Raw genomic sequence first — 144,179 nt, 5'->3', positions numbered from 1 at the left:
AGAGATCATACTCCACCTACGAGATGAGGACATCTCGCGTTTTTTAAGTAGGGTAGGATGTAAGATTCTTCCCCAGCCCCTTAAGATGTCCATTTTCTTCCCCTGTAATCAATCCCCTTTTCATAATAATAAAAGATCTTGTTTCTACCTATTTTGGCCTAGAGAGAGAAAATATTCTAGAGAGAGGTAATTTAGTTTTTAGATATCTTTGGATGGAAAAATATCCCTTCTTATTAAAATAAATCCCCCCCAAACAGAAGTTCAAGAAGAAACTCCTAAAGTGCATTAGAAATAAAATATAATGTGCATAAAAGACCTTAGCCTAAGGGTCCAGATTTTCTGAAAATTTTGGATTAAGGTTCCTATGGACCAATAAGTTTAATCCAAATGTAGGGAGGAGATAAATTGAAGAATAAAAGAAAAACCCCCCAAAAAATGAGTAAATGCTCACATAAGATGAAGAGTGGACTAAGGACCAAAGAAAAACGGACTAAGGACCAAAGAAAACAATAAAAAAACTGAATTTGACACCTCAGAGTGGGGATCTCCCCTCATGAAGGAGGTACCTTTTTTCTCATCATTACCTCCAATTTTAAATCAATAAAATGAGATATTTCATCTCACCGATTTCAAAACTAGATCCAAAAAGTAAACTGAACTGACCCAAAAATGGTCAAAAATTGACCAAACTGATCTGGAAAATTCTAGAATTAGTTTGCTTGGTTAGAGGCTCACTTTTTCCTATAAATAAAAGCCTCCCCCTTTGTAAAAGCTTAATGGTGTTTATGCACTGTTACTCTACTCCTGTCATGAGTCATCCACATTAAATTTCTTAATAATTCAATTGTTTTTGGCCTAATCCTCTCTAAAGTGAATTGGTGGCCACTCTTGCTTCAAACAAGAGTAGAACCCTCAATCTTTCAAGCCAAAGGAGAGCTTACAAGCTCCATATAAGCTAATTTCCTTATTTATAATTTTTAAATCTATGATTTTTGTGATTTGTATGTTTTACAGTTGATTGAATTAAATTCAAATGCTATGCCTTGATGAAAAGGCCACCCCCTTCTCTTCTTTACATTTCAGCCTTTCTTAATCCTAGAAAGATTAACTAAGATATTAATTAAACTCTTCTTATTGTTTACTCTCTTGAATTTAAAAAATTGTGTAGATTAGAGTTCTATGAATCTAATTTGGGTTAATTTAACTTAAAAATAGAATGATAAAAATGAGAAATGGTCAGCCATACAAAGGAGGTTATGGCAAAATTTTCTAGGATTTTGTGGAAAAGAAAGTTTGTTTTTATAATATTCCAAAAGAGTAATTACTACCATTTTTGCATCTAAAAGAAATATTCTAATTACTCCATGTACATATTCACGTATGAATATGGATAGATATCACTGATATTAATTATTAAATTTGATTTTTATGCATAGAAAGATGCATAAAGGAAATTTTTTTATTACAAAAGTGTTATTCTCATTAAATTTGACTTTTATGCATAGAAAGATGCATAAAGGAAATTTTTTTATTATAAAAGTGTCATTCTTATTAAATTTGATTTTTATGCATAGAAACATGCATAAAGGAATCTTTTTATTATAAAAGTGTCATTCTCATTAAATTTTATTTTTATGCATAGAAAGATGCATAAAGGAATTTGTTTTATTATAAAAGTGTCATTCTCATTAAATTTGATTTTTATGCATAGAAAGATGTATAAAGGAATTTTTTTATTTATAAAAGTGTTATTCTCATTAAATTTGATTTTTATGCATAGAAAGATGCATAAAGGAAATTTTTTAATTATAGAAGTGTTATTCTCATTAAATTTTATTTTTATGCATAGAAAGATGCATAAAGGAATTTTTTTATTATAAAAGTGTTATTCTCATTAAATTTTATTTTTATGCATAGAAAGATGCATAAAGGAATTTTTTTAATTATAAAAGTGTTATTCTCATTAAATTTGATTTTTATGCATAGAAAGAAATATAAAAGAATTTTTTTTATTATAAAATTATTATTCTCATTAAATTTAATTTTTATGCATAGAAAGATTCATAAAGGGATTTTTTTATTTTAAAAGTGTTATTCCTATTAAATTGATTTTATGAATAAATAGATGCATAAAAGGAATTTCTTTTACGTAAAAGTGTTATTCCCATTGAAGTTGATTTTTATGCATAAAGAATTTTTATATCAAAATTAGAATTCTCTTAAATTCTATGAGTAATTAATAAATGAATAGTTAAATACTCTAAGAGAGAAATTTGTTTCCTTTTATATTCACACGGTTTGTAAAAAGAAAATTTAGGAAATCTATTAAGATCGAATTATTGAGATAAATGATTAATTTATTCCTCATTGGAATTCATAACTAATTTAGAAATCAATTAAGTGTATATTTCAAAGAAAGAAATTTGGTAAATAGTAACGAATTATCATAGTTCAGGAAAAATCTTATCAGACTCGAACCGTGAATCAGACTATGACCAAGAAGTCTCATTTCCATATAGTGTATCCATCTCTTCATCCATAGCTTTCTCCCAACACACATTTCCAACAGCCTCATCAATGCATGTGGGCTCTACAACCTGTACAACTTTTGCCATGTATGCATAGTGATATGCCACATAACCATCATAGGTAAACCTCTGCATAGGATTCTTCACTCTCCCAGATCTTCGCAGATTTGCATTCATGGCTTCCATAGCCTTCTTTACACTAGGTGTTCTCATAGCTGGTATCCCAAGATCTTCATCAAGGCTCATCTCTGAGCCACTAGACTCTCCATCAACATGAGAATGCCCTGCAGAAATGTCAGGCATACTAAGGGGCTCAACCACTTTCTCTTTGCCTTTATGTGATGTACTAATCACATTTGCACAACTGGTATTATGACGCAGCCTACCACTTCATGGTCTATCAAATGTGATGTGAATATATGTGGATGTTAATGGGAATAGATGTGAAGGAGATGTGATGTGAATGGATGTGAATGTGATGAGATGTGAGTGTGAATGAATGGATGGATGGATGTGCATGAATGAATGGATGGATGTGAATGAATGAATGGATGGATGTGAATGAATGAATGGATGGATGTGAATAGACATGCATATGAATGATTGGATGGATGTGGATGAATGAGATGGGATGTGTATGAATGAGATATGAAGTGGATAGATGTGGATGTGATGTAATGTGGACGGAATGAATGAGATATGATGTGGATAGATGTGGACGTGATGTAATGTGGATAGAATGTATGTGATGGGATGGTGATGAGAATGAATGTGTTGGATATGAATGGATGTGATGTGATGGATGTGAATGGATGTGATGTGATGGATGTGATGTAAATGAATGTGATGGATGTGAATGAATGTGATGGATGTGAATGGATGAGATGTGATGTGAATGGATGTGAATGGATGTGAATGGATGTGAATTGGGATAGTGTGAATGAATGAGTTGTGATGTGAATGGATGTGATGTGATGTGAATCGGGATAGATGTGAATGAATGAGATTTGATGTGAAATGGATGTGATGTGATGTGGATCGGGGTAGATAAGAATGGATGAGATGTGAATGAAGGTGATGTGATGAGATGTGGATATGGGTAGATGCGAATGAATGAGATGTGATGTGAATATGATGTGATGAGATGTGAATATGATGTGATGAGATGGAATATGATGTGATGAGATGGAATATGATGTGATTGGATGAGAATGGATGAAGGATGATGGAAATACATATGATTGGACGTGGATTAAGTAATGTGGATTGATGTGAAACAATGTGGAAAGACGAGAGTTCGTTATAGAAAATGTATTTATGACTTGTTTTTAAATGATTGTTTTATGTCAAGAATGCTAGGGAAGCATTTTGACCACCTTGTGAATGAGGTCATGGAGACCTAAGTGATAAAGTTGCAACAGCTGATGGAGAGTCAATGGAGGATGTCTCGCATAGCAAGGCCGACCGAGGTCTTGACCAGCCTCGGTTAGATTGGTGAGCTTCTAGTACAGTGGATGAGAGACCAAGGAAGCGGCCTATGAGTGAAGCGCTAGGTGACCTGCAAAGAATCCTAGAGGGTACTGACCATACGGTGCTGGGGCTCTGGGTCGCCAAAGATACCCATGCATGCATCGAGGAAGATAATGGAACAAGGAGTAAGAGTTGTTTTCAGAATTTGGGCATGGATCTGGTTGATTGACCTTGCTGGTCCTCAAAACGGATGAGTCCATGGCTCTTTTATATGGATCTGTTGGTTGATCTTGGTGATCTTCAATGGAGAGTCCATCTAGATTTTTATTAGTGAATATATTTCCGGGTACTATGATCTAGCAACTATTGAAAAGGCCCCTGAGTGGACAGGTGGTGAGCGTTCTGGTTACCAATAATGCCATAGGTACACTGATGAAGGAATGATTGGAAATTAAAATTCAACTAGATAGTTTAGAGGATTATGATCAATGATACTATGGTTTCATTAAAAGATTGTTTTAAAGACAGCTAAATCTATGAAACAGGCAATTTCATATTGGGTGTGTAAGTGATGTGACTAGCTTGAAGTTTGCATGAAGCGCCGGCTAGAGGGCCTGGGAACTCTTTTCCCTGGTACCCGGGACTAACCAAATTCCTAAATGGATCCCATCACTACAGTGGTTGGGGAGTTGGCTAACCTAACCCATGGGATTGGATGGGGTTAGGCTGGACTGATGGATCCCTAAAATGAGACTCAATTCTGTTATGGTACGATAGATGAAGTAAATCCCGGATGGTCTTTGCTCTATGGAAAAGAATAAATAACTGTGTCTCTTGATGAGGAAAAAAGCGTTGGTCTCTATAATCCAAGTGCAAGTCTCTTCCTTCCCTGATCTGACCGTGTGACTTACGGTTTCAGTTGGATCAGTTTGGTTAGTTAAGGCTCTTGACTACGTTAGAATAAAAATATCTTGGAGGAATCGCCCGTGCTTTCTGGGCGAGGGAAGTTTTTCTAGGTTTGGTTTTGGAAGAACCGAGGGATTAGTCTCTTGTCTAGATATCCATGGGCGAGGCCCTGAGTGAGAGGCCCTTCCCTGTGCAAGAAGTGCTACTTCCGCTGCTAGCACCCCCTGAATTCATTGGGCGCGGAACTTTCAAAGCAAGTCAGGGATTCCATATAATTGCGGTACTTCCATCTGAAGACCCAATTCCTAATTTATGAATCTTCATTCTGAATATCAATTTGTATTAATTTCATCACACAATTACAATCTTTTACTGATAACTCATAAATTTTTAATCAACTTTAGCCAATTTGCTCTAATACCAGCTAAAAGATCCTTGCCCCCTCTGCGCAATGAATTCGGGGTGCTAGCAGCGGAAGTAGCACTTCTTGCACAGAACAGAGTCTCCCACTTGGGGCCTCACTCATGAATATCTGGACAAGAGACTAATCTCTCGGTTCTTTCAAAACTGAACCTAGAAAAACTTCCCTCACCCAGAAGGCATAGGCGATTCCTCCAGGAAAAATTATTTTAACGTAGACAAGAGCCTTAAATTACCCTTTTTCATTCCGATCGAACCCACAGGTCACATGGCTGGCTCAAGGGAGGAACTTGCACTTAGATCATAGAGACCAATGCTTTTTTCCCTGTTAAGAGGCACAGCCGTTAATTCTTTTCCATAGAACAAGGATTATCCGTGATTTACTTCAACTATCATAATTTAATAGAATTGAACTTTATTTTAGGAATCCATCAGTCCAGCCTAACCCCATACAATCCCATGGGTTAGCCAGCCCCGCCGAACCACTGTATTGATAGGATCCATTTAGAAATTTGGTTATGTTTTGTCTTGGGTACCAGGGAAAAGAGTTCCCAGGCCCCCTAGCCGGATTCATGCAAAATACATTTTAGACACACTTATGCACCCAATATGAAAATTGCCTTTCACAGATTCGGCTATCTTTAAAGCAAACTTTTAATGAAACCATAGTATCACTGATCATAATCCTCCAAAATATCTAGCTTGAAGTCCAATTTCCAATCATTCCTTCATTGGTGTACCTATAGCATCATTAGCAACTAGAACGCTCACCACCTGCTCACTCAGGGGCCTTTTCAATAGTTCCTAGCTCATAGTACCCAGAAATATATTCACATAAGAAAAATCCAGATAGACTCTCTGTTTGAAGATCAACAAGATCCATATAAAAGAGCCATGGACTCATCCATTGAAGACCAGCAAGGCCAATCAACCAGATCCATGCCTGTCTCATTGTTCCATTTTTTCCTTGACGCACGCGTAGGTATCCTGGGTGACCTAGAGCCCGAGCACCATATGGTCAGCACCCTCTAGGCTCCTTCGCAGGTCACCTAGCACTTCACTCATAGGCTGCTTCGTGGCTCCCGCATCCACCACCGTATCGGAAGCTCACCATTTTAATCGAGCTGAGGCTGGTTAAGACCTTGGCCGACCTTGCCATGCGAGACGTTCTTCATTGACTCTCCATCAGCTGTTGTGCAACCTTTTCACTTAGCTCCTCACGACCTTAATCGACAAGATAGTCAAAATGCTTCGCCAATATTCTTGACATAAAATAGTCTTTGAAGAACAAATTTTAGATACAAATACAGTTTCCAATGAACTTCCATCTTTCCACATCGTTCCACGTCCTTTCTCATTATTCCACATTCTTCTACATTAATTCACATCGCATTATTCTTCATCCTTGCATATCTATTCACATCATCCCACATCCATTCGCATCATTCCATATTCAATCACAACCATTCACATCATTCCACATTCATTCTCATCCACTGACATCCATTCACATCCATTCACATCCACTCACATCTATTCCCATCCATTCATATCCATTCAGATCATAACACATCTATTCCCATCCATTCAGATCATAACACATCCATTCAGATCATAACACATCCATTCCCATCCATTCAGATCATAACACATCCATTCAGATCATAACACATCCATTCACATCTATTCCCATCCATTCAGATCATAACACATCCATTCACATCTATTCCCATCCATTCACATCCATTCACATCTATTCCCATCTATTCACATCCATTCACATATATTCCCATCTATTCTCATCCATTCAGATCCCATCCATTCAGATCCATTCAGATCCCATCCATTCACATCCATTCAGATCATAACACATCCATTCACATCTATTCCCATCTATTCACATCCATTCACATCCATTCAGATCATAACACATCCATTCACATATATTCCCATCCATTCACATCCATTCAGATCATAACACATCCATTCACATCTATTCCCATCCATTCACATCCATTCACATCTATTCCCATCTATTCACATCCATTCACATATATTCCCATCTATTCTCATCCATTCAGATCCATTCAGATCCCATCCATTCACATCCATTTAGATCATAACACATCCATTCCCATCCATTCACATCCATTCACATCTATTCCCATCCATTCACATCCATTCACATCCACTCACATCTATTCCCATCCATTCACATCCACTCACATCTATTCCCATCCATTCATATCTATTCCCATCCATTCCCATCCACTCACATCTATTCCCATCCATTCACATCCATTCAGATCCATTCACATCCATTCACATCTATTCCCATCCATTCACATCCATTCACATACACTCACATCCATTCCCATCCATTCACATCCACTCATATCTATTCCCATCCATTCACATCTATTCCCATCCATTCACATCCACTCACATCTATTCCCATCCATTCACATCCATTCAGATCATAACACATCCATCTACATCCATTCACATCCACTCACATCTATTCCCATCCATTCACATCCATTCAGATCATAACACATCCATCTACATCCATTCAGATCATAACACATCCATCTACATCCATTCACATCCATTCATATCCATTCAGATCATAACACATGCACTCACATCCATCTACATCCATTCACTTCCCTTCACATCCATTCAGATCATAACACATCCATCTACATCCATTCACATCCATTCATATCCATTCACATCCATTCAAATCACAACACATCCATCTACATCCATTCACATCCATTCATATCCATTCACATCCATTCACATCTATTCACTTCCATCTACATCCATTCACTTCCCTTCACATCCATTTAGATCATAACACATCCATTCACATCCATCTACATCCATTCACTTCCCTTCACATCCATTCAGATCATAACACATCCATCTACATCCATTCACATCCATTCATATCCATTCACATCCATTCAGATCACAACACATCCATCTACATCCATTCACTTCCCTTCACATCCATTTAGATCATAACACATCCATTCACATCCATCTACATCCATTCACTTCCCTTCACATCCATTTAGATCATAACACATCCATTCACATCCATCTACATCCATTCACTTCCCTTCACATCCATTCAGATCATAACACATCCATCTACATCCATTCACATCCATTCATATCCATTCACATCCATTCAGATCACAACACATCCATCTACATCCATTCACATCCATTCACATCCATTCATATCCATTCACATCCATTCACATCCATTCACATCCATTCACATCTATTCCCATCCATTCACATCCATTCACATCCATTCACATCTATTCACATCCATTCATATCTATTCCCATCCATTCACATCTATTCCCATCCATTCACATCCATTCCCATCCATTCACATCCTTGCAGATCCACATCACATCACATTCCCATCCATTCCCATCCCTTCATATCCATTCACATCCTTGCAAATCCACATCACATCCATTTACATCTATCCAGATCCACATCACATCCATTTACATCCATTCAACTCAGGTTGAAAATACTGTAACTGTATTTTCAACTCAGGTTGAAAATACAGTTACTCTACTCTCGATAGTGATAGAGCTTTTTCTAAGTTTCTGTCAATTGCTTGACTTAGTTAAAGGTAACTTTTTCTCGATTTCATTAAATCTAAGTATCAGAGTGTTGTTTGAAGGCTTAAAAAGAAAAAATAAATTTTATCAAAACTTTATAATAAAAACTCAGAAAGAGCATTTACGTATTGTGTTTTCATTCTTAAGCTTCATTAATAAAGACTTTTGATCGATGAATTGGATTCTATAGATGGACATCCCATGTTTAAATCTAAATTTCCATTGAATCTAAATTTTTCTTCACTTTTAGGATCCTTGATCCTCTTAGGGATTCCAGATTTCTTTTCCAGGGAAACTAGGAATAAATCAGTCATACGTTCATTCAACTAAGCGTGTTTCTGGTCTTTTTTTAGGAAGTGCTTTTTCTATTCAAAAAGTACTCCAAGATTCTATTTTTCGAGAATCTAGACATGTACGTCAATTTCCAAAAGTTCAATGTATTCAATTTTCTTTTTCTGATTAAGAATTATCCAAGTTTTCTCGATGAATATTTTCACATTCTTTGTCAAATTTCTCAAAATAATATAAACTCAATATTCTTCTTTTTGAATAAAAGATTCATGGGATTTACAAAATCAATTCTACCCATATTTCTTAAGAAAATGATAATACTCAGAATTCCACTTTTGATAAATACTCATATTTTGAACTATGCCAAAAATTCCTCTTTTAACATTTAATTGTTTGTATCTAGAATATCGTAAGAATCCCTCTTTTTACATCTAGGTTTTTATGCATGTAAAAACAAATTTAACCAAAATTCCTCTTTTCTCTTAATTAAGTAATTATGCATAAATTCTATAAAAGTATTTTTCATAAAAATGACAAAAATCATTCTTTTAGCATAATAATATCTATATCTAGAATATGATAGGAATTCCTCTTTTTGCATTGTTTAAAATTATGCATAAAAATAAGAATTATCTCTTTTCTGGGAAATTTTGCCAAAGCTTCGCTGCAATTACTGGAAATGTTCAATTTTCTAAATTGAATTGAAAACTTGTAATAAAAATATGATAGAAACTCCTCTTTTAAACTAAAATTAATTTTATGCATACATAGCATGATTATAATTATAATTATAAGCATAATTATGATTAATTCTCTAGATTAGAATAAATAATCATTACTTATTTTTGAAAATATTAGCATAACCCTCTTTCAATTTAGGATGAATTAATATGATTTTTCCATATCATAAACAAGTTTTAAAGAATTAATCATCCTTTTTTCTAGATTAAAAATCATGAAAATAACTAATCTCTTTCTCTAGCTTGACAAGCTTAGAGTTTGGGTTCAGATAAAGAGATTATTATTAAGAATCATCCTCCTACCAAGGATCTAGCCAAAAGAATGACTAATCTTTTCAAAAGAGAGACTTTCTTAAAGAAATCATTATAATTAAGCATAAAACTTAACATTAATCTAAATAGACATTATGAATCTATGGAAATCTTGATTTGAAGAAAAATCCATTGCTTGGAAAGCTTGTCAAGCATTAGAGGGATTGAGAAGAAGAAAATCATTGAGAAAATTGAAAGAAAACCATTAAAATAGGTTTACCTTTGATTTGGGCTTGTTTCTTTGGCTAGAAGTGAAGCCCCCAAGCAAGTCCTTGGCCACCAAGAGAGGGAGGTTAATCTCCAAGAGAGGGTGGAGGAGAGAGAAGCTCCAAAGCTCTCAAGAGAGGAGGCAAATTAGAGAGATAGTAGAAATATGCTAATTTAGAGATAATACTAGCATGGTGTTGCTCCAATATGAAAATTCAAAGGAATAAGGGTCTATTTATAGGTGAGGGAGGCCACTAACCAAGCCCAACTGGGTTCTAGAGCCTTCCAGCTTCAGTTTAACCCAATCGGACAAGATTTGGATTAGTTTGGCTCCCTTTTTGATCCTGTTTACACCAGGAGAGAGGAGAGATAAAATATCTTGATTATTTTGAATTTAGAAAAAAAAAAATAACGCCTAGCTCAAGTGGGTTTCCCACCTTATTGAGGTGTCAAAAATGCATCATTTCACTTAAATATCTCATTTTTTTACTAGTATACCTTAGTTTTTAACCACCAATAAACCTTGTACTCAGTCAACTCTTCATCTTATGTGAGAATTTACTCATTTTTGGGCTATTTTCTCTTATTCATTGTATTTATCTCAACCCAACACTTGGATTAATCCTATTGGCCCTCTGGAACCTTATTTGGACCTTAATCCAAAAATTTCTGAAAATGTGGACTCTTAGGCTAAGATCCCTTATACACATATTCAATTAATTCCTAATGCACATTGGAAAGTTCATTTTGAACTTCTATTTCAACGGAATTCATTTTAGACATTAGGAAAAATTTTGTATCCAAAAATATCTCAATTTTAAATTATCTCTCTCTAGATATTTTCTCTCTCTAGGCCAAAATAGGGTAAAACAATATCTTTTTCCATTTTTGAGGGGGGAATGATTACAAGAGATAGAAGGGAAGGTTCTTACACCTTTACATCTCAAAAGCTAGAAAGAGGAATCTTACACGTACGCAGGCACGCACGAGAGAGAGAGAGAGAGAGAGAGAGAGAGAGAGAGAGAGAGAGAGAGAGAGAGAGAGAGAGAGAGAGAGATGAAAAGATGTAGGGGAGAAGAGAGCTTGAGCTCTTGCAAAGCACACACACACTCAGGCACGCACGCAGGCACGCACGAGAGAGCTTGAGCTCTTGCAAAGCACACACACACTCAGGCACGCACGCAGGCACGCACGAGAGAGAGAGAGAGAGAGAGAGAGAGAGAGAGAGAGAGAGAGAGAGAGATGAAAAGATGCAGGGGAGAAGAGAGCTTGAGCTCTTGCAAAGCACACACACACTCACAAAACCCTAAAAGAGAACACACAAGGTGAGAGGCTGAAAATCTTCTTCTTCTTCACACAACCCTCAACACACCATATACAAAGATAAGAGTACATCTAATTTATTCTAGGGTTCCTTATATTCTGGTCAACCCAACAGAATACGGGGATAAATATCCCTTATATAGAACTCATCATTAAATAACAATTCATTTTAGATCATATCATTCATATCTTTAACACGATAATGGTCCATCAGATCGAAATTTTTTTCTTTCTGAACATTCCTCCACGGGAATTTCAGTCAAGCAAGTTTTCAATTTGTCATCCCTTAACTTGATATACCGAGTCAAGTGTTAACAGTAGCACTTTGACAGCACAATCCACTAATCTCATAGTGATTTGCTGAAATCATTATCATCATTCCAGTTATGAATATCATCACAGGGACTCGTCCCATTCATCCTCATGTGGTTTCGCTCAGCTTATTACATTTCAACTAAATTTCGAAAATCATCATTTTTCAATCAGAATTTTCAATCAGAATCCAATTCAATTCATCAATTCTCAAACAGAATTAAAAATCATATCAACCACATTCGAATTCATCATCTGGATAGCATTAACGCTTATAATTTCAAGTCTTAGATTTACTAGTATATACTGTCAGTAAAGAGCTGCAGTATACTCTCGGTATATACGGGTAGTCGTGGCTCTTGGAATTATAAGGTAAATACCATCATGTCTAGGCCTCAAGCAAGTCAGGGATTCTATATAACTGCGGTACTTCTATCTGAAGACCCAATTACCAAATTGCGAATTTCAGTTTGAATATCAAATTGTATGAATTAAATCACACAATTATAACCTTTTTGTGTTTCTACATAAATTTTTGACATATTTGTCTTCTCAGTTGATCTTTATTAACCAATTCGCTCTGATACCAACTGTGAGATCCCTGTTCCCACCGCGCAACGGATTCGGGGTACTAGCAGCGGAAGTAGCACTTCTTATGCGAGGCAGGGTCCCACACTCGGGGCCTCGTCCACGGATATCCAGACAAAAGACTAATCCGTCGGTTTTTCCAAAACCAGACTCGGAAAAACTTCCCTTATCCGGAAAGCACGGGCGATTCCACCAGGATAATTTTTACTCTAACGTAGTCAAAACCCTTACTGATCAAACAGATCCGACTGCATCTATAAAGATACTTGGTCAGATCAAGGAAGAAACTTGCACTTGGATCATTGGGATCAACGCTTTTTTCCCCACCAAGGAGGCACAGCCGTTGATTCCTATCCATAGAACAATTACTATCCGGGATTTACTTTATCTATCGTAATAACAAAAATTAAGTCTCGATTTACGGATCCATCAGTCCAGCCTAACCCCATCCGATCCCATGGGTTAGCCAACCGCCCAACCACTGTAGTGATGGGATCCAATTTGGAATTTGGTTAGGTTTTGTCCCGGGTACCAAGGAAAAGAGTTCCAAGGCCCCCTAGCCGGAATTTCATGCAAACATAAAACTAGCCACACCACTTACACACCCAATATGAAAATTGCCTTTTTCTTAGCATCAGCTAACTTTAAAACAATCCTTTAATGAAACCATAGTACCACTGATCACAATCTCCCAATTTATCCAGTTGATTCATAATTTCCCATCATTCCTTCATCAGAGTATCTATGGCATCATTGGCAACTAGAACGCTCACCACCTGTCCACACAGGGGCCGTTTCAATAGTTCCTAGCCCATAATACTCAACAATATAATCACTTATCAAGATGGACTCTCGTTGAAGATCAGCAAGATCAATCAACAGATCCATATAAAAGAGCCATGGACTCATCCGTTGAGGACCAGCAAGGTCAGTCAACCAGATCCATGCCCGGTTCCAGAAAACAACTCTTACTCCTTGTTCCAATATCTTCCTCGACGCACGCGTGGGTATCCTGGGCGACCCAGAGCCCGAGCACCGTATGGTCAGCACCCTCTAGGATCCTTCGCAGGTGACCTAGCGCTTCACTCATAGGCCGCTTCCTTGGTCCCTCATCCACCGTACCGGAAGCTCACCATTTTAATCGAACCGAGGCTGGTCAAGACCTCGGCCGACCTTGCTACGCGAGACGTCCTCCATTGACTCTCCGTCAGCAGTTGCAACTTTATCAGTTAGGTCTCCACGACCTTAATCACAAGACGGTCAAAATGCTTTCCCAGCATTCTTGACATAAAACAGCCATTTACAAACAACATTTACAAACAGTTTACAAATACAATTTCTATATTAACTCTCATTTTTCCACATTATCCCTCATACAATCCACATTACTTATTCCACATTTCATTTATATGTGTACTCATCCAATCATATCATTTTCCATCTCTTCACGTCAGATTCCTTCACATCACATATCATATATTCACATCCATATCCACATCCATACATCCCAATCCACATCCACATTCACATCCATACATCCACATCTACATGCTTATCTCCATTTTCACATCCTCATTTATACATCCACATCCCATATCCACATTCATACATACACATCCATATCCACATCCATATCCGCATTCATACATACACATCCATATCCACATCCACATGCATGCATTCATTATCACGTCCTCATTCATACATCGACATCCACATACATACATATCCACATCCACATGCATACATTCATTATCACGTCCTCATTCATACATCGACATCCACATACATACATACATCCACATCCACATTCCCATTCACATCTATACATCCATATCTACATGCACATTCACATCCATACATCCACATCTATATCCTCATTCACATCCATACATCCACATTCATGCATCCACATCTACATGCATACATCCACATTTACATCCATGCATCCACATCCACATCCACATTCACATCCATACATCCACATCCACATCCACATCCTCATTCACATCCATACATTCACATTCATACATCCACATCCACATCCTCATTCACATCCATACATCCACATTCATACATCCACATCCACATCCACATCCACATCCATACATCCACATCCACATCCACATTCACATCCATACATCCACATCCATACATCCACATTCATACATCCACATCCACATCCACATTCATACATCCACATCCACATCCACATTCACATTCATACATCCACATACATCCACATTCACATCCATACATCCACATCTACATGCTTATCTCCATTTTCACATCCTCATTTATACATCCACATCCCATATCCACATTCATACATACACATCCATATCCACATCCACATGCATCTTATCATATCTTATCACTTCCCATATCTTTTATGCATACCTCTATGCATGAAATTCAATTATGCTAAAAGTAACACTTTTATAATAAAATATTCAACTTTTATGCATACCTCTATGCATTAAATCCAATATGATAAAAGTAACACTTTTGATATAAAAAAAATTATCCTTTATGCATACTTCTATGCATGAAAATTAAAAATGATAAAAGTAACACTTTTAATATAAAAAAATTATCCTTTATGCATACTTCTATGCATGAAAATTAAAAATGATAAAAGTAACACTTTTGATATAAAAATTTTCCTTTATGCATACTTCTATGCATGAAAATTAAAAATGATAAAAGTAACACTTTTTGATATAAAAAATTTTCCTTTATGCATACTTCTATGCATGAAAATTAAAAATGATAAAAGTAACACTTTTGATATAAAAAAAATATCCTTTATGCATGATATTAAAATTCAATTTCTCCATGATTATAATGAAATTCTTTCAATTAATCTAGGATGATAATTCCTAGAATATGGTAGGAAGTCCTCTTTTTATGCTTTGAATAAAATTATTTTATGCATAATTTTTATAAAAATTTTGCCATAGCTCCGCTGCTATGACTGATAAATCTCAATTTTTTCTAAGGGATAAAGCTTATCATTAAGGAAATAATTAAAATGATCTCTAATTGGATCATTAATCTATAATGGATTGAATCATCAATATGCATAAACTAAAAGCATAGAAAAAAGCCATTAATTTGGCCTCAAGCATAGCTTAATCTTGGATTAAGGAAAAGCTTTATGAAAAGCTTCATTTGGATTGAGAATGGGTCATGAGTATGACCATTTCTTGAGTGAGAGAGAGAAATTACATAAAAACCATTAGAATTTAAACATAAATAAAAATTAACTTCAATAGCATTTATTAAATTATGTAACTCTTCACTACTATTCACCAATTAACTTTAATAGCATTTAAAAAACCATACCAATTAAGCTTCTCAAGCTTGAGAGGGGTTGAGAAGAGAGAAACATTGAGAAATTATAGAAAAGATCAATATTCACTAATTACCTTACAAATTGCTTGATTCTTTGTTCACGGTAGAGGCCCCCAACCAATCAATTGGTTAAGTATGTTGATGGAGCCACTAATGGGGATTGAAGAAAGAGGGAAGCTCCAAAAACTAGTGAATTATTAAATGAATTCACAGTTCTTGGCTTAGGTGGAGTAGAGTAACGATGCATAAACACTATATATTTTTTTCAACAAGGAAAAGCTTCTATTTATAGGAAAAATTGAGCTCCTAACCAAGCAAACTGATTCTAGAATTTTCCAAGTCAGTTTAGTCACTTTTTGACCATTTTTAGGTCAGTTAAGCTAACTTTTTGGAACTAGACTTGAATGAGGAGAGAGGAGAGATGAAATATCTCAATTGTTATGAGTTTAAAACTCATTCAAGCATGTGAAATATGCACCTCCTTTAAAGAACTCCCCTTCCTTACATATGTGTCATAATGGAATCATTTTAATATTGCTCATAGCTTTTTTATTAATAAACCTTGTACATTTTCAACTCTTCATCTTATGTGAGCATTTACTCATTTTTGGATACCCAAAATATCTCATATTTTTAATATTGCTCATAGTTTTTTACTAATAAACCATGTATATTTTCAACTCTTCATCTTATGTGAGCATTTACTCATTTTTGGGTATCTTCTTTTTCAAATTGGATTTATCTCCTCCTTACACATGGATTGATGCTATTGGTCCATAGGAACCTTAATTGGACCATAATCCAAAAATTTCTCAAAATCTAGACCCTTAGGCTAAGGTCCTTTATACACATTTCCACTTAATTCCAATTGCACATTGGAAAATTCTTTTTGAATTTCTGTTTCAGGGGAATTCATCTTAATTATAAGAGATATTTTTCTATCCAAAAATATTCAAAATCTGAATATTCTCTCTAGAATATTTTCTCTCTCTAAATTAAAATAGTTAGAAACAAGGTCTTTATATTTCTGAAGAGGGATTGATTACAGGGGAAGATACTAGACATCAAAAAGAGGGTGGGGGAGGAATCTTACATTCTACCCCACTTAAAAAACGCGAGATGTCCTCATCTCGCAAACTGGGATAATTTCGCAAGATGCACGAATATGAAACTTAGAGAAAAATTTTAATCAAGATTAACCACCAAGAAACGTCTTAAAGAGAGCAAGATTCAAAATAAGAACAAGAGTTAAACTTTATTCATTCTCGGAACTTATACAGTAAAGATAGAAGAACTCTTTACACTTCCATAAGCCCGTCCATCATATGATCACAAAAGCAGTCCTCACAAGCTGCACAAGTATAAGGTAACTCATCTATGGGAATAATTCTGTTGGTTATTGCTGCACCTATCTCAGTGGTATGAGGTGATCTAACAAAAGGACCTCTGAGAGGCAAGCCAAAAACGGGATAAAGGCATATCTTCTCATGAGGAAGAAAACATGCCAGTAAGAAGACCCGCTCAGAAAACCCAAGATGCCTTGATCTCATGACACAGTAGTATCGGGGACCCAAACCCAAAGCTTCAATAACCATGGCCAAGCGGACATTGTTACGAAAGTGCTGCTGACCCCAGGGTGTTACCCTAGTTATGTTTTGATAGGTCCGCCATTTGGTTTGCGCTACAGAAGTTCCCAAGTGAGGGAAAAGTGAGCGCTCATACTGCTCTATAAAATCCTTCTTCACAGATTCACTTGCGTCTTGAAGGTGAGGAATCATTATGGATAAAACTAGTTCTTGTTGCCAAGCCATGAAGGAGATTAAGAAAGAAAGGAGATCGATGGAAGTAAGATTACTGTGAGCGACAAGTAAAAGTTACGACTTATATAAAGGAAGGAGCTAGCGTAACTTAGAAGCCAACGGTAACTTGCCACTGAAGTTTTACCGTCTTTCCATGATTTGGGTTTGACACATTTTTCTATAGAAGGCATTAAGAATTTTGAGATGAAGAGATAAAAGAAGCTTGTACTTTCATTGAATTCAGATATAAGGCTCACAATATCTGGGGGATAACTTCATATACTCCCCAAGAGATAAAGAACTTCTTTTGGGCCGTACTCGAATGAAGACCACCAATCCACATCCACATTCACATCCATACATCCACATCTACATGCTTATCTCCATTTTCACATCCTCATTTATACATCCACATCCCATATCCACATTCATACATACACATCCATATCCACATCCATATCCGCATTCATACATACACATCCATATCCACATCCACATGCATGCATTCATTATCACGTCCTCATTCATACATCGACATCCACATACATACATATCCACATCCACATGCATACATTCATTATCACGTCCTCATTCATACATCGACATCCACATACATACATACATCCACATCCACATTCCCATTCACATCTATACATCCATATCTACATGCACATTCACATCCATACATCCACATCTATATCCTCATTCACATCCATACATCCACATTCATGCATCCACATCTACATGCATACATCCACATTTACATCCATGCATCCACATCCACATCCACATTCACATCCATACATCCACATCCACATCCACATCCTCATTCACATCCATACATTCACATTCATACATCCACATCCACATCCTCATTCACATCCATACATCCACATTCATACATCCACATCCACATCCACATCCACATCCACATTCACATTCACATCCATACATCCACATCCACATCCACATTCACATCCATACATCCACATCCATACATCCACATTCATACATCCACATCCACATCCACATTCATACATCCACATCCACATCCACATCCACATTCACATTCATACATCCACATACATCCACATTCACATCCATACATCCACATCTACATGCTTATCTCCATTTTCACATCCTCATTTATATATCCACATCCCATATCCACATTCATACATACACATCCATATCCACATCCACATGCATCTTATCATATCTTATCACTTCCCATATCTTTTATGCATACCTCTATGCATGAAATTCAATTATGCTAAAAGTAACACTTTTATAATAAAATATTCAACTTTTATGCATACCTCTATGCATTAAATCCAATATGATAAAAGTAACACTTTTGATATAAAAAAAATTATCCTTTATGCATACTTCTATGCATGAAAATTAAAAATGATAAAAGTAACACTTTTAATATAAAAAAATTATCCTTTATGCATACTTCTATGCATGAAAATTAAAAATGATAAAAGTAACACTTTTGATATAAAAATTTTCCTTTATGCATACTTCTATGCATGAAAATTAAAAATGATAAAAGTAACACTTTTTGATATAAAAAATTTTCCTTTATGCATACTTCTATGCATGAAAATTAAAAATGATAAAAGTAACACTTTTGATATAAAAAAAATATCCTTTATGCATGATATTAAAATTCAATTTCTCCATGATTATAATGAAATTCTTTCAATTAATCTAGGATGATAATTCCTAGAATATGGTAGGAAGTCCTCTTTTTATGCTTTGAATAAAATTATTTTATGCATAATTTTTATAAAAATTTTGCCATAGCTCCGCTGCTATGACTGATAAATCTCAATTTTTTCTAAGGGATAAAGCTTATCATTAAGGAAATAATTAAAATGATCTCTAATTGGATCATTAATCTATAATGGATTGAATCATCAATATGCATAAACTAAAAGCATAGAAAAAAGCTATTAATTTGGCCTCAAGCATAGCTTAATCTTGGATTAAGGAAAAGCTTTATGAAAAGCTTCATTTGGATTGAGAATGGGTCATGAGTATGACCATTTCTTGAGTGAGAGAGAGAAATTACATAAAAACCATTAGAATTTAAACATAAATAAAAATTAACTTCAATAGCATTTATTAAATTATGTAACTCTTCACTACTATTCACCAATTAACTTTAATAGCATTTAAAAAACCATACCAATTAAGCTTCTCAAGCTTGAGAGGGGTTGAGAAGAGAGAAACATTGAGAAATTATAGAAAAGATCAATATTCACTAATTACCTTACAAATTGCTTGATTCTTTGTTCACGGTAGAGGCCCCCAACCAATCAATTGGTTAAGTATGTTGATGGAGCCACTAATGGGGATTGAAGAAAGAGGGAAGCTCCAAAAACTAGTGAATTATTAAATGAATTCACAGTTCTTGGCTTAGGTGGAGTAGAGTAACGATGCATAAACACTATATATTTTTTTCAACAAGGAAAAGCTTCTATTTATAGGAAAAATTGAGCTCCTAACCAAGCAAACTGATTCTAGAATTTTCCAAGTCAGTTTAGTCACTTTTTAACCATTTTTAGGTCAGTTAAGCTAACTTTTTGGAACTAGACTTGAATGAGGAGAGAGGAGAGATGAAATATCTCAATTGTTATGAGTTTAAAACTCATTCAAGCATGTGAAATATGCACCTCCTTTAAAGAACTGCCCTTCCTTACATATGTGTCATAATGGAATCATTTTAATATTGCTCATAGCTTTTTTATTAATAAACCTTGTACATTTTCAACTCTTCATCTTATGTGAGCATTTACTCATTTTTGGATACCCAAAATATCTCATATTTTTAATATTGCTCATAGTTTTTTACTAATAAACCATGTATATTTTCAACTCTTCATCTTATGTGAAATATGCACCTCCTTTAAAGAACTCCCCTTCCTTACATATGTGTCATAATGGAATCATTTTAATATTGCTCATAGTCTTTTACTAATAAACCTTGTACATTTTCAACTCTTCATCTTATGTGAGCATTTACTCATTTTTGGATACCCAAAATATCTCATATTTTTAATATTGCTCATAGTTTTTTTACTAATAAACCTTGTACATTTTCAACTCTTCATCTTATGTGAGCATTTACTCATTTTTGGGTATCTTCTTTTTCAAATTGGATTTATCTCCTCCTTACACATGGATTGATGCTATTGGTCCATAGGAACCTTAATTGGACCATAATCCAAAAATTTCTCAAAATCTAGACCCTTAGGCTAAGGTCCTTTATACACATTTCCACTTAATTCCAATTGCACATTGGAAAATTCTTTTTGAATTTCTGTTTCAGGGGAATTCATCTTAATTATAAGAGATATTTTTCTATCCAAAAATATTCAAAATCTGAATATTCTCTCTAGAATATTTTCTCTCTCTAAATTAAAATAGTTAGAAACAAGGTCTTTATATTTCTGAAGAGGGATTGATTACAGGGGAAGATACTAGACATCAAAAAGAGGGTGGGGGAGGAATCTTACATTCTACCCCACTTAAAAAACGCGAGATGTCCTCATCTCGCAAACTGGGATAATTTCGCAAGATGCACGAATATGAAACTTAGAGAAAAATTTTAATCAAGATTAACCACCAAGAAACGTCTTAAAGAGAGCAAGATTCAAAATAAGAACAAGAGTTAAACTTTATTCATTCTCGGAACTTATACAGTAAAGATAGAAGAACTCTTTACACTTCCATAAGCCCGTCCATCATATGATCACAAAAGCAGTCCTCACAAGCTGCACAAGTATAAGGTAACTCATCTATGGGAATAATTCTGTTGGTTATTGCTGCACCTATCTCAGTGGTATGAGGTGATCTAACAAAAGGACCTCTGAGAGGCAAGCCAAAAACGGGATAAAGGCATATCTTCTCATGAGGAAGAAAACATGCCAGTAAGAAGACCCGCTCAGAAAACCCAAGATGCCTTGATCTCATGACACAGTAGTATCGGGGACCCAAACCCAAAGCTTCAATAACCATGGCCAAGCGGACATTGTTACGAAAGTGCTGCTGACCCCAGGGTGTTACCCTAGTTATGTTTTGATAGGTCCGCCATTTGGTTTGCGCTACAGAAGTTCCCAAGTGAGGGAAAAGTGAGCGCTCATACTGCTCTATAAAATCCTTCTTCACAGATTCACTTGCGTCTTGAAGGTGAGGAATCATTATGGATAAAACTAGTTCTTGTTGCCAAGCCATGAAGGAGATTAAGAAAGAAAGGAGATCGATGGAAGTAAGATTACTGTGAGCGACAAGTAAAAGTTACGACTTATATAAAGGAAGGAGCTAGCGTAACTTAGAAGCCAACGGTAACTTGCCACTGAAGTTTTACCGTCTTTCCATGATTTGGGTTTGACACATTTTTCTATAGAAGGCATTAAGAATTTTGAGATGAAGAGATAAAAGAAGCTTGTACTTTCATTGAATTCAGATATAAGGCTCACAATATCTGGGGGATAACTTCATATACTCCCCAAGAGATAAAGAACTTCTTTTGGGCCGTACTCGAATGAAGACCACCAATCCACATCCACATTCACATCCATACATCCACATCTACATGCTTATCTCCATTTTCACATCCTCATTTATACATCCACATCCCATATCCACATTCATACATACACATCCATATCCACATCCATATCCGCATTCATACATACACATCCATATCCACATCCACATGCATGCATTCATTATCACGTCCTCATTCATACATCGACATCCACATACATACATATCCACATCCACATGCATACATTCATTATCACGTCCTCATTCATACATCGACATCCACATACATACATACATCCACATCCACATTCCCATTCACATCTATACATCCATATCTACATGCACATTCACATCCATACATCCACATCTATATCCTCATTCACATCCATACATCCACATTCATGCATCCACATCTACATGCATACATCCACATTTACATCCATGCATCCACATCCACATCCACATTCACATCCATACATCCACATCCACATCCACATCCTCATTCACATCCATACATTCACATTCATACATCCACATCCACATCCTCATTCACATCCATACATCCACATTCATACATCCACATCCACATCCACATCCACATCCACATTCACATTCACATCCATACATCCACATCCACATCCACATTCACATCCATACATCCACATCCATACATCCACATTCATACATCCACATCCACATCCACATTCATACATCCACATCCACATCCACATCCACATTCACATTCATACATCCACATACATCCACATTCACATCCATACATCCACATCTACATGCTTATCTCCATTTTCACATCCTCATTTATACATCCACATCCCATATCCACATTCATACATACACATCCATATCCACATCCACATGCATCTTATCATATCTTATCACTTCCCATATCTTTTATGCATACCTCTATGCATGAAATTCAATTATGCTAAAAGTAACACTTTTATAATAAAATATTCAACTTTTATGCATACCTCTATGCATTAAATCCAATATGATAAAAGTAACACTTTTGATATAAAAAAAATTATCCTTTATGCATACTTCTATGCATGAAAATTAAAAATGATAAAAGTAACACTTTTAATATAAAAAAATTATCCTTTATGCATACTTCTATGCATGAAAATTAAAAATGATAAAAGTAACACTTTTGATATAAAAATTTTCCTTTATGCATACTTCTATGCATGAAAATTAAAAATGATAAAAGTAACACTTTTTGATATAAAAAATTTTCCTTTATGCATACTTCTATGCATGAAAATTAAAAATGATAAAAGTAACACTTTTGATATAAAAAAAATATCCTTTATGCATGATATTAAAATTCAATTTCTCCATGATTATAATGAAATTCTTTCAATTAATCTAGGATGATAATTCCTAGAATATGGTAGGAAGTCCTCTTTTTATGCTTTGAATAAAATTATTTTATGCATAATTTTTATAAAAATTTTGCCATAGCTCCGCTGCTATGACTGATAAATCTCAATTTTTTCTAAGGGATAAAGCTTATCATTAAGGAAATAATTAAAATGATCTCTAATTGGATCATTAATCTATAATGGATTGAATCATCAATATGCATAAACTAAAAGCATAGAAAAAAGCCATTAATTTGGCCTCAAGCATAGCTTAATCTTGGATTAAGGAAAAGCTTTATGAAAAGCTTCATTTGGATTGAGAATGGGTCATGAGTATGACCATTTCTTGAGTGAGAGAGAGAAATTACATAAAAACCATTAGAATTTAAACATAAATAAAAATTAACTTCAATAGCATTTATTAAATTATGTAACTCTTCACTACTATTCACCAATTAACTTTAATAGCATTTAAAAAATCATACCAATTAAGCTTCTCAAGCTTGAGAGGGGTTGAGAAGAGAGAAACATTGAGAAATTATAGAAAAGATCAATATTCACTAATTACCTTACAAATTGCTTGATTCTTTGTTCACAGTAGAGGCCCCCAACCAATCAATTGGTTAAGTATGTTGATGGAGCCACTAATGGGGATTGAAGAAAGAGGGAAGCTCCAAAAACTAGTGAATTATTAAATGAATTCACAGTTCTTGGCTTAGGTGGAGTAGAGTAACGATGCATAAACACTATATATTTTTTTCAACAAGGAAAAGCTTCTATTTATAGGAAAAATTGAGCTCCTAACCAAGCAAACTGATTCTAGAATTTTCCAAGTCAGTTTAGTCACTTTTTGACCATTTTTAGGTCAGTTAAGCTAACTTTTTGGAACTAGACTTGAATGAGGAGAGAGGAGAGATAAAATATCTCAATTTTTATGAGTTTAAAACTCATTCAAGCATGTGAAATATGCACCTCCTTTAAAGAACTCCCCTTCCTTACATATGTGTCATAATGGAATCATTTTAATATTGCTCATAGCTTTTTTATTAATAAACCTTGTACATTTTCAACTCTTCATCTTATGTGAGCATTTACTCATTTTTGGATACCCAAAATATCTCATATTTTTAATATTGCTCATAGTTTTTTACTAATAAACCATGTATATTTTCAACTCTTCATCTTATGTGAAATATGCACCTCCTTTAAAGAACTCCCCTTCCTTACATATGTGTCATAATGGAATCATTTTAATATTGCTCATAGTTTTTTACTAATAAACCTTGTACATTTTCAACTCTTCATCTTATGTGAGCATTTACTCATTTTTGGATACCCAAAATATCTCATATTTTTAATATTGCTCATAGTTTTTTTACTAATAAACCTTGTACATTTTCAACTCTTCATCTTATGTGAGCATTTACTCATTTTTGGGTATCTTCTTTTTCAAATTGGATTTATCTCCTCCTTACACATGGATTGATGCTATTGGTCCATAGGAACCTTAATTGGACCATAATCCAAAAATTTCTCAAAATCTAGACCCTTAGGCTAAGGTCCTTTATACACATTTCCACTTAATTCCAATTGCACATTGGAAAATTCTTTTTGAATTTCTGTTTCAGGGGAATTCATCTTAATTATAAGAGATATTTTTCTATCCAAAAATATTCAAAATCTGAATATTCTCTCTAGAATATTTTCTCTCTCTAAATTAAAATAGTTAGAAACAAGGTCTTTATATTTCTGAAGAGGGATTGATTACAGGGGAAGATACTAGACATCAAAAAGAGGGTGGGGGAGGAATCTTACATTCTACCCCACTTAAAAAACGCGAGATGTCCTCATCTCGCAAACTGGGATAATTTCGCAAGATGCACGAATATGAAACTTAGAGAAAAATTTTAATCAAGATTAACCACCAAGAAACGTCTTAAAGAGAGCAAGATTCAAAATAAGAACAAGAGTTAAACTTTATTCATTCTCGGAACTTATACAGTAAAGATAGAAGAACTCTTTACACTTCCATAAGCCCGTCCATCATATGATCACAAAAGAAGTCCTCACAAGCTGCACAAGTATAAGGTAACTCATCTATGGGAATAATTCTGTTGGTTATTGCTGCACCTATCTCAGTGGTATGAGGTGATCTAACAAAAGGACCTCTGAGAGGCAAGCCAAAAACGGGATAAAGGCATATCTTCTCATGAGGAAGAAAACATGCCAGTAAGAAGACCCGCTCAGAAAACCCAAGATGCCTTGATCTCATGACACAGTAGTATCGGGGACCCAAACCCAAAGCTTCAATAACCATGGCCAAGCGGACATTGTTACGAAAGTGCTGCTGACCCCAGGGTGTTACCCTAGTTATGTTTTGATAGGTCCGCCATTTGGTTTGCGCTACAGAAGTTCCCAAGTGAGGGAAAAGTGAGCGCTCATACTGCTCTATAAAATCCTTCTTCACAGATTCACTTGCGTCTTGAAGGTGAGGAATCATTATGGATAAAACTAGTTCTTGTTGCCAAGCCATGAAGGAGATTAAGAAAGAAAGGAGATCGATGGAAGTAAGATTACTGTGAGCGACAAGTAAAAGTTACGACTTATATAAAGGAAGGAGCTAGCGTAACTTAGAAGCCAACGGTAACTTGCCACTGAAGTTTTACCGTCTTTCCATGATTTGGGTTTGACACATTTTTCTATAGAAGGCATTAAGAATTTTGAGATGAAGAGATAAAAGAAGCTTGTAGGCTAAGTCACCTACTTTCATTGAATTCAGATATAAGGCTCACAATATCTGGGGGATAACTTCATATACTCCCCAAGAGATAAAGAACTTCTTTTGGGCCGTACTCGAATGAAGACCAAAACCTTGATATCCAAAACATCGATTCTCACTTCTGAACTCATTGTTCTGAATCCTTAAAACAGGTGGGACTCTTGAGAAGTATTCTAGGAAAAGGGTCTTCCTTTGTTAAACAGAACTTTCTTTTATTTTAGAGAGGGAATAATTATAAGATCAGAAAGGGAGATTCTTACTCCTGTATACCTCGAAGGCTGGGGAGGAATCTTACAGAATGTGAATGTGGATGTAGATGTGGCTGTATAGATGTGAATGTGGAATGTGGATGTGGATGTATGTATGTATGTGGATGTAGATGTGGATGTATAGATGTGAATGGGAAGGTGGATGTGGATGTATGTGAATGTGGATGTAGATGTGGATGTATAGATGTGAATGTGGAATGTGGATGTGGATGTATGTATGTATGTGGATGTAGATGTGGATGTATAGATGTGAATGGGAATGTGGATGTGGATGTATGTATGTATGTGGATGTGGATGTATGAATGAGGACGTGATAGTAGATGTATGCATGTGGATGTGATGTATGGATGTGTATGTATGAATGTGGATGTATAAATGAGGATGTGAAAATGGAGGTAAGCATGTAGATGTGGATGTATGGATGTGAATGTGGATGTGGATGTGTATGTATGAATGTGGATATGGGATGTGGATGTATAAATGAGGATGTGAAAATGGAGGTAAGCATGTAGATGTGAAAATGGAGGTAAGCATGTAGATGTGGATGTATGGATGTGAATGTGGATGTGGATGTGGATGTATGGATGTGAATGTGGATGTGGATGTGAATGAGGATGTGAAAATGGAGGTAAGCATGTAGATGTGGATGTATGGATGTGAATGTGGATGTGGATGTGGATGTATGGATGTGAATGTGGATGTGGATGTGGATGTGGATGTATGGATGTGGATGTGGATATGGATGTATGGATGTGAATGTGGATGTGGATGTGGATGTGGATGTATGGATGTGAATGTGGATGTGGATGTGGATGTATGGATGTGGATATGGATGTGAATATATGATATGTGATGTGAAGGAATCTGAAGTGAAGAGATGGAAAATGATGTGATTGGATGAGTACACATATAAATGGAATGTGGAATAAGTAATGTGGATTAATGAGGGAAATGTGGAAAAATGAGAGTTAATATAGAAATTGTATTTGTAAACTGTTTGTAAATGCTGTTTGTAAATGGCTGTTTTATGTCAAGAATGCTGGGAAAGCATTTTGACCGTCTTGTGATTAAGGTCGTGGAGACCTAACTGATAAAGTTGCAACTGCTGACGGAGAGTCAATGGAGGACGTCTCGCGTAGCAAGGTCGGCCGAGGTCTTGACCAGCCTCGGTTCGATTAAAATGGTGAGCTTCCGGTACGGTGGATGAGGGACCAAGGAAGCGGCCTATGAGTGAAGCGCTAGGTCACCTGCGAAGGATCCTAGAGGGTGTTGACCATACGGTGCTCGGGCTCTGGGTCGCCTAGGATACCCACACGTGCGTCGAGGAAGATATTGGAACAAGGAGTAAGAGTTGTTTTGTGAAACCGAGCATGGATCTGGTTGCTGACCTTGCTGGTCTTCAATGGATGAGTCCATGGCTCTTTATATGGATCTGTTGGTTGATCTTGCTGATCTTCAACGAGAGTCCATCTTGATTTTTATAAGTGATTATCTTGCCGAGTATTATGGGCTAGGAACTATTGAAAAGGCCCCTGTGTGGACAGGTGGTGAGCGTTCTAGTTGCCAATGATGCCATAGATACTCTGATGAAGGAATGATGGGAAATTATGAATCAATCGGATAAATTGGAAGATTGTGATCAGTGGTACTATGGTTTCATTAAAGGATTGTTTTAAAGTTAGCTGATGCTAAGAAAAAGGCAATTTCATATTGGGTGTGTAAGTGGTGTGGCTAGTTTTATGTTTGCATGAACTTCCGGCTAGGGGGCCTTGGAACTCTTTTCCTTGGTACCCGGGACAAAACCTAACCAAATTCCAAATTGGATCCCATCACTACAGTGGTTGGGCGGTTGGCTAACCCATGGGATCGGATGGGGTTAGGCTGGACTGATGGATCCGTAAATTGAGATTTAATTTCTATTATTACGATAGATGAAGTAAATCCCGGATAGAAATTGTTCTATGGATAGGAATCAACGGCTGTGCCTCTTGATGGGGAAAAAAGCGTTGATCCCAATGATCCAAGTGCAAGTTTCTTCCTTGAATTGACCAAGTACCGTTAAAGGTGCAGTCAGATCAGTTGATCCGTAATGATCTTGACTACGTTAGAGTAAAGAGTTATCCTGGTGGAATAGCCCATGCTTTCCGGGTAAAGGAAGTTTTTCCGGTTTCGGTTTTGGACAAACCGACGGATTAGTCTCTTGTCCGGATATCCGTGGGCGAGGCCCCGAGTGTGGGTCCCTGGCCCGCGCATGAAGTGCTACTTCCGCTGCTAGTACCCCGAATCCGTCGCATGGTGGGGACAGGGATCTCACATCATCTATACAATGAAGATCTAAATAATGACATGGTATATTCAAAGAGACAAGGAAGAGAATTGACAATACACTATCCATGGATCTTACTGTCATGGGTGAGATGATTGTAGAATCCATGAAGAATGTAATCTTTCATGTCCAATCTACAAGCTTTGAAGTGACTAGGGTGCAATATGATGTGCATTACCAAAGAGGAGATAACACTGCTGCGAGCAAAATAGGTAACTGACGAGGGTTACCTAAATAGATTCCCCCCCAAAATGTGTGAAATCTCAAAAATGGCTTAAAAACATAGTTTTTTGAAAACACATCTAGAATTCCATGTATAAATTTAAAAATTACATGAATTTTGCTATTTTTTCAAGATTGATAACACATGTGACCTTCGTAGATTTATAAACTGCTGCTGCTGTTTGTGATAAAAAAATAAACTTGACTTACAAAATGACATAGGAGTCTGCATAACTTAAAGAAATATCAATCTTTTTCAAATGAAGATTTATTTTATAAATTTCATGAACGTAAGACACTTTTTTAATGGACTTTCTTGGAACAAATTCTACCACTATGCATAAATATGCACATTATTTGACAAGCACTTAAAAAATATTAGAATACATAACAACATAAGCTCCATAGTTTATGAAAAGTTCTACAGACACCCTTGAGTCTATTTCTAGACCCAAATAGCAGAGCCTTTAGTATATACTTACCTTGACAGTTTGCATGACATAATTATTTGCTCTATTATTTATAAGCATATAGTGGGCATGATATACAACCAATGCTAAGAGTTTAAAGAGGTCAACTTATAGGTGTGCAAAGGTAGACTTCAATTCATATATATATGTAGAAGATGGTAACTATGGAGGCTCTGAGTAAACCTAAGCATGTTAAAAGAGTTGAAAATTGAAATATTTTTTTGGTGGGACAATTTTAGAGGCAGACATTATATAGCCTATGGGTGTAAAGTTCGACCCACATAGGCATTTGTTTTCATGAAGGAAATTTTTGTTATGCAAATATCTCAAGATGCTTAGTTCGAGGAGACATTATTTAGACTTGATTATACTTCTATGTCTTCTTTGTAGCACATTGTGGACCCATTTCCAGCCGATATTGGAGAGTTTTCTCATCTACCACAATGAGCTTCTTCACTTGCAATGATTCCAGTGTCTTTAGGTCCATTGTACCCTCTATTCCAGCCCCTGTATCGATTGTATCTAGCCCCTTACATTGAGCTAGATTGCCTCTTACATCTTCTCCATCAATATCTGTAGCCTCTCCATTATCTTCTCCACATTTGGCTGCTTCTTCTCCATCCACTATTATCCTAGATACATCCACTTATGAAGCAGTACCTTTTTCTTCTTTGAAATTTGAGAGGTCGTCACCTCTGTGGGTCCAGAAATTATTGCAGGACTCTGCCCTTTCTGATGACTAGTTGCATTCTCAGGCATCTGCTCCGTCTTTTGGACCTCGGAGATCTTCTCAGATTACTTCTTCTAGTCATACCGTGAATATGCTCTTAATATGAGTACCTCACAAGATATTGATGAACCCAAGACTCCTAAGGAGGCCCTTGTTTTACTATAGTGGTGTCAAGCTATGGAAGCAGAAATGTCTTCTATCGATCGGAATAAAACTTGGGAATTAGTTCCATGTCCATTACATTGGAAGGTCATCCGTGTCAAATGGATTTTTAAAGTCAAGTTTCATTCTGGTGGTACTTTTGAATAAGTACAATGTAATGGAAGAGAGGGAATCATTTTAGCCTATAAAGGTGCTCCATCCCCCCCCAAAAAAAACATGCATGTGGGATAAAAAAGGAGAGCTCCCCATGGCTGCAATGAAAAAAAAGTGAAAAAACCTCCTCTTTCCAAAAAATGAAAGGCTTTTTATGAGCAATCAAAGACCAAAAATATAAACATATAATTTTATTTATATACTAAGAAAGCTAAGACCTCAGTAATGTTTCTAAAGGTCTTTTCCTCTCTTCTTGTGAGGTTCAAAAAAGAGGGAAAAAAATCTTGATCATATCAGTCATCTGCCAAAATAGTAAGGCATTCATGCTATATGTGCTTCTCCTTTGATATGTGCTCCTGAAAAATGATTATTGACATCCCAAATCTGTCCAATACAAGTGAAGTATGGTTTGAGTTGCCAAAACCATTGACAAGTGTAGCATGTATACAGTCGGATAAATTGGTAAGTTAATAACTACCATTATCGTAAACTTTTTTGATAATGAACGGAACTTCCCAACATTGTTTTAATTTGGCATCAAAATGGTTATCAAGGCGGCTATCATAAACAAGGTGAAAAGAAGTGAATTGTGTAGAGGCTTTAAAAATGGTTTTATAGGCCCAAAGCACCCCATCCAAATGCTAATCCCAAGTTTTTGGCTTAGCTTCCACATGTTTAGCTATAATTTTGCATAAAATACCATTACTCTTTTCAAGTAAACCATTACATTGGGGGTAATAAGGGGTAGATGTTGGTGGAAGGACCTGACTGCTGACAACCTGCTGAGAGACTCTGGTGCAGCATACACCTGGCGGATACAAGCTAGACACAACACAGCTACAAATAAGTACTTGATTGATTGACTAAGGAAGAGGAGTAGACACTGAAGACCTAACAGATAACTCCACTAGACATAACACACAAACAGAAATGAATATACATAGACACAACCAGAAAGACGCATATACAGATGAAATAGAAGAAAACACTATAAGATTCCTCCCCAACCCCTCAAGATGTCCAATTTCTCCCCCTTTAATCAATCCCCTTTTCAGAATAATAATAGATCTTGTTTTTATCTGTTTTGGCCTAGAGAGAGGTAATTCAGTTTTTAGATATCTTTGGATGGAAAAATATCCCTTCTTATTAAAATAAATTCCCCCGAAACAAAAATTCAAAAAGAACTTTCCAATGTGCAATTGGAATAAATTGAATCAGGTAAAAAGGACCTTAGCCTAGGGGTCCAGATTTTCTGGAAAATTTGGATTAAGGTTCCTATGGACAAATAGGATTAATACAAATGTAGGGAAGAGGAGATAAATTGAAGAATAAAAGAAAAACCCCCAAAAAATGAGTAAATGCTCACATGAGATGAAGAGTGGACTAAGGACCAAAGAAAAGGATTAAAAAATTAAATTTTTACACCTCAGTGTGGGGATCTCCCCTCATGAAGTTGGTACCTTTTTCTCATTATTACCTCTAATTTTAAATCAATAAAATGAGATATTTCATCTCTCCTCTCTCCTATTTCAAAACTAGATCCAAAAAGTAAGCTGAACTGACCCAAAAATGGTCAAAAATTGACCAAACTGATTTGAAAAATTCTAGAATCAGTTTGTTTGGTTAGAGGCTCCCTTTTTCCTATAAATTGAAGCCTCTCCCTTTTGTAAAAGCTTAATGGTGTTTAAATGCAATGTTACTCTGCTCCTGTCTTGAGCTATCTACATTTAATTTTTTAATAGTTCAATTGTTTTTGGCCTAATCCTCTCCAAAGTGAATTGGTAGCCGCTCTTGCTTCAAACAAGAGTAGAACCCTCAATCCCTCAAGCCAAAGGAGAGCTTACAAGCTCTATGTAAATTAAATTTCTTACTTGTTTAATTTTAAATCTATGGTTTTCTTGATTTTCATGTTTTTCAGTTGATGGAACTAAATTCAAATGCTATGCCTTTGAGGAAAAGACCACCCCCTTCTCTTCTTTACATTCCAGCCTTTTTAAATCCTAGAAAGATTAACTAAAGGATTAATTAAACTCTTTTTATTGTTTACTCTCTTGATTTTAGAAAATGGTGTAGATTAGAGTTAATTTAAGTCAAAAATAGAATGTTAAAAATGAGAAATGGTCAGCCATACAAAGGAGGTTATGGAAAAATTTTCTAGAATTTTGTAGAAAAGAAAGTTTGTTTTTTATGTTATTCAAAAAGAGTAATTCCCACCATTTTTGCATCTAAAAGAAATATTTTAATTACTCCATGTACATATTCATCTATGAATATGCATGGATATCATTGATATCAATTATTGAATTTGAATTTATGCATAGAAAGATTCATAAAGAATTTATTTTTATTTCAAAAGTGTTATTCTCATTGAATTTGATTTTATGCATAGAAAGATGCATAAAGAAATTATTCTTATTTCAAAAGTGTTATTCTCACTAAATTTGAATTTATGCATAGAAAGATGCATAAAGGATTTAATTTTATTTCAAAAGTGTTATTCTCATTAAATTTGATTTTAAGCATAGAAAGATGCATAAAGGATTTATTTTTATTTCAAAAGTGTTATTCTCATTAAATTTGATTTTATGCATAGAAAGATGCATAAAGGATTTATTTTTATTTCAAAAGTGTTATTCTCATTAAATTTGAATTTATGCATATAAAGATGCATAAAGGATTTATTTTTATTTCAAAAGTGTTATTCTCATTAAATTTAAAATTATGCATAGAAAGATGCATAAAGGATTTATTCTTATTTCAAAAGTGTTATTCTCATTAAAAAATATTTTATGGATAGAAAGATGCACAAAGGATTTATTTTTATATCAAAATTAGATTTCTCTTAAATTCTATGTTTAAATTCTATGAGTATTTAAAAAATGAATAATTAAATACTCTAAGGAAAAATTTCTATCGTTTTATATTCACCCAGATTGTAAAAAGAAAATTCAAGAAAACTATCGAGATCGAAATATTCAGATAAATGATTAATTTATTCCTCATTGGAATTCGTAATTAATTTAGAAATCAGTTAAGTGAATATTCAAAGAAAGAAATTCAGTAAAAGCTGAATTATGAAACCTTTTCGAGAAAGATAGTTCACAAAAAATCTTATCCGACTCGAACCTTGAATCAGACTATGACCAAGACCAAACTCTTTCGTCACAGTTTCGAGGAAAGAAGGTGTGACCAGTTTAGAAAAATAGACTCAAAACTCCATCAAATCTGAAACTAAGTTTGAGACCCTTCGAATTGATCTGTGGATCAAGGTTATAGAATTCGATGAATTTTGGTATGAAATTCAGAATTCTAATCAAGGAGTTTTGGGGATTTTGATTCAAGAAATACTCTTATATTCAAAAGAAAATCAAACTGAAAACTTGCTTAGAAACCCTGTTTTCTTAAAGGACCGTCTTATGCCAGAATGGAGGGATGAGATGTCATGTGAATCAGGATGTAAATGAATGATATGGGATGTGAATGGATGTGGATGTGTATGTGAAGAATGGATGTGGATGTGTATGTAAAGAATGGATGTGGATGTGTTTGTAAAGAATGGATGTAGAAGTATATATGAAAGAATGGATGTGGATGTTGATGTGAAGAATAGATGTGGATGTGTATGTAAAGAATGGATGTGGAAGTGTATGTGAACGAATGGATGTGGATGTATGTGAAAGAATGGATGTGGATGTGTATGTGAAGAATGGATGTGTATGTAAAGAATGGATGTGGATGTATGTGAAAGAATGGATGTGGATGTGTCTGTGAAGAATGGATGTGGATGTATCTGAAAGAATGGATGTGGATGTATATGAAGAATGGATGTGGATATGTATGTGAAAGAATGGATGTGGATGTATGTGAAAGAATGGATGTGGAAGTGTATGTGAAGAATGGATGTGGAAGTGTATGTGAAAGAATGGATGTGGATGTATGTGAGAGAATGAGATGTGATGTGTTGTGAATCGGGATGTGAATGAATGACATGTGATGTGAAATGGATGTGATGAGATGTGAATTAAGAAGTGAATGAATGTGATGTATGTGAAAGAATGAGATGTGATGTGTTGTGAATCGGGATGTGAATGAATGAGATGTGATGTGAAATAGATGTGATGAGATGTGATGTAAATTGGGATAGATGTGAATTAAGAAGTGAATGAATGTGATGTGATGGGATGTGGATAGGGGTAGATGCGAGTGGATAAGATCTGATGAGAATACATGAGGAAAGAAGTGATGAGTTGGAAAAAGATGTGATTGGATGAGAATGGGAATATGTATGAAATGGGAATACGGAATAAATAATGCGGGTTGATGTGGAACAATGTGGAAAGACGAGAGTTATAAAAATTGTATTTATAACTTGTTTTTAAATGACTGTTTTATATCGAGAATGTTGGGGAAGCATTTTGATTGTCTTGTGAATGAGGTCGTGGAGACCTAACTCATAAAGTTGCAATAGCTGATGGAGAGTCAACGGAGGACGTCTCGCATAGCAAGGTCGGCCGAGGTCTCGGTTGGATTTAAATGGTGAGCTTCCGGTACGGTGGATAAGGGACCAAGGAAGCGGCTTATGAGTGAAGCGCTAGGTGACCACTGTCTGCAAAGGATCCTAGAGGGTGCTGACCATACGACGGTGCTCGGGCTCTAGGTCACCAAAGATACCCACACGTGCATCGGGGAAGATATTGAAACAAGGAATAAGAGTTGTTTTTTGAATTCGGGCATGGATCTGGTTGATTGACCTTGCTGGTCCAATGGATGAGTCCATGGCTCTTTTATATGGATCTGTTAGTTGATCTTGCTGATCTTCAACGGAGATTCCATTTTCATTTTTATAAGTGAATATATTGCCGAGTATTATGAGCTAGGAACTATCAAAACGGCCCCTGAGTGGACAGGTGGTGAGCGTTCTGGTTGCCAATGATGCCATAAGTACATCGATGAAGGAATGATCATTCAACCGGATATTTTGGAGGATTATGATCAGTGATACTATGGATTCATTAAATGATTGTTTTAAAGACAACTGAATCTGTGAAAAAGGCAATTTCATATTGGGTGTGTAAGTGGTGTGTCTAGTTTTAAGTATCACTACAGTGGTTGGGCGGTTGGCTAATCCATGGGACTGGATGGGGTTAGGCTAGACTGATGGATCCTTAAAATGAGACTAAATTTTTGTTATGGTACGATAGATGAAGTAAATCCCGGATAAAAATTGTTCTATGGAAAAGAATCAACGGCTGTGCCTCTCAATGAGGAAAAAAGCGTTGGTCTCTATGATCCAAGTGCAATCTTTTCCTTGATCTGACTATGGGACTTACGGGTTTGGTCAGATCAGTTCAGTTAGTTAAGGCTTTTGACTACGTTAGAGTAAAAATATCCTAGGGCCCTCTCAGGCTCCATCGCTCGATCCTCCCGCCCCTCAGAGGGATGTCTGCACGCTAGGGTGGGCTTATTTACCGCACTAGCCTGGGCCCTCAGAACTAGGCAGCCTCATAATCTCTCGCCTCAATCGACGATCCTTATTCTCCCAAAGGTATGAGGGATACCTTGGGCCATTCCCGGGCTTTGCTAACGACGCCGCCCGGCTACACAAGCACGGAACGGAGTTAGCGTTGAAGCCCAAAAAAAATCTTGAATTCTAAAGATAACAACTTCAATGCAATTTATTAAATATGGCATTCACAATTCATGAAGATAACAGTTTCAATGCAATTTATCGAATACATCACATAATCCGTAACTTCATACAATTTTTTTATGTCATTTTAAAAGGAAAAAAAATACCATTCATTAACACTAATTTAAGGAAAATCTCTTCTTTTGAAAATTAACCAAGCTAACCTGGCCACCATTTCCTTGAGGAGCTTGAAAAGGGAGGGCTGGAGCCGCGTTGGGAGCATCTTCTCCCATCTCGTTGTTGTCACGTGCTCCTCTTGAGGCAATATTTTGACGTCTCTCAAAAGAGGCCATCTTAGGCATCGCCTTGTAGAGCTCGCTGCTACAATCAAAACGCTTCAGTCAGATCTGAATTCTGAGATCGTTTGCTCACCGTATGAGCAAAAGAGTATGACGCACGAACCCTTGCTTAAGGCAAAAAACCCTTATTAAAGTCTACGCAAATGGGGGGGGATTGTGAGATGTCCTTAAGGGTAAAAACGTGGAGAGGGCTGTGAGGGACTGCTGTAAGTCTCTTCACACGGGGGGGGGGGGGGGGGGAAAGAAGAGTTAAAGACACTGCCTCCTAGCAAGAGGGGAATGGAGGAAAATTGGCCTATCTGAAAAGAGGCAAATGAGGGGGTGTGAGAGGGGCGGCTGCAAGGGCGGCTGTACTGCTACAAGTACGCTACGTAGGGACGGACGGCGGCACAACAGGGCATACGCTACACAGAAATGCGTGCTGCACCCCGAGGGTTTATATAGCTGAGAGGTATGGGTACGGGCGCTGCACAAAGCAAGGACGAAAGGACGGTGTACCTTCAAAGGCTATGGATCAATGGCCTGCATGGGTCTGGGGGAAAGGTACGGTGTCGGTTGTCCGGGAAAGGAGTGGTACACATGTGCCTTATCTGGTCTGGGCAGCATGGGTGTCCACGTAAGGATACGTGTGGACAGGCGGTCGTCATTTGGTTCTTGGGCGACCATCATACGGGCACCCTAGTTAGTGTGTACGGCCTAAATTTTGGGGCGGGGTACCTAAATTTGGGGCGTCTGCCTCGATTTGCGTGTCGGATCGCCCCGAGGGGCGAAATTTTTTTTTGTCCGGGAGGTTCTCCTGGTCGTAGGGGTTCAGATCGTTCGTCAATCGGACGCCCGGTCGTGCATTTATTAAGGTTTAAAGGTCATCGTTTTTTTACTAAAATGACTGAAATTTGCGTATAGGCTTGATCCGCCGGTGTCCGTTTTCGATGCTGTAAAATCCTATATCAGGGTAAAATCGCGCGCAGATTCCAAATTTGGGCTCAAAAATTTGAAGATTCTAAGTAGAAATGACTCAAATAATAAAATCATTGATTTTTATACCATAAAAACTCATAATTACATGGACATTTCTTTATTAGTGAAGATGGGTATGTTACATCCTTCCCTCCTTAAAGAAATCGAGATGTCCTCATCTCATCATGAATTGGGGATAATCCCTTAAGAGTGTAGCTTCATCTTCCCAAGTTGCATCTTCTTCAGGGTAATCTTTCCACTGTACTAGATGTTCTACAAGAGTTCTATTTCGGAGTTGCCTTTCCCTAGAATCTATGATGCTACTAGGCTGTAATTCAAGGACTCCTCGAGTAGGGAATACAACTTGTTCATCATCAAGAATATGATCGAGACTGGAAACATATGGTTTTAACAAACTTACATGAAATACATTATGGACTCTGATATGGGCTGGGAGTTGGAGTTTATAGGCACTTTTACCTAGACACTTGATAACTGTATAGGGACCACAATACCTAGGGCTGAGCTTCTTATATTTCCCAAGTGATAGAGAACTTCGTTTAGGTCGCACTCGTAGAAGAACTCTGTCTCCTTCCTTGAAGATCCTTTCAGACCTCTTGTTGTCAGCATAATGCTTTTGTCGTCTTGGGCAGCTTTAATATCCTTTTGGATTGCCTTGGTTTGTTCCTCCATTTCTTCGAGCATTTTCCTAGATGCCTCAACTCTTATGGTTGGATCAGAGAAATTTAGAGGAGACAGGCATTCTTGCCCATAGAGTGCCTTGAATGGTGACATTCCTATGCTTTGATGATAAGACGCATTGTAGGCAAATTCTACCAGAGGAAGGTATTGAATCCACCTTCTAGGTTCCCGTCCACAGTATGCTCTGAGAATGTCTTCAATTACTTGATTGACTCTCTCAGTTTGGCCATCTGTCTTTGGATGATAAGCTGTGCTAAAGCAAAGTTGAGTTCCCAGGGCTTGAAATAAAGACTGCCAGAATTTTGAAGTGAAGTCAGAATCCCGATCACTCACTATCCTTTTTGGGAGACCATGTTACCACACTGTTTGACATAAATAAACATATTCCTTAATCAAGGCCCTTTTTCACAAGGTTCATTAAAACAGCCTTTTTACACAATGCAATCATACCAAAAACAAGATATATTTATATAAAAAGTCTATACATGAACCAATTTCCATACAAGCCAAACCGGCTCTCTTATTCTTATACTGCTGATGATCTAGAATTCGGCCTTCCAGCCTCTACATGCTGGGCAAAACCCTACGGGACCATACACCTCATCGTCGGCCGCTGGCGAGGACTCAAGCCGGCCTGTCGCCCTCTCAGGCTCCATCGCTCGATCCTCCTGGCCCTCAGAGGGATGTCTGCACACAAGGGTGGGCTTATTTACTGCACTAGCCTGTGCCCTCAGAACTAGGCAGCCTCATAATCTCTCGCCTCAATCGGCAATCCTTATTCTCCCAAAGGTATGAGGGATACCTTGAACCATTCCCGGGCTTTGCTAACGATGCTGCCCGACTACACAAGCACGGAACGGAGTTAGCGTTGAAGCCAAAAAAAATCTTGAATTTTAAAGATAACAACTTCAATGCAATTTATTAAATATGGCATTCACAATTCATGAAGATAACATTTTCAACGCAATTTATCGAATACAACATCACATAATTCGTAACTTCATACAATTTTTTTATGTCGTCATTTTAAAAGGAAAAAAAATACCATTCATTAACACTAATTTAAGGAAAATCTCTTCTTTTGAAAATTAACCAAGCTAACCTAGCCACCATTTCCTTGAGGAGCTTGAAAAGGGAGGGTTGGAGCCGCGTTGGGAGCATCTTCTCCCATCTCGTTGTTACGTGCTCCTCTTGAGACAATATTTTGACGTCTTCTAGAAGAGGCCATCTTAGGCGTCGCCTTGCAGAGCTCGCTGCTGCGATCGAAACGCTTCAGTCGGATTTGAATTCTGAGCTCGTTTGCTCACTGTATGAGCAAAAGAGTATGACGCACGAACCCTTGCTTAAGGCAAAAAACCCTATTAAAGTCTACGCAAATGGGAGGGGGAGGGCTGTGAGGGGCTGCTATAAATTGTGAGGGGCTACTGTAAGTCTCTTCACACGGGGGGGGGAGAAGAGTTTAGGACACTGCCTCCTATAGCAAGAGGGGAATGGAGGAAAATTGGGCTATCTGAAAAGAGGCAAATGAGGGGGTGTGAGAGGGGCGGCTGCAAGGGCGGCTGTACTGCAACAAGTACGCTACGCAGGGACGGACGGCGGCACAACAGGGCATACGCTACACAGAAATACGTGCTGCCTGTGGAGCACCCCAAGGGTTTATATAGCTGAGGGGTATGGGTACGGGCGCTGCACAAAGCAAGGACGAAAGGACGGTGTACCTTCAAAGGCTATGGATTAGTGGCCTGGTACGCATGTGCCTTATCTGGTCTGGGACAGCATGGGTGTCCACGTAAGGGTACGTGTGGACCAAACAATAGGCGGCCATCCTTTGGTTCTTGGGCGGCCATCGTACGGGCACCCTAGTTAGTGTGTACGGCCCAAATTTTGGGACGGGGTACCCAAATTTGGGGCGCCCGTCTCAATTTGCGTACCGGATCGCCCCAGGGGGGACGAAATTTTTTTTTGTCCGGGAGGTTCTCCTGGTCGTAGGGGTTCAGACCGTTCATCAATCGGATGCCCGGTCGTGCATTTATTAAGGTTTAAAGGTCGCCGTTTTTTTACTAAAATGACTGAAATTTGCATATAGGCTTGATCCGGTGTCCGTTTTGGATGCTGTAAAATCCTATATTAGGATAAAATCGCGCACAGATTCCAAATTGGGGCTCAGAATTTGAAGATTCTAAGTAGAAATGACTCAAATAATAAAATCATTGATTTTTATACCATAAAAACTCATAATTACATGGACATTTCTTTATTAGTGAAGATGGGTATGTTACAGTTCCCTAGAGTCTTGTAGTTAATGCAACTTTTACCACTTCTACAAATAAGTGTTGATCTCATCTTTCTCCATCTTTGTTACATTCTTTCTCCTCCCCACCAAACTAGGAGGTTTCGCTTTGAAATGGTAGAATCATCTTGGAAATGAGACATGCCAACATTTATCAGGCCCCATAGAGGTTCTCTTGGGGCCATAACCTTCGACATTCCTCCCCTTGTGGGCAAGAACCACCAATGTCCCCTTTTATTGGGCAAGGCCATCCAACTTTCCTCCATAGAAGCATGTTTGGTGGTAGTAGCGTATTAAATTTATATATCTCCTTGTGGTAATGAGAAGAATATTGTCATGCTTGACCTTGAGCTCAAAGTTATGAGAATCCAAAGCCTAGAAATGATTCAAAAAGTAACAAATTATCATCACGCAAATCATGTGGATTTAATCTATCATCATGACATTGGGATTGTTACCTTTCATGTGTCCAATGGCTTAGCACATGCACACGTGCCTACTGAGCTATAACAAAGAAAGTAAGAGCTATCGTCTCGACAATCCAAGGTTCAGCAATGCACTAAGATGAAGCAAAAAAATCTAAACCAACCCAAATAAGGTGTTCTACAGTATCTCCCACACGAGGAAGGATTGTCAGATGGACTTGCTGTTCTAGAGCCAGTAAGGGAAAGATCAAACAAATTAGTGATGAATCAAATCCCATCCTTACTTGATTCTTTAACACGATGGATCAAGTAGATGTTGTGCCTCAAGAAACTTTGTTGTCATATTCTAGTAATCAAGGAAGTTTTTATGGTTGTTCCTTCCATGGTCACTTAAAAACACAGGCTTAAAATCAGTGAATTGTGTGAGCCTTCCATTAGTTGAAATCGATGGTCACCATGGGCAAAGATGAGCTTTATGGCCTAATGTTGTTTTTGTTTGCACAAGCAGGTTCTTACGACCTCTTGAATTGGTTTAATAGGGTTCTTTTGGACTTCTTGCTACTATTTATGCCTCTATTATTTCTTAGAATTAAATTGTGCATTTGAGGTTGAAGCTGGTAATGAGGCCTTCAGTGGTTTATATGCTTTATGCAACCAAATGATGGGATTGCCATCATAATATTCTTGAGATTGAAGTTAATGTTTGGACAACCATATTTGCTTTACCTTTGGATCTTTGAACACCCATATTTGCTTTACCTTTTTGAAGCTTTAGGGTGTTGCCTTTGTTTAGTTGATTTCTTTGTTGTAGGCATATGGAATTTGGTATTCCACTTAGAGATCCAAATTTTAGTGTTGTTTTGGTAAAATGCATGGACTTGTAGAATTTTCTTTGGTATTCGCAGTTGTTAAATGGGCAAATCTTTTGGAAACACTTGTGGAGATTTGTATGTATAAGGCTATGGGGTTATTTTCTTTGGTGGCTTCCATGGTTTTCATTGAGCAAGGTGTTGATTGGCGTGGTAGGCCAGATTTGCATCTTGCCCTTGTAGTAGCCTTATGCTATGGGTTTATTTTCTTTGGTGGTTTTCATTGAGAACAAGGTGTTGATTTGTATGGTAGGCCAGATTTGCATCTTGCCCCTGTAGTAGCCTTATGCTACTAATGTTTTTATTTTCTACCCACCTTTACATGCCTTGGAAGTATTGTGATTCAATTTTTTCCCTTTTTCGAGAGATAAAGCCTTAGAATATACAATGTTTCTTATTGTTCCTTGCTCCTTTGATGATCTAGTAGGAAACAATGTTAATGACAACGCTAGTGGATTTGACATAGTAAAGCTTATTTTGATGATATAGATGTCGATGAGCATTTGACTCCTGTTCATTTGTTCTCATTGTTGGGCTTTTAACAAGAGGGGTTGTTGATGTGGTAAGGAGAGAGGTTGGTGATGGCAAGGTCATGCTAGGGCTCATAGTGGTTTTTATTGATGAGAGTTTTTGAGAAGAAGCTTTGCTCTTCTTTCACACAAGTTATTGTGGAATGACAACTACTAAGGTAGACAATGTTTGTGCCATCAACCAAAATGTCATAATTCATGTAACCCATGGTTGGAGCTTTTGTAGAGCTCATAAGCTGGATCCATACATTTTGTTGCCAACAATGTTGCTTGGCTAATGCATTTCCGAAGATCCTTTGTGATGAGGTTGTGGTCCATAATTATGTTTAGTTTAGCTTGGCATTCTTCATAACAGTTGTGTGCTTTTAGATAAATCATCCTCCTTAGCCTCAAGTCTTCTTCATTTAGCATTTGAACATTTGGAATCTACATAGTATTCTCATATACATGTGTTATTATTAGTAATCCTTGAGTAGGTTCTAGTCTTGATATCTTTTTCTAGAGTAGGTGTTTCTTCCATTTCTTCTTGTATATCCTCTGAATTCTCAAATTCAATACTAAAGTCGAATTTCATTTCTCCTTTTGAGAGAAAATTGTCGATTTATGCTCAATGTGGCAACCGTGCATGTATTTTGCATTTATTTTTCACCTAGGATCCAGTCATGATCCAAAGGATCAAAAGAATACACAACAAACAATGAGAACAAAGAGGTACAATAAAATCATTCAGAGTTTGAAGAATGCACCACAAATGAAGATCTTCTACCTTTGATTTCATCAAATGAAATCAATGAGCCAATATGCAATAATGATGTTAATACATCTACCTATTCTTCAAGTATTGGAGTAGATCTTTACATTGATAGACTTACACACTATCCAATTTTGAGATTTCCAAACAAGAATATTGCCAAAGGCAGGTGTTTTAGATAGATGGTCAAACATAACCTTCTTTCTTTTTTTCTCATTGTCCACTTTTTTCTCCCTTGGTTTCAAGAATAGGAACACCTCCGTCCCATCAATTCCTCTTGCTCCTAACTAGAGACCATTTGTACTTGGACATCAAGTAAAATATGTGGTTTGCACTCATGATCAAGATATTGCAACTATGTTGGTAATGTGCTTTTCCATGTTGTTAAGTCTTAGGTTTCGGGGTTTGATTACTTTTTGACAATACATCATCAAATACTAACTCAAACACAAGGACAAATAAAAACTACATGGGGAGGAATCCTCAAAACACAAGGACAACTAAAAATTGCATGGGGAGGACTCCTTAAAATAGTCAAAGAAACTCAAGAACTAGGCTCATCCAAAAAGGGAACTACAATCTCAAGACTTTTTTTAAAGACACAAGAAGAGTAGGAAAAACAAAGCTCACTCATGTACTAAGGTGTTTATAGTTTTCCTCCTCAAACAAATTTGTATGTGTTTCCTCCTCACACATGGACCCTCTCATCCAAACCAACTGCTTTGAGGTCATCCTCCACGGGAATCCTGCTTTGCATCTCCTGTGCTATCTTCTCTACGAGAGCTTCCAGCAACTGTCCTTCACGTCTGCACATAATTTGATAATATCGCATAGATTAGTGACAAGTGACAAAATTAACAACAAAAAACGGTTGCAAAATAAAAGTTTCGTACTTGTTAAAGGTCTCCAGACGGAAGCCCTCGAGCCATGAGGCATCACACAGAGCATCTTCCCACCCCTTGATCGTGCTTTCGCTGTGCTTGCCTCGTCTTCGATGGTCCTTGATAGCTTTTGCAAACGGCCCATCATTCTTGTTTCTTAGGTCTTCTGGCTTCACGTCCTCATAGAAGACCGGAAATAGCTTGGCTTTACTAGAGCTCTTGGTGCTCTTCAGCATCTCTACAAGTGAACTGTGTAGATATCTCTGCCAGCAATATCGACCGGATTCAATTATTTTTACTTTTGCATAAATTCTTACTGCACAGTGAACTGTCCCTGTGGCTTTGGGGAAAATTTTTACTTTTGCATAAATTCTTTTTCCTTTTACTTTTTACTTTTACTTTTTACTTTTACTTTTTACTGCACAGTGAACTGTCTCTGGGGAAAATTTTTACTTTTGCATAAATTCTTTCCTCCTTATTTGGTAGATATATGCAAAATAGATTAAATAAATATTTTAAGTAAACTTTTTTATTATTAATATTTTTAACGTATTTATGGTTTTTTAAAACCCATATTTGCTTGCATATTTTAGTAGCTTTCCAATTAAGTTTGCTGATATTGGAGAGCACTCCAAGAATACGAATCTAATCTACGTAAAAAGCTTTATTAGTTTAATTTTCTTGTATATTATAAAATTAAAATGCTTACCCTCTATTGAGTAACTTGAGTTTGTGTTGTAATGGAGAATTGTTTTCCCATAATTCCTGATTTGAGATTTAAAAGCAAGGTTAATATGAGGTTTAACAAATAATAAACTTATTTTTTATACGTTTTTATTTTTATATATTGTTACTTTTACCTTTTTATTCATTATCTTGCCATATCCAAGATTTCCTTATATACTACATTTTTTGTTGTATTTTCTTTAAGATTCTTTGTTTTTGTCTCTATGTGTTCTTCTTTAAATAAGAGAATCTTTAAGGTATCTGATGATTTTGCTTGAAATAATGCAACATATAATTGTCTATGAGGAGTGAAGATGGGAGTTGATAGATATAATCCTAGGTTTGACGTTGTGATTTGTTTATTGTCATACAGAATGCCAATTTTATTGGAAATTGTCTTCTTCTCATTTCAAATGGAAGTTCTATCAATTTCGGTATGAAAGTTATTCTTGGTATGAAAACTCTTTCTCTGATATTTGTACCTGAAAATATATTATTTGGTTTTATTTTTTATTTTTTTATGAAAATGTCAAATCATAGATATATAGTTATTCTTATTCAATGTTTTTACTATTTAATGCAAGTCTCTTGGTTGTTTCTTCACAATCATGCACCACCTCCAGTCATCTTCTCCATCCTTGACCTTTAGCAACCTGCCAGGAGCTAAGAAGATTAATATTTAGAAAACATTATAGCATATATATTATTAAATTGATTAGAGACTCGGAATTAGAGAGACAGAGAGAGGATAAGATAGATAGACAGAAAAAGATAGATATTTATCTAAGTGTTTGAAAGAAAAGGCTAAACTATGTTATTTGAATTATAAGCTCAATATAAAATTATAACTATAATTGAAAAGATAGATAGTTCAAGTAATCTAACCTTGTAAAGTCTTTGTGTATTAAAGACCAATTGAAGGAGCATGCATCTATCCAAAATAGTAAACCTAGAGTTTTACACAAACAAACAATCATACTTACATTAATATACATAAATTTATTTTTGTGTCTTTTCATTCTTTGATCTCTTTGCACATTATTTAACAGTTATCTTAATGCCCACCTTCTGATATTTTTGGCTTCAAAATTGCATTATAAATACATATTTATATAAGAGCATCCTTGCTTTGTAACGGCCTCAGGTCTGTAGGCTTGGGGCCCCCTTTGATATTGTATATCCTCTTTATGCTCCTTTTAGGAGTTTTTCTCATTAATTCTAATCTTTGCCCCCTTTTTAAAAAAAAGTTTATTCTTTCAACACATGTACACTAAGTTGATGGTCCTTTATAGGAAACATTGATTGATTAAAATAATACCAAGCTCTAATTACATCACAATGAAGTAGGATCCTTGTTATTAAGGTAATACACATTAATTAAGTCGAGACTCAATAGTTAGCGTAAGCTCTAACCATAGGATATGGCGAAATACCTCTTTAACTAAGGCGTGCTCTGTTGATCCTCACATCCATCCATCAGTGGGGCTAGATAAACGATACCTACATTCTCCTCGATTGCCTTGATATGGATGGTTGCTACAATATTAGTCTTTGGCATGTGGTAACCTTTGCTTTTTTATAACTCCAATGCCCAGCTGCCTGAATCAATCACTACACCATCCCCGCGCAATGCAAGAAGCAAAGCCCCAATCGATGGAGAGGCAATGGCCATGGCAAACTTTGAACGGGCATGGGTGTAAGATTCCTCGCCCCAGCTTTTGAGGTATACAGGAGTAAGAACCTCCCTTTCTGATCTTATAATTATTCTCCTCTCTGAAAGAAGAGAAAGATTTTGTTTTACCTTGTTTTGATCTAGAGAGAGAAAATGTCTAGAGAGAGATAGTCCAAAATTGAGATATTTTTTTATATAAAAATCCTCCTAGTGTCTAAAATAAATGCCCCTAAAACAGAAATTCAAAAAGAACCTTCAAATGTGCAATTGGAATTAATTGGAAATGGGTATAAAGGACCTTAGCCTAAGGGTCTAGATTTTCAGAAATTTTTGGATTATGGTCCAATTAAGGTTTCTATGGGCCAATAAGATCAATCCATGTGTGGGGAGGAGATAAATCCAATTTGTAAAAGAAAATACCCAAAAATGAGTAAATACTCACATAAGATGAAGAGTTGACTATGTAGAAGGGTTATTAGTAAAAAACTATGAGTATTACTAAAAAAAATTTGGTAGCCAAAGGATATGCGCAGACATATGGGATTGATTATGAGGAAACTTTCAGCCCAGTTGCCAAGATGGCAACGGTGAGAGTTGTGATAGCAGTGGCTGCGTTAAAGCAATGGTCTTTACATCAGATGGATGTAAAGAATGCATTCTTGCATGGGGATTTGCAAGAAGAGGTGTATATGTTGCAGCCACCTGGTTATGAGGATGTGGGTCACCCCGAGCATGTTTGCAGGTTGAAGAAAGCCTTGTATGGCTTAAAGTAAGCACCAAGAGCATGGTCTGACAAGATTTCTGAATATCTTGTCACTATTGGCTTTCATGTAGCCAATGCAGATTTTTTGCTGTATGTGAGACATGGTGATAGAGGAGTTGTGCTTGTTGTCATCTATGTAGATGACTTGATCATTACGGGAGACCATGAAGCAGAGATCTTTGATGTAAAGATCTTGCTTAGACAGAAGTTCGAGATGAAGGATCTGGGGGAGCTCAGATATTTCTTGGGCATTGAGGTGATTAGGTCACCACATGGTATTGGATTACTACAGAGACAGTATGGCTTGGACATGTTGTCCAAGTATGGTATGACAGGCTGTAAGCCTATTTCTGTTCCATTGGATCAGAATGGCAAGTTGAGTGCAGATTCAGGAGAGATCTTGGAGGACCCTACTATGTACAGGCGCATACTAGGAAGTTTGATCTACATGACGATCACCAGACCAGATTTGAGCTATGCTGTTGGGTTGGTGAGTCAGTTTATGCAGGTTCCACGGAAACCACATTTGGATGCAGTGAGACGCATACTGAGGTATGTGAGGTTTGTTGAAATATCAAGCTCGTATACAGCTGGAGGATAGCACATGGGTGCTGACAGAGTGATAGTATGGTAGATGGATATAGTGTGGTGTGTTTATGACCGCATCCAGCTGGTCGTGTGGTGTGGACATTACATTAGGTTTACTTTGTAGTGTGGACATAACACTATGTTGTGTTCTCTTTTGTGTGTGTGAGAGAGATGATGACTATGGCTTCTCTCCTTCTTTATGATTGATGAATATGGATTAGGGTTTGCTTCTCTTGTGTGTGCTTCCTCCTTCTTCTGTTTTTTATCATGGTATCAGAGCCTAGAGCTCATTAGCTGTGTTGAGAGAGTGAGTGAGAGAAGAGGGAAGAAGAAGAAGAAGCTATGAAGATTTCCATTGAAGCTGTGGAGCAAAAGAAAGCTGTGGAGCTCATCTCGGTTACAGATCTGAAGCTTGGCCTAACTGGTAAGAGTAGCAAAACTCCCTTGAGCGGATTGCAGGTGCCAAAGAGCATGTTCAGTGAAGATTGAAGTGCATAAAGCAAGTGAAAATTTCTGGTTTTTTTCTCTAAGCTTTCATGGAAAGCTTGAAGTGAATATACTCTTGGCAAATGTATACACAAAGGCACGTGTATTTGAGCTTGCACATGTATTAGCAAAGTGGGCACAAGCAACATACAGAATCTTGAAGCAGATTGATGCATACAGAATTGAGCAAAATCAAGTGGAAGTGAATTTATGCAAAAGTTTCTGGTTTTTCACAAAAACAGTGAACATACCTCCCGTGGAGGATCGATTGTAAAAGCTAGAGGAAGAATTGAGCCAAACCCTTCAAGCACAAGGTAGATTAGGTCATTGCTAAGAACCCTATCAACTCAATTGTGAAATGCCCCTCTTCTACAGCCCTCTGGAGCAGGCGGCGCATCTCTGAGCAAAATTCTGGACAGTTTCAATAGATATCATGCCATTCACTCATTACTACACCATTTGATGCCATTCAAAGCTTAGGGAGTTGAGAAAAGGCATTGCTAAGGCATTGTGAATCTTGGTTGCAACTCATTTGATGTATTTGGAGCTCATTGAAGTCATTTATCAGAGATTTGCAGGTTTGCAGAAGTTCTGTCCAGAAATAGAGCATCACTAATCAAGGCATTAATCCTTGTCTATATCAAATTGGACAAATTCCTTTGGTACAAGCAAGGATCTATGAGTTGCTAAACTTTTGATTCAAAAAGTTTTGAATTTGGATCAGATTTGAAGGAGATAGAGCACTTTTAGTGAGAGGTGGTACCTCACATATGTAGAAAAAGGCAAACCAGGGAGCTACAAAACTTGGTGGTTCTCACTCAACTTGAAGAATTTGATCAAACCCTTCTAGGATATGTTGGAGCAATGTGTTATGAAGCCAATGAATGCATAAACATCAAATTTGAACAAGATTTGAAGGAATTAGAGCAAGATCTTTGACTGGTTCTCTAGCGAGAAAAAAAAAACCAGAAAATTTTTTGTGAAGAAGTATCATTTGTTTTCAACCTTGATCGAGTATACATTGTTGATGAAGCATTGTGGGATCTAAAAGCACATATATTGCAATCATTTGATGTGATTTGGAGAGATTTGGAGCATTACAGGTACTTCATACATTGTGATCAAAGGGGTGCATCTACTACCTAGCAAACATGGGAGATGGTCCGATACAAATTGTTGGAGAGAAGCTTGACAGAACTAACTTTCAAGTGTGGAAGTTTCGAATGAAGAGTTTTTTTGAAAGGCAAAGGTTTATGGAGTCTCGTGTCGGATGAAGACCCGGAGCCATTTCTACCTCCTCAACCAAATAATGCTCAGTTGGTGGCTCACAAGCAATGGGTAGAGCGGTCTTCGAAAGTGTTGCATTACTTTTCAATATGTGTAATAGATGCCTTGCTTATTCACATCCAAGATGGTCTAGGCTCTTTATTTTATTCTGCCGATGATCTAGCATTCGGCCTTCCAACCTCTATAGACTAGGCAATCCTATGGGACCATACACCTAATCGTCGGTAGCTGCCTGGCAGAGGACCCAAGCTAGCCTGTTGCCCTCTCAGGCTCCATCGCTCGATCCTCCCATCACTCAAAGGGATGTCTACGTGCTAGGGAGGGCTTATTCACCGCACTAGCCTGGGCCCGCAGAACTAGGCAGCGTCACAATACTCGACTCCATCGGCAAACCTCATTTTCCCAATGGTATGAGGAATACCTTGGGCTGACTCCGAGCCTTGCTAACGTCGCTGCTTGGCTACACAAGCATGGAAACGGGGTTAGCATCAAGGCAAGGAGAAGATGTACCTGTACTTTTTAACTTAATCAAGATAACAATTTCTAAACTAAACCATGGAACATGATAGACAACATCACTTTTATGAGAAAACAATAATTTCATAGAATTTTTAATATAAAGGAAAGTGGCATCTTCTTTCTTAATTTATTATTTTTTATCATTAAAGATTAATGAGAAACTCTTTTTTAAATGATGACCAAGCTAGCATGGTCATTAATTCCTTGTGGGGTCCCCAAGGGGAGAGTTGGGGCTGCATCTAGAGCGACCTCTCTAGGCTCCCCGTTGTGCACGTCTCTCGAGGTGATATTTTGACGCTTTTGTGAAGGAGTCATTCTACCCGCCTTCTTGTAGCCCATCTTGCTTCGAATCCAATGCTTCAGTGGGATCACAAATCCGAGCTCATTTTCTCAAATTATGATGAGCAAAAAACTCCTAGGTGGGAGCCACCTCTTAAGAGCCAAAAAGCCCTTACTAAAGTCACTACTAATGGGAGGGAAGGTGTCCTTAAACTCAATTTTCAAGGAGGGAGGTTGCAACTAGAGGGAGAGTAAGGGGAGTCCTCCCTTAAGTCTATTCACACACGGGGAGAAGAGAGCAGCTAAGGACACTCTACTCACAAGGGTGAGATGAGGCAAGAAAATTTTTACAAAAGGTCTTACTTGGAGATGGGCAAAAATGGCTTGCTAGAAGAGGGTACAGAGGGCTGCCGAGTACAGTCTTGTGCAAAGTGTCAGGTATAGACTCTCAAGTATGGTCAGTACACAAAGTATTGGGTGTATGGACAGAACAAAGTGTTGAGTGTCTCTACCACGGGGTGCTGGGGGGTTTATATAGGTGCAGGTACGGGGTGCAGGGAAAGGAAGAGCAAAGCGTGGGTCCAAAGGATGGTGTACGGTGAAAGTACACTGACCTATGGCCTGCATGGGCCTGGGGAAAGGAATGGTGCCTGTGCATGGGCAAAAGCTATGGTACGCACGTACCTTTCAGGACACCGGCCAAAGCGCTAGAAGGTGAAAATTTTATTTTTTTGGGCAAAAATGTCCAGGGTGTCTTCCTAGTTGTAGGGGTGCAAATTCCCATTGATCGAACACCCAGTCGTGCACTTATTAAGGTTTATGTTTACCATTTGTTAACTGAAAATAACTAAAAATTTGAGTATAGGCTCGATGTGGTGTTTGTTTTAGATGCTGTAAAATCCTATATTAGGGTAAAATCACGTACAAATTCTAAATTTGGACTCATAATTTTAAGATTCTAAGGGAAAACAACTCGTTTATTAAAAGTTTTAATTTTTACACCGCAAAAAAAGACCATAAATTCATATATTAAATGGACATATATTATTATTGAAGATGGGCATGTTAGATGTAATAAAGGGAGCTTGGTTTTGAACATAAGGGAAGCCCATGGGAATGGATATGGCTGGGCAAGTAGGGGGCTCAATATTAATAAGTGTGAAAAGGTGGGCAAGTATATAAGTGAACAAATTGTAACTAGGGGCATCTAATCATTTTGACTAATCAAATCATACTTCTTAGAGCTCCAAGCTTCCATGGGTATGGTGGTACTCCCTTGAGTGCATGTGGTACTCCATTATGAGTGCATTGTCTTTCTTTCTCTCCCCATCGTTACAGTGGTATCATAGCCTTATCTTTGATCCATGTCCATCATTACAGTGGTATGAGAGCCTTATCTTTGATCCATGTCCATCTTAGATTCAAGAAAATTTGGAAGTTTCTTGGAATTCTTGATTTTCTTGATCTTTCTTGACCTTCTTGGAAATTTTCTTGACTTTTTTTTTAATTTCCTAATCAAGAAATGAAGCATGCTGATCGTGGGATGCTGGAAATTTCCTTGACTTTTGATTGTTCTAAGTTTTGGGGGCCTATGGGTCACCGTGGACCAAAATTTGGGGTAGCCGCTCCAAAATCTAAAGGGCATGACCAAAATTGGAAAACTACTTTGGATGATTGAGGGAAAGCATGAGTACATGCTCATTGTAATGCATAATATGAAAATAGCATGAGTCATGCTAAATACATTGTAAGTGCTCCTACCTTGTCTTTTCAAAGTTACATCCACATACAACTCACTTGTACTCTCCCTTTAATTCCTAGCATTTAGTATGCTTGTGAGGGAACCTCGAGCATTGGAGGAGAGACCCGGGGAGCATGGCATAAACTCTCCTTGTCGTGAGTGATTTTGAAAAAGTGGCAAGGAGGGGGATTAGGTACATTGGATGTGAAGACTTGGCCCCAACTTGTGCCTAGATTCAGACTAGGTTGCTACGAGGGTGGAAAGTCTTGGCTAGGAGATCGGCAAGCGTAAAGCACTCTTTCGACACACAACTCGACTACATTGCAAGTATGCCAAGGCTATGGAAGCCAAATATTACTTGATTGAGCATGCCATGGACACTTTTGGTAATGATAAAAGCATAAGAGTGCATGTGCAAGTGTATGATTTTGGTGGTGATTACTTGGGACATTATGTCATGATTGGACATTGGGCAAATGCTAGTAGACTATGATTGAGATTTAGTCCGTATTGCAAGAAGACTATGGCCAAATTTTGGTGATTTTCCTACACTTTCTGCAGCAGCGATGAGTACAAAAGTGTAATTCATTCCCCAACCACTCAAGATAAGGGCTTTGGGAAGCCTTAAAAGGGAATCTTAAGGCAAATCTAACAAGCTGTTAAGTGGTTGATTTGGATGCCATTTTAGGGTGCAAAGGGGCTAGTTTGGTCAGACTGAAAACCCTAATTCAGTCAAAAATAGTGTGGACTGAATTCAAGGTGTTTACATAGCTTAATATCACTAATACCTAAGAGCTTCTAAATGAGCCAACAAGTTCCCAAATCGGTTACCATTTGGATGGTCAACCTCACATAGTTGAGTTTCAACTAAAAGTCAAAACAAAGAGGTATATGGGTGCTCAAAGTGGTGATTCAAGGTGATAGGAGTGTTCCTCCATCAAGACAAACATGGAAAACTAAAGAACTCCTAATGTGGTTTCTGTTTCCTATACTAACCACTTGGTAGCATGGAAAATCGTGGAAGGCCATCAAAAGCTCAAGCACAAGTGCCCATGGAAGAGAACCAAGTTCAAGATGATGCCAATGAGGTCATTCGTGATGACATGGTATATGTGGGTGATGCTCCATTAGGTGAGGATCTACATGGTCAAAATGTGGCACCACATTCTATTGTTAAACATGGGCAAAACTCAAGGGCAATGCAACAAGAAAGGGTACCTCTACATGACATTAGTGGGCAAATAGTGAATGACGGAATACCAGTGCATACTAGTAGACATGATTAAATCTCATTGGGAAACATCACTTTGGATATGTTAAGGATTTCTCTCACTGATGCAATCAAGGATGCACAAAGAGATGCCCAAAAGGAGGTGCTCTACATTAGTAGTGAGATTGTGCATCAAGGCAATGAGAATGCCAAGTTGATGCATCAAATGGTGGACAAGATGGATGAAAGGTTTGCAACTCTTAAAGAGCGTATTTTAGGTGTATAAAGAAGTGTCAGGTTTGACCATGCACCAAATCCACATGGAAATCTTGGTTGTATGCAAGGAAAGTCAAATCTACCTTCAAGAGTGGGCATGTTTTGGGTTCTAGGCTTGGAAAGCAGCCCATAGTTTTGGATCCCATGAAGGGATCTTCAAGGGGTGTGTACAACGTGAGTGTGGGAGATGGGACATACCACACACTACCCATGGATGTTCTACATTGGAGTCACTAAGGGTCAAAGAAGTGGTTCTATGGCCAAACCTCCTCCCAAGAGTGATGCTAAATCCTCTTCCCTTCAAGGCAAAGTGATTAAGCGATTGTCACAAGAAAAGATGAATGAGAAGAGGAAGAAAGGGGTTTTCTTCCTTTGCAATGAGAAATGGAGTCCCGAGCATAAAAAGATTTGCAAGGCAAAGTAGTTAAGAGCTAACATGATCTTTGAGGTGGTTGAAGATGAAGAGGCACCATTGGATTATATGGATGAGGTTGAATTTCAAGATTGTGCAAATGAGGTGATGGAAGATCCTAGTCTTGATCCTTCTCAAGAGTTTCCATTTGATCCGGGTGGAGAGGATTGGGTAGAATTTAAAACAAAAGAAAGGACATCCATGCTATGTGCCATTTCACAAGAAGCTAAATAGGGATGCAAAGGTTCCAACACTTTGAGGCTTGTGGGGAATATTGGGGGCAGATCCATTCACATACTTGTTAATTCGGGGAGCACACATAGTTTTGTGAACTCTAAATCAATAAATTCTTTGAAACTATGCCCAATAGAGATGATGAAGCCTCTAAAAGTGGAGATTAGAAATGGACAACATGAGCTGAGTAAGAGTTGGGTTGCAACTTCCCTATTTGTGTTGGCGACTACACCCTTGTCGGGAGCTCTACGGGAGGCACCGGCAAACAATCTCTGATTGAGAAGCTTTCTTCGCGGAAGTAAAGCTATAGGGTAACTATATTGTCCTATCGGATAGAAAATTTTCGGGCCAAAAACACGTTTCAGGCACGTCAGGACCGTTTTTTAGAAAGCAAGCGATTTCGAGCATTGTGGGTAAGTCATCGATTCTCTGTAGAACTCTATTTTAAGAACTGCAAGAAGATAGATTGGCTGTGCAGACACTGTGTGTGCTACAAGGAGGTCAACAATTGCCATTGGGTGTATGTATGCACATTGAGGTCACTGGTTGTGACATTTGAGTGTATTATAGTACTGCTCTGCAGAAAATACAGTGTGCAGGACAAACCAGAGTGCTATTTCTGGTAAATTTATGTGTCTGGCAAGATGTCAAATGATGGCATAACCCAGATTTTTTGCTGAGAAGCTTGATAAGAACAACTTCCATTCTTGGAGGTTCATGCTGACAAATTTCCTGATGGGAAAGAGCTATTGGGACTATATAGAAGGTGAGCATGAAGAGGCATCGAAGATACCGGACATCAATCCGACTACTGCAGATGTGAAAGAGTTCAAGGATTGGAACCAAGGAGCCAGAAAAGTTATGTATTGGCTCTCTATCAGTATACAGAACACCATGATTGGGCACATACAGGATGCCAAGTCCCCCAAGGAGGCATGGGACACCTTGGTAAAACTCTATGAAACAAATACCAAGGCACGAAAGATACAGTTGAAGAATGAACTTCATACTGTGGAGAAAAAGAGTATGTCTGTGAATGACTATGCATTGAAGATAAAGGGTATTGTGGAATCCCTTGCATCTATTGGTGTTTCAGTAGATGATGATAACAAGGTGGAAGTCTGTCTATGTGGTCTCGAGCCACAATACAAGGCGTTCAAGATGTCTATTCAGACTCAGAAAAACATTCCCAATTTTACAGATTTGGTGTCTATGTTGATAATAGAAGAGAAAAGCTTGGGTGAAAACCAACAGTCTTCACAAAACAGAAACAGTTCAGAGCAACAAGCCTTCTACACAAGTTCAGGAAGAGGACGAGGTAGAGGAGGTCGTGGACATGGTCAAGGAGGTTGCCGAACAGGTAATCAGAATTATGGCTAGGAGCAGCAACAACAACAGTCCCAGAATTCACAATAACAACAACACGCAGGTGGAAGAGGCCAATTCAGAGGCAGGGGGAGTCAAAGAGGTCATGGAAATTGGCAAAGGTAGTATAATGATACACGTGGATGCTTTTACTGTGGTAAGCTTGGACATGTGCAGGTAGATTGTTATAAGAAGCAAGCTGACATGCAAAATGGAAAATTGCAGCAAAACAACTATGAATCCTCGAGCAGAAATAATGAGGATAATGGAAGGTTGTTTGTTATGCAGCATGTCGTTAATGCCATGTTGTCTGAAAATGTTGAAGCAGCACATAAAGATGATGTATGGTACATTGATTCAGGTGCTTTGAACCACATGACAAATCATGGGGAGTGGTTCAAGGAGATGAAGAACCTTGAAAGACCAGGTTTTGTGGAAACAGGGGATGACACTGCTCATCCAATTGCCCATGTTGGAGATGTGTCATTATCTATGCAGGATGGCAAAGTGAAGTACCTTGCAGATACACTTCATGTTCCAAACATAACAAAGAATCTGGTTTCAGTTGGCCAGATGATTGAGCAGGGTTTGCAGGTTCGGTTTAACCGTGATGGTTGTTATGTTGAAGACTTTAAAGACAAGTGCAGGTTGGTTGCAAAAGGAAACAGAGTGGGCAGAATGTTTACGTTGAATGTAAACATACCTGAAGTGAGTGCTACGATGTTTGCAAATGGTTCAAGAATTGTTGCAGACACAAACATTTGGCATAAAAGAATTGGACACGTGAATGTGTAGAGAATGAAGTCTATGCAGACTAAAGGAATTGTGACAGGGCTGCCCAAGTTTAAAGTTGAAGGTATGCAGAAAATATGTGAAGCATGCCAATTTGGAAAGCAAACAAAGCATGTATTTCCACGTAACAAATATGTGAGCAGAAATGCACTAGATGTTGTGCATTTAGATGTATGGGGTCCTACGAAGACCATGTCTATGGGAGGCTGCAGGTATTATGTGACATTTATTGATAACCACACAAAGAAAGTGTGGGTATACTTCATGAAGGAGAAGGGTGAGGTGTTCACTCACTTTAAGAATTTCAGAGTTATGGTTAAAAAGAAAACAGGGAAATATGTAAAGTGCCTAAGGTCAGATGGAGGGGGAGAGTACTTCTCCAATGAGTTCTCTGAATTTTTGAAGAAAAATGGTATTCTGAGACAGTTTACATGCAGATACACTCCGCAGCAAAATGGAGTTGCTGATCGAAAAAACGGGCACATTGCTGAGATTGTGCAAGCATTGATGGAAGAGAAGAATATGCCGCATAGCTATTGGGCTGAGGCTATTTCTACAGCAGTTTACATCATGAACAGGACTCCAACTGCAGCCATACATGATGTAACTCTAGAGGAGAGGTTTACTGTGGCAGAAAACCTGATTTGTCTCATCTAAAATTTTTTGGATGCATTGCATATGTGCATGTGTCAGATGAGCTGAGAACTAAGTGAAAAGATGTAGGGGGGAAGAGAGCTTGAGCTCTTGCAAGCACACACACACACTCACAAAACCCTAATAGAGAACACACAAGGTGAGAGGCTGAAAATCTTCTTCTTCTCTACTCAACACTCAACACACCATATACAAGAATAAGAGTACACACAATATGAAAGGTACTCAACCAACAAATACATACACGGGTTCTCTATAATGTGAACCCGACTAAATGAGCTAGCGCTATAACTATGCCAGTCTCTAGAATGGCTGTCACACAGCCTGTCATACCACTGGCCGCATATCTCCCATGATCTCACCAACCATGCCAGTGGTGTAAGTGTGGGGCCTATCCCCCAGAACTCCTCTATCACCATGTCTCACATACAGCGAGAAATCTGCATTGGCTACATGAAAGCCAATAGTGACAAGATATTCAGAAATCTTGTCAGACCATGCTCTTGGTGCTTGCTTTAAGCCATACAAGGCTTTCTTCAACCTGCAAACATGCTCGGGGTGACCCACATCCTCATAACCAGGTGGCTGCAAACATGCTCGGGGTGACCCACATCCTCATAACCAGGTGGCTGCAACATATACACCTCTTCTTGCAAATCCCCATGCAAGAATGCATTCTTTACATCCATCTGATGTAAAGACCATTGCTTTGACGCAGCCACTGCTATCACAACTCTCACCGTTGCCATCTTGGCAACTGGGCTGAAAGTTTCCTCATAATCAATCCCATATGTCTGCGCATATCCTTTGGCTACCAATCTAGCCTTGTACCTGTTTATGCTTCCATCACTGTTATGCTTTACTTTATACACCCACTTGCAACCAATGGCCTTCTTGCCTTCAGGCAATTGCACTAAATCCCAAGTTTCATTTCCATATAGTGCATCCATCTCCTCATCCATAGCTTTCTCCCAACACACATTTCCAACAACCTCATCAATACATGTGGGCTCTACAACCTGCACAACCTTTGCCATATATGCATAGTGATGTGCCACATAACCATCATATGTAAATCTCTGCACAGGGTTCTTCACTCTCCCTGATCTTCGCAGCTTTTCATTCATGGCTTCCATAGCCTTCTTTACGCCAGGTGTTCTCATAGCTGGGATCCCAAGCTCCTCATCAAGGCTCATATCTGAGCCACTAGACTCTCCATCAACATGAGAATGCCCTGCAGAAATGTCAGGCATACCAAGGGGCTCAACCACTTTCTCTTTTCCTTTACGTGATGTACTAATCACATTTGCAGGACTGGTATTATGACGCAGCCTGCCACTCCATGGTCTATCAACAGACCCACTAGATGAGGACTCTCCTGGTCCACTCAAAGACTGTGATTTTGCTGACCTGCATTCTATGCAACCACACTTCCACTCACATCAGCCCCAACAGCTTCTTTTTCAGCAACATACCAGCTGCTCATCTCATCAAACACAACATCCCTGCTTACCCTCAACTCACGTGTAGCAGGGTTATAACACCTGTACCCCTTTTGCTCAAGGGAGTATCCAATAAACACACATTTTTTAGCTTTTGGATCCAGCTTAGTTCTCAGCTCATCTGGCACATGCACATATGCAATGCATCCAAAAACTTTCAGATGAGACAAATCTGGTTTTCTGCCAGTAAACCTCTCCTCTGGAGTTACATCATGTATGGTTGTAGTTGGAGTCCTGTTCATGATGTATACTGCTGTAGAAACAGCCTCAACCCAATAGCAATGCGGCATATTCTTCTCTTCCATCAATGCTCGCGCAATCTTAGCATTGTGCCTGTTTTTCCGCTCAGCAACTCCATTTTGCTGCGGAGTGTATCTGCATGTATACTGTCTCCGAATACCATTCTTCTTCAAATATTCAGAGAACTCATTGGAGAAGTACTCTCCCCCTCCATCTGACCTTAGGCACTTTATATATTTCCCTGTTTGCTTTTCAACCAAAACTCTGAAATTCTGAAAGTGAGTGAACACCTCACTCTTCTCCTTCATGAAATATACCCACACTTTCCTTGTGTGGTCATCAATGAAAGTCACATAATACCTGCAGCCTCCCATAGATATGGTCTTTGTAGGACCCCATACATCTGAATGCACAACATCTAGTGCATTTCTGCTCACATATCTGTTACGTGGAAACACATGCTTTGTTTGCTTCCCAAATTGGCATGCTTCACATATTTTCTGCATACCTTCCACTTTAAATTTTGGCAGCCCTGTCACAATTCCTTTTGTCTGCATAGACTTCAATCTCTGCACATTTACATGTCCAATTCTTTTATGCAATATGTCTGTGTCTGCAACAACTCCTGAACCATTTGCAAACATCGCAGCACTCATTTCAGGCATGTCTACATTCAACGTAAACATTCTGCCCACTCTGTTGCCTTTGGCAACCAACCTGCACTTGTCTTTAAAATCTTCAACATAACATCCATCAGGATTAAACCGAACCTGCAAACCCTGCTCAATCATCTGGCCAACTGAAACCAGATTCTTTTTTATGTTCGGTACATGAAGTACATCTGCAAGGTACTTCACTTTGCCATCCTGCATAGACAATGGCACATCTCCAACGTGGGCAATTGGATGAGCAGTGTCATCCCTTGTTTCCACAAAACCTGGTCTTTCCGGGTTTTTCATCTCCTTGAACCACTCCCCATGACTCGTCATGTGGTTCGAAGCGCCTGAATCCACATACCATACATTATCTTTTTGTGCTGCATCAACATTTTCAGACATGGCATTCACAACATGCTGCATAACAAACAACCTTTCATTGTCCTCATTATTTCTGCTTGAGGATGCATAGTTGTTTTGCTGCACTTTCCCATTTTGCATGTCAGCCTGCTTCTTATAACATTCTGACTGCACATGTCCAGGCTTACCACAATAATAACATTCACGTGCATCATTATATTGCCTTTGCCAATTTCCACGGCCTCTTTGACTCCCCCTGCCTCTGAATTTACCTCTTCCACCTGCGTGCTGTTGTTGTTGTTGTTGATTCTGGGACTGTTGTTGCTGCTGCTGCTGGCCATAATTCTGATTACCTGTTCGGCCACCTCCTTGACCGCGTCCACGGCCTTCTCTACCTCGTCCTCTTCCTGAACTCGTGTAGAAAGCCTGTTGCTCTGAACTGTTTTTACTTTGTGAAGACTGTTGGTCTTCACCCAAGTTCTTCTCTTTGATAATCAGCATAGACACCAAATCTGTAAAGTTGCGAATGTTTTCCCGAGTCTGGATAGACGTCTTGAACGCCTTATATTGTGGCCCGAGACCACGTAGACAGACTTCCACCTTGTCATCATCATCTACTGACACACCAATAGATGCAAGGGATTCCACAATACCCTTTATCTTCAACGCATAGTGATTCACAGACATGCTCTTTTTCTCCATAGTATGAAGTTCATTCTTCAACTGTATCTTACGTGCCTTGGTATTTGTTTCATAAAGCTTTACCAAGGTGTCCCACGCCTCCTTGGGGGACTTGGCATCCTGAATGTGCCTAATCATGGTGTCTTGTATACTAATGGAAAGCCAATACATAACCTTCCTGGCTCCTTGGTTCCAGTCTTTAAACTCTTTCACATCTGCACAGCTCACCTTCTATGTAGTCCCAATAGCCTTTTCCCATTAGGAAATTCGTCAAGCTGAACCTCCAAGCATGGAAGTTATTCTTATCCAGCTTCTTAGCCACAATCTGTGTTATGCCATCATTAGACATCTTGCCAAACACACAATTTTACCAGAAACTGCACTCTGGTTTTTCTTGCACAAATGCTGTATTTTCTGCACAGCGGTACCGTAGTACTCTCAAATGTCACAACCAGTGACTTCAATGTGCATACATACACCCAATGGCAACTGTAGACCTCTTTGCAGCACCCACAGTGTCTGCACAGTCAATTTGTCTTCCTACAGTTCTTAAAACAGAGTTCTGCAGAGAATCGATGACTTACCCGCAGTGCTCGAAATCGCCTGCTTTCTGAAAAACGGAGGTCCACACGCGCCCGAAACGCGTTTTCGGCCCGAAAATTTCAGTCCGAAGGACCAATTAGTTTCCCTATAGCTTTACTCCCGCGAAGAAAGCTCCTCAATCAGAGACCGTTTGCCGGTGCCTCTCGTAGAGCTCCTGACAAGGGTGTAGTACCAACACAATAGGGAAGAGTAGTTGAAGCTCTTACCCTCGTACCGCTTCCTGTGGTTCTCTTGCTTGCAGCTCAGCCCTTAGCACGAACCAGGCTCTGATACCATGAAAAGATGTAGGGGGGAAGAGAGCTTGAGCTCTTGCAAGCACACACACACACTCACAAAACCCTAATAGAGAACACACAAGGTGAGAGGCTGAAAATCTTCTTCTTCTCTACTCAACACTCAACACACCATATACAAGAATAAGAGTACACACAATATGAAAGGTACTCAACCAAATACATACACGGGTTCTCTATAATGTGAACCCGACTAAATGAGCTGGCGCTATAACTATGCCAGTCTCTAGAATGGCTGTCACACAGCCTGTCATCCCACTGGCCGCATATCTCCCATGATCTCACCAACCATGCCAGTGGTGTAAGTGTGGGGCCTATCCCCCAGGCGGGTCATCAGTGTCCACCGCCTCACTAGAGCTCGATATCTCAACACTAAGCTGGATCCAAAAGCTGAAAAATGTGTGTTTATTGGATATTCCCTTGAGCAAAAGGGATACAGGTGTTATAACCTTACTACACGTGAGTTGAGGGTAAGCAGGGATGTTGTTTTTGATGAGATGAGCAGCTGGTATGCTACTGAAAAAGAAGCTATTGGGGCTGATGTGAGTGGAAATGTGGTTGCACAAAATGCAAGTTAGCAATCACAGTCTTTGAGTGGACCAGGAGAGTCCATCTAGTGGTTCAGTTGATAGACCATGGAGTGGCAGGCTACATCATAGTACCAGTCCTGCAAATGTGATTAGTACATCACATACAGGCAAAGAGAAAGTGATTAAGCCCCTTAGTATGCCTGTCATTTCTGCAGGGCATTCTTATGTTGATGGAGAGTCTAGTGGCTCTCAGAGATGAGCCTTGATGAGGAGCTTGGGATCCCAGCTATGAGAACACCAGGTGTAAAGAAGGCTATGGAAGCCATGAATGCAAAGCTATGAAGATCTGGGAGAGTGAAGAATCCTGTGCAAAGGTTTACCTATGATGGTTATGTGGCACATCACTATGCATAGATGGCAAAGGTTGTGCAGGTTGTAGAGCCCACATGCATTGATGAGGCTGTTGAAAATGTGTGTTGGGAGAAAGCTATGGATGAGGAGATGGATGCACTATATGGAAATGAGACTTGGGATTTAGTGCAATTGCCTGAAGGCAAGAAAGCCATTGGATGCACTATATGGAAATGAGACTTGGGATTTAGTGCAATTGCCTAAAGGCAAGAAAGCCATTGGATGCAAGTGGGTGTACAAAGTAAAACATAACAGTGATGGAAGCATAAGTAGGTGTACAAGGCTAGATTGGTAGCCAAAGGATATGCGCAAACATATGGCATTGATTATGAGGAAACTTTTAGCCCAGTTGCCAAGATGGCAACAGTGAGAGTTGTGATAGCAGTGGCTGTGTCAAAGCAATGGTCTTTACATCAGATGGATGTAAAGAATGCATTCTTGCATGGGGATTTGCAGGAAGAGGTGTATATGTTGCAGCCACCTGGTTATGAGGATGTGAGTCACCCGGAGCATGTTTGCAGGATGAAGAAAGCCTTGTATGGTCTGACAAGATTTTTGAATATCTTATCACTATTGGTTTTCATGTAGCCAATGTAGATTTCTCGCTTTATGTGAGACATGGTGATAGAGGGGTTGTGCTTGTTGTCATCTATGTAGATGACTTGATCATTACGAGGGACCATGATGCAGAGATCTTTGATGTAAAGATCTTGCTTAGACAAAAGTTTGAGATAAAGGATCTGGGGGAGCTTAGATATTTCTTGGGCATTGAGGTGATTAGGTCATCACATGGTATTGGATTACTGCAGAGACAATATGGCTTGGACATGTTGTCCAAGTATGGTATGACAGGCTGTAAGCCTATCTTAGTGCCATTGGATCAGAATGGCAAGTTGAGTGCAGATTCAGGAGAGATTTTGGAGGATCCTACTATCTATAGGCACATAGTAGGAAGCTCGATCTATATGACGAGATCACCAAGCCAGATTTGAGCTACGCTGTTGGATTGGTGAGTCAGTTTATGCAGGTTCCTTAGAAGCTGCATTTGGATGCATTGAGATGCATACTGAGGTATTTGCATTGTGGACTATTTTATGAAACTGGGACAGATATGTGTACATGGATACGCACATGCTGATTCAGCTGGTAGTATCTCAGATAGAAGATCTACTAGTGGCTTCATGTTTTCTTTGGGGAGTGCTGCTGTGACTTGGAGCAGTAAGAAGCAGCCTACGGTTGCTCTATCCAGTACAAAGGCCGAGTACAGAGGTGCTGCTATGGCACCATGTGAGGTAGCTTGGTTGAGAAAGCTACTTGCAGATTTGGATCTATCAGTGGACAAGTTGTCATTTTCTGTGACAACATTAGCTATATACTGTTGGCCAAGAACCCAGTTTTTCATACTCGCACAAAGCATATAGAGGTCCACTACCATTTTGTCAGAGAGAAGGTCTTGGCAAGAGACCTTGACCTTGTTTATGTCAGCACACAGGATCAGGTAGTTGACATCTTCACCAAAGCATTGGGTACAGAGAAGCTTCGCAGATTCAGGGCTTCGCTTGGTGTACATGAGATGGAGTTGAGCTCGAGGGGGAGTGTTCAGATATCGAGCTCATCTAGTGAGGCGGTGGACACTAATGACCACCTGGGGGATAGGCCCCACACTTACACCACTGGCATGGTTGGTGAGATCATGGGTGATATGCGGCCAGTGGGATGATAGGCTATGTGACAGCCATTCTAGAGACTGGCATAGTTATAGTGCCAGCTCATTTAGTTGGGTTCACACTATAGAGAACCCTAGTATGTATTTGGTTGAGTACCTTTTCATATTGTACTCTTATCTTTGTATATGGTGTGTTGAGTTTTGAAAGAAGGAAAAGAAGATTTTCAGTCTCTCACCTTGTGTGTTCCTCTATTAGGGTTTTGTGAGTGTGTGTGTGCTTGCAAGAGCTCAAGCTCTTTTCTCCCCTGCATCTTTTCAAAGAAAGAGAGGGAGCTTCATGCTTATGATCAAGAAATGTTGGCCATTTTGCATGCCATAAAGAAGTATCATCACTATTTGTATGGTTCCTTTCTCCAAAGCAAAAGAGATGGCCTGTTTCCTTACAAAATTATTATTTCAAGATCTCTTACATGGCGGGAAAGGACAATGTTGTGGCCGATGCACTTTGTAGGATTTCGGCTTGCACTATACATGCTATTTCAGAGGTGCATTATGAGTGGATTCATTAGATGCAAGAGGAGTATTTGGTGGATGACATGGCTGGTCCAGTGTTTCAGAAATTACAACAAGGGTTATGTGATGAATATCCACATTTTGAGTTGCACAATGGGTTGCTTTTATACAAGGGAAAGGTCTATTTGGTCCCTCACTCATCCTTCAAAACTGAAAAATCCTACAAGAGATGCACTCTTCACCATTGTGAGTGTTCAAGACCCTTGGGGGGTTCACTCATAAATATGTAAGCGTAGCATGTGGGTCAGGGGTTTTAAAAATCCTTTTTTACACATTTTTTATATAGAGAAGGGTACCATTTAAAGGGGATATCTACAAATTGAATAGAAAAAGGGTGTGTTTTATTCATAAAAAATTTATAGATAAGGGGTTTTTTAATTAGGTTTTAAACGCACGTGATATAGAGGGTTTTATAGATAAGGGGTTTTTTAATTAGGTTTTAAACGCATGTGATATAGAGGGTTTACATATACTGATCCCCCCAAGTCAAGACCTATGATAAGATACGGAAGAGTTTCATTTGGAAAGGACTTTAGAAGGATGTGCATGACTATGTGCGCTGAAAGAGCAGAGAGAGAGAGAGAGAGAGAGAGAGAGAGAGAGAGAGAGAGAGAGAGAGAGAGAGAGAGAGAGAGAGAGAGGGGGATGGGGGGAGAAAAGATGTGAAACAATGCTATAAAGCACTTTCACTGTGCTAGAAAGCACTAAGACATTATTTTCAACTAAAAAATATGTGAAACAATGCTACAAAGCACTAAGACACTAGTTTCAAGCTAAAAAAGCAGTCTATCATGAGATTGTTAGAAAGCAAACTTACTACTACTAGGCAGTAGATTTATTGCTACTAAAAAAAAACTCTTAAGTGTTAAACGATATCCAAATATATCCATGGACATGTGAAAAACTATAGAGTTGATCATAGGTGATGTAAAAAGCATCCCCAAGACTATGAAAAGCTAGTAAAGGAGTTGGCAACATGCATCCCAAAAGCCTTCAAAGAAATGTATGTACAACTTAAAAGCAATGTGTCAAAATGTTAAAATCAAACATAAAGTCTGCTAATTTTTTTTTACCTAAAGTCAATAAGATTAAGAATTAAAGGACACATATTGTGATAAATAGCATTACCAAGCTTCTTGCATGCTGCCTACTAAGAGTTACATTATAGCACTCAACTATGCCTTACCTCTTCTCTCTTATTAACCACACTAGGCCCCCATTTGTAAGATTAGGGAAGAAGAAGAACAATTGTGCTATACACAAAAACAACAGAACTACTACAGTGTCTTCCCAAAGTGCCCAACATGTTTTTTCCATGCCTATTAATTATAATTATTTGTCCATATGTTTTAAGTTTTGTCAGTTGTATGATCAAGACTATATGATTCGGAAGCATAAGCCATTCTACCTCACTACCTCCAACCATACATGTGTCATGGGAATTATTGACATGTAAGCGCCACAACAAAACTACATTAGCAAGTACATTGCATTTTCAAGCACTTAACCTATCACCTCGATGCAATATCACTCAATGGGAAGACCTCTCCTCTCATTGAAACCTAGGTATAGATGCAATCAAGAAAGAGATAAAAGAGAGCTTATATCTATTTCACAATGAGAGAGTTTTCATTGCATTAGGAGAAATTGACTTATATACATAGCCTTGTATGTTTACACACATTTAAGTTGTGGGGCTGGGTAGGCATCCAAAGCTTCTAGATGGCCTATTACTAGCTATGAGCTTATTCTCATACAACAAATATGAAGCACATCCATTAGATTCCATCCTAGCTCTTTATTACACACTCATAGAATTACACACTCATAAAGTAAGAAAGGATAGAAATTATCCATCGAGACGGACACTAATGGGCATCGGTTCCAAGTTAATACATTGGACTCCATTTCTTTGTAGTTGATACATGGCTTTGTTAGTGTTTCCATCCTTGCTCCATTAACTTAGTGATGTTGGTTCCATTGTTAGTGTGTCTGTCCCTTGCTCCATTCATTTAATGATTATGGTTCCCTCATGGGAATGGGGTTCTCATTTTTTCATTCGTCCCTTCTTGATATCAATTACATCTTCAAGATCAAGTTGAAGACTTTGCTGCAAGGGAGAATTTGTGGTTGGATTGTGAAAGTTGAAGCGATACTCTTTAGTGTTTTAATGGTCCTTATTCCTCTAAAAGAAAAGGGATTGGTTAGTTAATGAAATGAAGAGTTAATAATAGGCAATAATACTTGATTGGGGTGGGGGACCTCTGCTAACTAATTTCCTTTTTCTTTTCTTTTTGTGAGCATTTATTTTCCTTTTCTTATTTTAAAGAAACATTTAGGTTGCTTTAATGACAACTCTCTTTATTTTTGGGCAATCACATAGGGCAGGGTTTCAATGTTTATTGATGATTTTAGTGAGGGTTCTAAGGCTGGTTAATAGGAAAGAGAAGATGTGGGGATCTAGAGGAATTAGAAACCATTACAATAAAACTAGAATTGCAGCTCTTGATTTGATTTATTGCAACACCATTGATGATGAGTTTTTAGTTGCTAGGATCCTTCTTTCATGAGATGAGCTTTTAGTCTAGGACCCTTATTGGAACATCATTGTAATAAGGGTCATCATCATTGATGATGAGCTTTTAGCTACTTGAATCCTTATTGTAACACCGCTCATCATGACCTTTTAGTTGATAGGATCTGCAGGATTGTCAATGAATTGCCTTCTTCGCATCTCTACCCATGAATATTTTTGATATTAAGTGCATATTTGTGCTCTTATGCTCTTATTAGCATATTTATAAAGATTTGAAAAATAAATGACTAGCAAACTCTTGATGTAGCTGTTAATGATGATGAAGTCAAACCATTTGTAAAGGTTTGAAGAATATGTTGTCTTGCAAGGATATTGCTTGAAGAAGGCAATGATAGTCACATGTAGTATATATGAAGTTAGTCCAAGTGGTGGATTTGTTGGTGTACATTACTTATAATAAATTATTATTGAGGGGTTCCCATTGTCAATGAGGTTTAGGTTGTCGAAGAGAGCATGGACCATGGGCAACACTGAAGTATCACCATTAAGAGGACACGTCGATCTAGGCAAGGGAGTCAGGCGATGGGTCATACCATGGATTAGGTTGCTACCACCCATCAGGGCCTCCCATACATAGATATATATCTAGAAATGGTCTGTACTTTTTCTATAGATCGCATTTGAATGAGAGCATGCCAAAAATTTTCAATGTAAGTTTGGACATCCTCTCCTTTCAATTGTCTTAAGAGTGTCCCAATGCTGTCGCGCTTTGGCCTTGTACTGTGAGGAGTTAGAAAACGTCTCTTAATTTCGTGCTGAAAATCCTCCCAAGTATGAGGTTTATGTCACCCATTGTTGGGTGGCCTTTCACCATAAAGCCGCATTCTGAATTAGATGATTCTTTATGAGGATTTAGTGCAAGTTCCCTCCTTGGCAACATGAGTGTGTATATATATATACTCATGAAGTAGCAATGCACTAAATATAATTGTAAATGATTCTATGCCGATAGTCAAGGAACTTTGGAGCATAGCATTGTCATTGTTGATCTGAATCAGCTCTAGTTTATGGGAGACTTGTGTGGTATCTATCTTTTTTTTTGGTAGAAAGTCTCCCTTAATTAAAAAATTTCACCTTGTAAGCAAAATGTTCTTGTTCTTACTCTCTTTTTTTGGAGATGAGGTTTTTATGGTTGTTCCTTCCATGGTTCACTTAAAAACAAAGGCTTAAAATTAGTGAATTGTTTAAGCCTTCTGCTAGTTGAAATCAATGGTGGTCACCATGGGCAAAGATGAGCTTTATGGCTAGATGTTGTTTTTGTTAGCACAAGAAGGTTCTTACAGCCTCTTGAAATTTTTTGATAGGGTTCTTGTGGACTTCTTGCTACTCCTTAGGCCTCTATTCTATTTAGGAATTAAATGGTACGTTTGAGGTTGAAGCTGGTAATGAGGCCTTTGGTGGTTTATATGCTTTATGCAACCAAATGATGGGATTGCCATCATAATATTCTTGAGATTGAATTGAATGTTTGGACAACCATATTATTTTCTTTACCTTTGGATCTTTGGACATCCATACTTGCTTTTCGTTCACCCATACTTGCTTTACCTTTGGAGCTTTAGGGTGTTGCCTTTGTTTAGTTGATTTCTTTGTTGTAGATCCACTTATAGATCCAAATTTTAGTGTTGTCTTGGTAAAAGTCTAGGCTTATAGAATATGCTTTGGTATCCGCAGTTGTTAGATAGGCAAAGCTTGTGGAGATTTGTGTGTATGAGGCTATGGGGTAATTTACTTTGGTGGCTTCCCTTCTGAGGCCCCCGGAGCCCGTGCCAGCCCTTGATCACTTTTTCCCTCTAAAATTGATGGGTTTGATGAAATATAGAAGTTTTTTTTTATTTTAGTATAAAATTTTTTATAGGAATTTTAATTTTTTTAATTTGCGTGACGCTTGGCAAAGCCCTTCCCCTAATACCTTTTTCTCACTTATTTTTTGGGCTCAAATGCATGTACGGGAGCCTGGTTTGGCAAGCTGTGGTCGTGTGTCTCTTCTAAGAAACCTGGAAGGAGCAAAGCCTGTCTCTTCTCTAAGCGCTATGAGTAGTAGGACAGAGGAGAGGAAGAGAAACGTAGTGTTACAAGTGGAGAGAGAGAGAGAGCTCAAGCTTTACCAAGGTCCCCTTGTTGCTGCTCTGCCTTTGCATTCGTCTATCGGCACGCATGAGGTGTTTTTATTAGCCATCGTGGGATACGCATAAAGCATCGAGGGGTAAGAGCCCGGCCTGATCATGGAGGTGGCATTTTTGTGAACCTGTTAGGGGGTGGGGTCTCATATAGACTTCTGTTAAGGAATTCCTTCCGCTGGCGATCCTCTTCCTCTTCTGTGGCTTTCTTGGGCGGCTTCTGCAGCTACAATGGCAGCAATCTCTTCCTGTGTGGGCCTAGGGCTTGGGGGTGGTTGTGCCTATTCTACAGGTGTGGGTTCATGGTGGGGCCTCTTGGCTGGTGGGGAAATGGGAGAGGTGTATGGAGGGTATAAAGAGGCAATTGCAGCATGTGGTCCTCTTAACTAGATGGCTTGTGGAAGCTCATCCCATCCCATTGCATAATAAAGAAGTCTAGTAAGTAATGTTGCGACCGCCAACTTGCCCAGGGGGTTGGAGTATATTGCATGAAGCTCTTGGAAGAGATAGTTGGCCCAATTGACCTGCTAGCCCTCCTGTGGGCTTTGGGGAAAATTTTTACTTTTGCATAAATTCTTTTTCCTTTTACTTTTTACTTTTACTTTTTACTGCACAGTGAACTGTCTTTGGGGAAAATTTTTACTTTTGCATAAATTCTTTCCTCCTTATTTGGTAGATATCTGCAAAATAGATTAAATAAATATTTTAAGTAAACTTTTTTATTATTAATATTTTTAACGTATTTATGGTTTTTTAAAACCCGTATTTACTTGCATATTTTAGTAGCTTTCCAATTAAGTTTGCTGATATTGGAGAGCACTCCAAGAATACAAATCTAATCTACGTAAAAAGCCTTATTAGTTTAATTTTCTTGTATATTCTAAAATTAAAATGCTTACCCTCTATTGAGCAACTTGAGTTTGTGTTGTAATGGAGAATTGTTTTCCCATAATTCCTGATTTGAGATTTACAAGCAAGGTTAATATGAGGTTTAACAAATAATAAATTTATTGTTTATACGTTTTTATTTTTATATATTGTTACTTTTACCTTTTTATTCATTATCTTGCCATATCCAAGATTTCCTTATATACTACATTTTTTGTTGTATTTTCTTTAAGATTCTTTGTTTTTGTCTCTATGCGTTCTTCTTTAAATAAGAAAATCTTTAAGGTATCTGATGATTTTGCTTGAAATAATGCAACATATAACTGTCTATGAGGAGTGAAGATGGGAGTTGATAGATATAATCCTAGGTTTGACGTTGTGATTTGTTTATTGTCATACAGAATGCCAATTTTATTGGAAATTATCTTCTTCTCATTTCAAATGGAAGTTCTATCAATTTCGGTATGAAAGTTATTCTTGGTATGAAAACTCTTTCTCTGATATTTGTACCTGAAAATATATTATTTGGTTTTATTTTTTATTTTTTTATGAAAATGTCAAATCATAGATATATAGTTATTCTTATTCAATGTTTTTACTATTGTTTCTTCACAATCATGCACCACCTCCAATCATATTCTCCATCCTTGACCTTTAGTAGCCTGCCAGGAGCTAAGAAGATTAATATTTAGAAAACATTATAGCATATATATTATTAAATTGATTAGAGACTCGGAATTAGAGAGACAGAGAGAGGATAAGATAGATAGACAGAAAAAGATAGATATTTATCTAAGTGTTTGAAAGAAAAGGCTAAACTATGTTATTTGAATTATAAGCTCAATATAAAATTATAACTATAATTGAAAAGATAGATAGTTCAAGTAATCTAACCTTGTAAAGTCTTTGTGTATTAAAGACCAATTGAAGGAGCATGCATCTATCCAAAATAGTAAACCTAGAGTTTGAAAAAAAAACACTTAATACTATTTAATGCAAGCATCTCTCTCTCTCTCTATCTCTCTCTCTCTCTCTCTCTCTCTCTCTCTCTCTCTCTCTCTTGCACACACAAACAAACAATCATACTTACATTAATATACATAAATTTATTTTTGTGTCTTTTCATTCTTTGATCTCTTTGCACATTATTTAACAGTTATCTTAATGCCCACCTTCTGATATTTTTGGCTTCAAAATTGCATTATAAATACATATTTATATAAGAGCATCCTTTCTTTGTAACGGCCTCAGGTCTGTAGGCTTGGGGCCCCCTTTGATATTGTATATCCTCGTTATGCTCCTTTTAGGAGTTTTTCTCATTAATTCTAATCTTTGCCCCCTTTTTAAAAACAAGTTTATTCTTTCAACACATGTACACTAAGTTGACGGTCCTTTATAGGAAACATTGATTGATTAAAATAATATTAAGCTCTAATTACATCACAATGAAGTAGGGTCCTTGTTATTAAGGTAATACACATTAATTAAGTCGAGACTCAATAGTTAGCGTAAGCTCTAACCATAGGATATGGCAAAATACCTCTTTAACTAAGGCCTGCTCTGTTGATCCTCACATCCATCCATCAGTGGGGCTAGATAAACAATACCTACATTCTCCTCGATTGCCTTGATATGGATGGTTGCTACCATATTAGCCTTTGGCATGTGGTAACCTTTGCTTTTTTATAACTCCAACGCCCAGCTGCCTGAATCGATCACTACACCATCCCCGCGCAATGCAAGAAGCAAAGCCCCAATTGATGGCATCTGCATATGGACTCCTCAAATCTCCAATGAACTACAGCAATCCATTCATCATGATGTTAAGATGCACGCTAATCACAAAATATAACTCATCATGTTCACGTTAATCACCAATGAATGAGCTGATAAAAAACATTACACTAATTGAGCACCAATATATTCGTGTTCGACATTACCATTGTGCTAGATGAGGTAGCAGAGGGTGAAGGGGGAGGCAGGGCTGCCCTAGCTTCAGCATCGCCGAGCTGCTCTTGCAAAGAGTGGATAGTGGCCTTGGTGAGGACCCGATGCTTTGCAAAATCTGCTTGAGTGCGGGTGAGGAGGTTTTCTACTGTCTGGGCCAGACTCATGGCTTCCTGATTGCAGGCCTTCAATTACGGTAAGCTCATGATGAGCTCTCTCGACCGTTGTATGGGCTATTATGACTTGCTATTGGAGCTCAGTGATGTGAGCAATTGCAGTGCTTAATTGCTCGATTGCTGATCAAACTTCTTCTGGAGCTCCATAAACTGAAGGTATGTCTGCTATAGGTCTTTAGACACTGCACCCTCCTAGGCCTTGGCTAAGAGCCTCTCCCGTTTTGGGACATCTGCACCACCTCTTGTTGCCTGTAGATGCACTCTATCATTTGGGTGATGAGCTCGTGTGCCATATGTGAGAAGCCAAGTGCAAAGTTTGGAACATCTCCATGGGCTGCATGTATGCTCTCTACATAAGGCTGACTGGAACTGAAACTGCCCGAGCGGACCCAACGAAGAGTGTTCACGATGTTCTATGTGTGGCACTGGGGGAGGAAGGGCCAGCCTTTGCATATGATGGCATCTCTTGGAATATTTCAGGAGGCAATGTTTCAAACAGGCTTCTGTTGAAAAAATATGGTTTCCTCTTCTCTTCCTCTTCCTCTTCGGCCTTCTTACTGGCTTTTGTAGCTGTTGCAAGTTCCTCCTATGTTGGCCTGGGGTTGGGGGGCGGTAGAACCTATTCTATGAAATCTAGCGCGTGATGGGGCCTCTTCACTGGTGGTGGATTAGGAGAACTAGATGGTGAGGGTAGAGAGATCACCGCCGCATCTGGCCCACTTAGCTGGGTTGCCCTTGGTTATTCTTCCCATCCAACACCATAATAGAGGACCCTAGTCAATAAGGTTGCAGCAGCAGCTAGCTTTCCTTGGGGGTTCAAGAAAACTGAATCTGGAAAATTCTAGAAATCAGTTGGTCTTGGTTAGAGCCTCCCTCTCCTAAAATAGAACCTGAGCCCTTTGTAAAAAAATAGGAGAATTATACTATGCCAGAATTATGCTGAAATAATGATAATTTTTACTATTCTCTAAAATTCTCTCCAAATTGAAGAAATTGGAGCTTCCCTCCTTCTTCAATCTCCATTGGTGGCTCCATCAACATACCAAACCAATTGATTGGTTGGGGACCTCTATCGTGATCAAAGAATCAAGCAATTTGTAAGGTAAAGGGTGAATTTTGATCTTTTTCTATAGTTTCTCAATGTTTCTCTCTTCTCAACCCCTCTCAAGCTTGAGAAGCTTAATTGGAATGGCTTTTTAATGCTATTGAAGTTAATTGATGAATGGTAGTAAGGAAATACCTAAATTCCCATTTATGCTTAATTTTAATGGTTTTTATGATTTTTGTCTTCTCTAAAATGAATATGATGTTATGCCTCATTGAAAAAAGGCATTCCCCTCTCTTCTTTAGTAAATCCAACCATTCTTTATCCTAGATGAATGATTAATGGATAAAATCAAGCTTTTCACAATGTTTCTCTTTGATAAGTAGAAAATGTTTACATTAGAATGATTTGAATACTCTTGGTGAACTTTTAATTAAATATAGAGAGTTAAAAATTAAAAAATGGTCAGCCATACAAAGGAGGTTATGGCAAAATTTTCTAAAATTGTGAAAAATAAGTTTCATTTTTTTAATTTCAAAAGAGTAATTCCCTTCCTATATGTATTCTTAAAGTGTCATTTTTCATCCTAGGTATAGAAAAATGCATACTAAAAATATTTTATTAAAAAAGTGTTTCTTTAGAATTAAATTCTATGCATAGAAGGAAGCATATTGAAATTTTTATTTTGATCATAAAAGAGTGATTTTCATCATAAATGATTTTTATACATAAATGATGCATAAAAGAAATTCTTTTATATTAAAAGAGTGATTTTCATCATAAATGATTTGTATGCATAAACATATGCATAAAAGATATTTTTTTATATTAAAAGTGTGATTTTCATCATAAATGACTTTTATGCATAAATGGATGCATAAAAGAAATTCTTTTATATTAATAGAGTGATTTTCATCATAAATGATTTGTATGCATAAACATATGCATAAAAGATTTTTTTAATTAAAAGAGTGATTTTTATCATAAATGATTTGTATGCATAAACAAATGCATAGAAGATTTTTTTTCTATTAAAAGAGTGATTTTCATCATAAATGGATTTTATGCATAAATTAGATGCATAAAAGATTTTTTTTATATTACAAGAGTGATTTTCATCATAAATGATTTGTATGCATAAAAGATTTTTTATATATTAAAAGAGTGATTTTCATCATAAATGGATTTTATGCATAAATTAGATGCATAAAAGAAATTATTTTATTATAAAAGTGTGACTTTCATCAGAATTGAATTTATGCATAAATAGATGCATAAAAGAAAGATTTTATTTTAAAAGAATTATTTTTCATTGGATTTAGTTTTTATGCATGGGAAGATGCTAGACCTCGTCCCCTTCCTATATTGGCTCTTCTAGGTATTTCTGGTCCATGGGATGGTCCAGCCCCGCTGTACCTTGGAGAAATTCTTTTATTCTAAAAGTGTAATTCCTACTAAATTAGATTTATGCATGGAAAGATGCATAAAGAATTTATTTTAATCCAAAAGTGTTATTCTCATCAAATTTGATTTTATGCATAGAAGGATGCATAAAGAAATCCATTTTTATTTCAAAAGAGTTATTTTCATCAATTTTAATTTTATGCATAGAAAGATGCATAAAGAATTTTATTTTCAATTCAAAAGAGTTATTTTCATTAATTTTGATTTTATGCATAAATAGATGCATAAAGAATTTTACTTTTAATCCAAAAGAGTTATTCTTATCAATTTTGATTTTATGCATAGAAAGATGCATAAAAGATTTATTTTTATTTTGAAAGAATTTTCATTGAAATTGAATTTATGCATAGATAGATACATAAAAGATTTATTTTTATTTTGAAAGTGTTATTCTCATTAAAATGGAATTTATGCATAGTAAAATGCATAAAAGGTTTATTTTTAATTCGAAAGTGTTATTTTCCTTAAAATCGAATTTATGCAGATATAGATGCATAAAAGGATTTTTATAAAAGTGTTATTCCTACTAAAGTTATCTTTATGTGACTAATTAGATACGTAAAGAATCTTTATATCAAAATATTAAAATTCTCTTTCATTCTATGAATGGATGGATGGAAGAATATGAATCCGATAAATGTAAATGGATGAATGGATGTAGATGTCCTGTGAATTGGGATGTGAAAATGGATGTATAAATGTAGATGTGAATGTGGATGTGGATGTGAAAATGGATGTATAGATGTAGATGTGGATGTGGATGTATGGATGTGCATGTATGAATGTGGATGTGAAAATGGATGTATGGATGTAGATGTGAATGTGGATGTGGATGTATGAATGTGGATGTGGATGTGGATGTATGAATGTGGATGTGAATGTGGATGTGAAAATGGATGTATGGATGTAGATGTGAATGTGGATGTATGAATGTGGATGTGGATGTGAAAATGGATGTATGGATGTAGATGTGGATGTGGATGTAGGGATGTGGATGTATGAATGTGGATGTGAAAATGAATGTATGGATGTGGATGTGAATGTGGATGTGGATGTGAAAATGGATGTATGGATGTGGATGTGGATGTAGGGATGTGGATGTATGAATGTGGATGTGAAAATGGATGTATGCATGTAGATGTGAATGTGGATGTATGGATGTGGATGTGGATGTGGATGTATGAATGTGGATGTGGATGTGGATGTATGGATGTATGGATGTATGGATGTGGATGTGGATGTGAAAATGGATGTATGGATGTAGATATGGATGTGGATGTGGATGCATGGATGTATGGATGTTGATGTGTTTGTAGGAATGTGGATGTGAAAATGGATGTATGGATGTAGATATGGATGTGGATGTATGGATGTGGATGTGGATGTGGATGTGGATGTATATGAATATGGATGTGGATGTTGTTGAGATATCGAGCTCGTTTAGTGAGGCGATGGACACTGATGACCCGCCTGGGGGATAGGCCCCACACTTACACCACTGGCATGCTTGGTGAGATCATGAGAGATATGCGGCCAGTGGGATGACAGGCTGTGTGACAGCCATTCTAGAGACTGGCATAGTTATAGCGCCAACTCATTTAGTCGGGTTCACACTATAGAGAACCCGTGTATGTATTTGGTTGAGTACCTTTCATATTTAGTGTACTCTTATTCTTGTATATGGTGTGTTGAGTGTTGAGTAGAGAAGAAGAAGATTTTCAGCCTCTCACCTTGTGTGTTCTCTATTAGGGTTTTGTGAGTGTGTGTGTGCTTGCAAGAGCTCAAGCTCTCTTCCCCCCTGCATCTTTTCATGGTATCAGAGCCTGGTTCGTGCTAAGGGCTGAGTTGCAAGCAGAGAACCACAGGAAGCGGTACGAGGGTAAGAGCTGCAACTACTCTTCCCTATTTGTGTTGGTGACTACACCCTTGTCGGGAGCTCTACGGGAGGCACCGGCAAATGATCTCTGATTGAGGAGCTTTCTTCGCGGGAGTAAAGCTATAGGGCAACTATCGAACTGTCTATCGGACAACGTTTTTTGGGCCGAAAACGCGTTTCGGGCGCGTCTGGACCTCCGTTTTTCAGAAAGCAGGCGATTTTGAGCACAGCGGGTAAGTCATCGATTCTCTGCAGAACTCTGTGTTAAGAACTGCAGGAAGACAGATTGACTGTGCAGACACTGTGGGTGCTGCAAAGAGGTCTACAGTTGCCATTGGGTGTATGTATGCACATTGAAGTCACTGGTTGTGACATTTGAGAGTACTACAGTACCGCTGTAACAGCAGTTTGTGCAAAAAAACCTGAGTGCAGTTTCTGGTAAAATTGTGTGTTTGGCAAGATGTCAAATTATGGGATAACTCAGATTGTGGCTGAGAAGCTTGATAAGAATAACTTCCATGCTTGGAGGTTCAGGTTGACAAATTTCCTGATGGGAAAAGGCTATTGGGACTACATAGAAGGTGAGCATGAAGAGGCACCGGAGATACCAGATATAAATCCGACTGCTGCAGATGTGAAAGAGTTTAAAGACTGGAACCAAGGAGCCAGGAAGGTTATGTATTGGCTCTCCATTAGTATACAGGACACCATGATTGGGCACATTCAGGATGCCAAGTCCCCCAAGGAGGCGTGGGACACCTTGGTAAAGCTTTATGAAACAAATACCAAGGCACGTAAGATACAGTTGAAGAATGAACTTCATACTGTGGAGAAAAAGAGCATGTCTGTGAATGATTATGCGTTGAAGATAAAGGGTATTGTGGAATCCCTTGCATCTATTGGTGTGTCAGTAGATGATGATGACAAAGTGGAAGTCTGTCTACGTGGTCTCGGGCCACAATACAAGGCGTTCAAGACGTCTATTCAGACTCGGGAAAACATTCCCAACTTTACAGATTTGGTGTCTATGCTGATTATCGAAGAGAAGAGCTTGGGTGAAGACCAACAGTCTTCACAAAGCAAAAACAGTTCAGAGCAACAGGCCTTCTACACGAGTTTAGGAAGAGGACGAGGTAGAGGAGGCCGTGGACGCGGTCAAGTAGGTGGCCGAACAGGTAATCAGAATTATGGCCAACAGCAGCAGCAACAACAGTCCCAGAATCAACAACAACAACAACACACAAGTGGAAGAGGCAAATTTAGAGGCAGGGGGAGTCAAAGAGGCCGTGGAAATTGGCAAAGGCAGAGGCAGGGGGAGTCAAAGAGGCCGTGGAAATTGCCAGCAGCAGCAGCAGCAACAACAGTCCCAGAATCAACAACAACAACAACACACAGGTGGAAGAGGCAAATTCAGAGGCAAGGGGAGTCAAAGAGGCCGTGGAAATTGGCAAAGGCAATATAATGATGCACGTGAATGCTATTATTGTGGTAAGCCTGGACATGTGCAGGCAGAATGTTATAAGAAGCAGGCTGACATGCAAAATGGGAAAGTGCAGCAAAACAACTATGCATCCTCAAGCAGAAATAATGAGGATAATGAAAGGTTGTTTGTTATGCAGCATGTCGTGAATGCCATGTCTGAAAATGTTGATGCAGCACAAAAAGATAACGTATGGTATGTGGATTCACGTGCTTCGAACCACATGACAAGTCATGGGGAGTGGTTCAAGGAGATGAAAAACCCGGAAAGACCATGTTTTGTGGAAACAGGGGATGACACTGCTCATCCAATTGCCCACGTTGGAGATGTGCCATTTGTCTATGCAGGATGGCAAAGTGAAGTACCTTGCAGATGTACTTCATGTACCGAACATAACAAAGAATCTGGTTTCAGTTGGCTAGATGATTGAGCAGGGTTTGCAGGTTCGGTTTAACCCTGATGGGTGTTATGTTGAAGATTTCAAAGACAAGTGCAAGTTGGTTCCAAAAGGCAACAGAGTGGGCAGAATGTTTACGTTGAATGTAGACATGCCTGAAATGAGTGCTGCAATGTTTGCAAATGGTTCAGGAATTGTTGCAGACACAAACATTTGGCATAAAAGGATTGGACATGTAAATGTGCAAAGATTGAAGTCTATGCAGACAAAAGGAATTGTGATAGGGCTGGCAAAATTTAAAGTGGAAGGTATGCAGAAAATATATGAAGCATGCCAATTTGGGAAGCAAACAAAGCATGTGTTTCCACGTAACAGATATGTGAGCAGAAATGCACTAGATGTTGTGCATTCAGATGTATGGGGTCCTACGAAGACCATATCTATGGGAGGCTGCAGGTATTATGTGACTTTCATTGATGACCACACGAGGAAGGTGTGGGTATATTTCATGAAGGAGAAGAGTGAGGTGTTCACTCACTTTCAGAATTTCAGAGTTTTGGTTGAAAAGCAAACAGGGAAATATGTAAAGTGCCTAAGGTCAGATGGAGGGGGAGAGTACTTCTCCAATGAGTTCTCGGAATTTTTGAAGAAGAATGGTATTCGGAGATAGTTTACATGCAGATACACTCCGCAGCAAAATGGAGTTGCTGAGCGGAAAAACAGGCACATTGCTGAGATTGCGCGAACATTGATGGAAGAGAAGAATATGCCGCATTGCTATTGGGCTGAGGCTGTTTCTACAGCAGTATACATCATGAACAGGACTCCAACTGCAGCCATACATGATGTAACTCCAGAGGAGAGGTTTACTAGCAGAAAACCAGATTTGTCTCATCTGAAAGTCTTTGGATGCATTGCTGGATGCATTGCATATGTGCATGTGCCAGATGAGTTGAGAACTAAGCTAGATCCAAAAGCTGAAAAATGTGTGTTTATTGGATATTCCCTTGAGCAAAAGGGATACAGATTTTATAACCCTGCTACACGAGAGTTGAGGGTAAGCAGGGATGTTGTCTTTGATGAGATGAGCAGCTGGTATGCTACTGAAAAAGAAGCTGTTGGGGCTGATGTGAGTGGAAGTGTGGTTGCACAGAATGCAGGTCAGCAATCACAGTCTTTGAGTGGGCCAGGAGAGTCCTCATCCAGTGCGTCTATTGATAGACCATGGAGTGGCAGGCTACGTCATAATACCAGTCCTGCAAATGTGATTACTACATCACGTAAAGGAAAAGAGAAAGTGGTTGAGCCCCTTGGTATGCCTGACATTTCTGTAGGGCATTCTCATGTTGATGGAGAGTCTAGTGGCTCAGATATGAGCCTTGATGAGGAGCTTGGGATCCTAGCTATGAGAACACCTGGTGTAAAGAAGGCTATGGAAGCCATGAATGAGAAGCTGCGAAGATCTGGGAGAGTGAAAAATCCTATGTACAGGCGCATAGTAGGAAGTTTGATCTACATGACGATCACCAGACCAGATTTGAGCAATGCTGTTGGGTTGGTGAGTCACTTTATGCAGGTTCCACGGAAACCGCATTTGGATGCAGTGAGACGCATACTGAGGTATGTGAGGTCTACTTTGCATTGTGGACTATTCTATGAGACTGGGACAGAGATATGTGTACATGGGTACACAGATGCTGATTGGGCTGGTAGTATCTCAGATAGAAGATCTACCAGTGGATTCATGTTTTCTTTGGGGAGTGCTGCTATGACTTGGAGCAGCAAGAAGCAGCCTACGGTTGCTCTATCGAGTACAGAGGCCGAGTACAGAGGAGCTGCTATTGCAGCATGTGAGGTAGCTTGGTTGAGAAAGCTACTTGCAGATTTGGGTCTATCAGTGGATAGACAAGTTGTCATTTTCTGTGACAACATTAGCAGTATACAGTTGGCCAGGAACCCAGTCTTTCATGCTCGTACGAAGCCTATAGAGGTCCACTACCACTTCGTCAGAGGGAAGGTCCTGGCAGGAGACCTTGACCTTGTTTATGTCAGCACAGATGATCAGGTAGCTGACATCTTCACCAAAGCATTGGGTACAGAGAAGCTCCGCAGATTCAGGGCTTCGCTTGGTGTACATGAGATGGAGTTGAGCTCGAGGGGGAGTGTTGAGATATCGAGCTCATCTAGTGAGGCAGTGGACACTAATGACCCGCCTAGGGGATAGGCCCCACACTTACACCACTGGCATGGTTGGTGAGATCATGGGAGATATGTGACCAGTGGGATGACAGGCTGTGTGATTGCCATTCTAGAGACTGGCATAGTTATAGCGCCAGCTCATTTAGTCGGATTCACACTATAGAGAACCCGTGTATGTATTTGGTTGAGTACCTTTCATATTTAGTGTACTCTTATTCTTGTATATGGTGTGTTGAGTGTTGAGTAGAGAAGAAGAAGATTTTCAGCCTCTCACCTTGTGTGTTCTCTATTAGGGTTTTGTGAGTGTGTGTGTGCTTGCAAGAGCTCAAGCTCTCTTCCCCCCTGCATCTTTTCAGATGTGGATGTATGAATGTGGATGTGAAAATGGATGTATGGATGTAGATGTGAATGTGGATGTGTATGTGGAATAATGAATGCGAATATGTATGTGAATGGATATAAAGTCGATATGAGCGAATGGATGAGGTGAATCATAATGTGAATGATTAATATAAAATGTGAACGAATGAGATGTAATGAGAAATGGATGTGATGAGACGTAATGTAAATTAAGAAAGATAGAAATGGATGTTATGTGAAGTGAATGAATCTGATGTGATGGGATGAAAAATGATGTATCTGGTCAAGAATGGATACACATATGATTTGGATTTGGGTTAAGTAATATGGATTGATGTGGAGCAATCTGGAAAGACGTGAGTTCATTATAGAAACTGTATTTGTGAACTGTTTGTAAATGACTGTTTTATGTCAAGAATGCTGGGGAAGCATTTTAACTATCTCGAGAATGTGGTCGTGGAGACCTACCTGATAAAGTTGCAATAGCTGACGGAGAGTCAACGGAGGACATCTCGCGTAGCAAGGTCGGCCGAGGTCTTGACTAGTCTCAGTTTGATTTAAATGGTGAGCTTCCGGTAGAGTGGATGAGGGACCAAGGAAGCGGCCTATGAGTGAAGCGCTAGGTGACCTACGAAGGATCCTAGAGGGTGCTGACCATACGGTGCTCGGGCTTTGGATCGCCGAAGATACCCACACGTACGTCGTGGAAGATATTGGAACAAGGAGTAAGAGTTGTTTTCTGAAACCGGGCATGGATCTGGTTGATTGACCTTGCTGGTACTCAACGGATGAATCCATGGCTCTTTTATATGGATCTGTTGGTTGATCTTGCTGATCTTCAACGGAGATTCCATCTTGATTTTTATAAGTGATATGAGCTAGGAACTATTGAAAAGGCCCCTGACAGGTGGTCCGATGAAGGGATGATTGGAAATAAGGATTCAACCAGAGATTTTGAGGATTGTGATCAGTGACACAATGGTTTCATTAAAGGATTGTTTTAAAGATAGCTGATACTGAGAAAAAGGCAATTTCATATTGGGTGTGTAAGTGGTGTGACTAGTTTTATGTTTGCATGAACATCCGGCTAGGGAGCCTGGGAACTCTTTTCCCTGGTACCCGAGACAAAACCTAACCAAATTCCTAATTGGATCCCATCACTAGAGTGGTTGGCTAACCCATGGGATTAGATGGGGTTAGGCTGGACGACTGATGGATCCGTAAAATGAGACTCAATTCTGTTATAATACGATAGATGAAGTAAATCCCGGATAGTAATTGTTCTATGGATAAGAATCAACGACCGTGCCTCTCGATGGGAAAAAAAGCGTTGATCTCTATGATCCAAGTGCAAGTTTCTTCCTTGATCTGACCGAGTGTTTTTTTTGGTTCGGTCGGATCAGTTTGGTCAGTAATAACCTTGACTACGTTAGGGAAAAGCTATCCTGGTGGAATCGCCCGTGCTTTCCGGGCAAAGGAAGTTTTTCTAGGTTCGGTTTTGGAAAAACCGATGGATTAGTCTCTTGTCTGGATATCCGTGGGCGAGGCCCCAAGTGTGGGACCCTGCACCGCACAAGAAGTGCTACTTCCGCTGCTAGCACCCCTGAATTTATTGCACGGTGGGGTCAGGGATCTTAGAGTGGGAAAGTTGGAACGCCTGTGACTTTTTTTTTTTTGCACCCTCTACTAACAGGTTTGGTACACATAGGCTATGTTGCCATCACCACTTTGCGGGTTTTTTTTGTACACATAGAGTACCTTTCATATTTAGTGTACTCTTATTCTTGTATATGGTGTGTTGAGTGTTGAGTAGAGAAGAAGAAGATTTTCAGCCTCTCACCTTGTGTGTTCTCTATTAGGGTTTTGTGAGTGTGTGTGTGCTTGCAAGAGCTCAAGCTCTCTTCCCCCCTGCATCTTTTCAGATGTGGATGTATGAATGTGGATGTGAAAATGGATGTATGGATGTAGATGTGAATGTGGATGTGTATGTGGAATAATGAATGCGAATATGTATGTGAATGGATATAAAGTCGATATGAGCGAATGGATGAGGTGAATCATAATGTGAATGATTAATATAAAATGTGAACGAATGAGATGTAATGAGAAATGGATGTGATGAGACGTAATGTAAATTAAGAAAGATAGAAATGGATGTTATGTGAAGTGAATGAATCTGATGTGATGGGATGAAAAATGATGTATCTGGTCAAGAATGGATACACATATGATTTGGATTTGGGTTAAGTAATATGGATTGATGTGGAGCAATCTGGAAAGACGTGAGTTCATTATAGAAACTGTATTTGTGAACTGTTTGTAAATGACTGTTTTATGTCAAGAATGCTGGGGAAGCATTTTAACTATCTCGAGAATGTGGTCGTGGAGACCTACCTGATAAAGTTGCAATAGCTGACGGAGAGTCAACGGAGGACATCTCGCGTAGCAAGGTCGGCCGAGGTCTTGACTAGTCTCAGTTTGATTTAAATGGTGAGCTTCCGGTAGAGTGGATGAGGGACCAAGGAAGCGGCCTATGAGTGAAGCGCTAGGTGACCTACGAAGGATCCTAGAGGGTGCTGACCATACGGTGCTCGGGCTTTGGATCGCCGAAGATACCCACACGTACGTCGTGGAAGATATTGGAACAAGGAGTAAGAGTTGTTTTCTGAAACCGGGCATGGATCTGGTTGATTGACCTTGCTGGTACTCAACGGATGAATCCATGGCTCTTTTATATGGATCTGTTGGTTGATCTTGCTGATCTTCAACGGAGATTCCATCTTGATTTTTATAAGTGATATGAGCTAGGAACTATTGAAAAGGCCCCTGACAGGTGGTCCGATGAAGGGATGATTGGAAATAAGGATTCAACCAGAGATTTTGAGGATTGTGATCAGTGACACAATGGTTTCATTAAAGGATTGTTTTAAAGATAGCTGATACTGAGAAAAAGGCAATTTCATATTGGGTGTGTAAGTGGTGTGACTAGTTTTATGTTTGCATGAACATCCGGCTAGGGAGCCTGGGAACTCTTTTCCCTGGTACCCGAGACAAAACCTAACCAAATTCCTAATTGGATCCCATCACTAGAGTGGTTGGCTAACCCATGGGATTAGATGGGGTTAGGCTGGACGACTGATGGATCCGTAAAATGAGACTCAATTCTGTTATAATACGATAGATGAAGTAAATCCCGGATAGTAATTGTTCTATGGATAAGAATCAACGACCGTGCCTCTCGATGGGAAAAAAAGCGTTGATCTCTATGATCCAAGTGCAAGTTTCTTCCTTGATCTGACCGAGTGTTTTTTTTGGTTCGGTCGGATCAGTTTGGTCAGTAATAACCTTGACTACGTTAGGGAAAAGCTATCCTGGTGGAATCGCCCGTGCTTTCCGGGCAAAGGAAGTTTTTCTAGGTTCGGTTTTGGAAAAACCGATGGATTAGTCTCTTGTCTGGATATCCGTGGGCGAGGCCCCGAGTGTGGGACCCTGCCCCGCACAAGAAGTGCTACTTCCGCTGCTAGCACCCCTGAATTTATTGCACGGTGGGGTCAGGGATCTTAGAGTGGGAAAGTTGGAACGCCTGTGACTTTTTTTTTTTTGCACCCTCTACTAACAGGTTTGGTACACATAGGCTATGTTGCCATCACCACTTTGCGGGTTTTTTTTGTACACATAGGCTATGTTGCCATCACCACTTTGCGGGTTTTGTACTGATCGTCACAAGTCCAATTTGCCAAGACAAGGAGTCGATTCTAGTTAGGTGTTGGTGAGTAAGTGGGAGTTACTTCCTTGAGGAATTCGGGAGCGGTTCGCAAAAGGAAGTACCTAAGGCTGGTGGAGCTGATGATGGCATTTCTATGACCTCTGGTTGGTATCCTTACAATGAGTGGTGGGGGGGTTGTTAACGTTGAAGGTATATCTGTAAGGAATTCTATCAGCCAGCAGCAGCATGGAAATTAGCTTGGAGTTTTTGCTTACCTTGGTATGTGATGCCTTGGGCATCCATTTTAGGGTAAGGGACGATGGAGTGACACGAGGTGGGGGTTTGTATTCGGGAGATTAAGGAATCCAAATGTGAGGATTGCCCTCATAGAAGTGTTGGGCACGGAGAAGAGGTTTCAAATCCACTGAAGAGTTGATTTTGGAGGTTGGCATGGAGGGTTTGGTTTAGGGATATAACTCTTGGGCCTATGCTTGGCCACTCAGGATATAGTACCGTCTTTATCATTTGAAGAATTTAGTTCTATGCTACTTGATGAGGAGATGCAGCTAAAGACCTGCGATGGTAGTGATGCTGCATTTTTGGCCAATGCTAAAGGCAAAGGTGCAACATCTTTTGATGAGAAGAAGAAGAAGCCAAAGAAGAAGATGTTTCAAGGGAGCTATTATTACTCTGAACAAGAAGGGTCACGCTGTCAAAGACTGTAGAAAGAAGCAAGCTAACGAGAAGAACGGCACCTTGAACTCTTCATGGAAGGGAAAGGAGTCAGTCAACAATGTCGAGGTTGCAATTGAAGAGGTATGTTCATCTGCTTAGGCTCCAGTTGATGATTCATGGATTTTGGATAGTGGAGCATCCCGAAACATGACCAGTAAGAAGGGCTAGTATAGTTCCTAGTCCATCAGTGTTGTTATTGGAAATAATGCTAAATGTCCAGCTGAAGGGTTTGGAGCCATATCTTTTATGGTAGCTACAAGTAAAGAGAAGAAGCTGTTAGATGTGCTCTATGTACCACAGATAAAGAGAAATCTACTATCAATTGCTTCGATGATAGATCATGGACTTGAAGTACGCTTCAAGAAAACTGAAGCATAAATTCTAGATGTTGTTGGCAAGGTAGTCAGCAAAGGAGTAAGGCGCAACAATCTCTACGAGCTGAGTGCCCTTACAGTGTCTACAAAATAAGAGCACAAACAAGCTTTGGCAAGCACGTGCGATTTGGTCACATTGGATTTGCCGTACTAAAGGAGATTTAGAAAAAGAGTATGATAGACAATTTACCTGCATTTTCAAAATTGTAGGAACCATGTGAATCTTGTATGATGGGCAAGCAACAACGCAAGGCATTTCCACAGGAAAGCAGCAATTGGGCAAAGACTCCTCTAGAGCTGGTACATGTTGATCTTTGTGGTAAAATGTCTACTACTGCATTAGGGGGATCTTCTTACTTTATGCTATTAGTCAACGATTACAGTAGGAAGATGTGGGTTTATTTCCTTCAAGATAAGGCTGAAGCTTTTGGCCAGTTCAAACAGTGGCATAAGCTTGTGGAAAATGAGACATGAAAGAAGGTGAAGAACTTTTGTTAAGATCGAGGAGGGAAATTCCTTTCAATGGAATTTGATAGCTATTGCAAGGAGAATGGCATCAAGCACCAACTCACCACTGCTCACACACCTCCACGCAAAATGGTGTTGTAGAACACCGTAATCGAGATGTCTCATGGAGATGGCTCGATGCATGTTGAAGGCAAAGGGTTTGCCCAATACATTTTGGGTTGAAGAAGTCAACACAGTAGTTTATGTCCTTAATCAAAGCTACACAAAGGGACTCATAGATGCTACACCTCAAGAGGCCTGCTCTTGTAAGAAACCTTCAGTTTCTAATTTCAGAACATTTGGCTGTGAATGTTACGTGCATATTCCAGGTGCATCTAGGACCAAGATAGATGCCAAACGCAAGAAGTGTATCTTTCTTGGATATAGTCAAGAGTCGAAGGCATATCAGTTCTAAGATACAGAGGCAAAGAAGATTATGGCCAGCCAAGATGTGGTATTTACAGAACAGCCACACTCAGTGGAGGAGGTCCGTCCATTATTAGCCAGAGAAATAGTCCACCATGAGCCCAACCCACCAGTCAGATTTCCTCTCAAGGAGGAGGAGTTTTCAGAGAGGATGAAGACTCTCACACATCACAACAGCCTGCTACTGCACCACAAGCCAATTCTAAAGTGGCCACAATAGCTCTTTGATGAGCGTAATTGAGTACCTGAGAAGCCATAATCTTCAGCAGATAGAACACATAGATCAAGGAGAATAGAAGAGCAAAGAAGAGCATCTGATCTCATTGTCATATGGCCTTGATGGTTGAGATAATGGGAATAGTGAAGGAGCCAGCCACCTTGGATGAAGCCTTAGCAAATCCAAAGTGGAAAGCCGCAATGCAGTCTAAGTATAACAATATCATAAAGAACAACACCTGGGAGCTAGTTGACTGACCACTAAACATAAAGTTAATTGGTACCAAATGGGTTTGGAAAGCTAAGTAGAAGGCTGATGGCTCACTTGAAAAATACAAATCTAGGTTGGTTGCACAAAAATTTGCACAGGTAGAGGGTTTCGACTTTGATGAAACCTTTGCTCCTACAGCTTGTATAACAACTATCAGGGTGGTACTTGCCTTGGCTTCTCACAAAAAGTAGCCAGTCTTTCACATGGATGTCAAAACAGCATTTCTGAATAGCCATCTTAAGGAGGAGATATATGTAGCTTAGCCCCACGAGGTTTTGAGATGCCCACATCAGAAAACAAAGTTTGCAGGTTGAAGAAGGCATTGTATGGGTTGAAACAAGCCCCAAGGGCATGGTATCACATGATAGGCCAATTTTTCAAAAAGATTGGGTTTATAAGAAGTGCTTCTAATGCTAACTTGTATGTTCTAAAAAGGTATGGCAAGATTGTTTTGGTTGTCTTGTATGTAGATGACTTAAACATTTCAGGTGGTGATAATCTAGAAGACAATGGATATATTGAGCCATGAGTTTTAGATGAAAGACTTGGGTCTTATACATTTCTGTTTGGGGATTGAGGTCTTGCAAGAGTCAGGTAAAATCTTCATTTCGTAGCAAAAGTATGCTTGGGAGATTCTTAAAGCATTTGGGATGACAAACTATAAGCCTGTGTCTACGCCAATGGAAGTGAACATGAAGCTTTCTACAAAAGATTCTTCATCACTTGTTGACATCAGGAAGTACAGGAAGTTGGTGGGGAGTTTGATTTTTCTCACTAACATTAGACCTGATATCAGCTTCATAGTTGGTGTGTTGAGTAGGTTTTCCACCAACAAGCCATGAGAGAGTCATTGGAAGGAAGGGATGAGGGTACTTAGGTGCATTAGAGGTACTCTTGAGTATGACATCACTTACAACATGGGTGACACTCTGACAGGTTATTGTGCCTCCACAACACCCACATATTTCAACCAATGGGTTTCTAAGTAGTCTGGGAAGACATACCTTTCCAGCCCAAGGAATCCTTCTAGCCTATGAGTTCTATGGGAGCATGTACTCCTTGATGGATTTGCTCCAACACACTGTTCAAGCTCTTGGTTGGCTATATTGGGAAAATATGCTGAACTAAGCATGTATAATGACGTAAGATCTTGCCCATCTATCGTGGCAAACCTTGTACCAGCGCATCAAGGTAAGATATTCAGAGTAGCGAGGATATCTAGTTCTCAGAGTCTTCTGGCTCTCTGGGGGTAGTGTGCAATCCTCACTCTCCCTTTCATCTTCCAGCGTTTTATGGCATGTTTGGCACTCTGCAAATGGTATACCAGTCATGGGGTGTACCTTCCACTATATTGACCTTGAAGATAAGAACTTTTCTTCGAATGTAAATGTGGTCAGTGTCCCAGTCATGGATCATCTTCGATTATCTCATAAAGGGTCTGTTGAGGATGCAGTCATATGAAACTGGCTGACGTCCAAATTCATCACCACAAAAGTGTGGCAGGAGGTGGTTCCCATAATCTTAATTTTAAGATCCCTTAATAGACCAATGGGTCGTGGCTCCATCAGCAAGTTTAACTAGCAATCGGGTGTCATCCAAGGCAGGTGCTCCCCATTTTTCCTCTCCCAGCATTGCTTAGTAGCAATGCTCACTCTGGCTCCCCCATCCAATATTGCAATAACTTGGAGGTTATCAAAGGTTATTGGTAAAGTTGCATTGAGTTCATCGCCTTTGAAGTACTGTCCAAGTTTATTAACTCGAACCGTGAGGGTTCCTCTTACCTTATGAGGTATATGAAATTCCTCCTCCTCGAATTCATCAGAGCTGTCGGGCTCTATGGTTTCGTATACATGCTTGCTCTGAGACGTCCCTCCATCCAGTCTTTTAGGTCATTCCATAGGCTTGGGCTACCTTAGAGCAAGGTGCCGATAGGGATTTGGACCTGAGATGAGAGGAAAGAAGAGAGACCTGCAATGTCTCTTGGAACATAGGTTGTCCTTTGAGGAAGGTTGGGTTTGCTTTTTCTTAAGTTTTTTGACCAAAAGTAAAGGATTTTTAAGGGATAATAGAAAATATGATTATTTTAATGTAATACTGGTAAGGTATAGCTCACAGATGAGAAACAAAAGAACGAGGGTCTATTTATAGGTGAGGGAGGCCACTAGCTGAGTCCAACTGGGCTCTAGAATTTTCCAGCTTCAATTTGACTGAATTTGGACAGGATTTGGACCAGTTTGGCTCCCCTTTAGATCCAATTTGATCCAAGAGAGAGGAGAGATAAAAAATATCACAATTTTTTTGAATTAAAAAACCCTTCCACACATGTGAAGGAGGCGCCTACCTCAAAGGTCCCCCTCTCCTTACCAAGGTGTCAAAAATTCATCATTTCTCCAAAATATCTCATTTTTTAGTAATATCTCCTAATTTTTAACTAATAAACCTTGTACTTTTTCTTTTATTCATTGGATTTTTCTCATCCCAACACTTGGATTAATCCTATTGGCCCATAGGAACCTTAATTGGACCTTTTTGAAAATCTAGACCCTTAGGTTAAGGTCCCTTATATCATTTTTAATTGATTCCTAATGCACCTTGGAGAATTTATTCTGAACTTCTATTTCAGGGAAATATATTTTAGATATTAGGAAAATTTTTATATCTAAAAATATCTTAATATTGAATTACCTCTCTCTAGAATTTTTCTTCTCTCTAGGCAAAAACAAGCGATTTGGTCACATTGGATTTGCCGTGCTAAAGGAGATTTAGAAAAAGAGTATGATAGCCAATTTACCTGCATTTTCGGAATTGTAGGAACCATGTGAATCTTGTATGATGGGCAAGCAACAACGCAAGGCATTTCCACAGGAAAGCAGCAATTGGGCAAAGACTCCTCTAGAGCTGGTACATGTTGATCTTTGTGGTAAAATGTCTACTACTGCATTAGGGGGATCTTCTTACTTTATGCTATTAGTCAACGATTACAGTAGGAAGATGTGGGTTTATTTCCTTCAAGATAAGGCTGAAGCTTTTGGCAAGTTCAAACAATGGCATAAGCTTGTGGAAAATGAGACATGAAAGAAGGTGCAGAAGTTTTGTAAAGATCGAGGAGGGAAATTCCTTTCAATGGAATTTGACAGCTATTGCAAGGAGAATGGCATCAAGCGCCAACTCACCACTGCTCACAAACCTCCACTGCTCACACACCTCCACGCAAAATGGTGTTGTAGAACACCACAATTGAGATGTCTCATGGAGATGACTCGATGCATGTTGAAGGCAAAGGGTTTGCCCAATACATTTTGGGTTGAAGAAGTCAACACAGTAGTTTATGTCCTCAATCAAAGATACACAAAGGCACTCATAGATGCTACACCTCAAGAGGCCTACTCTTGTAAGAAACCTTCAGTTTCTCATTTCAGAACATTTGGCTGTGAATGTTATGTGCATATTCCAGGTGCATCTAGGACCAAGATAGATGCCAAACGCAAGAAGTGTATCTTTCTTGGATATAGTCACGAGTCGAAGGCATATCAGTTCTATGATACAGAGGCAAAGAAGATTATGGCCAGCCAAGATGTGGTATTTGCAGAACAGCCACACTCAGTGGAGGAGGTCCGTCCAATCTATTATTAGCCAGAGAAATAGTCCACCATGAGCCCAACCCACCAGTCAGATTTCCTCTCAAGGAGGAGGAGTTTTCAGAGAGGATGAAGACTCTCTCACACCACAATAGCCTGCACAAGGAAAGCCACTTCTAAAGTGGCCACAATAGCTCTTTGATGAGCATAATCGAGTACTTGAGAAGCCATAATCTTCAGCAGATGGAACACATAGATCAAGGAGAATAGAAGAGCAAAGAAGACCATCTGATCTCATTGTCATATGGCCTTGATGGTTGAGATAATGGGAATAGTGAAGGAGCCAGCACCTTGGATGAAGCCTTAGCAAATCCAAAGTGGAAAGCTGCGATGCAATCTAAGTATAACAACATCATAAAGAACAACACCTAGGAGCTAGTTAATTGACCACTAAACATTAAGTTAATTGGTACCAAATGGGTTTGGAAAGCTGAGTATAAGGCTAATGGCTCACTTGAAAAATACAAATCTAGGTTGGCTGCACAAGGATTTGCACAGGTAGAGGGTTTCGACTTTGATGAAACCTTTGCTCCTACAGCTTGTATAACAACTATCAAGGTGGTACTTGCCTTGGCTTCTCACAAAAAGTAGCCAGTCTTTCACATGGATGTCAAATCAGCATTTTTGAATAGCCATCTTAAGGAGGAGATATATGTAGCTCAGCCACATGAGGTTTTGTGATGCCCACATCAGAAAACAAAGTTTGCAAGTTGAAGAAGGCATTGTATGGGTTGAAACAAGCCCCAAGGGCATGGTATCACATGATAGGCTAATTTTTCAAAAAGATTGGGTTTATACAATTTTTCAAAAAGATTGGGTTTATAAGAAGTGATTCTAATGCTAACTTGTATGTTCTAAAAAGGTATGGCAAGATTGTTTTTGTTGTCTTGTATGTAGATGACTTAAACATTTCAGGTGGTGATAATCTAGAAGACAATGGATATATTGAGCCATGAGTTTTAGATGAAAGACTTGGGTCTTATACATTTCTGTTTGGGGATTGAGGTCTTGCAAGAGTCAGGTAAAATCTTCATTTCGTAGCAAAAGTATGCTTGGGAGATTCTTAAAGCATTTGGGATGACAAACTATAAGCCTGTGTCTACGCCAATGGAAGTGAACATGAAGCTTTCTACAAAAGATTCTTCATCACTTGTTGACATCAAGAAGTACAGGAAGTTGGTGGGGAGTTTGATTTTTCTCACTAACATTAGACCTAATAGCAGCTTCATAGTTGGTGTGTTGAGCAGGTTTTCCACCAACAAGCCACGAGAGAGTCATTGGAAGGAAGGGATGAGGGTACTTAGGTGCATTAGAGGTACTCTTGAGTATGACATCACTTACAACATGGGTGACACTCTGACAAGTTATTGTGCCTCCACAACACCCACATATTTCAACCAATGGGTTTCTAAGTAGTCTGGGAAGACATACCTTTCCAGCCCAAGGAATCCTTCTAGCCTATGAGTTTTATGGGAGCGTGTACTCCTTGATGGATTTGCTCCAACACACTGTTCAAGCTCTTGGTTGGCTATATTGGGAAAATATGTTGAACTAAGCATGTATAATGACGTAAGATCTTGCCCATCTATCGTGGCAAACCTTGTACCAGCGCATCAAGGTAAGATATTCAGAGTAGCGAGGATATCTAGTTCTCAAAGTCTTCTAGGTCTGGGGGTAGTGTGCAATCCTCACTCTCCCTTTCATCTTCCAGCGTTTTATGGCATGTTTGGCACAGACGGACTTCAGTAGCTCATGTAGTTGTGACCAAGTCCTCTGCAAATGGTATACCACTCATGGGGTGTACCTTCCACTATATTGACCTTGAAGGTAAGAACTTTTCTTCGAATGTAAATGTGGTCAGTCTCCCAGTCATGGATCATCTTCGATTATCTCATAAAGGGTCTATTGCGGATGCAGTCATATGAAACTGGCTGACGTCCAAAATTCATCACCACAAAAGTGTGGCAGGAGGTGGTTCCCATAATCTTAATTTTAAGATCCCTTAATAGACCAATGGGTCGTGGCTCCATCAGCAAGTTTAACTAGCAATCGGCAGGTGCTCCCCATTTTTCCTCTCCCAACATTGCTTAGTAGCAATGCTCACTCTGGCTCCCCCATCCAATATTGCAGTAACTTGGAGGTTATCAAAGGTTATTGGTAAAGTTGCATTGAGTTCATCGCCTTTGAAGTACTATCCATGTTTATTAACTCGAACCGTGGGGTTCCTCTTACCTTATGAGGTATATGAAATTCCTCCTCCTCGAATTCATCAGAGCTGTCGGGCTCTATGGTTTCGTATACATGCTTGCTGTGAGACGTCCCTCCATCCAATCTTTTAGGTCATTCCATAGGCTTGGGCTACCTTAGAGCAAGGTGCCGATAGGGATTTGGACCTGAGATGAGAGGAAAGAAGAGAGACGTCCCTCCATCCAATCTTTTAGGTCATTCCATAGGCTTGGGCTACCTTAGAGCAAGGTGCCGATAGGGATTTGGACCTGAGATGAGAGGAAAGAAGAGAGACCTACAATGTCTCTTGGAACATAGGTTGTCCTTTGAGGAAGGTTGGGTTTGCTTTTTCTTAAGTTTTTTGACCAAAAGTAAAGGATTTTTAAGGGATAATAGAAAATATGATTATTTTAATGTAATACTGGTATGGTATAGCTCACAGATGAGAAACAAAAGAACGAGGGTCTATTTATAGGTGAGGGGGGCCACTAGCTGAGTCCAACTGGGCTCTAGAATTTTCCAGCTTCAGTTTGACTAAATTTGGACAAGATTTGGACCAGTTTGGCTCCCCTTTAGATCCAATTTGATCCAAGAGAGAGGAGAGATAAAAAATATCACAATTTTTTTGAATTAAAAAACCCTTCCACACATGTGAAGGAGGCGCCTACCTCAAAGGTCCCCCTCTCCTTACCAAGGTGTCAAAAATTCATCATTTCTCCAAAATATCTCATTTTTTAGTAATATCTCTTAATTTTTAACTAATAAACCTTGTACTCAGTCAACTCTTCATCTTATGTGAGCATTTACTCATTTTTGGGTATTTTATTTTATTCATTAGATTTTTCTCATCCCAACACTTGGATTAATCCTATTGGCCCATAGGAACCTTAATTGGACCTTTTTGAAAATCTAGACCCTTAGGTTAAGGTCCCTTATATCATTTTTAATTGATTCCTAATGCACCTTGGAGAATTTATTCTGAACTTCTATTTCAAGGAAATATATTTTAGATATTAGGAAAATTTTTATATCTAAAAATATCTTAATATTGAATTACCTCTCTCTAGAATTTTTCTTCTCTCTAGGTAAAAACAAGGAAAAATAATATTTTCTTGTATTTTGAAATAGGGAATGATTACAAAGGATTGAGGTAAAAGCTTTTTCATTATTCAGGCTGAGGAGGAATCTTACAGTGGGGTTCTTCTTGTTTCTCCATGTCACAACAACACTCCCCAATGAAAACAAAAATCCATTGGTAAATCTCCTGTCTGAGATGCTACCTGGCCAATCTGCATCTGTGTACCCATATAGCTCCAATGGTACACCTATTACATAAAACAATGCATAATCAACAGTTTTCCTCAAATACTGAAGTGCTCATCGCACACTGTCAAGATGTGGTTTGCGTGGAGCCTGCATAAATTAGCTCTCTAAGCCAATAGTGTAAATCAAATCTAGCATGCTGACATAAATCAAACTCCCCATAATTTTTCTGTACATAGTGGGGTCCTCCAACAAATAACCTGCATTCACACTGAGCTTGCCATTTTGATCTAATGGCACCAAGATTGGCTTACATCTAGCCATCCCATGCTTGAACCTTTATTCCCGATTTTCTGGTGACCTGCCCCCCTTGTTTCTTCTTTAACACGTAGATGTCCAATCAATGACCTGTGATTGCTGACATGCATTCTGTGCAATCACATTTCCAGTCATATCAACCCCAATAACATCTTATTTAGCAAAATACTAGCTACTCATTGCATCAAACACAACATCTCTACTTACCCTCAACCCACATGTAGTAGGGTTATAGCATCTATATCCCTTTTGCTCAAGGGAATATACAATAAACACACATTTTTCAACCTTTGGATCTAGATTTGTACTCAACTCATCTGGCACATGCACATAGGTAATACATCCAAAATATTTCAAGTGAGATAAATTAGGTTTCTTGCCATTGAGTTTCTCCTCTAGTATTACATCATGTATGGCTGCAATAGGAGTCCTAGTCATGATATAAACAGTTGTAGAAATAGCTTCAATCTAATAGCTATGCGGCATATTCTTCTATGTCTCATCAATGCTCGTGTTATCTCTACAATGTGCCTATTTTTCTGTAAGGTCCCCCCCTTTCAAAATAGAGAAAAACCTTTAAGGTAGTCTTTCAAGTCTAACTTGGGAAAGTTTCCTACTCATCGACACCTTGACCATGTAAAGATACAAGGATACGATTACTAGATAAGACCTAGTTCTATCGCGCAAGGGGGAGCGTGGTCTTTCTAAATGATTCCTGAAATCAAACCATTGATAGAGTGATCGACTAACTTAGGAAAACTCTATTCTTGACGTCTAGAAAAAACAACACTTTTTTCCTTAGATATGCAAGGCACAACCCCGCTGACCTAGTCCTCTAGAGTAGGGTTGCCCAGGGACCTATTTATCTAACATGGAACTTCAATTAATTTGTTGGAAAGCTACCCGACTAATCAGGTCCACTCGTCCATAGGATGTTTCAAGGCATTCCATCCTCCCACTTTCCAACCCAATTCACGTGTTAATTTGTTTTCTAGTTAATCTTGCCACATTGTTTGATAGAAATAAAGTTTCTTAATTAATGACCTTGCACATTGTTCGTTTAAATAGTCTTTATCAATAATACAACAATTCTTGCAAACAAAGGATTTCATTTAAAAAAATTAGATACAATGTTCAAAATTATTCATAGCCAAATCTAGGCTCTTTATTTTATTCTGCCGATGATCTAGCATTCGGCCTTCCAACCTCTATAGACTGGGCAATCCCTATGGGACCATACACCTAATCGTCGTCGACGGAGGACCCAAGCTAGCCTGTTGCCCTCTCAGGCTCCATCGCTCGATCCTTCCATCACTCAAAGGGATGTCTACGTGCTAGGGAGGGCTTATTCACTGCACTAGCCTGGGCCCGCAGAACTAGGCATCATCACAATACTCGACTCTATCGCCAAACCTCATTTTCCCAATGGTATGAGGGATACCTTGGGCTGACTCCGAGCCTTGCTAACGTCGCTGCTTGGCTACACAAGCATGGAAATGGGGTTAGCATCAAGGCAAGGAGAAGATGTACCTGTACTTTTTAACTTAATCAAGATAACAATTTCTAAACTAAACCATGGAACATGATAGACAACATCACTTTTATGAGAAAATAATAATTTCATAGAATTTTTAATATAAAGGAAAGTGGCATCTTCTTTCTTAATTTATTATTTTTTATCATTAAAGATTAATGAGAAAAATCTTTTTTAAATGATGACCAAGCTAGCCTAGTCATTAATTCCTTGTGGGGTCCCCAAGGGGAGAGTTGGGGCTGCATCTAGAGCGACCTCTCTAGGCTCCCCGTTGTGCACGTCTCTCGAGGTGATATTTTGACGCTTTTGTGAAGAAGTCATTCTACCCGCCTTCTTGTAGCCCATCTTGCTTCGAATCCAATGCTTCAGTGGGATCACAAATCCGAGCTCATTTTCTCAAATTATGATGAGCAAAAAACTCCTAGGTGGGAGCCACCTCTAAAAAGCCCTTACTAAAGTCACTACTAATGGGAGGGAAGGTGTCCTTAAACTCAATTTTCAAGGAAGGAGGGAAGGTGTCCTTAAACTCAATTTTCAAGGAAGGAGGTTGCAACTAGAGGGAGAGAAAGGGGAGTCCTCCCTTAAGCCTATTCACACACGAGACGGGGAGGAGAGAGCAGCTAAGGACACTCTACTCACAAGGGTGAGATGAGGCAAGAAAATTTTTGCAAAAGGTCTTACTTGGAGATGGGCAAAAATGGCTTGCTAGAAGAGGGTACAGAGGGCTGCCGAGTACAGTCCTGTGCAAAGTGTCAGGTATAGACTCTCAGGTATGGTCACTACACAAAGTATTGGGTGTATGGACAGAACAAAGTTTTGAGTGTCTCTACCACGGGGTGCTGGGGGGTTTATATAGGTGCAGGTACGGGGTGCAGGGAAAGGAAGAGCAAAGCGTGGGTCCAAAGGACAGTGTACAATGAAAGTACACTGACCTATGGCCTGCATGGGCCTGGGGAAAGGAATGGTGCCTGTGCATGGGCAAAAGCTATGGTACGCATGTACCTTTCAAGACACCGGCCTCGATATGCATACCAAAGCGCCAGAAGGTGAAAATTTTATTTTTTTGGGTGAAAATGTCCAGGGTGTCTTCCTAGTTGTAGGGGTGCAAATTTCCCATTGATCGAACAGTCGTGCACTTATTAAGGTTTACGTTTACCATATGTTAACTGAAAATAACTAAAAATTTGAGTATAGGCTCGATGTGGTGTTTGTTTTAGATGCTGTAAAATCCTATATTAGGGTAAAATCACATACAAATTCTAAATTTGGACTCATAATTTTAAGATTCTAAGGGAAAACAGCTCGTTTATTAAAAGTTTTAATTTTTACACCGCAAAAAAGACCATAAATTCATATATTAAATGGACATATATTATTATTGAAGATGGGCATGTTAGATGTAATAAAGGGATCTTGGTTTTGAACATAAGGGAAGCCCATGGGAATGGATATGGCTGGGCAAGTAGGGGGCTCAATATTAATAAGTGTGAAAAGGTGGGCAAGTATATAAGTGAACAAATTGTAACTAGGGGCATCTAATCATTTTGACTAATCAAATCATACTTCTTAGAGCTCCAAGCTTCCATGGGTATGGTGGTACTCCCTTGAGTGCATGTGGTACTCCATTATGAGTGCATTGTCTTTCTTTCTCTCCCCATCATTACAGTGGTATCATAGCCTTATCTTTGATCCATGTCCATCTTTGATCCATGTCCATCATTACAGTGGTATGAGAGCCTTATCTTTGATCCATGTCCATCTTAGATTCAAGAAAATTTGGAAGTTTCTTGGAATTCTTGATTTTCTTGATCTTTCTTGACCTTCTTGGAAATTTTCTTGACTTTTTTTTTTTCTTAATCAAGAAATGAAGCATGCTGATCGTGGGATGCTAGAAATTTCCTTGACTTTTGATTTGTTCTAAGTTCTGGGGGCCTATGGGTCACCGTGGACCAAAATTTGGGATAGCCGCTCCAAAATCTAAAGGACATGACCAAAATTGGAAAACTACTTTGGATGATTGAGGGAAAGCATCATGCTCATTGTAATGCATAATATGAAAATAGCATGAGTCATGCTAAATACATTGTAAGTGCTCCTACCTTGTCTTTTCAAAGTTACATCCACAACTCAGCTGTACTCTCACTTTAATTCCTAGCATTTAGTATGCTTGTGTGAGGGAACCTCGAGCATTGGAGGAGAGACCCGGGGAGCATGGCATAAACTCTCCTTGTCGTCGTGAGTGCTTTTGAAAAATTGGCAAGGAGGGGGATTAGGTACATTGGATGTGAAGACTTGGCCCCAACTTGTGCCTAGATTCAGACTAGGTTGGTACGAGGGTGGAAAGTCTTGGCTAGGAGATCGGCAAGCGTAAAGCACTCTTTCGACACACAACTCGACTACATTGCAAGTATGCCAAGGCTATGGAAGCTAAATATTACTTGATTGCCATGGACACTTTTGGTAATGATAAAAGCATAAGAGTGCATGTGCAAGTGTATGATTTTGGTGGTGATTACTTGGGACATTATGTCATGATTGGACATTGGGCAAATGCTAGTAGACTATGATTGAGATTTAGTCCATATTGCAAGGAGACTATGGCCAAATTTTGGTGATTTTCCTACACTCTCTGCAGCAGTGATGAGTACAAAAGTGTAATTCAGTCCCCAACCACTCAAGATCTCTCAAGGGCTTTGGGAAGCCTTAAAAGGGAATCTTAAGGCAAATCTAACAAGCTGTCAAGTGGTTGATTTGGATGCCATTTTAGGGTGCAAAGGGGCTAGTTTGGTCAGACTGAAAACCCTAATTCAGTCAAAAATAGTGTGGACTGAATTCAAGGTGTTTACATAGCTTAATATCACTAATACCTAAGGGCTTCTAAATGAGCCAACAAGTTCCCAAATCAGTTACCGTTTGGATGGTCAACCTCACATAGTTGAGTTTCAACTAAAAGTCAAAACAGAGAGGTATATGGGTGCTCAAAGTGGTGATTCAGGGTGATAGGAGTGTTCCTCCATCAAGACAAACATGGAAAACTAAAGAACTCCTAATGTGGTTTCTAATTCCTATACTAACCACTTGGTAGCATGGGAAATCATGGAAGGCCATCAAAAGCTCAAGCACAAGTGCCCATGGACGAGAACCAAGTTCAAGATGATGCCAATGAGGTCGTTCGTGATGACATGGTATATGTGGGTGATGCTCCATTAGGTGAGGATCTACATGGTCAAAATGTGGCACCACATTCTATTGTTAAACATGGGCAAAACTCAAGGGCAATGCAACAAGGAAGGGTACCTCTACATGACATTAGTGGGCAAATAGTGAATGAAGGAATACCGGTGCATACTAGTAGACATGATTAAATCTCATTGGGAAACATCACTTTGGAAGCATAAGCCATTCTACCTCACTACCTCCAACCATACATGTGTCATGGGAATAATTGACATGTAAGCGCCACAACAAAACTACATTAGCAAGTACATTGCATTTTCAAGCCATTAGGGGAAGGTTGAGGTCTATAGGGGCCCTTTAAGCTGCCATATTATGATTTTAATGACTTTTGTTAAAACTTTAAGTTTCTTTGAGTTTAGATACCTTCTTGTTCTTCAAACGGCTAGAAGTTTGAATTTCAAAGTTTCTCGCCAAAATTGAATTTGAAATCGAGCGAGCAAAACTATATCATGTGACATATCTATGGAAAGAGCTCGACGAGTAGATTCTGGATCTGTAATCTCCGACAAATTTTGAGCTCATATGTAGAAGTTATAGACGTCCGAAATTTTAAAAACGTTTCCCCCCCACACTTTTTGGAAATGAAAAGTACAAAAAGGCATCTTCTAGAGAATCTTTTTACCACCTTAATCACCCAACATTTTTGTATACATGGCATCACACGATTGGCTCTTTTCCTTAATAACCTTTTAATCACATGGCATCTTAAAGGGCCCCTATAGACCTCAACCTTCCCCTAATGACTTAACCTATCACCTCGATGCAATATCACTCAATGGGAAGACCTCTCCTCTCATTGAAACCTAGGTATAGATGCAATCAAGAAAGAGATAAAAGAGAGCTTAGATCTATTTCACAATGAGAGAGTTTCCATTGCATTAGGAGAAATTGACTTATATACATAGCCTTGTATGTTTACACACATTTAAGTTGTGGGGTTGGGTAGGCATCCAAAGCTTCTAGATGGCCTATTACTAGCTATGAGCTTATTCTCATACAACAAATATGAAGCACATCCATTAGATTCCATCCTAGCTCTTTATTACACACTCATAGAATTACACACTCATAGAGTAAGAAAGGATAGAAATTATCCATCGACGGACACTAATGGGCATCGGTTCCAAGTTAATACATTGGACTCCATTTCTTTGTAGTTGATACATGGCTTTGTTAGTGTTTCCATCCTTGCTCCATTCACTTAGTGATGTTGGTTCCATTGTTAGTGTGTCTGTCCCTTGCTCCATTCATTTAATGATTATGGTTCCCTCATGGGAATGGGGTTCTCATTTTTTCATTCGTCCCTTCTTGATATCAATTACATCTTCAAGATCAAGTTGAAAACTTTGCTGGAGGGGAGAATTTGTGGTTGGATTGTGAAAGTTGAAGCGATACTCATTAGTGTTTTAATGGTCCTTATTCCTCTAAAAGAAAAGGGATTGGCTAGTTAATGAAATGAAGAGTTAATAATAGGCAATAATACTTGATTGGGGTGGGGGACCTCTGCTAACTAATTCCCTTTTTCTTTTCTTTTTGTGAGCATTTATTTTCCTTTTCTTATTTTAAAGAAACATTTGGGTTGCTTTAATGACAACTCTCTTTATTTTTGGGCAATCACATAGGGCAGGGTTTTAATCATCAATGTTTATTGATGATTGTAGTGAGGGTTCTAAGGCTGGTTAATAGGAAAGAGAAGATGTGGGGATCTAGAGGAATTAGAAACCATTACAATAAAACTAGAATTGCAGCTCTTGATTTGATTTATTGCAACACCATTGATGATGAGTTTTTAGTTTCTAGGATCCTTATTTCATGAGGTGAGCTTTTAGTCTAGGACCCTTATTGGAACATCGTTGTAATAAGGGTCATCATCATTGATGATGAGCTTTTAGCTACTTGAATCCTTATTGTAACACCGCTCATCATGACCTTTTAGTTGATAGGATCTGCAGGATTGTCAATGAATTTCCTTCTTCGCATCTCTACCCATGAATATTTTTGATATTAAGTGCATATTTGTGCTCTTATGCTCTTATTAGCATATTTATAAAGATTTAAAAAATAAATGACTCTAGCAAACTCTTGATGTAGCTGTTAATGATGATGATGAAGTCAAACCATTTGTAAAGGTTTGAAGAATATGTTGTCTTGCAAGGATATTGCTTGAAGAAGGCAATGATAGTCACATGTAGTATATATGAAGTTAGTCCAAGTGGTGGATTTGTTGGTGTACATTACTTATAATAAATTATTATTGAGGGGTCCCCATTGTCAATGAGGTTTAGGTTGTCGAAGAGAGCATGGACCATGGGCAACACTGAAGTATCACCATTAAGAGGACACGTCGATCTAGGCAAGGGAGTCAGGCGATGGGTCATACCATGGATTAGGTTGCTACCACCCATCAGGGCCTCCCATACATAGATATATATCTAGAAATGGTCAATTATGAGGATTTAGTGCAAGTTCCCTCCTTGGCAACATGAGTGTGTATATATATATACTCATGAAGTAGCAATGCACTAAATATAATTGTAAATGATTCTATGCCGATAGTCAAGGAACCTTGGAGCATAGCATTGTCATTGTTGATCTGAATCAGCTCTAGTTTATGGGAGGCTTGTGTGGTATCTATCTTTTTTTTTGGTAGAAAGTCTCCCTTAATTAAAAAATTTCACCTTGTAAGCAAAATGTTTTTGTTCTTACTCTCTTTTTTTAGAGATGAGGTTTTTATGGTTGTTCCTTCCATGGTTCACTTAAAAACAAAGGCTTAAAATTAGTGAATTGTTTAAGCCTTCTGCTAGTTGAAATCAATGGTGGTCACCATGGGCAAAGATGAGCTTTATGGCTAGATGTTGTTTTTGTTAGCACAAGAAGGTTCTTACAACCTCTTGAAATTTTTTGATAGGGTTCTTGTGGACTTCTTGCTACTCCTTAGGCCTCTATTCTATCTAGGAATTAAATGGTGCGTTTGAGGTTGAAGCTGGTAATGAGGCCTTTGGTGGTTTATATGCTTTATGCAACCAAATGATGGGATTGCCATCATAATATTCTTGAGATTGAATTGAATGTTTGGACAATCATATTATTTTCTTTACCTTTGGATCTTTGGACATCCATACTTGCTTTTCGTTTGGATCTTTGGACACCCATACTTGCTTTACCTTTGGAGCTTTAGGGTGTTGCCTTTGTTTAGTTGATTTCTTTGTTGTAGACATAGGGAATTTGGTATTCCACTTATAGATCCAAATTTTAGTGTTGTCTTGGTAAAAGTCTGGGCTTATAGAATCTGCTTTGGTATCCACAGTTGTTAGATAGGCAAAGCTTGATGAGATTTGTGTGTATGAGGCTATGGGATAATTTGCTTTGGTGGCTTCCCTTCTGAGGCCCCCGGAGCCCGTGCCAGCCCTTGATCACTTTTGCCCTCTAAAATTGACGGGTTTGATGAAATATAGAAAGTTTTTTTTATTTTAGTATAAACTTTTTTATAGGCATTTTAATTTTTTTTAATTTGCGTGACGCTTGGCAAAGCCCTTCCACTGATACCTTTTTCTCACTTATTTTATGGGCTCAAATGCATGTACGGGAGCCTGGTTTGGCAAGTTGTGGTCGTGTGTCTCTTCTAAGAAACCTGGAAGGAGCGAAGCCTGTATCTTCTCTAAGTGCTACGAGTAGTAGGACAGAGGAGAGGAAGAGAAACGTAGTGTTACGAGTGGAGAGAGAGAGAGCTCGAGCTCTACCAAGGTCCCCTTGTTGCTGCTCTGCCTTTGCATTCGTCTATCGGCATGCATGAGGTGTTTTTATCAGCCATCGTGGGATACGCATAAAGCATTGAGGGGTAAGAGCCCGGCCTGATCATGGAGGTGGCATTTCTGTGAACCTGTTAGGGGGTGGGGTCTCATATAGACTTCTGTTAAGGAATTCCTTCCGCTGGCGATCCTCTTCCTCTTCTGTGGCTTTCTTGGGCAGCTTCTGCAGCTACAATGGCAGCAATCTCTTCCTGTGTGGGCCTAGGGCTTGGGGGTGGTTGTGCCTATTCTACAGGTCTGGGTTCATGGTGGGGCCTCTTGGCTGGTGGGGAAATGGGAGAGGTGTATGGAGGGTATAAAGAGGCAACTGCAGCATGTGGTCCTCTCAACTAGATGGCTTGTGGAAGCTCATCCCATCCCATTGCGTAATAAAGAAGTCTAGTAAGTAATGTTGCGACTGCCAACTTGCCCAGGGGGTTGGAGTAGATTGCATGAAGCTCTTGGAAAAGATAGTTGGCCCAATTGACCTGCTAGCCCTAGTGCACACGAGACAAGGTTGTCAGACTACACCTTGTCTAAACTCTTCTCCTAGATCTTCCCTGTGATCCAATGGAGGAGTAAATTTTACTTTGATCATGCATATTTTAGTGATTTCTCTTTCAATGTGCTATTTTGTGGATATTTGTTGTTATGGATATTTATATATGTCACCTTGTTTTGAATGTGAATGTTTTGTTGGTGGTTGTATATTTCTTAGAATTATGTGCATATAAATATTATCTTCAAAGATGCTTTTTTTTGTTGGAATCAAGTGGTTGTTATAAGTTTTGAGATCTCATCTTATCAAATTGCTCAATTATTAATCAACAAGACATCAGTAGCATGGAATGCACTCAACCATTACCTAGAAAATAGTCAAGTTCTTGGAAAAAGTGGCATGGAGCCATTTTTAGCCAGCTTGAAAACCATGAAGGAAAGCTCAGAAGAGGCCAATGCTTGACTTGGCAGCAGTGACCAACAAATGGTGATTTGCCAAAGTAGGCTGGATCAAGACAGAGCCTTGGATCTTTTATGGACATACCATGACCAATGCATGTGCCAAGCTGTTTCGAGTTTGGACAAGTAGAGGCCAAATTACGCCCTAATTTGAGGAAATATATTTGTTTTGGTGGTGGATTAGATAAGTGGTAAGCTGAAGCAAATATGCTCCGACTGCAAAGAATGTTAATCAATTATACAACCACAATCCTCATGAAAGACCAGACATTTTACCTTTTTAGGGTGATGCAATTAGACATTGTTAAGGTGCTCAACCGTTACCCAAAAAATAGTCCAATTCCTAGAAAATATAGTCCCGCAACACATGAGGAGATCACCGTAGTAGTTTGCAAGCATGATTAACTGGATGTCTGTAGTCAGTTTGCTTATGGTAGATGATGACCAGATAGCCCATCAAGAAAATATGTTCATCGTCATTCTTTAGGCTATTAGCACATGGGTTGAGATTCACTTGCCCTCTCTCTCGTTTGTAGATTTGAACAAATCCTACGTATGTATATATATCATACACCACAAAACCAGAGAATCATTAACTAGGAATTGGACTATCTTGATGTACGCCATAAGATAAAAGACTAGCCATATAAGAGTAGCCTATTTATACAACATATAAATTAACGATGCAAACATAGATTGCATCTTTGTCATAGGTAATCCCTTGGTTAGAGCAACTGTGACTTTGAAGATGTAGGTTTTTATGGATTCATGGTAGATAAGGCATCATCAAACTGGAGAGTGACAGTAAGAGCAATATACAATATGGAGATGATAAAATATTAAAGTTGAACATAATAGTGTACTTACACACGGACATGTGATGGAAAATAGAGATAGAAAGCAACGGGGGTGACTGATGTGACACACACTTGGCATCTAGATTCCAAGATCTCACGTGTCCCAAACTCTCAAGCATTTGGATTGTAGATAACAACACTGACATTACCAAAGACAAGACTAAATGCTTATAGTGGGATGGTTTATATTGCAAACCCTTCAACAAGATAATGAGGAGTTGACAAATTCAACCCCGCATGTAGGTTCAGCTGTTCAACAAGAAGATCTTGGAGCCACATCATCTATACAATGAAGATCTAAATAATGACATGGTATATTCAAAGAGACAAGGAAGAGAATTGACAATACACTATCCATGGATCTTACTGTCATGGGTGAGATGATTGTAGAATCCATGAAGAATGTAATCGTTCATGTCCAATCTAAAAGCTTTGAAGTGACTAGGGTGCAATATGATGTGCATTACCAAAGAGGAGATAACACTGCTGCGAGCAAAATAGGTAACTGACGTGGGTTACCTAAATAGATTCCCCCCCAAAATGTGTGAAATCTCAAAAATGGCTTAAAAACATAGTTTTTTGAAAACACATCTAGAATTCCATGTATAAATTTAAAAATTACATGAACTTTGCTATTTTTTCAAGATTAATAACACATGTGACCTTCGTAGATTTATAAAATGCTGTAGGAGTCTGCATAACTTAAAGAAATATCAATCTTTTTTAAATGAAGATTTATTTTATAAATTTCATGAACGTAAGACACTTTTTTAATGGACTTTCTTGGAACAAATTCTACCACTATGCATAAATATGCACATTATTTGACAAGCACTTAAAAAATATTAGAATACATAACAACATAAGCTCCATAGTTTATGAAAAGTTCTACAGACATCCTTGAGTCTATTTCTAGACCCAAATAGCAGAGCCTTTAGTATATACTTACCTTGACAGTTTGCATGACATAATTATTTGCTCTATTATTTATAAGCATATAGTGGGCATGATATACAACCAATGCTAAGAGTTTAAAGAGGTCAACTTATAGGTGTGCAAAGGTAGACTTCAATTCATATATATATGTAGACGATGGTAACTATGGAGGCTCTGAGTAAACCTAAGCATGTTAAAAGAGTTGAAAATTGAAATATTTTTTTGGCGGGACAATTTTAGAGGCAGACATTATATAGCCTATGGGTGTAAAGTTCAACCCACATAGGCATTTGTTTTCATGAAGGAAATTTTTGTTATGCAAATATCTCGAGATGCTTAGTTCGAGGAGACATTATTTAGACTTGATTATACTTCTATGTCTTCTTTGTAGCACATTGTGGACCCATTTCCAGCCGATATTGGAGAGTTTTCTCATCTACCACAATGAGCTTCTTCACTTGCAATGATTCCAGTGTCTTTAGGTCCATTGTACCCTCTATTCCAACCCCTGTATCTATTGTATCTAGCCCCTTACATTGAGCTAGATTGCCTCTTACATCTTCTCCATCAATATCTGCAGCCTCTCCATTATCTTCTCCACATTTGGCTGCTTCTTCTCCATCCACTGTTATCCTAGATACATCCACTTATGAAGCAGTACCTTTTTCTTCTTTGAAATTTGAGAGGTCGTCACCTCCGTGGGTCCAGAAATTATTACAGGACTCTGCCCTTGCTGATGACTAGTTGCATTCTCAGGCATCTGCTCCGCCTTTTGGGCCTCGGAGATCTTCTCAGATTACTTCTTCTGGTCATACCGTGAATATGCTCTTAATATGAGTACCTCACAAGATATTGATGAGCCCAAGACTCCTAAGGAAGCCCTTGTTTTACTATAGTGGTGTCAAGCTATGGAAGCAGAGATGTCTTCTATCGATCGGAATAAAACTTGGGAATTAGTTCCATGTCCATTACATTGGAAGGTCATCCGTGTCAAATGGATTTTTAAAGTCAAGTTTCATTCTGATGGTACTTTTGAATAAGTACAATGTAATGGAAGAGAGGGAATCATTTTAGCCTATAAAGGTGCTCCATCCCCCCAAAAAAAAACATGCATGTGGGATAAAAAAGGAGAGCTCCCCATGGCTGCAATGAAAAAAAAGGGAAAAAACCTCCTCTTTCCAAAAAATGAAAGGCTTTTTATGAGCAATCAAAGACCAAAAATATAAACATATAATTTTATTTATATACTAAGAAAGCTAAGACCTCAGTAATGTTTCTAAAGGTCTTTTCCTCTCTTCTTGTGAGGTTCAAAAAAGAGGGAAAAAAATCTTGATCATATCAGTCATCTGCCAAAATAGTAAGGCATTCATGCTATATGTGCTTCTCCTTTGATATGTGCTCCTGAAAAATGATTATTGACATCCCAAATCTGTCCAATACAAGTGAAGTATGGTTTGAGTTGCCAAAACCATTGACAAGTGTAGCATGTATACGGTCGGATAAATTGGTAAGTTAATAACTACCATTATCGTAAACCTTTTTGATAATGAACGGAACTTCCCAACATTGTTTTAATTTGGCATCAAAATGGTTATCAAGGCGGCTATCATAAACAAGGTGAAAAGAAGTGAATTGTGTAGAGGCTTTAAAAATGGTTTTATAGGCCCAAAGCACCCCATTCAAATGCTAATCCCAAGTTTTTGGCTTAGCTTCCACATGTTTAGCTATAATTTTGCATAAAATACCATTACTCTTTTCAACTAAACCATTACATTGGGGGTAATAAGGGGTAGATGTTGGTGGAAGGACCTGACTGTTGTCCTCCGGCAACCTGCTGAGAGACTCTGGTGCAGCATACACCAGGCGGATACAAGCTAGACACAACACAGCTACAAATAAGTACTTGATTGATTGACTAAGGAAGAGGAGTAGACACTGAAGACCTAATAGATAACTCCACTAGACATAACACACAAACATAAACACGCATATACAGATAAAATAGAAGAAAACACTATAAGATTCCTCCCCAACCCCTCAAGATGTCCAATTTCTCCCCCTTTAATCAATCCCCTTTTCAGAATAATAATAGATCTTGTTTTTATCTGTTTTGGCCTAGAGAGAGGTAATTCAATTTTTAGATATCTTTGGATGGAAAAATATCCCTTCTTATTAAAATAAATTCCCCCGAAACAAAAATTCAAAAAGAACTTTCCAATGTGCAATTGGAATAAATTGAAATCAGGTAAAAAGGACCTTAGCCTAAGGGTCCAGATTTTCTGGAAAATTTGGATTAAGGTTCCTATGGATAAATAGGATTAATACAAATGTAGGGAAGAGGAGATAAATTGAAGAATAAAAGAAAAACTCCCAAAAAATGAGTAAATGCTCACATGAGATGAAGAGTGGACTAAGGACCAAAGAAAAGGATTAAAAAATTAAATCTTTACACCTCAGTGTGGGGATCTCCCCTCATGAAGTAGGTACCTTTTTCTCATTATTACCTCTAATTTTAAATCAATAAAATGAGATATTTCATCTCTCCTCTCTCCTATTTCAAAACTAGATCCAAAAAGTAAGCTGAACTGACCCAAAAATGGTCAAAAATTGACCAAACTGATTTGGAAAATTCTAGAATCAGTTTGTTTGGTTAGAGGCTCCCTTTTTCCTATAAATTGAAGCCTCTCCCTTTTGTAAAAGCTTAATGGTGTTTAAATGCAATGTTACTCTGCTCCTGTCTTGAGCCATCTACATTTAATTTTTTAATAGTTCAATTGTTTTTGGCCTAATCCTCTCCAAAGTGAATTGGTGGCCGCTCTTGCTTCAAACAAGAGTAGAACCCTCAATCCCTCAAGCCAAAGGAGAGCTTACAAGCTCTATGTAAATTAAATTTCTTACTTGTTTAATTTTAAATCTATGGTTTTCTTGATTTTCATGTTTTTCAGTTGATGGAACTAAATTCAAATGCTAAGACCACCCCCTTCTCTTCTTTACATTCCAGCCTTTTTAAATCGTAGAAAGATTAACTAAAGGATTAATTAAACTCTTTTTATTGTTTACTCTCTTGATTTTAGAAAATGGTGTAGATTAGAGTTCTTGGAATCTAAATTGGGTTAATTTAAGTCAAAAATATAATGTTAAAAATGAGAAATGGTCAGCCATACAAAGGAGGTTATGGAAAAATTTTCTAGAATTTTGTGGAAAAGAAAGTTTGTTTTTTTTGTTATTCAAAAAGAGTAATTCCCACCATTTTTGCATCTAAAAGAAATATTTTAATTACTCCATGTACATATTCATCTATGAATATGCATGGATATCATTGATATTAATTATTAAATTTGAATTTATGCATAGAAAGATTCATAAAGAATTTATTTTTATTTCAAAAGTGTTATTCTCATTGAATTTGATTTTATGCATAGAAAGATGCATAAAGAAATTATTTTTATTTCAAAAGTGTTATTCTCACTAAATTTGAATTTATGCATAGAAAGATGCATAAAGGATTTAATTTTATTTCAAAAGTGTTATTCTCATTAAATTTGATTTTATGCATAGAAAGATGCATAAAGAAATTATTTTTATTTCAAAAGTGTTATTCTCATTAAATTTGATTTTATGCATAGAAAGATGCATAAAGGATTTATTTTTATTTCAAAAGTGTTATTCTCATTAAATTTGAATTTATGCATATAAAGATGCATAAAGGATTTATTTTTATTTCAAAAGTGTTATTCTCGTTAAATTTAAATTTATGCATAGAAAGATGCATAAAGGATTTATTTTTATTTCAAAAGTATTATTCTCATTTAAAAATATTTTATGCATAGAAAGATGCATAAAGGATTTATTTTTATATCAAAATTAGATTTCTCTTAAATTCTATGTTTAAATTCTATGAGTATTTGAAAAATGAATAATTAAATACTCTAAGGAAAATTTTCTATCATTTTATATTCACCCGGATTGTAAAAAGAAAATTCAAGAAATCTATCGAGATCAAAATATTTAAATAAATGATTAATTTATTCCTTATTGGAATTCGTAATTAATTTAGAAATCAGTTAAGTGAATATTCAAAGAAAGAAATTCAGTAAAATAGTAGCTGAATTATGAAACCTTTTCGAGAAAGATAGTTCACGAAAAATCTTATCCGACTTGAACCTTGAATCAGACTATGACCAAGACCAAACTCTTTCGTCAGTTTCGAGGAAAGAAGGTGTGACCAGTTTAGAAAAATACACTCAAAACTCCATCAAATCTGAAACTAAGTTTGAGACCCTTCGAATTGATCTGTGGATCAAGGTTATAGAATTCGATGAATTTTGGTATGAAATTCAGAATTCTAATCAAGGAGTTTTGGGGATTTTGATTCAAGAAATACTCTTATATTCAAAAGAAAATCAAACTGAAAACTTGCTTAGAAACCCTGTTTTCTTAAAGGACGATCTTATGCTAGAATGGAGGGATGAGATGTCATGTGAATCAGGATGTAAATGAATGATATGGGATGTGAATGGATGTGGATGTGTATGTGAAGAATGGATGTGGATGTGTATGTAAAGAATGGATGTAGAAGTATATGTGAAAGAATGGATGTGGATGTGTATGTGAAGAATAGATGTGGATGTGTATGTAAAGAATGGATGTGGAAGTGTATGTGAAAGAATGGATGTGGATGTATGTGAAAGAATGGATGTGGATTTGTATGTAAAGAATAGATGTAAAAGTATATATGAAAGAATAGATGTGGATGTGTATGTGAAGAATGGATATGGATGTGTATGTAAAGAATGGATGTGGATGTATGTGAAAGAATGGATGTGGATGTGTCTGTGAAGAATGGATGTGGATGTATGTGAAAGAATGGATGTGGATGTGTATGTGAAAGAATGGATGTGGATGTATGTGAAAGAATGGATGTGGATATGTATGTGAAGAATGGATGTGGAAGTGTATGTGAAAGAATGGATGTGGATGTATGTGAGAGAATGAGATGTGATGTGTTGTGAATCGGGATGTGAATGAATGAGATGTGATGTGAAATGGATGTGATGAGATGTGAATTAAGAAGTGAATGAATGTGATGTATGTGAAAGAATGAGATGTGATGTGTTGTGAATCGGGATGTGAATGAATGAGATGTGATGTGAAATAGATGTGATGAGATGTGATGTAAATTGGGATAGATGTGAATTAAGAAGTGAATGAATGTGATGTGATGGGATGTGGATAGGGGTAGATGCGAGTGGATAAGATCTGATGAGAATACATGAGGAAAGAAGTGATGAGTTGGAAAAAGATGTGATTGGATGAGAATGGGAATATGTATGAAATGGGAATACGGATTAAATAATGCGGGTTGATGTGGAACAATGTGGAAAGACGAGAGTTATAAAAATTGTATTTATAACCTGTTTTTAAATGACTGTTTTATATCAAGAATGTTGGGGAAGCATTTTGATTGTCTTGTGAATGAGGTCGTGGAGACCTAACTCATAAAGTTGCAATAGTTGACGGAGAGTCAACGGAGGACGTCTCGCGTAGCAAGGTCGGCCGAGGTCTTGACCAGGCTCGGTTGGATTTAAATGGTGAGCTTCCGATACGGTGGATGAGGGACCAAGGAAGCGGCCTATGCGTGAAGCGCTAGGTGACCCCTGTCTGCAAAGGATCCTAGAGGGTGCTGACCATACGACGATGCTCGGGCTCTAGGTCACCAAAGATACCCACACGTGCATCGGGGAAGATATTGGAACAAGGAATAAGAGTTGTTTTTTGAATTCGGGCATGGATCTGGTTGATTGACCTTGCTGGTCCAATGGATGAGTCCATGGCTCTTTTATATGGATCTGTTAGTTGATCTTGCTGATCTTCAACGGAGATTCCATTTTCATTTTTATAAGTGAATATATTGCCGAGTACTATGAGCTAGGAACTATCAAAACGGCCCATGAGTGGACAGGTGGTGAGCGTTCTGGTTGCCAATGATGCCATAAGTACATCGATGAAGGAATGATCATTAGGATTCAACCGGATATTTTGGAGGATTATGATCAGTGATACTATGGTTTCATTAAATGATTGTTTTAAAGACAACTGAATCTGTGAAAAAGGCAATTTCATATTGGGTGTGTAAGTGGTGTGTCTAGTTTTAAGTTTGCATGAATATCCGGCTAGGGGGCCTAGGAACTCTTTTTCCTGGTACCCGGGACAAAACCTAACCAAATTCCTAATTGGATCCCATCACTACAGTGGTTCGGCGGTTGGCTAATCCATGGGACTGGATGGGGTTAGGCTGGACTGATGGATCCTTAAAATGAGACTAAATTTCTGTTATGGTACGATAGATGAAGTAAATCCCAGATAAAAATTATTCTATGGAAAAGAATCAACGGCTGTGCCTCTCAATGAGGAAAAAAGCGTTGGTCTCTATGATCCAAGTGCAATCTTTTCCTTGATCTGACTATGGGACTTACGGGTTTGGTCAGATCAGTTCTGTTAGTTAAGGCTTTTGACTACGTTAGAGTAAAAATATCCTAGGGCCCTCTCAGGCTCCATCGCTCGATCCTCCCGCCCCTCAGAGGGATGTCTGCACACTAGGGTGGGCTTATTTACCGCACTAGCCTGGGCCCTAAGAACTAGGCAGCCTCATAATCTCTCGCCTCAATCGACGATCCTTATTCTCCCAAAGGTATGAGGGATACCTTGGGCCGTTCCCGGGCTTTGCTAATGACGTCACCCGGCTACACAAGCACGGAACGGAGTTAGCGTTGAAGCCAAAAAAAAATCTTGAATTCTAAAGATAACAACTTCAATGCAGTTTATTAAATATGGCATTCACAATTCATGAAGATAACAGTTTCAACGCAATTTATCGAATACAACATCACATAATCCGTAACTTCATACAATTTTTTTATGTCGTCATTTTAAAAGGAAAAAAAATACCATTCATTAACACTAATTTAAGAAAAATCTCTTCTTTTGAAAATTAACCAAGCTAACTTGGCCACCATTTCCTTGAGGAGCTTGAAAAGGGAGGGCTGGAACCGCGTTGGGAGCATCTTCTCCCATCTCGTTATTACGTGCTCCTCTTGAGGCAATATTTTGACGTCTCTGAGAAGAGGCCATCTTAGGCGTCGCCTTGTAGAGCTCGCTGCTACGATCGAAATGCTTTAGTCGGATCTGAATTTTGAGCTCGTTTGCTCACCGTATGAGCAAAAGAGTATGACGCACGAACCCTTGCTTAAGGCAAAAAACCCTTATTAAAGTCTATGCAAATGGGGGGGGATTGTGAGATGTCCTTAAGGGTAAAAACATGGAGAGGGCTGTGAGGGGCTGCTGTAAGTCTCTTCACACCGGGGGGGGGAAAGAAGAGTTAAGGACACTGCCTCCTAGCAAGAGGGGAATGGAGGAAAATTAGCCTATCTGAAAAGAGGCAAATGAGGGGGTGTGAGAGGGGCGGCTGCAAGGGCGGCTGTACTGCTGCAAGTACGCTACGTAGGGACGGACGGTGGCACAACAGGGCATATGCTACATAGAAATGCGTACTGCCTGTGGAGCACCCTGAGGGTTTATATAGCTGAGGGGTATGGGTACGGGCGCTGCACAAAGCAAGGACGGTGTACCTTCAAAGGCTATGGATCAGTGGCCTGCATGGGTCTGGGGGAAAGGTACGGTGTCGGTTGTCCGGGAAAGGAGTGGTACGCATGTGCCTTATCTGGTCTGGGGCAGCATGGGTGTCCACGTAAGGGTACATGTGGACCAAACAGTGGGCGGTCGTCCTTTGGTTCTTAGGCGGCCATTGTACGCGCACCCTAGTTAGTGTGTATGGTCCAAATTTTGGGATAGGGTATCTAAATTTGGGACGCCCGCCTCGATTTGCGTGCCGGATCGCCCTGGGGGGCGAAATTTTTTTTTTGTCCGGGAGGTTCTCCTGGTCGTAGGGGTTCAGACCGTTCGTCGGACGCCCGGTCGTGCATTTATTAAGGTTTAAAGGTCGTCGTTTTTTTACTAAAATGACTGAAATTTGCGTATAGGCTTAATCCAGTGTCCGTTTTGGATGCTATAAAATCCTATATTAGGGTAAAATCGCGCGCAGATTCTAAATTTGGGCTCAAAAATTTGAAGATTCTAAGTAGAAATGACTCAAATAATAAAATCATTGATTTTTATACCATAAAAACTCATAATTACATGGACATTTCTTTATTAGTGAAGATGGGTATGTTACATCCTTCCCTCCTTAAAGTAATCGAGATGTCCTCATCTCGTCATGAATTGGGGATAATCCCTTAAGAGTGTAGCTTCATCTTCCCAAGTTGTATCTTCTTCAGGGTAATCTTTCCACTATACTAGATGTTCTACAAGAGTTCTATTTCGGAGTTGCCTTTCCCTAGAATCTATGATGCTACTGGGCTGTAATTCAAGGACTCCTTGAGTAGGGATTACAACTTGTTCATCATCAAGAATATGATCGAGACTGGAGACATATGGTTTTAACAAACTTACATGAAATACATTATGGACTCTGATATGGGCTGGGAGTTGGAGTTTATAGGCACTTTTACCTAGACACTTGATAACTGTATATGGACCACAATACCTAGGGCTGAGCTTCTTATATTTCCCAAGTGATAGAGAACTTTGTTTGGGTCGCACTCGTAGAAGAACTCTGTCTCCTTCCTTGAAGATCCTTTCAGACCTCTTGTTGTCAGCATAATGCTTTTGTCGTCTTGGGTAGCTTTAATATCCTTTTGGATTGCCTTGGTTTGTTCCTCCATTCTTCGAGCATTTTCCTGAATGCCTCAACTCTTATGGTTGGATCAGAGAAATTTAGAGGAGACAGGCATTCTTGTCCATAGAGTGCCTTGAATGTGACATTCATATGCTTTGATGATAAGACGCATTGTAGGCAAATTCTACCAGAGGAAGGTATTGAATCCACCTTCTAGGTTCCCGTCCACAGTATGCTCTGAGAATGTCTTCAATTACTTGATTGACTCTCTCAGTTTGGCCATCGGTCTCTGGAGGATAAGCTGTGCTAAAGCAAAGTTGAGTTCCCAGGGCTTGAAATAAAGACTGCCAGAATTTTGAAGTGAAGTCAGAATCCCGATCACTTACTATCCTTTTTGGGAGACCATGTTACCACACTGTTTGACATAAATAAACATATTCCTTAATCAAGGCCCTTTTTCACAAGGTTCGTTAAAATAGTCTTTTTACACAATGCAATCATACCAAAAACAAGATATATTTATATAAAAAGTCTATACATGAACCAATTTCCATACAAGCCAAACCGGCTCTCTTATTCTTATACTGCCGATGATCTAGAATTCGGCCTTCCAGCCTCTACATGCTGGGCAAAACCCTATGGGACCATACACCTCATCGTCGGCCGCTGGCGAGGACTCAAGCCGGCTTGTCGCCCTCTCAGGCTCCATCGCTCGATCCTCCCGCCCCTCAGAGGGATGTCTGCACACTAGGGTGGGCTTATTTATCGCACTAGCCTAGGCCCTCAGAACTAGGCAGCCTCATAATCTCTCGCCTCAATCGGCAATCCTTATTCTCCCAAAGGTATGAGGGATACCTTGGGCCATTCCCGGGCTTTGCTAATGACGCTGCCCGGCTACACAAGCACGGAACGGAGTTAGCATTGAAGCCAAAAAAAAAATCTTGAATTCTAAAGATAACAACTTCAATGCAATTTATTAAATATGGCATTCACAATTCATGAAGATAACAGTTTCAACGCAATTTATCGAATACAACATCACATAATTCGTAACTTCAAACAATTTTTTTATGTCGTCATTTTAAAAGGAAAAAAATACCATTCATTAACACTAATTTAAGGAAAATCTCTTCTTTTGAAAACTAACCAAGCTAACCTGGCCACCATTTCCTTGAGGAGTTTAAAAAGGGAGGACTGGAGCCGCGTTGGGAGCATCTTCTCCCATCTCGTTGTTACGTGCTCCGCTTGAGGCAATATTTTGACGTCTCCGAGAAGAGGCCATCTTAGGCGTTGCCTTGTAGAGCTCGCTGCTACGATCGAAACGCTTCAGTCGGATCTGAATTCTGAGCTCGTTTGCTCACCGTATGAGCAAAAGAGTATGACGCACGAACCCTTGCTTAAGGCAAAAAAACCCTTGCTTAATAAGGCAAAAAACCCTTATTAAAGTCTACGCAAATGGGAGGGGGGGGATTGTGAGATGTCCTTAAGGGTAAAAACGTGGAGAGGGCTGTGAGGGGCTGCTGGAAATTGTGAGGGGCTGCTGTAAGTCTCTTCACACGGGAGGGGGGGGGAGAAGAGTTAAGGACACTGCCTCCTAGCAAGAGGGGAATGGAGGAAAATTGGCCTATCTGAAAAGAGGCAAATGAGGGGGTGTGAGAGGGGTGGCTGCAAGGGCGGCTGTACTGCAACAAGTATGCTACGCAGGTATACAGACGACGGCACAACAGGGCATACGCTACACAGAAATGTGTGCTACCTGTGGAGCACCCCGAGGGTTTATATAGCTGAGGGGTATGGGTACGGGCGCTGCACAAAGCAAGGACGAAAGGACGGTGTATCTTCAAAGGCTATGGATCAGTGGCCTGCATGGGTCTAGAAAAAAGGTACGGTGTCGGTTGTCCGGGAAAGGAGTGGTACGCATGTGCCTTATCTGGTCTGGGGCAGCATGGGTGTCCACGTAAGGGTACGTGTGGACCAAACAGTGGGCGGCCGTCCTTTGGTTCTTGGGTGGCCATCGTACGGGCACCCTAGTTAGTGTGTACGGCTCAAATTTTGGGACGGGGTACCCAAATTTGGGACGTCCGCCTCGATTTGCGTGCCGGATCGCCCCAGGGGACGAAATTTTTTTTTATCCGGGAGGTTCTCCTGGTCGTAGGGGTTCAGACCGTTCGTCAATCGGAGGCCCGGTCGTGCATTTATTAAGGTTTAAAGGTCGCCGTTTTTTTACTAAAATGACTGAAATTTGCATATAGGCTTGATCCGGTGTCCGTTTTGGATGCTGTAAAATCCTATATTAGGGTAAAATCGCACGCAGATTCCAAATTGGGGCTCAAAATTTGAAGATTCTAAGTAGAAATGACTCAAATAATAAAATCATTGATTTTTATACCATAAAAACTCATAATTACATGGACATTTCTTTATTAGTGAAAATGGGTATGTTACAGTTCCCTAGAGTCTTGTAATTAATGCAACTTTTACCACTTCTACAAATAAGTGTTGATCTCATCTTTCTCCATCTTTGTTACATTCTTTCTCCTTCCCACCAAACTAGGAGGTTTCGCTTTGAAATGGTAGAATCATCTTGCAAATGAGACATGCCAACATTTATCATGCCCCATAGAGGTTCTCTTGGGGCCAGAACCTTCGACATTCCTCCCCTTGTGGGCAAGAACCACAAATGTCCCCTTTTATTGGGCAAGGCCATCCAACTTTCCTCCATAGAAGCATGTTTGGTGGTAGTAGCATATTAAATTTATATATCTCCTTGTGGTAATGAGAAGAATATTGTCATGCTTGACCTTGAGCTCAAAGTTATGAGAATCCAAAGCCTAGAAATGATTCAAAAGTAACAAATTATCATCACGCAAATCATGTGGATTTAATCTATCATCATGACATTAGGATTGTTACCTTTCATGTGTCCAATGGCTTAGCACATGCACACGTGCCTACTGAGCTATAACAAAGAAAGTAAGAGCTATCGTCTCGACAATCCAAGGTTTAGCAATGCACTAAGATGAAGCGAAAAAATCTAAACCAACCCAAATAAGGTGTTCTATAGTATCTCCCACACGAGGAAGGATTGTCAGATGGACTTGATGTTCTAGAGCCAGTAAGGGAAAGATCAAACAAAGGAGTGATGAATCAAATCCCATCCTTACTTGATTCTTTAACACGATGGATCAAGTAGATGTTGTACCTCAAGAAACTTTGTTGTCATATTCTAGTAATCAAGGAAGTTTTTATGGTTGTTCCTTCCATGGTCACTTAAAAACACAGGCTTAAAATCAGTGAATTGTGTGAGCCTTCTATTAGTTGAAATCAATGGTCACCATGGGCAAAGATGAGTTTTATGGCCTAATGTTGTTTTTGTTTGCACAAGCAGGATGTCTTGAATTGGTTTAATAGGGTTCTTTTGGACTTCTTGCTACTATTTATGCCTCTATTATTTCTTAGAATTAAATTGTGCATTTGAGGTTGAAGCTGGTAATGAGGCCTTCGGTGGCTTATATGCTTTATGCAACCAAATGATGGGATTGCCATCATAATATTCTTGAGATTGAAGTTAATGTTTGGACAACCATATTTGCTTTACCTTTGGATCTTTGAACACCCATATTTGCTTTACCTTTTTGAAGCTTTAGGGTGTTGCCTTTGTTTAGTTGATTTCTTTGTTGTAGGCATATGGAATTTGGTATTCCACTTAGAGATCCAAATTTTAGTGTTGTTTTGGTAAAATGCATGGGCTTGTAGAATTTTCTTTGGTATTCGCAATTGTTAAATAGGCAAATGTTTTGGAAACGCTTGTGGAGATTTGTATGTATAAGGCTATGGGGTTATTTTCTTTGGTGGCTTCCATGGTTTTCATTGAGCAAGGTGTTGATTGGCGTGGTAGGCCAGATTTGCATCTTGCCCTTGTAGTAGCCTTATGCTATGGGTTTATCTTCTTTGGTGGTGTTCATTGAGAACAAGGTGTTGATTTGTATGGTAGGCCAGATTTGCATCTTGCCCCTGTAGTAGCCTTATGCTACTAATGTTTTTATTTTCTACCCACCTTTACATGCCTTGGAAGTATTGTGATTCAATTTTTTCCCTTTTTCGAGAGATAAAGCCTTAGGATATACAATGTTTCTTATTGTTCCTTGCTCCTTTGATGATCTAGTATAGGAAACAATGTTAATGACAATGCTAGTGGATTTGACATAGTAAAGCTTATTTTGATGATATAGATGTCGATGAGCATTTGACTCCTGTTCATTTGTTCTCATTATTGGGCTTTTAACAAGAGGGGTTGTTGATGTGGTAAGGAGAGAGGTTGGTGATGGCAAGGTCATGCTAGGGCTCATAGTGGTTTTTATTGATGAGAGTTTTTGAGAAGAAGCTTTGCTCTTCTTTCACACAAGTTATTGTGGAATGACAACTACTAAGGTAGACAATGTTTGTGCCATCAACCAAAATGTCATAATTCATGTAACCCATGGTTGGAGCTTTTGTAGAGCTCATAAGTTGGATCCCTACATTTTGTTGCCAACAATGTTGCTTGGCTAATGCATTTCCGAAGATCCTTTGTGATGAGGTTGTGGTCCATAATTATGTTTAGTTTAGCTTGGCATTCTTCATAACAGTTGTGTGCTTTTAGATAAATCATCCTCCTCAGCCTCAAGTCTTCTTCATTTAGCATTTGAACATTTGGAATCTACATAGTATTCTCATATACATGTGTTATTATTAGTAATCCTTGAGTAGGTTCTAGTCTTGATATCTTTTTCTAAAGTAGGTGTTTCTTCCATTTCTTCTTGTATATCCTCTGAATTCTCAAATTCAATACTAAAGTCGAATTTCATTTCTCCTTTTGAGAGAAAATTGTCGATTTATGCTCAATGTGGCTGACCGTGCATGTATTTTGCATTTATTTTTCACCTAGGATCCAGTCATGATCCAAAGGATCAAAAGAATACACAACAAACAATGAGAACAAAGAGGTACAATAAAATCATTCAGAGTTTGAAGAATGCACCACAAATGAAGATCTTCTACCTTTGATTTCATCAAATGAAATCAATGAGCCAATATGCAATAATGATGTTAATACATCTACCTATTCTTCAAGTATTGGAGTAGATCTTTACATTGATAGACTTACACACTATCCAATTTTGAGATTTCCAAACAAGAATATTGCCAAAGGCAGGTGTTTTAGATAGATGGTCAAACATAACCTTCTTTCTTTTTTTCTCATTGTCCACTTTTTTCTCCCTTGGTTTCAAGAATAGGAACACCTCCGTCTCATCAATTCCTCTTGCTCCTAACTAGAGACCATTTGTACTTGGACATCAAGTAAAATGTGTGGTTTGCACTCATGATCAAGATATTGCAACTATGTTGGTAATGTGCTTTTCCATGTTGTTAAGTCTTAGGTTTCGGGTTTGATTACTTTTTGACAATACATCATCAAATACTAACTCAAACACAAGGACAAATAAAAACTACATGGGGAGGAATCCTCAAAACACAAGGACAAATAAAAATTGCATGGGGAGGACTCCTTAAAATAGTCAAAGAAACTCAAGAACTAGGCTCATCCAAAAAGGGAACTACAATCTCAAGACTTTTTTTAAAGACACAAGAAGAGTAGGAAAAACAAAGCTCACTCATGTCAAATGAGTACTAAGGTGTTTATAGTTTTCCTCCTCAAACAAATTTGTATGTGTTTCCTCCTCACACATGGACCCTCTCATCCAAACCAACTGCTTTGAGGTCATCCTCCACGGGAATCCTGCTGCTTTGCATCTCCTGTGCTATCTTCTCTACGAGAGCTTCCAGCAACTGTCCTTCACGTCTACACATAATTTGATAATATCGCATAGATTAGTGACAAGTGAGAAGATTAACAACAAAAAACGGTTGCAAAACAAAAGTTTCGTACTTGTTAAAGGTCTCCAGGCGGAAGCCCTCGAGCCATGAGGCATCACACAGAGCATCTTCCCACCCCTTGATCGTGCTTTCGCTGTGCTTGCCTCGTCTTCGATGGTCCTTGATAGCTTTTGCAAACGGCCCGTCATTCTTGTTTCTTAGGTCTTCTGGCTTCACGTCGTCATAGAAGACCGGAAATAGCTTGGCTTTACGAGAGCTCTTGGTGCTCTTCAGCATCTCTACAAGTTCATCCAGACACCACCTAGACTCTGCGTAATTGCTTGTAAAGATGGGCACTTGAATGATTGCTTTTCGGGCAGCTTCCAGCATGAAAGGGCGAACATCGTCTCCTTCAGGGAGCTCCTCCATGTCCAAAAATGCTTTGATCCCACGGCTTTTCAGGAAATAGTAAAGCATATTTGCAAATCCACGCTTCACGCGAATCCCACGATGGCTGATAAACACCGCATGCGTGCCGCTAGACAAGTGCAAAGGCTGATGAGCAAGAGCTGGGGGCGGAGTAGCTTCTGTGCTCGGGGAGCGTCGAACATCCATCTCTCTCTCTCTCTCTCTCTCTCTCTCTCCCTCCCCCCACTACGTTTCTCTTCCTCTGCTTCTCTCTCTCTCTCTCTCTCTCTCTCTGCGCTATGTCAGTGAGAGGCCTCTCGTCTCCATTAGAGGAGACAGGCTTTTAAAACTTCGCCGCAATGGTTTCAGCCGGCTCCTTCCAGGTAATTTCTTCGAGTCATCCTTCCATGTAATTTCTTCGAGTCAAGGAAGGCTCCTTCCTGGTAATTTCTGCGAGTCAAGCACGATGTCCCAGCACTGCTGTTGCTTTCCTGACAGCTTTTTCTCATGAATGATGGATGTGTGTGTGAACAGCACTCACTGCACAGTGAACTGTATAGATATCTCTGCACCGGATTCAATTATTCTTACTTTCGCATAAATTCTGTGGCTTTGGGGAAAATGTTTACTTTTGCATAAATTCTTTTTCCTTTTACTTTCTACTTTTTACTGCACAGTGAGCTGTCTCTAGGGAAAATTTTTACTTTTGCATAAATTCTTTCCTCCTTATTTGGTAGATATCTGCAAAATAGATTAAATAAATATTTTAAGTAAACTTTTTTATTATTAATATTTTTAACATATTTATGGTTCTTTAAAACCCGTATTTGCTTGCATATTTTAGTAGCTTTCCAATTACGTTTGCTGATATTGGAGAGCACTCCAAGAATACGAATCTACGTAAAAAGCTTTATTAGTTTAATTTTTTTGTATATTCTAAAATTAAAATGCTTACCCTCTATTGAGCAACTTGAGTTTGTGTTGTAATGGAGAATTGTTTTCCCATAATTCCTCATTTGAGATTTAAAAGCAAGGTTAATATGAGGTTTAACAAATAATAAATTTATTGTTTATACGTTTTTATTTTTATATATTGTTACTTTTGCCTTCTTATTCATTATCTTGCCATATCCAAGATTTCCTTATATACTACATTTTTTGTTGTATTTTCTTTAAGATTCTTTGTTTTTGTCTCTATGCGTTCTTCTTTAAATAAGAAAATCTTTAAGGTATCTGATGATTTTGCTTGAAATAATGCAACATATTATTGTCTATGAGGAGTGAAGACGGGAGTTGATAGATATAATCCTAGGTTTGACGTTGTGATTTGTTTATTGTCATACAGAATGCCAATTTTATTGGGAATTGTCTTCTTCTCATTTCAAATGGAAGTTCTATCAATTCCGGTATGAAAGTTATTCTTGGTATGAAACTCTTTCTCTGATATTTGTACCTGAAAATATATTATTTGGTTTTATTTTTTATTTTTTATGAAAATGTCAAATCATAGATATATAGTTATTCTTATTCAATGTTTTTACTATTTAATGCAAGTCTCTTGGTTGTTTCTTCACAATCATGCACCACCTCCAATCATCTTCTCCATCCTTGACCTTTAGCAACCTGTGCCGCCAGGAGCTAAGAAGATTAATATTTAGAAAACATTATAGCATATATATTATTAAATTGATTAGAGACTCGGAATTAGAGAGACAGAGAGAGGATAAGATAGATAGAGAGAGAGAGGATAAGATAGATAGACAGAAAAAGATAGATATTTATCTAAGTGTTTGAAAGAAAAGGCTAAACTATGTTATTTGAATTATAAGCTCAATATAAACTTATAACTATAATTGAAAAGATAGATAGTTCAAGTAATCTAACCTTGTAAAGTCTTTGTGTATTAAAGACCAATTGAAGGAGCATGCATCTATCCAAAATAGTAAACCTAGAGTTTGAAAAAAAAACACTTAATACTATTTAATGCAAGCATCTCTCTCTCTCTCTCTCTCTCTCTCTCTCTTGCACACACAAACAAACAATCATACTTACATTAATATACATAAATTTATTTTTGTGTCTTTTCATTCTTTGATCTCTTTGCACATTATTATAATGCCCACCTTCTGATATTTTTGGCTTCAAAATTGCATTATAAATACATATTTAAATAAGAGCATCCTTGCTTTGTAACGGCCTCAGGTCTGTAGGCTTGGGGCCCCCTTTGATATTGTATATCCTCTTTATGCTCCTTTTAGGAGTTTTTCTCATTAATTCTAATCTTTGCCCCCTTTTTTTAAAAAAGTTTATTCTTTCAACACATGTACACTAAGTTGACGATCCTTTATAGGAAACATTGATTGATTAAAATAATACCAAGCTCTAATTACATCACAATGAAGTAGGATCCTTGTTATTAAGGTAATACACATTAATTAAGTCGAGACTCAATAGTTAGCGGTGTAAGCTCTAACCATACGATATGGCGAAATACCTCTTTAACTAAGGCGTGCTCTGTTGATCCTCACATCCATTCATCAGTGGGGCTAGATAAACGATACCTACATTCTCCTCAATTGCCTTGCTATGGATGGTTGCTACCATATCAGCCTTTGGCATGTGGTAACCTTTGCTTTTTTATAACTCCAACGCCCAGCTGCCTGAATCGATCACTACACCATCCCCGCGCAATGCAAGAAGCAAAGCCCCAATTGATGGCATCTGCATATGGACTCCTCAAATCTCCAATGAACTACAGCAATCCATTCATCATGATGTTAAGATGCACGCTAATCACAAAATATAACTCATCGTGTTCACGTTAATCACCAATGAATGAGCTGATAAAAAACATTACACTAATTGAGCACCAATATATTTGTGTTCGACATTACCATTGTGCTAGATGAGGCAGCAGAGGGTGAAGGGGGAGGCAGGGCTGCCCTAGCTTCAACGTCGCCGAGCTGCTCTTGCAAAGAGTGGATAGTGGCCTCGGTGAGGACCCGATGCTTTGCAAAATCTGCTTGAGTGTGGGTGAGGAGGTTTTCTACTGTCTGGGCCAGACTCATGGCTTCCTGATGCAGGCCTTCAATTACGGTAAGCTCGTGAGATGACCGTTGTATGGGCTATTATGACTTGCTGTCGGAGCTCAGTGATGTGAGCAATTGCAGTGCCCAATTGCTCGGTTGCTGATCAAACTTCTTCTGGAGCTCCATAAACTGAAGGTATGTCTGCTATAGGTCTTTAGACACTGCACCCTCCTAGGCCTTGGCTAAGAGCCTCTCCCGTTTTGGGACATCTGCACCACCTCTTGTTGCCTGTAGATGCACTCTATCATTTGGGTGATGAGCTCGCGTGCCATATGTGAGAAGCCAAGTGCAAAGTTTGGAACATCTCCATGGGCTGCATGTATGCTCTCTACATAAGCTTGAGTGGAACTGAAACTGCCCGAGCAGACCCAACGAAGAGTGTTCACGGCATCCTACGTGTGGCACCGGGGGAGGAAGGGCCAGCCTTTGCATATGATGGCATCTCTTGGAATATTTCAGGAGGCAATGTTTCAAACAGGCTTCTGTTGAAAAAATATGGTTTCCTCTTCTCTTCCTCTTCCTCTTCGGCCTTCTTACTGGCTTTTGTAGCTGTTGCAAGTTCCTCCTATGTTGGCCTGGGGTTGGGGGGCAGTAGAACCTATTCTATGACATCTAGCGCGTGATGGGGCCTCTTCACTGGGGTGGTGGATTAGGAGAACTGGATGGTGAGGGTAGAGAGATCACCGCCGCATCTGGCCGGCTTAGCTGGGTTGCCCTTGGCAATTCTTCCCATCCAACACCATAATAGAGGACCCTAGTCACAACACCATAATAGAGGACCCTAGTCAATAAGGTTGCAACAGTAGCTAGCTTTCCTTGGGGGTTCAAGAAAACTGCGTGTAGCTCTCTGAAGAGATAGTCGGCCCAATTCACCATCTTGCTCTGGTGGACTCTAGCCAATGTGGTCATACTACAGTGGTTGAATTGGTCGGTCCACCTGGTAGTAAGTAGAAACTGCAAAGCTCTTATAGGCATAACCAGATCCTCCTGTGCTATGTTCCCCCACTCGACTCCATCCTTGTTGGGGTTTCCCTTGTACAGGCCTCTAGTGAGCTTTGTTGCATTGTTGAGGCAGACATATGGCTGGATCATATGAGGAAACGCCAAAGCATTGCGCGCACCTTCTCCACGCTCATCAACTGCACCTTACGCCTCTACCCTTCGATGTCCAAGACCTCGCCTGTGTGTTGATTGGCGCCATAGCTCTCTGTGAAAAAAAATGTGTTGTAAAGGTGGGGGCCCCATGGTTCCAAAGTGGGTAGTGTTCCCAAGCTGAGCGGATCAAACTTCTGTACCACCGCGGGATCTGAAGCAATAGCTTTATAGTAGGGTTCAGTGAAGTAAAGGAGCTTATGCTCCACCTTATGATTATTTTTCATAAGGGAATGGACAATGTGTCCATTGATCTACTTCATCAAGGCCTCACCCAAGTGAGAGAACTGGTCGAGTGCTTTGCATATTCTTTAAAGCCGCCACCCGGCAGTCTCTTCCTCCTGATAGTAGTGTGATGGAGGACTTCCTAGGAGGAGTCACAGACTTCAGACATTGTGTGGGCTAGTAGGTGAGTGTAAGAGCTTGGGAGGAAAAATTTCAAGAGTTTGGCTAAGGGGAGAGGCAAAAGTTAGAGAATAGAGAGGGGGGGGCATATTTATAGTACTAGGAGAAGGGCATTGATGTGGCAAGTCCAGGGAACGGACATGTGATTGTCAAGGAACGGCCGCCGCGGAAAGTGAAGCAAACGGGCATGGTAGTTGGCCAGTGTGAGCGAACGGGCATGAGATTTTAGCAAACGGGCGTGGGAACATGAGCGAATGGGCTTTTTCTCATGAAATCAGCAAACGGCCGCGGAAAGTGAAGCAAACGGGCATGGTAGTTGGCCAGTGTGAGCGAACGGGCATGAGATTTTAGCAAACGGGCGTGGGAACATGAGCGAATGGGCTTTTTCTCATGAAATCAGGAAAGAACGTCCGTGGGAGACTTGGAACATCCGTGGGCCTGGCACGACCGCAGGCTTAAATCAAATGGGCATGGGAACTTGTTGAAGAGGCAATGGCCATGGCAAACTTCGAACGGGCGTGGGTGTAAGATTCCTCGCCCCAGCTTTTGAGGTATATAGGAGTAAGAACCTCCCTTTCTGATCTTATAATTATTCCCCTCTCTGAAATAAAAGAAAGATTTTATTTTACCTTGTTTTGACCTAGAGAGAGAAAATGTCTAGAGGAAGGTAGTCCAAAATTGAGATATTTTTTGATATAAAAATCCTCCTAGTGTCTAAAATAAATTCCCCTGAAACAGAACTTCAAAAAGAACCTTCCAATGTGCAATTGGAATTAATTGGAAATGGGTATAAAGGACCTTAGCCTAAGGGTCTAGATTTTCAGAAATTTTTGGATTATGATCCAATTAAGGTTCCTATGGGCCAATAAGATCAATCCATGTGTAGGGAGGAGATAAATCTAATTTGTAAAAGAAAATACCCAAAAATGAGTAAATACTCACATAAGATGAAGAGTTGACTATGTACAAGGGTTATTAGTAAAAAACTATGAGTATTACTAAAAAATGTGATATTTTGGGTATAATGATTCCATTTTGACACATGTGTAAGGAAGGGGAGTCCCTTCAAGGAGGCGCCTACTTCACATGCTTGAATGAGTTTTAAACTCAAAAATAATGTGATATTTTTATCTCTCCTCTCTCTTGGATCAAACCGAATCAAAAAAGGAACCAAACTAGGTCCAAATCTGGTCCAAATTCAACCAAACTAAATCTGGAAAATTCTAGAAATCAGTTGGTCTTGGTTAGAGCCTCCCTCTCCTATAAATAGAACCTGAGCCCTTTGTAAAAAAATAGGAGAATTATACTATGCCAGAATTATGCTGAAATAATGATAATTTTTACTATTCTCTAAAATTCTCTCCAAATTGAAGAAATTGGAGCTTCCCTCCTTCTTCAATCTCCATTGGTGGCTCCATCAACATACCAAACCAATTGATTGGTTGGGGGTCTCTACCGTGATCAAAGAGTCAAGCAATTTTGTAAGGTAAAGGGTGAATTTTGATCTTTTTCTATAATTTCTCAATGTTTCTCTCTTCTCAACCCCTCTCAAGCTTGAGAAGCTTAATTGGAATGGCTTTTTAATACTATTAAAGTTAATTGATGAATGGTAGTAAGAAAATACCTAAATTTCCATTTATGCTTAATTTTAATGATTTTTATGATTTTTGTCCTCTCTAAAATGAATATGATGTTATGCCTCATTGAAAAAAGGCATTCCCCTCTCTTCTTTAGTAAATCCAACCATTCTTTATCCTAGATGAATGATTAATGGATAAAATCAAGCTTTTCATAATGTTTCTCTTTGATAAGTAGAAAATGTTTACATTAGAATGATTTAAATACTCTTGGTGAACTTCTAATTAATTTTAGAGAGTTAAAAATTAAAAAATGGTCAGCCATACAAAGGAGGTTATGGCAAAATTTTCTAAAATTGTGAAAAATAAGTTTTATTTTTTTTATTTCAAAAGAGTAATTCCCTTCCTATATGTATTCTTAAAGTGTTATTTTTCATCCTAGGTATAGAAAAATGCATACTAAAAATATTTTATTAAAAAAGTGTTACTTTCTTTAGAATTAAATTCTATGCATAGGAGGAAGCATATTGAAATTTTTATTTTGATCATAAAGAGTGATTTTCATCATAAATGATTCTAATGCATAAATGGATGCATAAAATAAATTCTTTTATATTAAAAGAGTGATTTTCATCATAAATGATTTGTATGCATAAACATATGCATAAAAGATATTTTTTATATTAAAAGTGTGATTTTCATCATAAATTACTTTTATGCATAAATAGATGCATAAAAGAAATTCTTTTATATTAAAAGAGTGATTTTCATCATAAATGATTTGTATGCATAAACATATGCATAAAAGAATTTTTTATATTAAAAGAGTGATTTTTATCATAAATGATTTGTATGCATAAACATATGCATAAAAGAATTTTTTATATTAAAAGAGTGATTTTCATCATAAATGGATTTTATGCATAAATTAGATGCATAAAAGATTTTTTTTATATTAAAAGAGTGATTTTCATCATAAATGATTTGTATGCATAAAAGATTTTTTTATATTAAAAGAGTGATTTTCATCATATGCATAAATTAGATGCATAAAAGAAATTGTTTTATTATAAAAGTGTGACTTTCATTAGAATTGAATTTATGCATAAATAGATGCATAAAAGAAAGATTTTATTTGAAAAGAATTATTTTTCATTGGATTTAGTTTTTATGCATAGGAAGAAGCATAAGAGAAATTCTTTTAGTCTAAAAGTGTAATTCCTACTAAATTGGATTTATGCATGGAAAGATGCATAAAGAATTTATTTTAATCCAAAAGTGTTATTCTCATCAAATTTGATTTTATGCATAGAAGGATGCATAAAGAAATTAATTTTTATTTCAAAAGAGTTATTTTCATCAATTTTGATTTTGTGCATAGAAAGATGCATAAAGAATTTTATTTTTAATTTAAAAGAGTTATTTTCATCAATTTTGATTTTATGCATAAATAGATGTATAAAGAATTTTACTTTTAATCCAAAAGAGTTATTCTTATCAATTTTTATTTTATGCATAGAAAGATGCATAAAAGATTTATTTTTATTTCAAAATAATTATTTTCATTGAAATTAAATTTATGCATAGATAGATACATAAAAGATTTATTTTTATTTTGAAAGTGTTATTCTCATTGAAATGGAATTTATGCATAGTAAAATGCATAAAAGGTTTATTTTTAATTCGAAAGTGTTATTTTCCTTAAAATCGAATTTATGCATAAATAGATGCATAAAAGGATTTTTATAAAAGTGTTATTCCTACTAAAGTTATCTTTATGCCTAATTAGATACGTAAAGAATCTTTATATCAAAATATTAAAATTCTCTTTCATTCTATGAATGGATGGATGGAAGAATATGAATTAGATAAATGTAAATGGATCAATGGATGTAGATGTCCTGTGAATGGGGATGTGAAAATGGATGTATGGATGTAGATGTGAATGTGGATGTATGAATGTGGATGTGGATGTGAAAATGGATGTATGGATGTGGATGTGGATGTGGATGTGGATGTGGATGTATGGATGTATGAATGTGGATGTGAAAATGGATGTATGGACATAGATGTGAATGTGGATGTATGGATGTGGATGTGGATGTGGATGTATGAATGTGGATGTGAAAATGGATGTATGGATGTAGATGTGAATGTGGATGTATGAATGTGAATGTGGATGTGAAAATGGATGTATGGATGTAGATGTAGATGTGGATATAGGGATGTGGATGTATGAATGTGGATGTGAAAATGGATGTATGGATGTAGATGTGAATGTGGATGTGGATGTGAAAATGGATGTATGTATGGATGTGGATGTAGGGATCTAGATGTATGAATGTGGATGTGAAAATGGATGTATGGATATGGATGTGAAAATGGATGTATGGATGTAGATGTGAATGTGGATGTATGGATGTGGATGTGGATGTGGATGTATGAATGTGGATGTGGATGTGGATGTATGGATGTATGGATGTGAATGTGGATGTGAAAATGGATGTATGGATGTAGATATGGATGTGGATGTATGGATGTGGATGTGGATGTGGATGTATGAATGTGGATGTGGATGCATGGATGTCGATGTAGATGTATGAATGTGGATGTGAAAATGGATGCATGGATGTCGATGTAGATGTATGAATGTGGATGTGAAAATGGATGCATGGATGTCGATGTAGATGTATGAATGTGGATGTGAAAATGGATGTATGGATATAGATATGGATGTGGATGTATGGATGTGGATGTGGATATGGATGTGGATGTATGAATGTGGATGTGAAAATAAATGTATGGATGTAGATGTGAATGTGGATGTACGAATTGATAAAAAACAGGAGCAGGATGTAACACACACAAGAGAAGCAAACCCTAATCCATAATCATCATCCATAAAGAAAGAGAGAAGCCATAGTCACCATCTCTCTCACACACACAAAAGGGAACACCACATAGTGTTATGTCCACACTACAAAGTAAACCTAATGTAATGTCCACACCACACATGACCAGCTGGACGCGGTCATAAACACACCACACGATATCTATCTACCATACTGTCACTCTGTCAGCACCCATGTGCTATCCTCCAGCTGTATACGAGCTTGATATTTCAACACTCCCCCTCAAGCTCGACATGTCCATCTCTAGGACTCCCAATCGAGTACGGAAATACTCGAACTTATCCTTACCAAGTGCTTTGGTAAAGATATCTGCAACCTGCTCATCTGTCTGCACATATGTCAAATCAACATGCCCATCTAGCACTTTCTCTCTGATGAAGTGATAGTGGACCTCAATATGTTTGGTCCTGGCATGATAAACTGGGTTGCTAGCAAGCTGAATACTACTCATGTTGTCACAATGAATGACAACGCTCATATCACTCTGTAGCCTGACATCATCTAGCAACTTCTTCAACCACATAGCCTCACATGCAGCTATGGCTGCTCCACGATACTCTGCCTCTGTGGTAGATAAAGCAACTGTAGGTTGCTTTTTACTGCTCCAACTCACAGCTCCACTACCAAGGCTGAAAACATAGCCACTGGTAGATCTCCTGTCATATGCACTACCGGCCCAATCTGCATCTGTATATCCATAGACATGCATGTCTTTTCCTGCCTCATAGAAAAGACCATAATGCGCGGTAGTTTTGACATATCTCAAAATCCGTCTCACAGCATCCAAGTGAGGTTTACGAGGACTCTGCATAAACTGACTCACCAAACCAACTGCATAACTGAGATCTGGCCTCGTAATGGTCATGTAGATAAGGCTACCAACCATTTGCCTGTACATGGTGATATCATCAAGCTCATCACCCAAATCAGCCCTAAGCTTCATGTTTTGCTCTAATGGTGTCAACATTGGTTTGCATGCTGTCATACCATACTTTGCCAGCATGTCAAGTGCATATTGCCTTTGCACCAACCATATACCCTTGCCTGTTCTAATCACCTCAATGCCAAGAAAGAACCTCAAATCACCAAGGTCTTTCATATCAAACTCTTTGCATAAAGAGGCCTTAACATCATCAATGCCTTTCCCACAATCACCTGTGATAATCAAATCATCAACATAAATGACTATCATCACGATACCATCATGTGTCTTCTTCACATAAAGTGAAGAGTCTGCATTTCCAACCACAAATCCAATACTGACAAGATATCTGCTGATCTTGTCACTCCAAGCACGAGGTGCTTGCTTCAAACCATAGAGTGCTTTCTTTAACCTGCAAACAAAAGTCGGATATTTTGGATGTACATAACCTTCTGGCTGTTCCATGTACACCTCTTCTTGTAGATCACCATTCAAGAAAGCATTCTTTACATCCATTTGATGTAAAGCCCAACCTTTTTGTGCTGCTAGTGCAATGATAGACCTCACTGTAGCCATCTTAGCCACTGGGCTGAAAGTTTCATCATAATCAAGACCATAAGTTTGTGCATATCCTTTAGCGACCAGCCTTGCCTTATGTCTCTCTAGGCTGCCATCTGACTTGCACTTTACTTTATACACCCATTTGCATCCAATTGCATTCTTTCCTTTAGGTAACTCAGCCAATTCCCATGTATCATTTTTGTCCAAAGCATCCATCTCTTCATCCATGGCTTTCTGCCATACATGCTCTCCAATAGCCTCTGAATAGCATGTAGGTTCCACATGCTTTACCATAGATGTCATGTATGCATAATGCATAGCAAAATCTCTATATGTCAGTCTCTCAACTGGATATCTGACTCTCTGGGATCTCCGCAATGCATGCGGGTCACTCTGTACACCTGTAACTCTGGCATGTGGTGGCACATATCTGTCCTGCCTAACACCAGGTGTGCGTACAACAGGTATCCCGAGCTCCTCATCCAAACTCTCTGAGCTAGAAGACTCATAACCTGTAATCCCAATTCCTTCGACTTTCTTCTTGCCTTTATCCATAGCACTATGCCCAGTGCTCGCACTCTCATGCCTCAATCGTCCTGACCATGGACGTACACTGCTACTACTCTCAGCTTCTGCTGCTGGCCCAGACATAGTAGTAGAACTAGAACTTGCTTGTGATGGCAAGTTCACAGGTACATTAGCCTCAAGTGTGTCAATGACTCCCTCATCTTTGGCTTTATACCAACTAGCAAGCTCATCGAATACCACATCTCGTGAGATGACTACTTGTCTAGTTTGAGGGTTATAACATTTGTAAGCCTTTCGATCCTGTGCATATCCAACAAAGACACATTTCTCTGCTTTAGGATCCAACTTCCGTCTTCTTTCATCAGGCACATGAACATAAGCTACACATCCAAAGACTTTCAGATGTCCAATATCTGGCCTGTAACCTGTAAGCCGCATCTCAGGCGTGCTTCCATGAATGGCTGCTGTAGGTGATTTGTTCAGGATATACATAGCAGTAGCACATGCTTCGGCCCAATAGTAATCTGGCATGCTCTTTTCATTTAGCATTGCCCTTGCCACTTCACATATGACACGATTCTTTCTCTCAGCCACACCATTCTGCTGAGGTGTATACCTGCATGTCAACTGTCTCCTTATCCCATGCTTCCGCAAGAAATGCTCAAATGCTTTTGAGGTGTATTCACCACCTCCATCTGTCCTCAGACACTTAATCCAACAGCCATATTGTTTTTCTACAAGAGCTTTGAAATCCATGAATTTTTCCAGCACTTCACTCTTCTCTCTCAAAAAATATATCCATGTCATCCTGCTGAAGTCATCTATAAATGTCACATAGTATAGACTTCCTTTGATAGATGGGTTTTGTGCTGGGCCCCATACATCACTGTGCACTATTTCAAGTGGTCTATTACTCATGTTTCCTTCTCTAGGAAACCTCAACCTTGCCTGCTTCCCAAACTGACAGGCTTCACAAACATGCATATGTCCATCATATTTGAATCGAGGCAATCCACTGACAATGCCCCTTGTTTGCATGTTCTTTAATCTCTGTATATTGACATGTCCAATCCTCTTGTGCCACATGTCAATGTCCTGCACAATCCCATTACTCTTTGAAAACATGGCTGAACTCAATTCTGGTATGCCTGCATCCAATTTGAACAACCTTCCTTCCTTCTTGCCCTTGGCAACCAATCTACAGCCATGCTTAAAATCTTCCACAAAACAGCCTTTCTCATTGAATCTTACTTGTAATCCCTGCTCAACCATTTGACCTACAGATGCCAAACTCTTTGTAATGGATGGTACATATAACACTTCTGACATATTTTTCACATTTCCATCATGCATCTTCAAAGGCACACTGCCAACATGTGTTATAAGATGCTGAGTATCATCTCCTGTGACCACATAACCATTTGTATCCAATGGTTGCATCTTCTCAAACCACTCACCATGACATGTCATGTGGTTTGAGGCACCTGAATCCATATACCATGACTCATCTCGAGCATTCTGAGAATCCATTGTCCCCATAACATGCTTCATTGCAAAAAGATGGTTTGAACTCCCATCATTGTTACTGGTAGATGCATAATTTCCATGTTGTGGTCTTCCATTCCTCACATCATTCTGCTTTTTGTAACAATCTTTTGCCAAATGTCCAAGTTTGCCACAATAGTAACATTCAATCCCATTCAAATTTTGTTGAGGACCTTGCCATCGTCCTCTACCACGAGCACCTGTTCCAAATCTCCCCCTATGGGATTGAAATCCACGACCTCCACGGGATCCAAATGATGACTGTGAATTCTGAAAATTCTGATTTGATTGTGGTTGAGTAGACCTGTCATTCCAACCACGTCCTCCACGGCCTCGAGGGGTAAATCTCCCCCTGCCTCGAGAGCCTCTAGATGAGTAAAAAGCCTGATTTCTTGCATGTTCATCATTGCTTGACGAGGATGCACCACCTGTAAGACTCATACCACCAAGTCCAAGCTTCAATTCTTCCACTATGAGCAATGACACAAGCTCATTAAAGTCTGGCATTCCTCCCAACCTTACTGAGATGGAAGTGTCAAAAGATTTGTACTCTTTGCCTAAACCACGCAATGTGAGAGCAACCAAATCATCATCATCCATGGGGGCATGGATCGATGACAAGGAATCAGCATAACCCTTGATTTCCTGAACATACTCATGTATGCTCCTATTCCTTCGTGTTACACTGTGAATCTGTTGCTTAAGTTGTATTTTCCTTGCACCAGTGTCTGTCTCATACATTCGGCACAATATACCCCATGCTTCTTTTGGTGTATCTGCATCTTGGATGTGAATAAGCAAGGCATCTGTTACACATATTGAAAAATAATGCAACACCTTCGAAGATCGCTCTACCCATTGCTTGTGAGCCAGTAACTGAGCATTATTTGGTTGAGGAGGTAGGTATGGCTCCGGATCTTCCTCCGAGACAAGACTCCATAAACCTTTGCCTTTCAAAAAACTCTTCATCCGAAACTTCCACACTTGAAAGTTAGTGCGATCAAGCTTCTCTCCAACAATCTGTATCGGACCATCTCCCATTGTTGCAAAAAAATAGAGTAGATGTACCCTTTCGATTACAATGTACGAAGTACCTGTAATGCTCCAAATCTCTCCAAATCACATCAAATGCTGGCAAATTGTGTGCATTAACATCCCACAATGATTCACCAACAATGTACACTCGATCAAAGTTGAAATCAAATGAAACTCCTTCACAAAACATTTTCTGGTTTTTTTCTCGCCAGAAAATTCTCGCCAGTAACCAGTCAAGATTATGCTCTAAATCCTTCAAATCTTGTCCAAATTCAATGATTCAACTTGCATTAGCTTCCCAACACATTGCTCCAACATATCCTAGAAGGGTTTGATCCAATTCTTCAAGGGGAATGAGAACCACCAATTTTTGTAACCTCTGGTTTGAATTTTTCTGCACCTGTCAGGTACCACCTCTCACTAAAATTGCTCTATCTCCTTCAAATCTTCTCCAAATCCAAAACTTTTTTATTCAAAAGTTTAGCAACTCATAGGACTTTACTTGTACCAAAGGAATTAGGCCAATTTGATATAGACAAAGATTAATGCCTTGATTAAAAATGCTCTGTTTCTGGACAGAATTTCTGCAAACCTGCACACCTCTGATAAATCACTTCAATGAGCTCCAAATGCATGAAATGAGCTGCAACCAATCATCATAAGGCCTTAGCAATGTCTTTGCTAAACTCTCCAAGCTTTAAAGCATTCAATTTGGTGTCCAAATGAGTGAATTAGAGCAAATTCATTGCAAACTGTCCAAGAAACTCATCCAGAAAATGCCGCCTGCTCCTGGAGCTCTAGGAGAGAGGGGAAATCACAATTGACTTGATAGGTCTCTTAGCAATGACCTAATCTATCATGGGTATGAAGGGCTAGCTCCAATTTTGAGTAGAATTGCCACAATTGATCCTCCACGGGGCATATATTCTCTGGTTTTGTAGAGTCCAAAAAACCAGAATTTTTTTCTTCACAAATTGCCTGTAATGCATCAATTTTCATGCAATGGTTTTCTCCAGTGTTGCTAATACATGTGCCCTTTCACAATACATGAGAACCTCTGTGTTTCCTTTGTATTTGTCCCAATACATTTGACAAAATACATTCCTTCACAAGCTTTCCATGAAAGCTTCAAAACCAGAAATTTTCTGCTTGCTTTATGCACTTTAATCTTCACTGAACTTGCTCTTTGATACCTGCAATCCGCAGAGGGGGTCTTGCTACACTTACCAATGGTCCTTAGCTCTCAGATCTGATGCCGGTGTGTGCTCCACAGCTTTCTTTTGCTCCACAGCTTCAATGGCTTCCTTCACAGCTTTTTCTTCTTCCTCCTCTTCTCTCACTCACTCTCACAACACAGCTAATGAGCTCTTGGCTCTGATACCATGATAAAAAACAGGAGCAGGATGTAACACACACAAGAGAAGCAAACCCTAATCCATAATCATCATCCATAAAGAAAGAGAGAAGCCATAGTCACCATCTCTCTCACACACACAAAAGGGAACACCACATAGTGTTATGTCCACACTACAAAGTAAACCTAATGTAATGTCCACACCACACATGACCAGCTGGACGCGGTCATAAACACACCACACGATATCTATCTACCATACTGTCACTCTGTCAGCACCCATGTGCTATCCTCCAGCTGTATACGAGCTTGATATTTCAACACGAATGTGGATGTGTATGTGGAATAATGAATGCGAATATGTATGTGAATGGATATGAAGTCGATTCGGAGCGAATGGATGAGGTGAATCATAATGTGAATGATTAATATAAGATGTAAACGAATGAGATGTAATGAGAAATGGAGGTGATGAGACGTAATGTAAATTAAGAAAGATAGGAATGGATGTTATGTGAAGTGAATGAATCTAATGTGATGGGATGAAAAATGATGTATCTGGTCAAGAAATGGATACACATATGATTTGGATCTGGGTTAAGTAATATGGATTGATGTGGAACAATCTTGAAAGACGCGAGTTCATTATAGAAACTGTATTTGTGAACTGTTTGTAAATGACTGTTTTATGTCAAGAATGCTGGGGAAGCATTTTAACTATCTCGAGAATGTGGTCGTGGAGACCTACCTGATAAAGTTGTAATAGCTAATGGAGAGTCAACGGAGGACGTCTCGCGTAGCAAGGTCGGCCGAGGTCTTGACCAGCCTTGGTTCGATTTAAATGGTGAGCTTCCGGTACGGTGGATGAGGGACCAAGGAAGCGGCCTATGAGTGAAGCGCTAGGTGACCTGCGAAGGATCCTAGAGGGTGCTGACCATACGGTGCTCAGGCTCTGGGTCGCCGAAGATACCCACACGTGTGTCGTGGAAGATATTGGAACAAGGAGTAAGAGTTGTTTTCTGAAACCGGGCATGGATCTGGTTGATTGACCTTGCTGGTCCTCAACAGATGAATCCATGGCTCTTTTATATGGATCTATTGGTTGATCTTGCTGATCTTCAACAGAGATTCCATCTTGATTTTTATAAGTGATTATATTGCCGAGTACTATGAGCTAGGAACTGTTGAAAAGGCCCCTGACAGGTGGTCCGATGAAGGGATGATTGGAAATAAGGATTCAACCAGAGATTTTGAGGATTATGATCAGTGACACAATGGTTTCATTAAAGGATTGTTTTAAAGATATCTGATGCTGAGAAAAGAGCAATTTCATATTGGGTGTGTAAGTGGTGTGACTAGCTTTATGTTTGCATGAACATCCAGCTAGGGGGCCTAGGAACTCTTTTCCCTGGTACCTGGGACAAAACCTAACCAAATTCCTAATTGGATCCCATCACTACAGTGGTTGGCTAACCCATGGGATTGGATGGGGTTAGGCTGGATGGATCCATAAAATGAGACTCAATTCTGTTATAATACGATAGATGAAGTAAATCCCGGATAGTAATTGTTCTATGGATAAGAATCAACGACTGTGCCTCTTGATGGGGAAAAAAGCGTTGATCTCTATGATCCAAGTGCAAGTTTCTTCCTTTGTTTGACCGAGTGTTTTTTTTGGTTCGATCGGATCAGTTTGGTCAGTCATAACCTTGACTACGTTAGGAAAAAGTTATCCTGTGGAATCGCTCGTGCTTTCCGGGCAAAGGAAGTTTTTCTAGGTTCGGTTTTGGAAAAACCGATGGATTAGTCTCATAGAAGTGTTGGGCACGGAGAAGAGGTTTCAAATCCACTGAAGAGTTGATTTTGGAGGTTGGCGTGGAGGGTTTGGTTTAGGGATATAACTCTTGGGCCTGCGCGCTTGGCCCTCTCCCTGTAGGCTTGAGGTTGGCGAATTGGTTGGCGATGTGAGGGATAAGAAGCATTGGATGCATGTGGACGAGGGGGACAGTGAGATCTTTTAGGGATCCACAAGTGTGATTCACCTTCATAGTAGCCTTGTCCTGTGAGGAGCTTCTTAGAAACCCACAGGTGAGATGATGAACTTTGGGGACTTTTGTTAGTGGTGTTAGCTTTGTTCGTTGGGTTAGTGTGGCTTGATGGGGCACCAACTTGCGAAGTGGCGATCTGAGTGCGAGTTGCTACTGTGCATGGTGGTGGTGTGGGAGTTAGAGACATTTGTGTGGTTGGCATGAGTAACGGCCTCTTTTTTAGGGGGATGGATTGGTAGGGTGAGGTGACTGAATAATAGTGGGTGGTGGAGTGGGGAGTGCTTAGTCTAGGAAGGCAGCGGGGGTTGGCTCCTCATCTATCATGAGAGCAGCCAGTCAATGTGGCATCGGTTATGTCCCATCCATCCTCTGCCTAGGAGGATCTCTCCATGCATTGTTGCTACAGGCATCACATAAAACTTTCCTTCCAAGGGATTATTTCCAATGTGAAATGATAGTGTAACTGTGCCAATGCAATGAACATGCTGTGACGCAATCGTTGTGATAGTGGCAGGGGTTTCTTTTAGTATGGGTTCCCCAAGGGAACACCAAGTTTCATATGACATCAAATTGTAACTAGACCTTGTATCAACAAGAGCTAATTTTTGGACAAAGCTTGTTGGGGTGGTCATTCCTAGCCGCGGCCGAGAGCTGGCTTCACCTCCTAAACTTCTTCTTCTTCTAAGTCAACCAATTGGGCCACGTTGATCATGATATGCTTTTGCCTATGCTTGCCTTGCCTTTCCTTGGCCTCTTCTTGTGCAGTTTTTTTCATATCCTCATGGTCCTTCTTCCGTTGTTTTTTATCATGGGGGTGTCTTTTAAAGTGGCCTCTGTGAGAGGTCCATATTAGCGTACCATTAAAGTAACCAGCCATCTCAACACCGTCAGGTGTTTCAATGTGCATAGCGCCTTGTGGGGTTATCTCAGAGACTAGAAAAGGTTCTAAGCCTCTGAGCTTGAGATTTTTCTTATGTGTTTTGGTACTGAATAAGAGGACTATGTCTCCCTCATTTATCTATTTATCCTTGAGCTGGTCATCAAACCATTGTTTGTGCCTTAACTTCTCTACAATCATGCTGTAGATTGTAAAAAGGCATGTTTTGTCAAGCTTTTTAAGCTTGAATAAGCGACAACTTAAGGCATTTTTGATGAGTTTTTCGTGCACTATGACATGTAGACTAGGGACTAAGAACTCCATGGGCATGACCGCTTTTATACCATAAGCTAACTTGAAAGGGGTAGTATTGGTTGCAGCCTTGTATGAAGTTCAATAAGCCCAAAGTGTAGTCGGAAACTTTTGTTTCCAATCGTTGTGGCTAGCCTCCATGGTTTTGGTAAGAATGGCACACAAGATTTTGTTAGTGCTTTTAGCTTGGCCATCTGCTTTTACGGGGGTAATATGGGGAGGACTTCCTGTGGGTGACAAGGAACTCTTATAAAAGGAATTTAATTACCTCATTAATGAAATGTGTCCTGTTGTCACTGACGAGCTTGAGAGGGAAACCAAAGCATGTGATCACTGATTCATAGAGGAATTTAGCCGTTGATCGAGCATTAGCCTTGCAGGTTGCACGAGCTTCTACCCACTTGGTGCAATAATTTGTGGCAGCAATTATATATCGAGCTTGAGTGTATTTGGCTGCCAAACTAATGGATCCTACGAAGTCTATGCCCCATTTCTCAAATGGTTATAAAGACGCGATGGGGTTCAGGGGCATGTGATCCTTGAAACAAGGAATTGCTACACGTTGGCATTCATCACATCGTTTGACATATATTAGTAACGTCATCCATTAAAGTGAGCCACCATAACTTAGCTATGAGAATCTTGCAAGCAATGATATGGAGTGCAAAGTTTTCCCGAGCACAAGCAGAGTGAGCCTGTTCAAGGAGGAAGACATATTTGTCTTCCCGAACACGTCTTAGGATTTTGTCTTTGCCCTGCTTGTAAGTTGGCCCGTGATAAGCTGGTAAGGGGTCTCTTTTTTTATTAAACCACGGGCGCAGTCTTTGTTGAGGAGAGGATCAATCGGTAAGTCATTGGCTAAGAAGTGAGCTACTTCTTTGCCCCATTCAAAAATCAAGCAAAGTTGGAATAGGGCGACATCTAGTAAATCATCATCTACCCCCACTGTGTTGTTCACCATTGGGGATCCTTGACATGTGGTCTGCAAGAACATGCTGAGAGCCTTTCCTTACCGTGATGGTGAAGTCAAACTCAAGCAAAATAAGGAGCCACCTAGTGATTTTACCTGTCATATAGGGCTTATTTACTAGGTACAAAAGGGCTTGATGGTCTACAAAGAAAACAAAAGTGGTCACCGATAATGGCAAAAATTCTTAACCATGTAAACCATCGCTAATCCCTCCCTCTCGGTTGTGATGTAATTTCTCTCAGCTTCGTTGAGTTGGCGGCAACTAGAAAAAAATAATGGGAAAGTCCATCTTGTGTTCACTTGGTTGCGCTAGCACGCATCCTATAGCAAATGCTGAGGCATTAATGTGGACATGGAAGATGAGATCGCAATTGGGGAATCTGAGGATTGGAGCGCTTGCCAAGGCTTTTTTGAGAGTTATGTAAGCCTGTTGGCATTCTTCAGTCCACTCAAAAATAATAAGGAGTCCGTAAAGGGGTCTAGCAATATCAGCATACATGAAAATGAATCGTCGATAATAGCCGACATGTCCCATGACGCGTTGGACACCTTTAAAGTTTGTGGGTGGGGGAAACTCGAGAATGATCCGCAATTTGTTGTCATCGGTCAAAATTCCCTACCTGGAGACAATGTGTCCTAGAATCACACCGTGTCAAACCCAAAATTGACATTTGAGAGGGTTCAACGAGATTCGATATAACCTGCATCTTTCTATCACTTTGCGCACACATGTTAGGTGATCCTTTCAAAAGTAATTGACACAAAGGTCATCCTTGAAGACTTCAAGGAACTTTCGAAGATGTTCCTTCTGAGCCGTATACATGAGGCGTTGGAAGGTTTCGGGTCATTGATCAACCCAAAGTGTTAGTATACACTCAATGCCCGCCTCTCAACATGTATCTCACTTTGATGTATAATGCACATTTGTTAGGCCCCCATTATAAGGAGTGCCATGGTGCATATGCCTTTAGTGGGAACCCCGGCTTAGACACCGATGGGGTCATTATTGTGACCATTGATGATGGTTAATAGAAGATGGTCAGGGGTACGAGCGTTAGTTGGGGTCCGGGGCATCGCCCCACCTGGGGGTCCCAGGGGGGCTAGTGGCTCCCCTGGTAAGGGTTCAGGCGGCGGGAGCCCCGAGGAGATGGTATGAGGAATATTCCCTTGGATACCAATTCCATCATTAGTGGGGCAGTGGTCGGTGGTCGGTGGGTTGCGTTTTTAATATGCGGGCAGTGATCGTGTCTATGCAGTGTAACCGCCCTCGTTGTATACGCGTCTACCACACCGCCTATAGTACTATATATGGACATGGTTGCCCCATGAGCTAAGGTATCCAATTCTTGTGAGTATCCACCCCCTTCTACACTTCATACATACTGACTAAATTGCCATCTAAGATCTACTTGAGAATGCACAAGTGGACAGCACCATCACGTATAATCAGAATTTTAAATTCTCTCAATTGTGTATCTATTGTATGTCTATTATGCTTTGTCTAACTATCTCTTTCTGCTGTGCCATATTCTTATATGGTATCAGAGCTTAGGTTCTCTTAGCAGGAATAGTGCATAAAGTTTAGTCTTTCTTTGCATAGAACCCTAGGAGTGACGGTTTCTACCTCTTGTTGTTGCTACTGCTGGGTGACCAGTCTTGTGTATTCATCCGTGTCCCTTCACAGAAGGCAAGCTTGATGGGACAAACTATACTCTTTGGAAATTCAAAATCAATGCCATTCTAGACTCTTATGAGCTCCTAGAAACTGTTAAACTTTTCTTCGAATGTAAATGTGGTCGGTGTCCCAATCATGGATCATCTTCGATTATCTCATAAAGGGTCTGTTGAGGATGCAGTCATATGAAACTGGCTGACGTCCAAAATTCATCACCACAAAAGTGTGGCAGTAGGTGGTTCCCATAATCTTAATTTTAAGATCCCTTAATAGACCAATGGGTCGTGGCTCCATCAGCAAGTTCAACTAGCAATCGGGTGTCATCCAAGGTAGGTGCTCCCCATTTTTCCTCTCCCAGCATTGCTTAGTAGCAATGCTCACTCTGGCTCCCCCATCCAATATTGCAGTAACTTGGAGGTTATCAAAGGTTATTGGTAAAGTTGCATTGAGTTCATCGCCTTTGAAGTACTGTCCAAGTTTATTAACTCGAACCGTGTTGGGTGTTCCCCTTACCTTATGAGGTATATGAAATTCCTCCTCCTCGAATTCATCAGAGCTGTCGGGCTCTATGGTTTCGTATACATGCTTGCTCTGAGACGTCCCTCCATCCAGTCTTTTAGGTCATTCCATAGGCTTGGGCTACCTTAGAGCAAGGTGTCGATAGGGATTTGGACCTGAGATGAGAGGAAAGAAGAGAGACCTGCAATGTCTCTTGGAACATAGGTTGTTCTTTGAGAAAGGTTGGGTTTGCTTTTTCTTAAGCTTTTTGACCAAAAGTAAAGGATTTTTAAGGGATAATAGAAAATATGATTATTTTAATATAATACTGGCATGGTATAGCTCACAGATGAGAAACAAAAGAACGAGGGTCTATTTATAGGTGAGCGAGGCCACTAACTGAGTCCAACTGGGCTCTAGAATTTTCCAGCTTCAGTTTTGACTGAATTTGGACAAGATTTGGACCAGTTTGGCTCCCCTTTTGATCCAATTTGATCCAAGAGAGAGGAGAGATAAAAAATATCACAATTTTTTTGAATTAAAAATCCCTTCCACACATGTGAAGGAGGCGCCTACCTCAAAGGTCCCCCCTCCTTACCAAGGTGTCAAAAATTCATCATTTCTCCAAAATATCTCATTTTTTTAGTAATATCTCTTAATTTTTAACTAATAAACCTTGTACTCAGTCAACTCTTCATCTTATGTAAGAATTTACTCATTTTTTGGGTGTTTTCTTTTATTCATTGGATTTTTCTCATCCCAACACTTGGATTAATCCTATTGGCCCATAGGAACCTTAATTGGACTATAATCCAGAAATTTTTGAAAATCTAGACCCTTACGTTAAGGTCCCTTATATCATTTTTAATTGATTCCTAATGCACCTTGGAGAATTTATTTTGAACTTCTATTTCAGGAAAATATATTTTAGATATTAGAAAAAATTTTATATCTAAAAATATCTTAATATTGAATTACCTCTCTCTAGAATTTTTCTTCTCTCTAGGCAAAAACAAGGAAAAATAATATTTTCTTGTATTTTGAAATAGGGAATGATTACAGAGGATTGAGGTAAAAGCTTTTTCATTATTCAGGCTGAGGAGGAATCTTGCAGTGGGGTTCTTCTTGTTTCTCCATGTCACAACAGCACTCCCCAATGAAAACAAAAATCCATTGGTAAATCTCCTGTCTGAGGTGCTACCTGGCCAATCTGCATCTGTGTACCCATATAGCTCCAATGGTACACCTGTTGCATAAAACAATGCATAATCAACAGTTTTCCTCAAATACTGAAGTGCTCATC

The 144,179-nt window shown here is 39.0% G+C and overlaps 1 protein-coding gene across 3 annotated transcripts; it reads right to left on the bottom strand.

Annotated features, from left to right (window-relative positions):
* Window positions 1–44,117: 44,117 nt before the first annotated feature.
* Window positions 44,118–121,852, bottom strand: LOC147614605 (toll/interleukin-1 receptor-like protein). Of its 3 annotated transcripts, XM_086779872.1 has the most exons (3): window positions 121,082–121,852; window positions 120,923–120,994; window positions 120,324–120,873 (listed from the first exon to the last, which is right to left on the bottom strand). In XM_086779872.1, exons 1-3 carry the CDS (start codon window positions 121,621–121,623, stop codon window positions 120,807–120,809), a joined length of 681 nt encoding a protein of 226 aa, XP_086635998.1. In that variant the 5' UTR covers window positions 121,624–121,852; the 3' UTR covers window positions 120,324–120,806. The 3 variants fall into 3 exon arrangements, with proteins under 3 accessions (XP_086636000.1, XP_086635998.1, XP_086635999.1); XM_086779874.1 differs by lacking the exons at window positions 120,324–120,873; window positions 120,923–120,994 and adding an exon at window positions 44,118–44,284 and having other exon boundaries at window positions 121,082–121,827; XM_086779873.1 differs by having other exon boundaries at window positions 120,324–120,994.
* Between the last annotated feature and the right edge of the window lie 22,327 nt (window positions 121,853–144,179).

The sequence above is a fragment of the Cibotium barometz genome, chromosome 41, assembly GCF_041138505.1.
Source record: "Cibotium barometz isolate CiBa-2024 chromosome 41, ASM4113850v1, whole genome shotgun sequence".
Taxonomy (NCBI): Eukaryota; Viridiplantae; Streptophyta; class Polypodiopsida; order Cyatheales; family Cibotiaceae; genus Cibotium; species Cibotium barometz.
The sequence above is the reverse complement of the archived record's forward strand: the minus strand, read 5'-3'. Positions and strand labels throughout refer to the sequence as shown.

What these genes read in the sequence shown, in the direction of transcription:
- LOC147614605 (XM_086779872.1), bottom strand. Translation starts at nt 121,623, where the DNA reads ATGGATGTTCGACGCTCCCCGAGCACAGAAGCTACTCCGCCCCCAGCT. An exon ending in CGCCTGGAGACCTTTAACAA is followed by an intron (nt 120,995 to 121,081) that starts GTACGAAACTTT and finishes AATTATGTGTAG; the next exon opens with ACGTGAAGGACAGTTGCTGG. An exon ending in CAAAGCAGCAGGATTCCCGT is followed by an intron (nt 120,874 to 120,922) that starts GGAGGATGACCT and finishes GTCCATGTGTGA; the next exon opens with GGAGGAAACACATACAAATT.